The 142801-nt window shown below is 41.3% G+C and overlaps 8 protein-coding genes across 13 annotated transcripts; 6 read left to right on the top strand and 2 right to left on the bottom strand.

Moving 5' to 3' along the window:
• Positions 1 to 4709: 4709 nt before the first annotated feature.
• Positions 4710 to 13877, bottom strand: LOC115386538 (high choriolytic enzyme 1-like). Its single transcript, XM_030088933.1, has 10 exons — positions 13767 to 13877; positions 13654 to 13674; positions 13078 to 13247; positions 12911 to 12996; positions 9295 to 9354; positions 8658 to 8789; positions 6708 to 6828; positions 5899 to 6077; positions 5148 to 5229; positions 4710 to 4842 (listed from the first exon to the last, which is right to left on the bottom strand). The coding sequence occupies exons 1-10, from the start codon at positions 13875 to 13877 to the stop codon at positions 4710 to 4712; spliced, it is 1095 nt and encodes a 364-aa protein (XP_029944793.1).
• Positions 13878 to 25177: 11300 nt separating this feature from the next.
• On the top strand, positions 25178 to 30541 carry LOC115387252 (V-type proton ATPase subunit d 1). Its single transcript, XM_030089896.1, has 8 exons — positions 25178 to 25393; positions 26966 to 27137; positions 27652 to 27830; positions 28007 to 28086; positions 28399 to 28476; positions 28697 to 28873; positions 29012 to 29089; positions 29578 to 30541. Exons 1-8 carry the CDS (start codon positions 25267 to 25269, stop codon positions 29737 to 29739), a joined length of 1053 nt encoding a protein of 350 aa, XP_029945756.1. The 5' UTR covers positions 25178 to 25266; the 3' UTR covers positions 29740 to 30541.
• A 1964-nt stretch (positions 30542 to 32505) lies between these two features.
• On the top strand, positions 32506 to 36796 carry LOC115386477 (forkhead box protein N5-like). The gene is made up of 6 exons (XM_030088807.1): positions 32506 to 32626; positions 32761 to 32853; positions 34788 to 35008; positions 35207 to 35266; positions 35658 to 35785; positions 36556 to 36796. The coding sequence occupies exons 1-6, from the start codon at positions 32506 to 32508 to the stop codon at positions 36794 to 36796; spliced, it is 864 nt and encodes a 287-aa protein (XP_029944667.1).
• A 746-nt stretch (positions 36797 to 37542) lies between these two features.
• LOC115387240 (C-type mannose receptor 2-like) lies at positions 37543 to 44741 on the top strand. Its single transcript, XM_030089869.1, has 6 exons — positions 37543 to 37611; positions 39342 to 39517; positions 40047 to 40256; positions 41045 to 41259; positions 41419 to 41762; positions 42661 to 44741. The coding sequence occupies exons 2-6, from the start codon at positions 39354 to 39356 to the stop codon at positions 42847 to 42849; spliced, it is 1122 nt and encodes a 373-aa protein (XP_029945729.1). The 5' UTR covers positions 37543 to 37611; positions 39342 to 39353; the 3' UTR covers positions 42850 to 44741.
• A 28123-nt stretch (positions 44742 to 72864) lies between these two features.
• On the top strand, positions 72865 to 79365 carry LOC115387245 (macrophage mannose receptor 1-like). The gene is made up of 6 exons (XM_030089882.1): positions 72865 to 73003; positions 73179 to 73340; positions 74074 to 74286; positions 77417 to 77634; positions 78075 to 78400; positions 78698 to 79365. Exons 2-6 carry the CDS (start codon positions 73186 to 73188, stop codon positions 78884 to 78886), a joined length of 1101 nt encoding a protein of 366 aa, XP_029945742.1. The 5' UTR covers positions 72865 to 73003; positions 73179 to 73185; the 3' UTR covers positions 78887 to 79365.
• Positions 79366 to 85326: 5961 nt separating this feature from the next.
• On the top strand, positions 85327 to 113915 carry LOC115387230 (lymphocyte-specific protein 1-like). Its single transcript, XM_030089856.1, has 14 exons — positions 85327 to 85492; positions 96397 to 96537; positions 98255 to 98522; positions 98889 to 99025; positions 99713 to 99995; positions 100846 to 100971; positions 101159 to 101182; positions 102068 to 102109; positions 102712 to 102743; positions 103021 to 103105; positions 103260 to 103400; positions 103695 to 103793; positions 104802 to 104907; positions 113570 to 113915. Exons 1-14 carry the CDS (start codon positions 85434 to 85436, stop codon positions 113593 to 113595), a joined length of 1569 nt encoding a protein of 522 aa, XP_029945716.1. The 5' UTR covers positions 85327 to 85433; the 3' UTR covers positions 113596 to 113915.
• An 8364-nt stretch (positions 113916 to 122279) lies between these two features.
• On the top strand, positions 122280 to 137730 carry LOC115387253 (troponin T, fast skeletal muscle isoforms-like). 6 transcript variants are annotated; one of them, XM_030089909.1, is made up of 16 exons: positions 122281 to 122454; positions 126126 to 126165; positions 126274 to 126287; positions 126703 to 126711; positions 128296 to 128418; positions 130634 to 130651; positions 130921 to 130941; positions 132168 to 132186; positions 132276 to 132321; positions 132599 to 132715; positions 133422 to 133499; positions 134653 to 134766; positions 134868 to 134977; positions 135189 to 135279; positions 135389 to 135429; positions 137480 to 137730. In XM_030089909.1, the coding sequence occupies exons 2-16, from the start codon at positions 126146 to 126148 to the stop codon at positions 137517 to 137519; spliced, it is 861 nt and encodes a 286-aa protein (XP_029945769.1). In that variant the 5' UTR covers positions 122281 to 122454; positions 126126 to 126145; the 3' UTR covers positions 137520 to 137730. The 6 variants fall into 6 exon arrangements, with proteins under 6 accessions (XP_029945791.1, XP_029945769.1, XP_029945799.1 ...); XM_030089914.1 differs by having other exon boundaries at positions 122283 to 122454; positions 126706 to 126711; XM_030089923.1 differs by lacking the exon at positions 130921 to 130941 and having other exon boundaries at positions 122283 to 122454.
• Positions 137731 to 139231: 1501 nt separating this feature from the next.
• On the bottom strand, positions 139232 to 141870 carry LOC115387291 (myoblast determination protein 1 homolog). The gene is made up of 3 exons (XM_030089961.1): positions 141138 to 141870; positions 140897 to 140969; positions 139232 to 139593 (listed from the first exon to the last, which is right to left on the bottom strand). The coding sequence occupies exons 1-3, from the start codon at positions 141672 to 141674 to the stop codon at positions 139400 to 139402; spliced, it is 804 nt and encodes a 267-aa protein (XP_029945821.1). The 5' UTR covers positions 141675 to 141870; the 3' UTR covers positions 139232 to 139399.
• Positions 141871 to 142801: the final 931 nt, after the last annotated feature.

Raw genomic sequence — 142801 nt, 5'->3', positions numbered from 1 at the left:
CGTTTTGTTTTTGCTACAGCACTCTCTTTCTCCACTATTCTCTCCACTGCTCTTTTACTTTCATTTATCTGTTCTTGTCCTGATGTTTGCTGCATCTGACTGAACACATTTAGAAAGAGGTCAACATGAAGGCATGAAACCTCGTCCTACCTCTTTCTGACTTCATCATGCCCACCTTCCCCTGCCCATCCAATGTTTTCCTTTTCCGAATTCGATGTCCATCCATCCATCCATCCGGGCATCTTTTCCCTTGTGAAGACAGTCCCATTAACACCCAGAAAGACAGAAACACGTCTGTGAAGTGAGTGAAGGTGTGAGATGGGAACAGGCAGCGAGCTCGGGGTGAAAGGGCATCAACAAAACGAGATGAGAAGAAAGATACAAATTTAGATTTCACAGGGCTTGACAGCAGAAGGGTAAGAAAAAGACACAAAAATGTATGTATGATTCTTCACTTCACAGATTATAGCTGTTCCTTTCAAATGAATCTGACTGAAAATGTTCACACTAGCTTTTGGTAAAGAGGAAGAAGCAGAGCAACTTGATAAAACATGCAAACTCCATTCACAGAAAGGTCCTGCTGACCTGCAGGAAAGGAGAAACTTTCATGCTGAAGTCAGGTTCACTGTATGCACCATGCCCCTCTGTGGTGAATGCTAAATGGATTTTACTTATGTTTCCACTGCTTGAGCAGTCCCTAAAGTGCTTTAAATTGTTAATAGCATTCATGCATTCACACACTCATTCACACGCCAGTGGAGGTGGTTGCCATGCAAGGCACTCAGTCCTTCCAATGGGAGCAACTTGGGGTTCAATGTCCTGCTCAAGGACGTTTTGATGGACACCCTGACCATATATGACCTCTATTTGCTTTTGAATGCATGCTACGCCACATGAAAGCCACCCAGACCCGGAGTGTGGGCAGTGCTCCCATCCCAAAGCGACCCAGGACAGAAGCACAGCTTCCTCACATGTGTACATGGCGTATATAAATATCAGGGACCACACGGACTCGAATGGTGTCAGAGTGTTTTTTTCTAATAGCAGACATTCTCTTCAACGTGATGTGATCCAGAAGGTTTTTACATTCTTTGGGTTTCCAGTTCATGAGGACAGTCCTTTTTTTTGCGTTGGGCATGCAGGATTCCTTTACTCTGACTTAATCCTCCGTGACATCCCCTTGCACGCAAAGTTCGCACCGACATAGAACCACGCAGACATAACGACCCTTTGCATGCAGCAAAGGTCCATCTCAGTAATAATCTCGGCACCATTGCAGTATGTGAGCGAGGATTTTCATTCAAATAGTTGTGATATTATTGATAAAATTTATACATTTTTCAAATTTGAATGCATTACTTTGATCCAGGTGGTTAAAATGTTTTGTCTGCAGTCAAGGGGCTCCAGCGACACACTAACCCATTAGAAGTAATGTCAGTGTGTGTGTGTGTGCATCTGTGTGTGTCTGTGCTTGTGTGTGAATGTTCCCATGAGTGTGCGTATGTGTGTGCGTGTGCAGAGTCCCAATAGTTTGGCGTGGTAGTCTACCTTAGCCAAAGCATTTTCCCCTCTCCTCTGTTAACGTGCTGTTGCTAAGATACTAGCCGCTCATCTTAACTCCTCTACTCCTCCACACTGCATGTGTGTGCGTGCGTGCGTGCGTGCGTGCGCGTGTGAGACATATTTCATGCAACCTCTTGACTATCCTTGACACACACATACCCACACACACTTTTCTGTATAAATCATACTTCCACACCTATTCACCACCTTCTAGGTCACCTTTTTGACGTGAAAGAAAGGTGTTTTTTCTCTACCTCCTACTCTCCTGCAGACACATCCCTGCATCCAGAAACCTGGAGATAGATTAAGAAAGACTGTTGAAGTGACCTGGGAGCATTTGAGAAAATTTCAGCACATTTCTGTGTGAAAAAAGGGGGAAAAAAAGACCTCATGCCATTTTTCCATTGAAACTCCCTGCTTGCATGATAGAAAACCAATAGCTGGAGGTATAGTTACCACAAGGGAATGTGCTAGAGGAAAACACACATGGGATTCAGTGGATAGATATGCCGTACTACACATTACATATTTAGAAGTGTCATCTATCATGCAACACCTTCTGTGAGGTATCTAATTCCTTATTAAATTAAATCTACAGCCTTAATATGAGCCAGTGAAGAATAAGAAGTCTTTTAACAGATGCTATAAATCTCAGAGAACCCAGATCCTGAGAAGCTAAATAGTATGAAATCAAGAAAGGTGCTTGGGCAAATTCTTCACACTGCTTCTGTGAGCCAGTGTGCCTAAAAAGCCTCAGGTCCTTTGAAAGGCAAAGTGTAAAAATACCAAATATTGAAGCATACCTCTTTATGTCACATCATTTGTTGTATTCGTCTGCTCAGTGTTGTTCGATCATTGTGGATGATAGATACACAACAGATGGAAATTACAGGCACACCCTGCACCAGATGCAGAAAGCCTTGTTCCATTAAAAAAGAGAGCATCGGATGCAAAAAAGCAAAAAAATGTTTATTTCCAGTGTCTACACATGCTGGCTTCTAAACATGAAGATAACATTTATGGGTATTTCAGACATGTTTGCATCAGCAGTTGACCCCAGCACTTTTATCTTTTTTCACTTTTCTGGAGCATTGTATAACATTATTGTGAATTTTATTTTACACACACACACACACACACACACAAGCACCAATGTGTACAGATAAACGCCAGTGTGTGTGTGTGTGTGTGTGTGTGTGTGTGTGTGAAGAATGCTTGCAGCACATTAGATGAGAGGGACACGTCTAAAAATAAAGCTTTCTGCTGAGAGCCACTTTCTGCTGGCATTACAAAACAAAAATCTCCTAATTTTAGTTTTTGCCAATAGAAATGATGAGTTTGGAGACGAGTCCCAGCGCTACTCAGTGGTGAGTCACTTGAGTCAGATAAACAGTCAAGGAGAAAACAACAGAGAAACAAATCAAAGACAGAGACTGAGAAATTATTTGTTTACAACAAATCTTCACGCAGAAGATGGGTGATGGAGAATATTTTTTTGGGTTTGTTTTCGGGGAGTTTTTCCCACAGTTGACACTGAATTTTGTGAAATCCCTAAAGAAATAATGACTAGGGTTCATTGCATGTTGATGGGGGTGGTAACTGGGGAAATTGTGGATGAAATGTTGCCTGTAGAGTCTTCTGGGGTAGTTTCTACAATGTCTTGCTGAAGATTGCGTAAAAATGCCTAATTATTATTATAGTTTTATTTATTTATTTTTTTGGGAAAATAATTTCGGAAAACTGGGTGAAACTGGTCATGTCAGAGACAGAGATGTGTTCGGATGACGGCTGGCCTCTAAAATCATCTTATTTGGAGCTGAGATTGAGAAAAAGGAACAATATTTATCTGTAGTTTGACTTGGTCTTCACTGGAAGTTTATGCATCAACACTCCACTGAGGTTTAAAGATGGAGAAGAAACAGGAGTCAGTATCTAAAGTCTAAAATAGGAACAGTTATGGTGCTGAGCTCAACATCACACCGTCTATAAATAAATAAAATATCTCTCTAATGGAGACATATGTTCATAGACAGAGACACACAGCTGTCGAAACCCATTGTAGGTGCTATTTTTGACGGTGGTGAGTCACGGGCATCTCTGGAGCCTGCAGCTGACAGATTTCTGAGCTGCCTGCATCCAAAACAGACCGAGAAGACATCCTTAGCAGAAATATGTGACTGAGCAGAAAACATGCCCCGCTCAAATACATTAAGTCCTACTGGAAAGCCAAGCATTATGTTTATTGTTGTTTCTACTGTTGACAGAGAAAAGCTATTTTTTTTTTGCTATTTTTCTGAAGAACCTGTCTTATTCTGTGATAAAGTCACAGTAGAACGGCCATCAAGATGTAAAAACTATACTTCCTCCCTGAAAACCCAGTGATGAACTGTGCTGCACTCCTATAAAATGATACAACATGACTGCCACCTTTTGGTTTTATTGAGCATTTCTGCACATTTTCTTGGAAGAAATGACAACAAAGCTTTGAATACACATAATCAAACAGAACATCACGCCACAAAACAAAATTCCAAAATCCTTATTTAGAAATGATGGTTCGTGTTATCATTACGCATACAGCTCTGATTTCAGAAATGGCTATTCATTTATATGATTACATGAAAGGACATTATTGCTGCAGTCCTTGATGCATCTCCACTTAATAAAACATTTACTCTTCAGAGTGATTGTATGCTTTTTTTGCTTTAAATAACCAAATAACACATAACCAGTCACCATCACCAGATCACACAAATGAAGATATAGAAATAAGAGATAACTGGAAATAAGCTAAAGTTCAAAATAAACCCCCTGAATGACTTTCACATCGATGTAATATCATCTATCTCCAGAAAGTGATATCGCACTCTCATTTCTCCAAAAGAGAACAGACACATTTTCACGTACGATTCAGTTTTCATAGAAAAGTCAGTTGCGAATAGTGTGGTGTGACTGAGCCCATCTGGGCCTCCAGGCTGAACATCCTCGAGCTGGGAGATGAAGTTTCCGGAGGCCGACCCTTTATTGATGAATTTCTGGTGGGGAATAAAAAAAGAAAGCCAATGAGTGGCCTGAAGTCAGAGTGCTTTGTTTTTGAACATGACTTATCTTAATGTTGCAAATGGATATATGTCATTTTCTTGTTTTCACTCACAACATTGGTAAAGCCGGTTGACACGATCAATGTCATTTTGGGTCATGGCATCGGAATATCCAAAGTTGAGGTCAGGGTCGGACTTGGCTAAAATGGTTGGTTTGCCGTTTTTGGAGAAAGCATACCTGCAGAAAGAGACATTTTATGTTATAGTGAATTTTGGACTCAAACTAAAACCCACACATTGCCTCTGTCCGCATGGCTACTTCACACTCAAGATGTCAACACAGCGAAGTGATATGGCGAGGAGGTCAGCAGACCTGTTAACTCACTCGTTTTAACTGGCTGCGTTATGCATTCCTTCACAGTGGCTAAGGTATCATTTCAAAGTTAATAGTAAAACTGAATTTCGGAGTTTTGCAACTTTAGAGATATGAAGTCTAAATATTCACAATCAGCAATTTCAGAACGCACACAGACACAGACTTACTTGTAGTATTGCATGACAGACATCAAGTCATAGGGAGTCCCCAGGTTGTTGGTCTCCACCTTCTTGAAGTTGCCTTCTCTTCCTAAACAAATAAGATTTCAAAACAGTTTTTTAATATTGGTTGTTTTTTTTTTCTTTATGTGATGATTGCACCCACAAAAATATATCCAAAAACACAAATAAATCCAGTTAGAATTTTTCACCTGTACCGTATTGTGAAGAATGCTTGAGCTATATACGACAATTAAACAATTCACTCTAAGGTTTGGGGAGTGGGGGCAGCCATTAGCTATTACAGGTGCAACAACATTCAATCTGAATACATCTATGATAATATTTTTTTCCTTGGAAATGAACATTTGATTGAAAATGATGCATTTTTATCTGGGATTGATTCCAACACCCTGCAACCTTAAGTTAATAGATGATGAATTCAAATGGACGATCGCAAACAAATAACTATTGGCCCCTAATTTCAATGTGGAAATTATTTCTAAATTCTTGCAAAGGGCATTTGATTTGCTTACAGACTGTTACAGTCTCTATTAAACACACCTGACTGTATGCTAATTTGCAGGCTGTGAGTTCCTGTACATCCATCACCTTGTTTCTATTTATTGCTATGTATTTGTTTTAAAATTTCGTATTCGGTCAGAGATACTGTGTGACAGATCCTCCTGTGTTTTTTTCTTTTTTCTTTTGAGAATAGATTCCGTTGTATGAAACCAGAAAGGACATTGGGTGTGCAGACCTTGCAAAATGTTCTCGAACAGGATCCTGACGTGTTCGTCTCTGTCAGAGCGGACCTGCTCATGGTGGAAGCCCAGAGCGTGCAGAACCTCGTGCTGAATTATGCCATTATGCAAACAGCCATTTTTCTTCAGAGAGATTCTTTGGCCCCGACTCTGACGGCCCAGGTAGGACCAGCAGCTAGGGAACGCATGCAAAGCAACATTAGCATAAACAATAAGATACATAAATGAGGAGATTGTGCCACAAACAGCTCAAGATGGTACACTCCATCTGGTGAGAAATGGAAGATAATCATGTGATCACTTGATGTTTTCATGCTCTATAGCAGACATAGGAAAAGGCCCATTTTCAACTATTTAAAAAATTCCATTGTTGATTAAGGTTGGTGATCATTTATTTAATTATTTGAAAGAAACAATCAATCCAGGTATCATTTGAAATGATTCAAAATGATCACATTACTTCTTATATTTCAAAGTTAAAATGATAAAGTGCATTCATGTGATTGAAATGAGACATATACATATGAACCAACTTTCCAATTCAAAATTAGCTAACAGAATAAATAAATTAATAATTGTGATACATTCAATCAGATGATTATCCTATAATACCACATATTCTCTACACCTTTTTCACCATATGCAGAAGAGCCATTTTTGTTTTATACTGAAAGGTTTATGCAACCAACCTAAAATCCAAAGATGTTTGTCATTCATTACCTGACTTTGAACATTGTTTTCTTTTTCTTGTCCCTTGCCGACTAGGTCAGTTATGTATGTCTTTTTACACAGTTGTGTGACTCACCCAGAGCCACTGAAGAAGTAGATGTAACTGGAATGCCACCACCTCCTCCAGACAAAGCGGATACAGGTGGTGCTGTGAAAGGTCAGCAGGCCTCTAATGATGGTGTTCATCTCGTTCCTGGCTGCAGAGGGATAGACGGAAGTGGCATGAACAGGCTGTACATTTCCTTGATGCAAAACAACCCACCACCTCTGGCTGCAGATGATAAACACGGATTACAATGAAAAGAAGATCAACAAAAAGTGACAAACATAGTAAGTAACACTTTGATCTCCCTAATATTTAAACAGGTACATGGGTGTCTCTGTTAGTTCTTGATTTCTTGATCCAATATTAATCAATACCAAATATTTTCACTTCAGTCATAGATTCTATGTGTTCATGGAGTTTGTAGTTAACTGATAAATGGTTTTAAATTGGTTGATACAAGAGAATTGTAAAATTCAATGTACGGCAATCTTCCACTGTGTGACGGTTTTACTGATGTGTATTGGATAACGTTCTGGAAATGCTGATATTTTATCTGAAAAGTACAATGTGGAATATTTCAATTTAAGACAAATGTACTGTAAGCTGGTGTATTGAGTGACTCCAGGAAGCTGCAGGAGCAACAGTACACAGAGAATGTGCTAAACTGACAGAGCCAGCTGTTGGAAACACTGTCACCTAATGTAGAACAGTGAAATTACACTTACGTTTTCAACAAGTCATTATGGATTAAAACAACTGTTATTCCGTTATGGATGCTGCCTATTCAATTTCTTTTTTGATGCATTGCGGTAGTTTATATTATTATTTTTCAACTGGTCTTCATAGCATGATATTAATATAATATTGAACCCAGGATTGATGATTGGTGATTTCATAAAACGCTGTGGTCACCTTGCTATAGAAGTATCAAACATTACATATAATTAGTTTTTGACATATTATGCCAACCAACTCTTATCCTTGATGAATCTTGCAGCACACAGTCATGTGGTTATAATGAATATAAGCTGCTCTTTTTAAAGCATTATGATTGCAAAATACACAGTACCATCAATTAGAATGTGTTTAGTTTTCCTCAAGGCAAATTTTTGTATGAAATCTTGTAACACGCATTCATAATTACTGTCTGAACTGACAGGGTCCAATTTGTGTTGAAAATATGACCTGTTCCTCCCACTGGTTAAACGACTGTCAAAGAAAATGACAGCTGATTCTGGCTGAGTTCACATTCTTTCAGGAATTCAAAGAAGGAGACTGGTGTCATGATTATTTCAGCACCAGGGACAGCGTCAATCATCTTTGCTGTGCAGTCTATCTCCCTGCAGGGGGGAATACATTCACACCCGTTTCGGGCTAAAATAGATTAAAATTGTGCAATTCTGTTCGGAAAAAAAAAACAACAAACAAAAGCAAATGCAGTTTTCATGGGACCTTCATGGGAAATGATGAAGCCACTAAAAAAAACAAAGCTAGAAATGTTAAAGACATGATTATTAAAATGATTTAATTCAACAAAGTGAAAAAGAGATTATAATATTTAATACCAGTGATAGATATTCGTATGATTTCTTTCAAAAAGCAACAGTAAAACAGGGTTAAGAAGGTGAAACCATAATTAGACATATCAGAGTTACATACATCTAAATGACTAGTAAAAAAAAAGCTTAACCAGATTGCTATGTTGCAATTTATTCAGATTGACGGATGATAAAATAGCATGGTAATGGGCCTTGCTCAGTGAGCCAAACTTATGGCCCATCATAAGTGATAGCCAAAGCCTGATCCTCCGATCACAAACCCACCACTTTTTCATTGGACCACGAGTTTCTTGAAAGTGCTGACAGCATTCCTGTCCAACTTCAAATCACATTGGGCCTTTCTTAGCTTTCTGACAACTGATCGGCGGTGTTCAGGGTGTGGGACCAACAGGGTGAGGAGAGCAGAGGTGGAGTTACTTACAGTATGAGCGAGAAAAACTAACGGGCACGTAGACGTAGCGGCCGTATTTGCGCCACTTGCATCCCCTGGCAGTGCATGGGACAGCATTCTTGGCTGGAGAGGGTATGATGTCCCCATGTACCAAAGCAGTTTCTGCAGAGCAGCAGGAAAGTAAAAGCTTGGGTTAATTTTCAAAGCAGGACCTTATCTATTCTTTTCTGCATTTATATATATGACCATATATAAATTACCACCAGAAAGAGCAAACGTTTGCCTTTCCATAATTGACAGTGACCAAAAACCCATAACCCTACATCTAGAACTTGTCCAAAACACACACTGACAGTAACATTATTCCAAGTTATCTTGATATAATAATAATAATAATAATAAAAAAAAAATCCCACAACAAGGACAGTTCAGTAAGAACTTGAATGATATCTTTGTTATTGGTGCCATTTGCAAATTGTTCTCCCATACTTGAGACAGAAATCTGTGCCGAATAATGCTCTTCTGATTTTAATGACTGAAATACATCCACTTTCAGGATAGAGATTATTGTGGCTAAAACCTTCACTCTACTGAGTCCTGCTTTACTATGAAATGGCCATGCAGTCCTGCCACTGTTTTAGGGCTGTTTTACATGAGTGACGCTTACTTGAGTGAGCATTGGCTTTTTCAATTTGCTCAGTGATATCCGAAGACGTGTCAAGGACATCTTTAGGTGGAAACAGAGAACACAGTCAGTTTGCATGTTAGTTGTACTTTTGTGGGGGGGTTATCCACAATACAAATATCAAAACAGCAAAGACAGCGCTTGGCTTCTGAACACAGTTACTTAACTCACCCTCATGTTTTTTGGCAGCACTCTACATCACAAAAGAAGCAAGAACAATTTCAATATACATTTCTATTTTCAGTACTAATATATTTGCAAGACAATTGGCTGTTACATGAAAACTGTTGCATTTCACTGATATAAAATATGGAGGTTGTTTTTGAAATGTATATGAAGTTGACACTAGGAAAACTAGACATTGTTCAAAGGACAGCAGACAATATTTTAACACCAACATTTCCTGTGGTAAAAATAATAATATTAATACTTACCACATAAGCAGCCATCACTGAGAGGATGAGGAGGAGGAGGGATGCTGAATCCATGGTTACTATTCACTGAAATTCAGTAACATCTACAACAACCACAGGATGAATAGAGTTTCGTCATTAAAATACGATATTGGCACATCATTGAAGTGGATGAGCACAAGAAGAATAGTAAGAATCTGAGAGGGGCTCACCTGTTGGAGGAGGTGTCCGATGCTGGATGCAACAGGTGCTTCTCTCTTTTTAAAGGCTGGCCTTGCAGGGGGTTTCTCAAGTTTGACTGCTCAGTTGTCACTTTGGTATTTCACTTTTCATTTTTTGACATTTTAGCAGAAAAAAATTTTTTTCCAGGAACATACTGAGGTCAGGAAATACAAGTTTTAAGAAATTTATGGGGAGGGTGAAAAAAAGAAGAAGAAAAAAACTCAGCACCACGCTGTCTGCCTTACTTACATTTTTTAAAATGTTTTCATTTTTCACTGCTGTATTACTTTGTGAGACACAATTAAATAACCTACTGAAATATTTTTCAGTCGCACATAGTGTTTTGCAAACATAATGCCTGGTTTTATCGAGGAGATGAGAGGATCTTCTTCAGAAATGTAGATCGAAACTCATGTTTAAAATATGGTATGTAACAATAAGCGTATTAACTTCTTTCAGCAATCAGCTAACCTTAACCCTAACCCTAGCTGAGGAAAAGCAGGCAAAACAAAGTCTTTAGTATTCATCACTGCACATGCTGTTGGCCAAGAAGTGGCAAAATATTCTACCATCACCTCACAGCAAGAAGGTCTTTTCCACTAGAGTTTGCATGTTCTCTTTGTGCATGCATTTTTTGTTGCTTCCTGTTGGTTTAATAGTTTACTCTGAAATTGAGAGTTCACCAAGTCTGAGCACAAGTTTAAAGACTAGATGAGCAGAATATTCCATGTGAATGAAATATTTACTCTTGTGGGAAATAAGACAAACCCACCACTCACACACACACACACACACACACACACACACACACACACACACACACACACACACACACACACACACACACACAGTAACCAATATTAACATGTCTACTGACAGGTAAAGTGATTAGCACACACTGGCAAATGTGCACCCATTGACTATTACTTTTCAAAAATGTATGTGTTACAAGCAGTAAAGGGTTTTACAAGGGCTAAATTGTGACGTGTCAGAACTTTATGTTCTCATCTAATCACAATGAACTTGACTTTATCCAGATGGTGTAATTTATTTCCTCAATGAACTGTTGTTTGACCCAAAGTGCTTATATTTGAAACCTATCCATTTATTTATTTATTTATTTATTAGAGATTGGATCCCCATTAGTTGCCACAGGGTGACAACTAGTCTTCCTGGAGTCTGTAACTACTTAAACAATCATAAAATTTAACAGTGCACAAGACTAAAATACAAAGATAGTGAACACTACAATACACAGAATAAAACAATCATAAGAAGCAATACATAAAGCCATTAATCAGTAGAATACAAGGGAATAAAAAGTTAAAGGAATGTATACACAGTTAAATTAGAATGAAACAAGACACTAATACAATTAAAAAATAAAACCAACACTAGATTAAATCAAGCTTTAAAAATTTTCGCCACCACGGTTTTAAAACTTTTTATGTTGTTCTCTTTTCTTACCGCTGAAGGTAAATTGTTCCACAGATTGCCTGCCCTGTACAACACTGTTCTCTGCACTGCACCTGTTTGAGCCTTAGGAAGACATATGTGTTCTGCCATGGCGCCTGGTGAAATGGTTATGGTGTTGATGAACATACATAATTTTCTCAAAAAGAGACCTTGGTTTCTTTCTTTTTTTTCACATTCTGAAAAAAAAAAAAAATCAAGATTCTTCCGTAACCTCTTCTCCACATATAGCCATGAGAGACTGTAATGCATATATTCAATGTGTGTTCGAAATGGGCAGCGAAAACCATTTGTGCAGCTTTGTTTTGCAGTATCTGTAACTTTTGAATATCTTTATTTGTGGTACCCGACCATAAGACTGAGCAATAATCCAGATGAGATAAGACTAAAGACTGGGTGACATATTTGACTGATGAGTCTGTCATGAAGTCGGCACATCGTCTAATAGCAGAGAGAGCTCTTCCCATTTTTGTCACAATCTTATCGTGTCTTGTCCAGCACAAGTTTTCATCTATGGTTAAGCCCAAGAGAACGAACTTATGCACCTGCTCCAGGGGTAGATTATTTAAGGTGAGCGACAAAAGGTTTCCATTCATTGATTGCTTTCTAGAATATAAGATCATGCACTTCGTTTTACTTACGTTTAATGCTAGTTTGTTCAATTCCACCCATTCAAATACCTGGTCTAAATCACTTTGAAGTGTATTATTTAAGATCTGCAGGTTCTCTGTACCGTAGTATATAGTTGAATCTTCGGCATAAATAGCTACGGAGGATTTTTTTAAGATAAAAGTAAGATCATTCGTAAAAATCGAAAAACACAGAGGACCAAGGCAGCTACCCTGTGGAACTCCACAGTCTAGCCTCAGGATCGAAGAAAAGCTACCATTAAAGTATACTGACTGTGATTGATTTGTTATATAGCTATTAAACGACTTAAGCGAACAACCAGAAAAACCATATGCAGACAGTTTGTCCAACAGCAAGTTGTGATCTATCATATCAAAGGCTGCACTGAAATCTAAGAAGATCGCTCCAACATAATTCTTTGCATCAAGTTTACAAAGCCAGTCATCAGTCATATGGACAAGTGCGGTGGAGGTAGAATGGCAGTCTTTGGAGGCATGCTGAGAATCAGAGGTGAGATTGAAATTCATAAAATATTGAATATATCATGGATAAAGATGAATGCACTGTTGAAAGATAATTTCAAACATGTATTGAATATTGACTGAATGAAATTAATCCTCAAAATATTTATTTATTATTATTTTTTTTAAATTGACTGAAATGAAGCTTGTTGGAGGCATTCTGTTGCAGTTTTGATAATAGTTATCTCAAGAAGCAGTGGTAAAACCAGGGACTGACACTCAGTCTCATGTTCCTGAAGAACCTGCAGATCCTCTCCTTCACTGGCTTGAAACAGCCAGTAGAGGTCGAGTCCGACTCTTCAGAGCTCCCACAATCTTCCTCCTAATGAAGGCAGTCACCTGCTGGTTCTGACTCCAGGAGGTCACGAGGGGAGTCTTTGCCTGTTGTTGATGAGGCCTCCAGCAGACACTCGGAGTTGTTCAGACTGGAAGAAGAATCACAGTCAGTGAATCCATCAGAGACAGCAGGGCAATCTTTCAGTGTGAGAAGACAATCAGACACTTACCAGGGTCTGCTATGGAGGTCTTGGTTCAGGCAGGACCTGGTGAAGAAGGGGTGTTCCAGAGCTGCACGGGGGGCCATTCTCTGCTCCCCGTCCAGATGTAACATCCCCTTCAGAAGGTGGATGAAGGCCCTCCTGTCCTCCAGCTCCTCATCACACAGGTGTGGATAGATCTGGATTTATAAAAGCAGTCAGGTCAGTGGAAAAGCTCAGGGACGATGCACAAACTGAGGGTCTGATTACACGATTTCAAGTGAAACACACTTTTGTTGCGTTTTGGATGTTTACAAGACAACTATGAAAACATTAAAGGATTAAAGATGTCTCAAATAACTTGACATATTACAGTCAGAGGCCAGATTATTTTCAGCAGTGAAGACATGTCACAGTGTATAACTCTCCCGGCGATGTTTGAGTGGCAGTAATTTTAAAGATCAGGACGTCTTGTTAAAGTGAATCTGACAAAGTGAAGAAGACAGAAGCAGTGAAGCAGCAGAGAGGACTTGCGTGAATGAGCTCATCCAAACAGCCGGGCTGCTCGAAGAACGAGTACTGCTCTCAAGCTGGTGTCTTGTTCACCGAGTTGTACTCTTCTGGTGTCTGCAGGAACAGAAATATCATGAAAACGGTTTTAGAAATGTTCAAGCAGGATGATCAAAGCAACTCCAGACAGAAACTCTGAGATTCTTTACCATCAGCCTCCAGTCTGAGCTGGCGTTGGCCTCCTCCTCCTCAGTGAAGAAAAACTTTGTGTCGCCTCCAGACCACAGCAGCTGGTCTGAAGGCTGACCCAGCAGCTCCATAGTGGACTTCACCTGCAGACAACACACACACACACACACACACACGCGGTCTCCTATTTCTATCCTCGTGGGGACCGTCCATTGACTCCCATTCATGTCTAGCCCCTAACCCTGACCCTTACCCTAACCCTAACCCACACCACAACAAAGCCTAACCCTAAAGAAATGTTTTTGCACTTTTACTTTTTTCAGTAACAACAACATGGTCAAGAAAACACTGTTTCTCCTACTTAGGACCGGAAAAAGGTCCCCACATGGCACGTCGTTCCACGTTTTGCTATCCTTGTGGGGACATTTGGCCCCGAGAAGGATAGAAATACAAGAACACACACACACACACACACACACACACACACACACACACGTCTCTTTTCTATTATTTCTCTGGTCACAATTTTGCTTTGTTTCTGGATGACCAATTTCGTGACGTGCCTTTGATACTCTTTCTGAAATCTGCAGGCTTTCTAAACCACTCCTGTCCATTTAGGCTTGCAATTCACATTTGCACCTCAAGAGGGTGTTTAGAGTCACTGAAAGAAGCAACAATATGAATAGTTAATGCCACAATGCCTGAAGCCATTCACCCACTGGACCCTATCAGACCATTATGATTAGCCCCGTAAACCAGCCCCGCCCACTCCACATTTGGATTGTGGAACTAAGTCCACCTCAGCTCCAAAATCCAAATGTGGATGTGGAGTGGGCGGGGCTGGTTTATGAGGCTACATTACAACAGCCAACAAGTAAGAAAAACCAAAACTGAAGGTACAATACTGACCGGTGCTGAAATGGCTCAACATTGCCTCCACTGAACAACAGAGGCATTTCTTAATGTTTACATGACACCACTTTAAACTACTTTTGAGGCACTTCAAATAGCATTCCTAGCAAAACTATGAATTAGTAAAGGTTTAATCTGGCTCTGATTCCACATGTGTTTCCCACATGTGTTCCCATATGGTTAGGACTCAAAAAGTAAAGAAAAAATTAACAATTTTTTGGCAATTAAAAAAAAAAAAAAAAAATTATAATTTTTAGGCACCGCACGGTGGTGCAGTGGTTAGCGCTATTGCCTCACAGCAAGAATGGTCCTGGGTTCAAATACCGGCCGGGGCTCGGGGCCTTTCTGTGTGGAGTTTGCATGTTCTCCCCGTGTGTGGGTGGGTTCCCTCCGGGTACTCCGGCTTCCTCCCACAGTCCAAAAACGTGCATATCAGGTTAATTGGTCACCCTAAATTGCCTGTAGGTGTGAGTGTGAATGGTTGTTCGTTTATCTGTGTCAGCCCGGCGACAGACTGGCGACCTGTCCAGGGTGTACCCTGCCCTCACCCGCAGAAGCTGGGATTGGCTCCAGCCGCCCGCGACCCCGAAAGGGAGAAGCGGTTCAGAAAATGGATGGATGGATGGAATTTTTAGGCAACATTGTAGAAACTTAACAAGTTGTATTGTTTGTAACTTTGTAATGTTTCCTTACAGGTCTGTTGAGATTGTGAGTACCTTTTTGGTTTCTTTGTCATATTTGGGTAACACTTCACTTGAAGCACCCGGTATAACGCATTATAAGTAGTTATAAACACTCATAAATGATCACAATGCTTTATAACCCACTATACAGCATAGGATTAGGGTTAGGGTTAGGGTTAGGTCCTGATGTTATAAAGCATTGGGATAATTTATGAGTGTTTATAACTATAGTTATACAGTGCTATAACATACTTATAATGTGTTATACAGGGGTGCTTCAAGTAAAGTGTTACCCATATTTGTCATGTTTCATGTTTACTTTAATGCTTTTTTTTGTTTTTTTGTTTAGTTTTCTTTGGAGAGAATTTTCTGTCTTGCCGTTTGACAAACCCTGGGTGTCTTGCACTTCAGTTATTAATTCAACTCATCTCCACAAACCAAAGCAGAGTAATCCTGCATCACAGTCAAAGCAAATGCGTCTTTCCACACTGAATTAAATCCCCTGTTGTCCTTTCGATGCTTTTCAAATTTGGGGGAATTCATTCAGAGTCAGCTTTCTGAGAAAAGTGTTTGTAAGACCAGCAGGTGTCAACTGCAGTATAAAAGGCAGCAAATAGCTGAGGCATAGGTTACTTGACAAACTATTAAACACTTAATGTGTCACTTGTGTACATGTCCATTACAGGACAAACACAGACACACGCTGTGTATGTTCAGTGACGGTCCGGAGACCTGCTAATGTACGTGCGCTGTAACTTAATTTCGTGCCTGATAGCCCTGAAGCAGTCTAGCAAAATGATAATGGAACGGTGCAAAAAGCCACATTTCAGCTCCCAACTTGCAGATCCCTTGATTTATTGATTTTGTTTCTTTCAGTTGTAAGCCCCGTGCAACATCAACCATATACAATTAAAATCTTGGCAAAAACCGAATCTCTATTTTGACCTGCATAATGGTAAGCAAAATTAAAAGTGGAAAAAAACTCACAACGAAACAAAAACAAAAAAAGGATTGTTTTTGTTTGTCTTTTTTGGTCAAAGTAACATTTTAACAGCGCAGAAAGTCAAAGTTGACAACACAAGAACAAGAAGCACATGCAAAACTACAGTATTGAATCAGATAGCACACGTTCAGGTTTTTCTTCCTTCCAGAATTATTAACTGGAAGTCATGCTGATGTGCCCCTTTACGACACTTTCGGTTTGCTGGAGGAACTAACGCAACATAAAAACATGCAAAAAACTTTTCTGTGGAATTCAGAGTGAGTATCCATCATAAAGCTTGTCAGAACAAGACATGTATGTGCACTGTATGTGTGCACTGTACATGCATATATGAAAAGTATGTTGCCATATACTGTATCTATATGTGAATTTTTGTGGAGCCTTGGCCTGCTGACTGAAAGACAGGAACAGTTTGCTTCAGCTCCACTGCAGATCTTTGAAGTCACTGTATGTGCTGCTTTAAAATCTTTGTTTCATCAAAGTGGTCATCAAGAGCAGTGTCACTGATCGAGTCAGTGTAGTGGTTCGTACTCTGGCCTCAAAGCAATACATTTATCCTTAAGCATAGATCACAAACTGACAACGGCATCTTACAGTGTTTACAAGTTGAGTTTTGTCTGATGAGACATGGCATCCCAGTCTTCTGGAAAGGCAGCCCTCGGGTCATTGAGGTTGTGGGGTATAGGGTTATGACCCCCCACAAGACTATTCCGATTGTCCCCAGAGGTTTACTGTGGAAAGTCATGTTTAGAGGTAGTGCTAGGAACTCCAGCTGAGATGTCTCACCCTTCAGCAGCCGATCCCTGGTGAGGTGAAATTGGTGAGTTACGGCATTATCGAGCATGAGGGTGAAACCTCTTCCAGTCTCTCTGTGTCTCTTTTGCAACCTGTTGATAACAGTTTGTGGCAACCTTCTCCTGAGAATGTCCAGTTTTAAGCCCCACACTGGGCAGGTAGTGTTCATCCATAGTGAGGAGTCATGTGAACAGCATGATTCAGAGGACTCTGTTGATATTCATATATGTATGTGTGTGTGTGTGTATATATATATATATATATATATATATATATATATATATATAGACGTGGACAAAAATTGTTGGTCCCCCTCGTTTAATGAAAGAAAAATTCACAGCGGTCAGAGAAACAACTTGAATCTGACAAAAGTACTGACAAAATCACTGCAATCAAACGATTCCTGTAACTGTCAGTGAGACTTCTGCACCTTTCAGCAGGTATTCTGGCCCACTCCTCATGAGCAAACTTCTCCAGTTGCCTCAGGTTGGAAGGGTGCCTTTTCCAGACGGCATGTTTCAGCTCCTTCCAAAGAAGTGCGATAGGATTTAGGTCAGGACTCATAGAAGGCCACTTGAGAATAGTCCAATGTTTTCCTCTTAGCCATTCTTGGGTATTTTTAAGCTGTGTGTTTTGGGTCATTGTCCTGTTGCAAGACCCATGACCTGCGACTGAGACCAAGCTTTCTGGCACTGGCCAGCACATTTCTCTCTAGAATCCCTTGATAGTCTTGAGATTTCATTGTTCCCTGCACAGATTCAAGACACCCTGTGACACATGCAGCAAAGCAGCCCCAAAACATAACAGAGCCTCCTCCATGTCTCACAGTAGGGACATTGTTCTTTTCTTGATATGCTTCATTTTTCCTTCTGTGAACATAGAGCTGACGTGCCTTGGGGACAACTTCCACTTTTGTCTCATCTGTCCATAGGACATTCTCCCAGAAGCTTTATGGCCTGTCAATATGTAGTTTGGAAAACTCCAGTCTGGCTTTTTTATGATTTGTTTTTAGCAATGGCATCCTCCTTGGTCGTCTCCCATGAGGTCCACTTTGGTTCAAACAACGACGGATGGTGTGATCTGACACTGATGTTCCTTGAGCTTGAAGTTCACCTTTAATTTCTTTAGAAGTTGTTCTGAGCTTTTTTGTTACCATTCGTATTATCCGTCTTTTTGATTTGTCATCAATTTTCCTCCTGCTGCCATGTCCAGGAAGGTTGGATACGTTTACTTGAATCTTGAATTTCTGAATAATGTGTGCAACTGTAGTCACCAGAACACCAAACTGCTTGGAGATGGTCTTATAGCCTTTACCTTCAACATACTTGTGTATAATTTTCTTTCTAATTTCCTGAGACAACTCTTTCCTTTGCTTCCTCTGGTCCATGTTGAGTGTGGTACACTTCATGTCACCAAAAAGCACAGTGACTACCTGTCGCCCTATATATGAGCCCACTGACTGATTCCAACATTGTAGACACCTGTGATGCTAATTAGTGGACACACCTTGGACTGACATGTCCCTTTGGTGACATCATTTTCAGTCTTTTCTAGGGGTACCATCATTTTTGTCCAGGCCGAGCCCTGGCAGTCCCGGTCTATGACTTCTCCTGGTGTGGTTGGCCCCAATGGTGGTGTTTTCCATGATCTTCAGTGGCATGCCATGTCTTCCTTAATTTCAGCGACTAAAATGGAACTGTGTGTGTGTGTGTGTGTGTGTGTGTGTGTGTGTGTGTGTGTGCGCGCGCGCGCGTGCGTGCGTGCGTGCGTGCGTGCGTGTGTGCACGTGCCGAGGATTGTGGTGAACGTGTGACCGTCCTTTAAAGTACTGATTTTTGTTTTAAATGCTGTAAAGCAGGGGTGCTCAATCCTGTTCCTGGAGAGCCCCTATCCAGCATGATTGGCCTAGTGAGTCAAGGAAATACTGAGAAGAGATTAAAAAAACCAAAAACAAAAAACAAACCATGCCTCCGGCGTAAATCTTTTCTCCTGTCAGTGCTGAACTGTCGATCATCACATCATAACATACTGCCCGACTTACTGGAGCAGTTGGTGGGACTTAATGGCACTGTGCTGTGCTAAATTGGTTCAAATCTCATTTAAAGATAAGGACTACTTTGTTTCAGTTGATAATTTTGTGTCTGAGGAAAAGATCCAACGTGGAATTCCTCAAAGGCATTCTCAGACCACTTTCATTTCATATCTACATGCTTCCCTTTCATCAGATTATGGCAAATCACAGAGTCTAGTGACATACTTATGCAGATGACATACAACTTTATATAGTGTCATCACATGACCACAGTCCCTTAGGTTTATTGAATAAGTATATTCATTAATAAATGAACGCATGTGCCAAATTTTTCTCAAGCTCAATCTAGACAAGACAGAAGTGATTGTTTTTGGATTAAAAAATAAAAAGTTAAAAGATCAGTACTCACCTGGACTCTATATGTCATTGAAGACTAAAAATCAAGCCAGAAATCTTGGTGTGATTACAAATTCAGATCTGAATTTAACAACCAGTATTTCTGTTTATTCAACACACACACACACACACACACACACACACACACGGTCCTGCAGGCAATTTGTAGTCATATCTTTTGATTGAGCTAGAAAGCTGAAATACCATAAGACAAGCATCTGTTAACCTTCAATTAAATCAAAACCTCCACTGAAGTATCCAGGTACGCCATGTTGATTGTGATTGAAGTGGGCTAACAAATCACCATGGGGCTGAAACAATTCAGATTCAACAATAGCAAAAAAGCTTGGGACTGTTGATAAAAATGCATTTATCTACAGGGAGGGAGAACATGAAAAGAGAACACAGAGAACACAGACATGTGAAACTGAACTAGGGTCCAGAGTCTGGACCCTAGTTCAGTTTCGCATGTCTGCACTCCAGACATATTACAATTTGTGATCTGATTATTCACAAGGAGCAAATATTTTCAGTTTTTATAGTTCAAACAGTTTATAGTTCTAAAACCTCAAGAGGGTCATGGACGATGTTTGGATCTGTAAAACATGTGCAACTGGCAGTGTTGACAGCACAGAAGCAACTGATTTCTGGAAATTTAGGTGACAACTAAATTTGTATTAAAGGCCCTCAAAATTAGGTTCTTGGAAAGGCAAAACGTCTCGTCACTAACACATGTAACCAGTTTAGCAGGTTGTAGCATTGATTGACATGAAGGTCTGTGTGCGACACAAACATGTCTTTGTTGTGCTTGACCCCATACTGTCACTGTGCAGACATGTGAGTTTTCATTTTTTGATTTAGAGCTTTGAGGCATATAAAGTAGAAATTCTTGTGCTAATTTACTGCTGGCACATTTTGCAGTACAGTCAGACAAGGCGGGTTGATGATATGCTTCTTTCCCGCTTCAGTTTTTTACAATTTTGTGGGATGTCGATTCATTCTAAATTGCATTTCTTAGATTTGGACTGTTTTTAACACTAGACCAGGTGAAAACGTTTAATGATGATGTCTACAGAGTAATATCAGTTATATACCATATTTAAAAAAAAAATGTGCACGACATCTGAATCTATTCTTTTTAACTTTGAACTTTCTTTTTAGAACTTTGCCTTTATATAAAAGAGGCAAAAATAAAAGCATACAAAATGTAATTTTCTTAAAACCCTGTCCTTTCATCCTCATGTCTTTTTAAAATGCAGTACATATTAGTATATTTTAAACTTCAAAAACAATACAAGTCAAAAAGCACAGTCATGAAAAAAGGTGGTTTAAGTATGTTACTGTGAAACTAATATATCTAAAAAGTGACTTGAAGTTACTTTCTGAAACTAAAAAGTGAACTAGATGTACTTATAAGTAGCATAACTACAACTATACTAATAATAAAGTATACTAATAGCACTAATATCGCACTGTTCATAAAAGCATGCTTTATAAAATGAATATTGAGTTGTCTGTGGAGTTTTATTTTTAACAAAGGGATATGACATCACTTCTTGATGGTGAAGGGAAAACATTTTGCCCTCTGATGGATGAAAGCGGGAATGATTTTTCAACCCGGCTTCTAAACATACGGTAAAACTAGAATGAAGTATTTTTGAGCAAAAAAAAAAAACAAAAAAAAAAAAAACAATTTTTAAATCCCACATTTTTGTTGATTTTCGTCTTCATAAACCAAACTACATGCTATGAAATGAGATTTGTGGCAGGGTGTGGCCGAGCTAAGATGCAGGGCAGGGGGAGAGAGAGTGGTGAGCTGGCTGCAGGGAGGGGTGTGGGGAGAGTTTATTGAAGTCACCTGTGGGTGATTATTGATTGACACTCCCACTGCCTCTCCTAGGGCCAGCAGAGCCTTCAAGGCAACGTTCCAGGAGGAGTAAGAGAGGCTTTCATGGGCATGGAGCAGAGGACAGACGGACTACAGATGGTCTGAGGGGTTTTTGGGCTGTCGGGCAGACAGACAGCTGCCTGGAGAAAAGCCAGGGAGGCTCTCCAGGTGCAGTTTTGTTGACCCACGAACACGAATAAAGGACGGAGAAAACACTGACCAGGCTTGGCTGCAGCACCCACGCATGACAGGTAGAGAGCTGTCACAGAGATATATTGCAAAACCCCCCAAACAACGTTCAAACAAAAAGCACCAACACAAACAAATTGTGGTCTGGAAACTTTCTTAATGCCTGTATGAGTTTTTTTATGTTTTTTTGAACTGGTGTCACTTGTAGTAGAGGGGGGTCCTTCACACCAGGAGTTGGTTCCAGTCCTCTGCTGGGGTTGCTGTGCTCGGGTCCTCTGGTCCCGGGTGGCTCGGGGGTCTCCACACCTTGGTGTGCGGGTTCCCTTGGTCTGGCGGGGTTGGGGGTTGGCCGCTGGAGCTCCAGTATTAATGAGCGTGTCCGGCCGCCTCTGCTGAAGAAGCGGAGGAGACGCCTCTGTCGAGCTCAGTGCGCCTCTGTGGCGTGAGCACGATCAGTGGAGGTGTGTGGAAGGATTGCTCTTTAGTGATGTAACGGGCCTGTCGGCCTTTATTTACATATTTTACATTAGCGGAGCGAGCGGGAGGAGGCCTCTGTGACGCCGGAGCCTCGTTCCGTTTCGCGTGCTCTACCCCCCGGGAGGTGGATCCTTGATGGCGGTCGCCTGGTCCTCTCTGGCCAGGCAGAGTCTCGCGGAGTCCTCGATCGTCGGGACACTGGAGACACAGGCCCATCCATCCACGCAGGAATATTCATGGTGGCCTTTCGCCGTCCCCTTGGTGGCGGGAGGCGTACCATAGTCACGCCGCACGTTGTCCATGAAAGACGGCACCGCCGGGCAAAGAACTGTAGTTCTGGTCCTCGACCGGGACTGGGTCGCCAGCCCCAGGACATAGTCACGCAGCACTGGCTCTGGAGACTGCGGCGGCAGCGCGAGGCCAGTGCAGTCTGCATCGGCGGTGAAGAGCCGCGAGATGATCCACTGGTTCACGGCGAGAGGTTGTGGGGCTGTTCGACATTGTAGACATTGAATCGTAAAGCTGCTTGGACGCCTCAGCGGAGTCCGGGGAGCTGCGATGGCTTCTTATATCCTCGCTGACTTTGGCCCACTTGACTGAAGTGAGAGCGGGAGGCAAAGCCACTTCTTCTTAGCCGGATTCTGCGGAAGCGGAAGCGGGAGACATGGCTCCCATGAACGCAGCCCGGCGCTCGGCTTCTTCCAGTGGGAGAAGAAGGCAGGCCGGGCAGGAAGCACGCTGAGCTTGACTAGAGGTGTAACAATACATGTGTTTGTATTGAACCGTTTCGGTACGGGCCGTTCGGTTTGGTACAGGACTGTGCACGGGTGAGTTCATGGACCAAAGTTTGTTTTTTTCTTTCCCGGCTCACGGCCAGATGGTGCGTGTGTTTACGTTCTGCGGCTAGCATGTGCAGCTACACCTGCAGCCAAGATTGCTACTGCTAGCAGCTTCGTCCATGCTTCACATGTCCGCCTGGCGCATTGGTCCCTGGGACGTAATGTCATGAATTTCTGTCCACGGACGTCCGTGTGCAGGACAAATTTTGTGACCGCGTTGCGCGTACCCGCACGTCGCGCCGGTATACGCATGCGCCAGAGCGCCACAGCAAACAAACAATGACAGACGGCAACTTAGAAAAGTGAGTCTGTGAAGCGAACAGGCTGCAACTCTGTCTGAAGAAACTCAGAGAAAAGCTGGTGGACGGAAAGAGCAGACTCTGTCAGGAGGAGAAAGTCTGTCACTGAAGTGAAAGCAGTGTGCGAACTATACCGCGGCTGTTGGGGAGGGTGCTCACTGATTGGGGGGGGATGCGCGTGCCTCGGAGGGAGTATGTCTGCTTTAAGTGACGCTTAAGGCATAGCGCCCCCACGCTTCAATGGTGAGGACAAGTACTGCATGCAGGTCGCCATCTTTATTAAAGTGAATTAGTGATGCGCAAATCATCCATTAAAATTGGCCTAATTCTGCTTATAATCCATGATTATGATCATACAAAATCAATAATAATAAATTAAAGGAAATACATGGGGGGAAACAGCATTTTTCCAATATTTAGGCCCCCCCCAAAATTTCACAAATCATGTTTTCAGGGGGGCTCATGTCTCATCAAGGGGGGCTGAGACCCCCCTGGCCCCCAATAGTTCGCACCCTGAGTGAAAGTATGTAATCGCTCGGGCGCCGCCCAGAGATTCAGAAACAGAAAAAAAAAAGGCTAAATAAACTCTGATACTAAATGATAACGTACTGACAATGTATGTGCCTCATTTCCTATAAATACTCTGAAATAAAGGAGCAGATAAACAGTCTAGAGAGCCGGAAAAGCTTCTCGAGGATGCGTGGATCAGTGCGCCTGCATGGAACGTACACAGCTGAGCCCAAATATAGCAGGAGAGAAGAGCGTTAGCATCGGTGATGTGCCGCAAAGCGAACACAGACATGGACAACAACAAGAAAATTTAGGTTTTGCATTTTGTTCCCTACTGTATCGAAACCGAACCGAACCGTGACCTCAGAACCGAGATTTTTGTGTATCGTTACACCCCTAAGCTTGACGCTACCATCCCAGGCAGTTGAAGCAGCAGTCATGCCAGTCTCTCTCGTGCAGCGGAGTTTCGCAGCTGCAGCAGCTGAAGAGTCCGACGCCAAATGGCGAATTGTCTCAGGCGGTCTTGTCCGAAGCTTGATCTTTTCTTTGTCTTGTGCTTGCATGATCTTGATCTCAGAGCTGAGAAAGAAGAAAGGAGACTGAGGGGCTCACCCGGCTTATATAGCCCTGGTGAGGGGCGTGGCATGCGCCATCGCACGTGCGGGATTGGCGCTGCAACTGCTTTCATCTGTCTCAGTGTCTGGCTGGCTCCAAGCGGAGTTACCAATAGCGAAGCCCGTAGGTGGGCTAAGAATCACACGAAGTAGAATGAGAGACCATACAAGGAAAGCATGGCGATGAAAAGATGACATTTTTACTGGAATGTTATCATTTTTGTAGCTACAGGTTAAGAAAAAGTTTAATCAACCCAGTTTTGATAAAATATGGAAGGGTTTTAAAATAGATTCCATATAGAGTTAGGGGTGTAAAGAAGTGTTTCAAAAGTGTTCTTTAAGGCTTCCATGTTACACTACTTTTCAGCAAGTTTGCATTGGTCTTGGATGTCCCAGAATAGTTAATGTGAGTTATGTGAGAGTAGAATGTCTCTGAGAGAGAGGGAGATCCCTTGATAACCACTGGTACAGCTTCTTCTTTCTTTCTTTCTTTTTTTCTTTCTTTCTTTCTTTCTTTTTTTTTTTTAATGTTCTTTGGATTATAGGATTCAAGCTCCAATAAGTAATTTTTTTTGGTCCTTGGTAATTGTGATACCCAAATAAACAAGTTCATTTTTAACTGGGATACAACAAATTAATTATTTCAAACACTTCTTAATGGGAATAATTTAACACTTATTGATATTCAGGTTTGTGGCGCTTTCTTTTTCTCGTGAAGCGTCTCACTTCCTCTGACAGACGCATACGTACACACGTACACACGCACGAGGGCGGGTGACCGGTCAGATGACAGTCACGTGGTTCAGTCAGCTGATGCTAACGTTAGCCAACATCCGGACGGACGGTTCTTCAGCTGCAGGGACGGATCTGACGGTCAGACAGGATGCCTTTCTCCGAGCTGTACTTTAACGTGGATAATGGCTACCTGGAGGGGCTGGTGAGGGGATTCAAAGCCGGAATCCTGTCCCAGGCGGATTATCTGAACCTCGTCCAGTGTGAAACCCTGGAAGGTGAGGGGAGCTAACGGCTAACAGACGAGCCGCCGCTAACCCCGCAAGCTAACTGGTTTAGCTCAATAAATCATAACGCAGCTTTTCAGCTCACTCAGCGGTTATCATTTTATTCCTGTCGTTTAGTTGATACTCAGTAATTTGATCCAGATGTTCAAATAAAGCGTTTTGTTTTGAAACTATCCTTACTGTGTTTCAACTCTGTAGCTATCCTAAGCTAACTGGAAGATAGCAAATACAACACATCGAATAATCCACCGCTTGTCTTGTTGGTCATCAAGGGCCTTTCTTGAGGAAGTGAAGCCGTCATTATAAAAGGTTTTTCTGTGCTGTGTAAAATACTGAGTAGTTTGGCTGTAGGGTGAACATCGTTAAACATTTGATATGGTTTAAGTGAGTAACCTGCCAGTGGCTGTCATATCGCCCGAGATATCATGTGAAGCACATGTCTAATGTCTTATATAATAACGTGTAACTTATTAATTGTATTTCATCCTAAGGATGTTTTTTTTAATATTACCAAGAAAGGTTGATTTTATTCATTTTTTTTACATTCGTGGCTACTGTCATAATTGACTTTTTGTTATCAAGCACTCTTCAGTCTAACTCCCTTAATACTTTGGTTCCTATTTTTGGACAACATGAATGTAATCAAAGCAAAACTCAGTGTTGTTTTAACCTGTGGTTTTCGTGCAGTTCAAGCAATACTGGGCTGCAGAAATCTCTGTTTACATTTGGGTTAAAGACAGGATTTGGCAGTCTTGAGATTTAGTGAAAATAACAACACAGAGTGAAACTGTCTGGATTGGATCGTTTTTGCTATTGATACTGTACAATTGGCCTCATAACGAAAGGAACATAAGATACAGGAAGTCAAAGGAAAAAGTGAACATGCATTGTTACAATTATACAATCACACAAGGCATTTGTGTCAAACACACAAAATCTGTTCAAACGGTCTATCCAGTTAGATTTACTCTGTCTACCTTAAATCTGTTGCTGTCTTAACCTATTGGCTCTGTGTATTATTAATATTTATGGATGAATCTGTAGTGTTGGCCTAAAGTTTAGTGAAGAATTCCCACTGTGTGAGTCCATGACTCCAGCTGCTCAGGCTGTGCTGAGAAGGGCATCTGGCGTTAAATCAATCACAGGATCCAATGTGATGACCCAAGAAGGAAGCAGATGAATTTCTCAGTGACTGTTTTAAATGTATTGGAATGTTATATATGTAAAGACCTTGGAAACTGGTAATTACTAATGGAAAGTGGAAAATTAAGATTAACATTTTTAAGGCAGTACACTGTGCTGCATTTGCTGTGGTTATTACGCACATGGTTGTAGGTTTACATGAGGTACTTGCATTCAGTCAGGTAGCTGTGAAGTGGATCATGTTTCTTTTTCTAAGAGAACATGCAAGTTCATAGTAAAACAAGCAAGTGGTACACAATGCACAGATGTGACAAAGACAACCCTTCAGGCTCTGGCTGTAGTTCACTCAGGTCTTCTTTAAAGACCTCAGTTTAGTTCACTGCAGACACCTGATGATCTCTCTGCGTTTGTAACTTGCAGATCTGAAGCTCCACCTGCAGAGCACAGACTACGGCAGCTTCCTGGCCAATGAAGCGTCTCCTCTCACTGTGTCCGTCATCGATGACAAGCTGAAGGAGAAGATGGTGGTGGAGTTTCGCCACATGAGGAACCAGTCATATGAGCCGCTGGCCAGCTTCATGGATTTCATCACGTAAGGGGAAAGCCACTGGGCTTCTTGAACTGTAGAATGCCAGTTTATAACAATTTTAAAAAGTACATCAAATACACTTTATTTGTGGTTTTTCCTTACATATTAAAACCACATTTTAAACCTTAAAGTAATATGCTCTCTGTGTAAACGCAATCCCTTTTATTGTTTATCAGATGTAATATAGACCAGATAATTTAGATACTGCCACTGATAAATAAAGAGAATAACAATCCTTTTAATTGATTATTTAAATATACTGAAATAAGTCGGATTATTTCTGGGTTGAAATCAAATTTTCAATATGACCATATGTTTCACGTGTTTAGTAATGGAAAACTTTCATGTGCACTCATACTTGGAATAAGTCAATGAGACTTTATATATATTTTCCCACGGTTGTTTCCCTTTTTTTTTCTTCATAATTTGTATTTATTGCATTTCATTTCCGTTCGTTACTCCTTGTGCCTGAACAGTGCCATATAAATAACCCTGCCTCGCCTCGTGCTGCCTTCAGGTACAGCTATATGATCGATAACGTCATCCTGCTGATCACCGGGACTCTGCACCAGCGGGCCATCTCTGAGCTGGTGCCCAAGTGTCACCCGCTGGGCAGCTTCGAGCAGATGGAGGCCGTCAACATCGCTCAGACACCCGCCGAGCTCTACAACGCCATCCTGGTGGACACTCCTCTCGGTACGCAGCTACACACACACACACACACACACACACACAAGCAGGAGTGGCTCAGGGTGGACAGCAGAGGGCGCCAAATCTGGAGAAAATATGAGGCTTTGCTGTTTTGTTTCAATGTGAATTTTTTTTGTTTCAATGTGAATTTTTTTTTTTGTCCTGTTTTGTTTCCCCCCCAGCTGCTTTCTTCCAGGACTGCATATCTGAGCAGGACTTGGACGAGATGAACATAGAAATCATTCGTAACACACTTTACAAGGTAAGACTGACTCAGTACTTACATTCCTACACGCTCTCCAATTATTACTCAATATTAGCTCAAACCATGACACAAATGAACCATTTGACATGAAAAATTGTGAAATGTACAGAAATTTTACCTCAAAGGATGAATATTCAGAGAATTCCCTCATTTTTAATGCAATGATTCAGAACTCAGTTCAAGCCACTTTTGTATTTAGCATTTTTTCTCTCAATATTATTGATAGCTTTTATTTATACAACATAATTTAAAACAAAGTTTCAGAGTTTTTTTTTATTGACATAATTTTCTTGATTTTTATGTTCGCAGGCTTATCTGGAAGCTTTCTATAAATTCTGTTCCAACTTGGGGGGAACGACGGCCGACACCATGTGTCCCATTCTGGAGGTGAGGCTTCACTCAGTTTTGGATCAGACACACAAACTTGGTAAATGAATGTTGAAGCACAGAAAAGAAATGGAGGGATTTCCCAGGTCGAGTCCGTCATGTTAGAGCAGTGGACTTTACTGAGTCCGAGCAGAAAACAATGTTTCCACGTAAAATAAATCCAACGTGAAGTTTTGAACAGAGTCAGCATTTCACTTCTGTGTTTTGCTGTTTTCTGCAGTTCGAAGCCGACAGACGAGCCTTCATCATCACCATCAACTCGTTTGGCACCGAGCTGTCCAAAGAGGACAGAGCCAAGCTCTTCCCCCACTGCGGCAAGCTTTACCCAGAAGGCCTTGCACAGCTGGCTCGCGCGGACGACTACGAGCAAGTCAAAGCTGTGGCCGATTTCTATCCCGTAAGACTGAAATCACAGTCGGCACTCATCATTAAAATGCATCATCAGATCTTTGGACCTTCTTTTTCTTAGATTTAGTGTGTTTCCTGATGCTTTAATGCAACTTGCTTAACTGTTTTCTTTTCTTCGATTCCTCAGGAGTACAAGCTGCTGTTTGAGGGCGCTGGGAGCAACCCAGGGGATAAAACACTGGAGGACCGTTTCTTCGAACACGAGGCAAGACATTTTACTCTCTTTGCATGAAGCTAGTGTTTAAAAGGTCAAGTGGGTTCCTGGTGAATAATGTATCTGTTGAATAGATTTAAAAAGCAATCAGAATTAGTCTAAATGAGGAAAAAGTTCAGAAAAGAGTCAATATTAAACAGCATCTACAGTATCTGATCTCAACACATTCCGTTAACTTTTAACTGTTTTCAGCTTGTTATGATAATATGCAATACTACAGATTATTTCGAGGTAAAATCATACTGCAGTGATTGACCTTTGAAGCTAGAAAGTGTTAACACAATCACAAACACAGCTTCAAATTATTTAGAGCGGCCTAATAATCCCCCAAGCCTGATTTTGTTCCATGTGTGAAAACTCAAGCGTGTATCTTAAAACGTGCTCAGTCCTCGTGGAAAGGCCAGTGCAGCGTTGTTTAATTTCACAGACAAGATAAAAGTTTGCACACTGAGCAGTCTCCTACCCGTTCCTACTCGCAGGTGAAGCTGAACAAACTGGCCTTCCTAAATCAGTTCCACTTCAGTGTCTTCTACGCTTACGTCAAGCTGAAGGAGCAAGAGTGCAGGAACATCGTGTGGATTGCAGAGTGCATCGCCCAGCGACATCGCGCCAAGATCGACAACTACATTCCCATCTTTTGAGCCTTCTTTTCCTCTCTTCCCCCTTCTTCCTCCTGCCATCATTTCTCTGTCTTTAATTTGTTTCCAGTCATGGATCTGTTAAACATTCTGATGGTCTGATGCAAAATCTCCCCCATTCCTCACTCCTAAGTGTAAATCAGACGTAGTCAAAAGGCTTCATGCTGTAAACAAAGTCCAAACACTCAATCAACTCCAGTTCAGAGTTTTTAACTGGACAGAAATGACAGGAGTCTGGTGCTCGAGAGCAGCTCATTTGACTTTCAAACATGTCTGGGGTTGAATTTAAAAAAAAATATATATATATATATTAATATCTATTGAACTAATCTGTCCCTCTGGTTTGTCCGTCTCAGAGTGGACAAACACGCAAACATTCCTCAGCATCGGTCATCAGGAGACTCCATAAGCCCATATTTATTTCTGTTGTTGTGCTCGGTTTTGTCAGCATGTCTGGTAATTACTGTGGTCGGTCGTCCCCCCCCCCCCCCACCCTCAAACAAAGAAAATGTAACGAGTGAAATGTGTGAGCTCCTTCTGAAATGTTGTTCTACTAGATTGTTGTTAAATATTGAAAATCCAGCGGCTGAACAGGAGTTTCCAGTCAGTGATCTCTTCTGTAAATGGCCGTGGAGCAAAACTTTATGGGTGTCTGATGAACGTAACATTTAAACTATACAAAGGATATATAGATATTTAAAAATGATTATGACTTTGTTTTCTTCTGTAAAAAAAAATGATTTATTACTGTTTTGATCTGTTATTTGTGACATGTGTATAGTAAATGTGATGAAAGTGAACAAGGCTGAACTGAGTTTGATGATTGAATTTTGAGATATTTCTGAAGTGACCATTCAAAGATCCATCCGTATGAGAATAAGACGACTCTTTCAACATCACTGCATCAACTGGATGAAATAAAAACAAAAGAAAAACAACAAGACCAGTTATATTTGTGTGTTTTGGCAAATATTCTATTATTGTCTTTAAAGTCCATCCAGCTTCTGTATCTGAAGCCCCAGATAACATTCAGTAAGCATGACGTGCACGATCCATCACAGGCAACACGGATAAACAAGAAACCACACTGATACCCGCACCTCTGATGTGAAGTCACCAATTAACCTCATGTAAATGTCTTTTAGCTGCAAGAAGGAGCCAGAGTACCTGAAATAAACCCAAACAAACACAGGAAGAACATGCAAACTCCATATGGACACCAACGGTTCAGAACAGGCCTCAGTGCTATTTCCACAGTGCTAACCACGTTTCACTGCTGACTTTTTTAAGGACCAGAAATGTAAAAAAAGATATTTATGGTAACTCATTCATGACATGTAATTCTCTCATCAACAATTTTCTTATGTTGCATCATTCTAATGCAACAGAATAAAAAAAATAAAAAAAACTTGAGTAAAATTGAAGTGCTATCAATCACAGATGACGGAATCCTGAAATATCTGATCACATTTGTTCTTAAAGCGTTTCATACCCACACCGTTCGATCCATACGGATCGTCTGCTGTGTTTGGGGTGATGTGAAAAACTCCCCCAGACTCTGGTCTGGACCAAAGAGGCAAACTCCTGCAAGCAATGTACCATTCTGGCCTCGATGGATTCGTCAAAACTCTTGTATCGTGCACATTTTCTGGGCAGCCAATCCTGATGTCTCAGACTTTCAGACTGGAGTCCACCTCAGTCATGAACATCATACGAGGAGAAAACATCTTATAAGAGGGAAAAAGCGAAAGCTGAAGTGCACCAGCTTCAGTGTTACTTGTAAAGGCCCTGAAATCTGGAATGAGCTCGATAAATCCATCCAAGAATCCAGAAGTCTACATGTATTTAAAAAGAGATTAAAAACAGAACTACTTCAGAAATATGGGTGATCCAAACCCCAGGTGGCTGATGAACATTATTACACTGTCTAAAGCCCTACAATATTATACCGTTTATTGAGATGCTGTCTTAATATTGTACATTTAAGAAATATGTATGCATTAAAAAGCAATACAGAAAATAACAAATTGTATAATATGCCTGATGTATGAGTTTGATGTAAGTAAGGTTTGTAAGTATTTTCTTTTTTTTTCTTTTTTCTCTTTTCTTTTTTAATGGATGTGGGATTCATTTGGTCTTATACTTAAATGTGAAGGGGTGAACCTGATAAGTTCTTGGAACTTCTACCTGCTCCCTTTTGAGCACAGTTTAAATATCATTATTTGATATATGGACAGCTGTTGCTATTGTTGCTGCTCAAATAAAGAAATAAAGAAATAAAGAAATAAACTGTGTAATCGAGGGCGTGTTCAGGTGGAGCCAGGATGCTAAAATGGGTCCCAGCCATTGGCCTTGCAACCTGGGACAATCTCCAGTTTTTCCTGAACCCCTGAATTAAATGACCTTTTTCAGCTATTTTACTTCCTAGCAAAAACCTGCAGAAGATCAATGACAAATAATGAATAATTCACAAAAATAGTCTTTCTTACAGGCCAACCATCCTCTTGTAGCTGTCAGGAATAGTTGATTCAGTTGTGTTCAGATGGATAATGTCAGATCAATACTGAATCAAGGTATGGTGACGTTCTCGAGCTGCAGGCCACGGTGTTTCCATCCATCGCCAGCTGTGCTCTCTTAAACCTAATTGCGTCTCATCAGGCCGTTCACCTGCAGCTGCTGCTGTGAGGAAAACCCTGCAGGCCCGAGCTGCTGCTGCTCTGCAGAGTTTCTGGCAGACTGAGAGGAAACCTGAAAGACACATGCCTGGCCATGACTGCACCCGTTGCAACCAGAGCCTGGCTCTTTGACCTGCACTGCTCGGTTGGCCTGACTGACTGGGACATGGGCAAGGAGCTGAAACTGGCTACAACCACCGACCAGTGTTGCCACGGTAACCGTCCCTTATTCCACGTTTAATGGCAACGACGAATGCGTTTCACTCAACAGTCAGGAGCGCCAAAGGTGTTCTGGTTGTTCAATCATTTGTGCTTGTCATATTTACATGTGCTTTTCCCCTGATGACAGACGATAAACTGAACAATCAATATGTCGCCCGGAGGCCTTCCTCAAAAGCCTCCAGGAGAAAAGATGAATTCATTTGGTATGACAAAACATCTGGTAAGTTTAGAGGGAACTCATTTTTTTAGTCATTTTCATACGTTTGTCATTGTTGATAAAGTTTTACTGTAAAAATGCATAATCCTGTTTCAACACGCACTCCCCCACATGCACCTGAAGAATGGTTCAGTCAATCAATCAATCAATCAATTTATTTTTGTATAGCCCAGTATCACAACAACAGTTGCCTCAGAGGGCTTCAAGATGTTACATTTGTCGGTAAAAGTAAAAACAGTGAATAAGCATAATGGTAATATGTCAATATTTACAGTAACGAGACAAAACGAAGCAACCACCGCCTTAGACCCTCACATCCGGCAAGAAAAAACTTCAAAAACCCAGTGGGAAAAGAAGAAATCTTGGGGAGAACCACAGTATGGAGGGATCCCTCTCCCAGGGACGGACAGCTTTGGCAACAGCTAGCATGAGACAATAAGAAGTAAAGCCTAGGACAATGTTGAGTACAGTCCGTTGGACAGTCCAGCACAAGAACCACGGATCCCAGCAGTAGAACCGAAGCCAGTCCACGGGCAGGACCGACAGGAGTGTCCTCCCGGTCCGGACGGAGCTTGTTCGTAGGCCTTCGTAATAATGGAGTCAGCAATTGAAACTGGAGAAGACTCCCCCTCGAAGGGGGGGACAACAGGTGAAAAGCAATTAACGGACAAAAAGGAATAACATTCAGACATTAGAGGATAGGGCTCAGTGCACCGTACTTCCCACAGCATTCTAGCTCCTAGGGCAGCTTTGTGGATAGTTTAGTATTTAAACTAGTATTTATATTTTACAGTCCAAGTCTGAAGCTGACAAACTGTTCAGTCAAAATTTCAAAACCGCCGTAATTCATAGTTAAACACTTCAGTTTCAGTGTTTCAACATCTGAATTATGGAAAATCTGTGAGAAAGTAGTTTACTTGCTTTACTGGATTAACATAATCAGAGAGGGTTGTGAACTATGCCTTGAATTAGGTTTTTGTTGAACTGAGTTTAATTTGAATTTAGTGTCTGGAAACAAATTGAAACGAAGCCTTTCAATAAAACATGCAATACCGGACTGCCACTTTTAATTTATTGAATCCACTGAAACTTCTGGATTTATCATATCCTGCAAAAGTTGTCACTGGTTGTACGTAGTTTCTTCTGTAGGCGTGTTAGCATCGCACACCTAAAAACACTTTTCTTAAACAGTGAGGATGTCCAGATCGAAATGTAAACGGAGAGACGACGGGCTGCAGGATCAGAAGGAACTGCAGTTCAGTGTGCACGAGGGTCAGAGTATTCTCCAAAGAAATGAAACATAAAATCTGTGAGGCATTAAATGTAAGTGAATATGGTTTGAATAAAATGAATCTTGACAATTTACTTTCTGACTTAAAAACAGATGCATTGATTTTGATTTTATTTTTTTTTTTTTACAATATCACAAAAAAGAAAAACCCCGTTGGAAGTGGGGTGTGCAGCACAATGTAGAAACGATGTGGGGCGACTGTGACTGAATGCTGCTCGGTCAGTTGCTGGCTGTCACTCTTTGGCGCTGGACACGTTCCTGTAGGGCTCCAGTGGTTGAAATCTGTGGTCTTACTGGAGCTGTAAAGCATTTCACAAGAACTTACTGTGTTGCTGCAGAACCAGAACCACGTTATTTGAATTGATGAAAACTTACTTAAAACTTTTGTGCACTACAATTCTATCATTATTCACCACTTTGCCGTCAGTGTCTTGTTTGCCTACACCATTTAGAACATTAGCATTAATAACATTCACAGCTGGCGGGACTGTCGATGGCATATGCAAAACTTTTAAGATGCACAAACCAAACTCTACAGCGCGCCCTCAAGAAATGTGAAGAAAGGGACGAAACTGTCTTTTGTGTGTTTGAGGGAAGAAATGTGCAAGTTACAATATTGTCATGCTGTCTGTTTTCTTTCTGTCAGATACTTTTGTTAAACCAAACCCGTGGCTGTGGGTTAATCCCAACATCGCCTGCCCGGTGAAGTACAGAAAATCTGCAGGTCTGCAAACTTTAGGTGGACCTGCTGAAGAAGTCCAAAAAAATAGGATTTCAAAGACCAAACATGCACCCAAAGCAGGGTTCTGCAACGCCGCCTCTCGCAGGGCGCTGCCACCTTCTGATTACACTTCCACCAAGAACAGGGTACAGTTTCCTCTCTTCCATGCTTTAGGTTACACTTGCAGTATATTCTTGTTGTTTATTTGTCACATGGTAGGACTTCTGGTGCTCTGTAAAATCTTAATTTTTCATCTGCCTGAGACTCAATCACAAATGGATTTTAATGAAATATATCTAACCTGGGACAGCGTCAAAACTAATTTCACATTATTTGAACATTAGACCAAGAATGGAGCCCCTCGTAAACCAGCCAAAACCAGACGCAGGGGAAGGACGACACTGGTGAGCCAGATCACGTCGCACCTGAACGAACTGCCTGTTCATGAAGAGAGGAGCACATTTTCACATCTTGACAGAAAGACACAAACAGCCTCTTTTCTCAACATGAGTGATCCTCGACTTGTAGACGTCAGTGCAGTTCTTCATCAGATTTATCTGCTCCTGTGCAAACATCAATCATCAGAATGAACTCATTGAAATCTGATCAAACTGTGGCACTGCAGTGCTAAACTGTCACTTCCAATGTAATGGATTTTGTTGATAATCGAATGCACTTTAAGATATTTTTTAAATATCCTCAGTAAGTGGACAGTTTTGTTTTGTTTTTTTTTGTCATGTTTTGTGGCAGTGATATGAACATATTATTTAACTCAGAGTTTTTCTCTGATTCCAGGATAATGGCACACTGAAATCTGGGTGCTGGCCTCGTCCACCAGTGAATTACTGCATCCTCATCACCTTGGCACTGAGGAGCAGCCCCAGTGGGAGCCTGAAAGTTCAGCAGATTTACAATTTTATCAGGTCAAGAGTATTTCTGCTTTCTAAATGCTTTTTTGTGAAAACATATCATTTCCTTTAAGTTGTACTCCTGGTCCTGCTGGCCCTGCATCCTACATGGTTTCAGTTGGTTTTCTCATTTAACAAATCTGAATTGTAATGATCAACCTTCCTCAGAGCTTCATGTGGACATGTTGGCTGTGGATACAAGAACAGAGGATTTTAATTCTCTCAAGGTGGCAGGAATTTAAAAGAGAGCTTGAGCTGGAAGTTGTGATGGCACTCTCCTTGTTTTGCAATAACTGCACTGCTTAGATGGAGTGTTGAGAAAAGAATAGACTGGAAGCATAGACAAACTGTTTTCTGTGTATGTGGCATTGTCTCACTTCCTTGTTCCTTTTTTTTTCAGTGTTTGATTAGTGACTCACTGAATGGTGAAATGCTGTACTTGAGCTAAACATTAGAATATGAGATTCCACTCTAACATTTCATGAATTTGTAATATAACATTGCATCACACTTTTACTTTTTGGGATGTGCAGTGTACGTACATGTCAATGCTTCAACTCGAGACAACGAATCTCTTTAAATGGGAGTATTTCTGCCTTTGTGTCCATTTACATGTAGACATCAATCTGTATAGTGAAGGGTTTCCTTCATCTGGGGCAGACCCGAGTTGTCTATTGTAGACCTACAGGACCATGACACTCAGGATCCAGTGTCCAGTTTTACCTCAAAGATACTAAAATGGCATTCAATTTTAGATCGTCTGTCCCCTCTCATCTATTTTACAGGGAGCATTTCCCCTTCTTCCAGACGGCTCCGGACGGCTGGAAGAACACCATCCGACACAACCTATGCTTCAACAGCAGCTTCCACAAAACCTGCAACCAGGTGTGCAGAGACGACAAGAGGAAGTCGTGTTTTTGGCACCTGACCCTGGAGGGCCAACGCCGGCTGAAGGACGACCTCTCCACGGTGACGGGAGAGTCCTTAAGACAGCTGGAGCGGAGCATGTCCCACCCAGGTGAGTGAAACACAGCAGCTCTCAGGATCAAGCTGTAGAGGTCAATTTGGGTTTGAAATTGAGTTTAATCATTCAAAGGTGGAATTTAATTTTAATACATATTGGATGTTGAGGGATAGATTTTCACAGACCCTGTGAAAGGGCCTTTCACATACCCTGGTGCAAACTGTTGGATAAAGATCTGCTCGGTGGATTTCATGTGTCTGCGGTGATGTTTCTTACTAATGACCTTTCTTCTTATTGCAGATATGATTCAGACTTTACTTGCAATGTGACTGCAGTTACGGAGAGCTTTAAATAAACAAATACTGCATGAAACCCAATATACGTAATGGCATTTATTTTGCGAGGACTATTTGCATTGAGTGTTTTTTTTTTTTGTTTTGTTTTTTTTTTTTTTTCCTCCTCAAGTTCAATCTCTTGTGACCGATTTAAAAAATAACATGCAGATGGGAAGACCTTATGACACTGGGGACCATTAAGTCAGGACAACTACTGTTGCTAAAGCACACAAAGAAGATAAATGGACATGTTGAAATGCTTCCCCCCTCTCGGATGCAAATCTGATGGACACAATACGATGCAGGATGTTTCTTACTCGTCGTGGAAGTCTCCTTGAACATGTTTTTTATTGTCGACTTATGTAAATGGAGCCTTCATTTGCCAGCAGTCAAATGTTTGTTTTTTTTTTTTTAATCCGAGATCTTAAATGTATTTAAATTCTTGCCCTGATATTTGGCCGTCACTGCAAGAATCTTCAGTTGGGAGTTGGAGGCTCGGTAAGAAGCAACTTCTTATTGATGAACACTGGACAGCAGGACGGGTAAATGCACCAACGGAACACTGGAACACTTGGTTCATACCAGCTGAGGGTTTTTTATTTACTGGACCAAAATTTAATCAAATTTGTACAAAGCAATAAATGTTCCAATGGAACAATTTGATTGGGATGAAGCAAATTTAACTTCTTGTGCTTAATGCAGTCAGGACTTTCCAAAATTCCATTGAATGTTAATTTTTCAACTAACGATACTACTATAACATTTTCTTTGGTTTCTTCAAGTGATCACACGCTTACTGTGTCTCTTGGTGAATGTAAATCAGAGGGCCTGGATATGCTGTTGTTAGAAGCTCGAAGGCGCTGAGTCGCCAACTCGAAATCTGATTGGTTGAAGCAACAGTCTGATTGGTTGAAGCAACTGCCTGATTGGTTGAAGCAGTTGTCTGTTTGACGCTTCACTTTACTTCACTGCGCCATCAGGAACGGATAGCGAAGGCCTCGGGCAGATTTCTTTGATCCTAGCAACAGATGATGCCTGAAATCTGATTGGTTAAATGATTTGATATGAAAAAAAACATGTCTGGAAGCAGCGCAACCACGGGAAAACTATGAAATGAACTGGAACATACCGTTTGGAATCATTTATTAATTATTTATGGACAAAATATAATTTACATCAGTCTGTAAATCAGATAATTTTTAGGCCAGCAGAGAAGGCTTTGCAGGCCCTGACGGCCCACCACTGGTATACACACACTGCTAAGCTGGATAAACAACTCTTTTTTTTTTTTTTTTGCTCTGTAGTGTGGCCCGTTAGACCATTATATGGATTTTAAAACACTATAGCAGCAGGGCTGAAACACACACATGCAGTAAAGTTGAGTCAACTGGCTTCCTCATGGGCATCTTCTATTGAATCTAATGAAGGCTTGACACAGGTTTCATAAGCTGCTGCTTCAATAATGAGGAACAAGCTGACATGAAATATGAAATAGAAATTCCTTCTCAGTCTTTGTAACAGGATATCTTATGTAAGGTTTATTGGATGTCCTCACAGCTGGGCAGCCCACAACTACAGTCCTTACCGAGGACTTGCTAAAACTGTTTTCTGACTGAGCAGTGGCTCCATGACTGAATGACATTTTAAGCACAAAACATAAACAGGTGATCTGTAGAGACCGATGTCAGTCTTACACTTATCAAACACATGGCATTCCGTAAGCACACAAAGCTTAAATAACCAAACGAGCACATATATGCAACCAGATCACCAACACACACTTTCCGTGGTCGGCATTAGAACAGAATAGCTTTGTTTGTCTTTGAATCACATGATGAAATTACAGATGTTGCTCCCTTTGCATCTTACACAAGAGAGCTACGATCCACTGTGTGCCTCTGAGTTGCCATCAATTGATTAATTCATTCAATAGGAGCAGTTTCGAATTCAGCGTCTTGCTCAAGGACACTTTGACCTGTGGACAGATTAAACCAGAAACCCTCTCCACCATCTGAGCAGCAGTCTTGTTTCTGAAGCTTTAGCTCAAAAAAGTGTAAACAAAATGTGTGTTATTCTTTTAACTCCACCTCACTATCTTTGTAAAAGTTGAATTATGGCTCTGGATCATATTACTGTTGTGAGTGTGGTTCAGTGCATGTTATTTCAGCAGCAGCAAGCATTCATGCCAGTTCTAACTGATCTGTCTGGTTTGGTTCGGAAAAGAAAAGAAGAGTCACCTCGCCTATGTGGTTTATTTTGTTGCTCTCCATAGAAGAGAATTTTGATGATGACAGTGATGAAGAACAGCCTTTTGGGACTGGTCCGGTTCCTCCTCTGCCTCCTCCTGAGCAGCAGCACGGTATCTGGACTAGGATCAGTGGTGTCAAAATCGTACCCGCACATCAGAAACCCTAAAACGTGGCATGCTGCCCAAGAGTACTGCAGGAGGTAAGATTTATTACTATTGATTAAAACTAGGAGTCATAACTGAAACGATATTGACTAGATACAGTAGAGCTTGCATAATCAAATAAAATTACATGAAAATAAATTCAGAACATTGTGTCAGAAATGCTCTATTTATGAATGCCATCAGTGTGAATCTCTGTGTGTGTTCTCCTTACAAAGCCTTCTTTTTAAATTTTGCCTGTTCCCATTCTTCTGCTTCAGTTGATATTTGACACCCCCTGTAGAGAAGCCCTCAGTTCAATCAAAACTTGTTTCTTCTGGATACACTGGATACCAGAGTACATCATGGTATTGATGATTTGTCGTCTCTGAAACAAATCATTCAAATAAATGACCTACATTTGATCACAAATTATTTGAGTCGTCTGTGTTGGAGCAGACTTGTAAAACTTGCAGTACGTCAAAGAGGGGCAGGATGGTGCAGATGAATATCTATGTGGAAATACCTCAACACATGCTTATTTCTCAGCTTTTTAATGTTTCAATGTTATTGCCTCTGCTTTGCCAGCAAGCACACCGACTTGGCCATTCTGTACCAGAGATCGGACGGAGAGCGTATGTCCTTACATAAATATTATGCTTGGATTGGTCTGTCCAAACTGAAAACCCCGACTGAATGGACTTTGGCAACATCACCTCCTACTTCCCTTATCGAATGGGCATCCAACGAACCAGACAGTGGTGACAGTTGTGCCTTAATCTCTCACAGCTCCAATAAGTAAGTTCTACTTTTCTTACCAGAGTTGGTTAAAATGCTTAAAACGGACCACTGAGCCCTTTGTCTATATTATCAAAAATTGCTGACAAAATAAGACATAACAGAGAAATAAGTGATCGAGTGGGCGCAACACTGAAGCTGTTTATGCAACAATCAAGTGTCCGCAATGGCTGCTTGCTCGCATGAAATGCGCATGTGTTCACAATTTAACACATTAAATATAAACTTTGATTTTCTCTAACACAACTAAAGGATAAAACAAATAGCATATCTTGTCCTGTCCTGGGAAAAAAAAATCCTATAAGCGTATTTGGTTATTCTACATTGCACCAAAATAGCTCTGTAAAGTTCAATTCATACAATGTTTACTTGGAGAAAAAATGTTTCCTATGATAAAATTCCTTGTATTTATCTACTGATGACTGTATAAAGTGTATTTTTTAGTAAAAAAAAAATATTACTTTCCACCTAATATAATTTATAGTGTGTGTTTATTAGAGATGTGCTGCAGAGCAGTGGTTAGCATCCTGTCCTCATAGCAACAACTCATATTAAAAATATTATATATACTTTCTAAACATGATTTTAGAGACAATCTCTTCGTAGCTGGAGTTGTTCACTCTTCTTTACAAAAGCATACAATTGTGTTTTGCTCATATTTTCTAAGCAATTGCAAACAACTTAAAGCAAACCACAGTCAGAACACTGCAACAATGCATAAAGTAACAATTTTAAAGAATGAAATTTCTAAATGGAATTGACTTTACTTCTCATTTTTCCACTGAAAGGGTTTATGGCACCAACTGTGAAGGACAAAACTTTTTCCACTGTTACAAGAATGAACCTGACAGTAGGACCACATTCGTACCTCTGGCAATGACGTGGCAAGAAGCTCAGAAGCACTGCGAGAATAACAGAGGAGAACTGATTTCCCAGTTTCCCATTGTCACGAATTACTTAAAGTCAGAAGATTTCCCAGTCTGGATTGGACTGCACAGAGAAGGTAAGAAATGTTGTAGGAGGAATAAAGTATTACATTTGAATTAGAATCAATTACAGTCATTGATTTCTTCAAAGATGGCATTAAATTTGATAAGTTATCACAGGCAGCTGGTAGAACTTCTCCTCTCACATGCATTCATTCATTTTCCAACGTCTACAGGAGGAACGTGGAAGTGGAGCTCCGGCTCATCAGCCTACAGGAGCTGGAGTAGTCCACCATCAGACAACCACCATTATAATGATGTTGATGATGACTGTGTCTCCATTTCATCTCTCAACAAAAAGATGGCCGCTAAAAAGTGTACCGACCAATTTCCCTTCGTGTGCGTCAGTGACAACTTACTCCTGGTAAAGGAGAAGAAGAGCTGGGAGGAGGCGGTGGAGCACTGCCGAGCATACACCTCACCCACCAACAGCCAACACCGCTACGACCTGGCCAGCGTGCAGCCTGGAGACGACCAGAACTACATCATGACCACAGTCATGAAGGCTGACACCCAGGAGGTGAGAGCACATTCTGTGGCACTTAACATATGAGCCCAATTTTTTTTTATTTTCGACTTGTTATGAAGAGGTCTGTCTTCCAAAACCACTGCTCTGCAGTTTCCTTAGCAAACAACATCATGTTAAGGAGAGCATCAAAATGTGAGAAAACACAAAGCGTCTTTCTTCCTGCATGATTGCTTTGTGAAATTAGTGGTCTCTGACGAACTGACCGTGGCATGATAACCTCAGGACGTCTTGATCGATGCGGACGTTGATTTTTGTGACTTTTCTTGTCGCAAAATGCAGAATGTGTTAAAAAGAATCTTGTAAGTCAAGGCATTTTTTATTAAGTTAATTTATCACAGACAACTCAAAGTGACGTGATGAACATACCGATGTCAGAAAAAAAAAGTTGTTAGAATTGTCACACGTTTCTTGAATTTTAAGTGAATTTCTATGTGAACATTAAAAACATCTCCAGTGAACACTGTAGCACCTCAGTCTCACAATGTGTTGCCAAAACCTTGGGCAAATAAGACTATATGCTGCTGTTCTGTAGTTAAAAAGGTAAAAAAAAGTTTCCATTTCTTAAGACATTCGTAAACTGTTGTGCTTACTGTTATCTCCATGGGAACCTCCAGGCGGTCAGGATATTGTTCAGCTGTCGTTCAACTGCTACTCGTGAGAGTATCTCCCCATTTTTCCCAAGTTAACTTCATCTTTTATGAACAAATAGTCTTTCAACACTACTGTGTGTTTTTGGCTTGGCATGTTACAAATGCGTGACATGTTTGTGAATTTTGCTGCGGCTGGATCGACGTATGGCTGAAGACCTGGGGCCCTTTATGATGAGAAGTGTGTGGGAACAGAGCTTTGTTCCTCTGTTTAGTTAGTTTTTCGATTTTCTCCCCTGTAGGTGTGGGTGGGTCTGCGTTTCCTTGCAGGGCGCTGGCTGTGGGTGACAGGGGCAGACATGCTGTATGCTGACCTGCCTGAATGCCCTCTGGAGGGGAATCGCTGTGGAGCCTTAACCAAGACCAGCACGACGAGTGTGAAGACCAGAGACTGCACTGAGAAGAAAAACTTTCTGTGTTACAGAAAGTGAGCTTCCTGAAGGAAACCGTCTCAGGCCGGTTTTTTCCAGTGAATGATAAAACCATGTTCTTCAAGAAGCTTAAGGTCAAAGGTTAATGCAGCAAAACTATGTTTACAGACAGATTTCCTGTAGACCACACCTCTATGCATGTATTAGCTTAGAAAAACTCATTGTAAACAGTTCATTGTAAACAGAGCTAAGTAACAAGGTATTTTTTTAGTAAACACAGTTCAAATCTCCTTAAGTACAGTCAAAAAGGACAAAGACTTCATTGCTGGAAAACTCTTCAGCAGAAGCATGAGTGAACTTAAGCTACGGTATCATTAAGTGTGCAGCAGGGCAATAAAAAGTGAATGTCATAAAAACAGAAGAGATGAGCAAGAAAGTAATTGTAAGTATCAAACTTCTATTTCAAATACACAGACGCTAAGTTCCATTTCTTGATAAATGGAATGTGTTTGGTTTTAATCTAAATGCTCAAAATCAATTCTGCAATGTTATGGAACATGTTCAAATTGTAATATATACTTGGCCACTGAAATGTATGCATCCTCGCAGTACCTCTGTGGCTCAGTGGGTCCAGGAGAACTTTTGGAGGAATCTTATGAATATCCTGAATATCCAGTGTGATTTAATTGCTCATAAATGTACCATCCTGGACCATGTTCTCTGGGAGTAAGGAATATACAAGGAGGGCATTTTCAACTGGGCTGATCTTAGTTCTTAATTAAAATGAAGTTGATCCAAGTTTACGTCATGAGGAATCTTCCTGTTGCAAATATTTCCCTGTTTGGTGCATAGATGTAAATCTTGCTTTCATTTGCCAGCAGTCAAATACTGTAGTTTCTGAAGATTGGGTTTACAAGCAGCCGATTGTTAGTATAGGCTTTTCTTCTATTCAAACGATTGCTCTCATATGTAAATGTCATAAGAGACATTCAGCGGGATGTTTTGAGACACACTGAACAACATTGGCTGCTTGTCATTGAACTCCTTGCAAGAACAAGGCAAAATAAGCATCAGGACAGGCACCAAGCATAAAAACTGACAGGGATCTGGTTGGTTTACATTGAATATTCACACACACTGCTGCAAACACTGCTGTCTCGTTACTGCTGTGGGTCCATGAGCAAGGCACTGACCCCCAGGACCTCCACTGCTCCTAGGTTGTGCATGTGAAATAGTTTTCCCATGGTGGGTAAAAAAAAAAAAAAAAAACTTTTTGTGGTTTGAGTTTGACTTTATTTTACTGAGAGATGTTTCAGATATATGATATAGGTCAGACCGTAGACATGTAGACTTTCCTGATTAATATGTAATATGTTTTATCCAGGTTGATCAGTTGTGAGGCCTCTGCATGTGACACCTATTTTTTTTCATTAAAACTATTGAATTTGCCGGCATCCTGTGTGTTTCTGTGGGCAAAATGTTTGGTCTTCAAAGTGTCGGTGGAAAGATCCACTTCATTTGCTAACAGTCAAATACTTTACGAGGATGCAGCTTACAGACAAAGGACTGTTGTTTTAAGTTTTTATCTAATTCAAATGATTGTTCTTATGCCTGAGAATCCAAGTAACGAAACGTCAAGTTAGTTGTTTGGAGGCTCGTCGAGCAGCATCGGCTCCTTGTTGCTGAACTTTTTTCTGCAACAACTCAAATCAAAGCATCAGGACAGGTAACTGCATCAACAGTTGTTCAGTCTGAGTGAATTAAAGCCTCTGACATTTGCTGAGTTTACAAGTTTATGTGATTCACGAGACCAAGTCTGCAGTTAAACCTGTTTTAAATGTGTACAATGTGAAATTCTGGTTAAGACTGACGAATTTAAGATGTTATTGATAATATGTAGTCACAATATGTTTTACATGTGCCACAACATTATGCTTATTCACTGTTTTGATTTTTACCAACCAATGTAACATCTTGAAGCCCTTTAGGCAACTGTTGTTGTGATACTGGGCTATACAAAAATAAATTGTTTGATTGATTGACAATATGTTCAATTCTTGAGCTTGTAGTTTAGATTTATGAATTATCTGCTCAACACATCATTTATAGACAAAGGTAAATGCATTTTAAACAAATACCATTGAGGAATATTCTGAAAATAAGAAAATTGTGATCTCTGGTTAAAAAAATTGATCTTGTCAAATATTTTCACTTAATTAAATTTAGCATTTTTAAAAATTACATTCATGAAGGATTCACTGTTTCATATTTTACAGTTTAATGTTGTGAGATGACTAGATTTTGAGAATGAATAAGTCAAAGCCGAATAGCGTCAGAAATGCAGCCTCGTAGGAATATTTACTTTTTACTGTGATAACTTGTTTCTTTCAATGAAGAATTGAAATAGTATTTTTATTGCAATGAATACAATCTGTCTCAAATACAAACAGACTAAATGTATGAAGGCTAGATGAAACATGAAATGTTTTGACTTTCCATAAGGACAAAAGCTGCTTTCTCTGAAACAGAGTTTCAGCAGTGGTGATGATGAAGAGTTTCCTGTTTGGACCCTTTGTCTTCCTCCTCCTGAGCAGCACGGCATCAGGTCTGGGATCAGTGGTCTCCAGATTTTACGTGTACAATAAAAGTTACTACACATGGCAAGAAGCCCAAACCTACTGCAGGAGGTGAGATTTTCTCTTACTATCAGTTATAACTCTTAATGAATAAGACTTGGATCACTGAAAGGAGCATTTTCTTTTAACATCATTGTGAAGAAATACATTGAAACAAGTGTTTGATTGGATAAATTCTAATTCTCTAGGATAGATCCTTAACCCTGGAGAGATGTTTCTCTTATTACTTCATTAGAGAAAACAAAGTATTTCCATCCATTTCCATACGTACAAGACGATATGCAAACAGCAGGGTTACATATGTGACGAATATCAGTGAAATTGTCGGAAACTAAATGTTTTTCTTTATTTCAGTCACATTTGTGTAGAGAATGTAACTCAAAACCATCAAGGCTTGTCTTAGAAATACTGGCCACCAGTCCTTCCAAACAACATGATTTCTATTCTTCAGGAAGTTTTCTGTCAAATCAATCTGTTTATTATTTGGTTGACTTGAAGAAACTCTTGGTTTAGTAAATGGGTGATGCCTCCTGAGTGTTCTCATTCAAGCTCCACCCATGTAATACTCGGAAGTACAATATTATACAGTCCAGGGCAAGTCTCTGTTTTAAAAAATTACCAAAGGGCCACAAATGTGCTGCAGGCTGCATGTTGGACATCTGTGAACAAGACTGTCGATGATGGGAGTGCATGGCTGTCTTGTTTTGAATCTATCGATGCTTTCTGTTCTAACAGCTTCCACACAGACTTGGCCATCCTCTTGGAGTTGTCTGATGGAGACCAAATGGTCATGGAGCAGTATGATGCATGGACCGGTCTGCACAGGAGCGGAGAAAGCACAGAGGCAGATGACTGGAAGTGGTCTGCTGGAAGCAAGCTTTTGTATTCTGAGTGGGCATTAGACGAGCCGAACAGCACTGACAGATGTGCTTATGTTCACTATGATTCCAGAAAGTGAGTGAAAAATTCAGTGTTTAATGTTTTAAAGTCCTTGAACAAAACAACTCTTTCCTGATTGAAACCTTATTCTCACACTAATTACGATGTGTGTGCCTGTGTGATACGGTCACATGTATTTGGATGTGCTTTTTGATGCTGTGGTGTGGTGATGTCCCATTGTCAGCACATGTGGGCAGGAATAAAAGTGAAATGTGCACTTTGTATCAAAAGAAGTGCACACTGTTCTCACACTAATATATAAAGAAAAACCCGAGAATGCTCTGCCACAGATTGACTTTTCAATTTTTGTTGTTGAAGGTTTTACCGTGCAGATTGTCAAGAATATTACTACTTCATCTGCCACTATGTATGGGACAATGGTTGGTCACCCAGATTTATTACTCTGTCAAAGACCTGGTCAGATGCTCGGGAGCACTGCAGAAAGTATTATAGAGATTTGATGTACTATCCAACAGCCAGCCACTTGAAAAATGTGAATCGTATCAACTTTCCCGTCTGGATAGGACTGCACAGAGACGGTAAGAATCATGGGTCACTGCTTCTTAGAGTTTTATAGCTGTGTGAGAATAATAAAACATTTGCACTGGAAGATGGCAATAGATAGAAAAATGTGTTGCTAATTAAACAGTGTTACGGCCCCAAGCAGCAGCAATGATAACATGATAAATAATAATTTCACCGTCTGTTCTGCAGGAGACACATGGAAGTGGAGCACAGGCTCGTCAGACTTCAGGAGGTGGAGCAGCTCCACGGCGGCTGACAATGGCGACTGTGCCTTCATCTATTCTAGCAACAAAAAAATGGCTACTCGAAACTGCTACGAACGACTCCCTTTCATCTGCGTCGACGACAACGTGCTCCTTGTCAAAGAGAGCAAGACCTGGGAGGAGGCGCTGGAGCACTGCAGAGGACTCGCCTCGTCCGCCAGCAGCCAGCCTCAGTACGACCTGCTCAGCGTGCAGCCTGGAGAAGACCACCACTACATCATGGGCAAGGCCATGAAGGCCGACACAGAGGAGGTGAGCTCATATTCAGGGACAAATGCAAGAAATATTCCCTTCAGATCTTTTTTTGTTTATGGCTGTATGCAGTGAACAACGTCACCAGCAAGATTTTTTTAAATTTATTTAGCTAAAAACACAAACTGTGAACAATGTCAAATAGAAAAGTCACAAAATGCAAAAAGTTAATATAATGGCCATGCACAGTTGCCATTATTTTTGCCATTTTCGAAAGTAGAACTGGTGGAATTTGAAAACTCACTGCTTTATTCTTTGTTTTTATTGGTGTTTTTGGGTTTGCAAGAAAATAAGAGGAAATGCATTCACACAAGCACATCTTGTTCAATTGAATAGGAAAAACAAGCCAAGACTGAAGCTGGCTCAGTACTGAGTATGGTCCATGTTAGCACTAGTAACTTATTGACAGACAGCAGTATCTGATCTGGATCTGGAGCTATGGCTCAACTTTCTTCTTTCAACATGTACGAGTTTTGTGGGGATGTGAACCGATCTGGTGTCATCCAGTCAGCAGCAATGTCAGTTGCATTGGATTATTTAAGGAGACAAAAATTGGGAGATTGGTGTACATTCATCTTTCTGGATGCAGCTCTGATGCTTTGGCCAGACTTTCCAATATTCATATTATTGTTTTTTTTTAATGTCCCATTTTGATCTCAAATCACAAACTTGTTGAAGCAGCAAAAAGGAAACTGTTCAATTAACCATGAAATCAATTAGTAATCTCATTCCTGGTGGCACTGATGAAAACATTTCAAGAGGGTAACTGACTGTTTCTTCCTTGCAGCTGTGGGTGGGTCTGCGTTTCCTTGCAGGACATTGGCTGTGGGTGACAGGGGCAGACATGCTGTATACTGACCTGCCTGAATGCCCTCTGGAGGGGAGTCACTGTGGAGCCTTAACCAAGACCAACATGACCATCATGGAGACCAGAGACTGCACTGAGAAGAAAAACTTTCTTTGTTACAAAACTGAAAATGTTTAAGGCTTGACTGTCACCTGTACAGGACAACGCCACATGGATTTTGTTGATATAAATATAGTTTATGTATATATTCTTTGCTAGATCTCTTTGACATCTTGATCAGGGAAATATTCTGTTTTGGTGATTTGATGATTTCTAGAAATCCTGTTTGTGCTTCCTTTTTTATTTCTTTTTTTTTTTTTAAATTAAAGTTATTGGTGCAGTTGTGAACTTCTGTTTGCTTATGGTGTGTTCTTTACTATAAATGCAATTTTATGAAATTTCTATGATTTTCTACAGAGGTAGTTATTTCAGCTGCTTCTTTAATATGAGCTTTGTCTTTGAGCTTGAAAATATCAGTCAAACCTGGCAACCCTAACTTGTAGGGTAAGATATTGGGACTTTTTGCTTTGGTGATTTGATTTTTGATGACAGCAATATTTGTGTCGATGTTTGACTTTTGATATTGCAAATTATTACATTCTGTTGATGTATAAATATATGACATTTTCATCAGATCTATTGCATATGTCTTCATAACTCTCCTTCTGGTTATGTTGTCACATTGTGTGCATTTGTTTTCAGGCACAATGCATCTGAGAAACACACACACAGCAATTTAATGTTTTTGCTCTTTTCAAAAAAATTCCATTTGCAGCATTAGAAAGGTTTGTGTTTTTCTTTCCAGTTTGAGTGACTCATGTCACATTGTTGAGAGTCTCTGAACAGCTGATCACTTGCATCATTTGATCTGAACATTCTGTAGCAGCAGAGAGGTGTCTGCTCTGTGTGCCCTGTGCAGGGTGCCGCTGATTGGCCACTTGATAAGGTGGGCCAGTATAAAAGCAGCTCTCCTCCCATTGATCATCCTTTTGGCGCCCCTGCTGGCACTGGTTTGTCACTTCCGGGCCAGAGGTTGCTTGACTGAAAGGGCAACTGTTTGTGTGCGACTCCGTGCACACCCCCAGTATGAATGATTTAATGAGTGTGTGAAAGTGTGGGTTGTGTATGTGACAATGTTATGAGTTATGTGTATCTTTTTGTTAATTTTGATTTCTTTTATTGCAACCCCACTAAGTTTTTTATTTCCTCCGCTTTTGTAGTGGCTGGAGGCCAGTGGTGGCGGTGCTGGTGACTGGTGGCATCCCTCCATCTTGTTTCCGTGTTTCTGATGTTGGAAGTATTTGTGTGTGTGTGTGTGTGTGTGTGTGTGTGTGTGTGTGTCTGCCACGGGTTGGGAGATTGAGGCTGCTTTATTTTCCTTCTGGACGGTCCCTTCCCTGCACAAGCCCAGGTCCACCCACTAGGCCTCAGCCAGAGTAGATTCTCCCTTTTCGATTGAATTTTATGAATGTTATTTTTAAACCAATTTGTTAATAAAATCTGTATGTTTACCGGTCAATGTTGTGTTATCCAATAAAGCTTGCGAGTCCCACTGTGTTTTTGCATCTTGCTTTATTCAGCCGTAACCACGACAACAACAATACACAGTCCCGTTTGGGGTCCTTGCCCGCGTCGCATAACTGACGTCATCACTAGAGGCTTTTGTAGTTTCTTAACAGAAACACATAAACAATGCAATAACACCACATCTCCCTAATGGATAGACTGCCATTGATTCAAACAGACCTTGAGGATTATTCTGCCTCGTGGTTGAAAGTTCTGTTCCTATTTAACCTGAGGAAAACAACACCATAATATTGAATAAACATTTTTTTTTCTTTTCCCACTTTAGCAGACTGTAGCAAAATGTTTAGCAGAAACATCTTATGTAAAATAACACTTCTTCATAACTGAAAGTATTCACACAAGAATAAGAGCACCTTTTTTTCTTCTTCTTTTTTTTTCTCTCTTTCTATAAGTCCAAACGTGTTGGTCTTACCGCAGCTCTTCAAAACCGAGTTCTGGGAGTGTGTGGCAGTTCTGAAGAGTCCTGTGAGTGCTGGGGTGGGTCTAATGAGAGCGATTCTGAAACACACCCTGACGGTTGCTCCACCGTTCTGCTCTCACTCTGCTCTGGTGCAGACTTCATGGCAACAAGATGAGGACGGTTTCTCCTTACAGTACCATGAGGTCCATCCATGATGTATGAACGTGTGACTGTTGATCACAGTCCCACTAGCGCTTTGATCCATGATCCACACTTCTTGAGTAAGGTGGTTGAGGTTCCGTGCTTGATGACGCAGATTGTATTGCTGTGTATCTCTCATCCTCTTCTCCTTTTCTTTTTGAGCCACCGCAGACATGTCAGGAAGAGCAGGATCCAGCAGGGCAGGAAGTGTTGGCATTGTGGTGCGAAGCCTTCTCCCCATCAGAAGTTGGGCGGGCTATATCCATTCTGCAGTGGGGTGTTTCTGTATACCAGCAGTGCAAGATAGGGATCAGCAGCTTTTTTCAGTAGGCTTTTCATTGTCTTGACTGCACGCTCCGCTTCACCGTTGCTCTGGGGATATTTCGGGCTGCTGGTGACATGGTGAAAACCGTAGGGCTGTGTGAACGCAGCAAAAGCAGCTCCAGAAAACTGTGGTCCGTTGTCTGTCACCAACTGCTCGGGGATGCCACGGCGACCAAAAATTGATTTTAAGTGGTGGATTACGTCTGTTGACTTTGAGGGTGTAAGCAGGGCCAGCTCCACAAATCTCGATGCATAATCCACTACCAGCAGGTAGGTTTTGTTTCCCAGCATAAACAAATCTGCTCCCAGCCGCTGCCATGGTCGGCCAGGGTAATGTGTGGGCAACAGCGGCTCTGTTGGATTCTGTCTCTCCTTACTGCATGTCCGACAGTTGAGGACTCTTTCCTTTAGCTGCTGGCTTAGCCCAGGCCACCACACTGACTGTCGTGCACGTTCCCTGCACTTCACCACTCCCTGGTGACCTTCGTGGAGTCTGGTGAACAAGTCATTTCTCATCGTTGCAGGAATGACAAGCCTGTCTCCCTTGAGCAGTAGTCCGTCGTGAACCGTGAGAGAAGCTCGGTCTGCCCAGTACAGTCTGATTGCGGGTTCACTGTTGTAGTGTGCAGGCCATCCTTCTTCGCAAAGCTGCATCACATGTGCGCAAACGCTGTCAGTCTTTAACTCCTGCTTCAGTTGCTCCGGGTAGGAAGCACTTGCTGGCATAGTTTCCATTACCATGTCCACATATATATTTGTGTCCTCCAGCTCCTTGTTTTCTGGTGTTTCCACCTTTTGTACTGGAGCACGGGACAGTGTGTCAGCTGTCCACAGGTATTTGCCAGGCACATGAGAGATGGAGTAAGAGTAGCGCATGAGACGCATCCTGAATCTTTGGATTCGAGGAGGAAGGGCGTCGAGTGGCTGTGACCCAGCAGACTCAGGAGCAGTTTGTGGTCTGTCTCCATCTGGAACTGCTTTCCAATGAGAAACGACACTGAAGTAAATACTGGGAACTACTTTTTCTTTTGAAATCACTACGCCCAGATGCCATATTTAGTAAGTAGTTCCATCTTACCAATCTTCGAATAAACAACTCAATCTGGTGATTTTGCATTAATATTTCACAGCGTAGTAAATGTGCGGATTAAAACATGTCCACCAAAGTGTTTTGGGGCTGTTGGATTTTGTATTTGATGAGTTTGACGAGGGGAACCAAAAATACCATTCACTTCCATTGTGTCCGTCCTGAAAACCTTCCCCGACTCACCTCTGGATAAACAATAGCTCACCCTCACAAAAAAAGTAAGTACGCTGTTCGAAATGAATAAGCAATGGCGCTAAATGGGCCAATTTTCCAAAATGTTGAAGTACCCCTTTAAGGCATTGTATGCCAGATAAACCTCTAACTTATCATTTTTACATATTCATTCCCTGTCTTCACTTTGAGTTTGAATGATTGTGGAGACTTACTGTCAATTTTACTGAAGGTCTGATACAACTGTTGGGGGTTTACGGTTGGTAATTTGTATTAAATGACTAAAATATTGATTACCAGGAGTAATTGATTAATTTCAGTAATTTTGTAACTTATTAATTTGAGTAAATAATTATTTAACAATTAATATTGAAGGTCATTAACAGTGAATCACCAATAACAACCAATTCTGGCATAATGAGCTGTTTAAAGTGAAGCACAAAGTAATTTAACCCAACAACAATAATTATTAATCAGAATAAACTGTTATTTATTCATTAATAATGTTAGATAATCAGCTATTTGGCAAACGAGTACACCACAGAGTGATTTAACCATCAAATCATTGATTAATCAGGTGTCATTAATTAATCACCAGTGCCACAAATGACAATTACTGGAAATGGGTAAATCACAGGAAATGAGCTGAAAGAAGTTGTGAATTATGCATTACCCAACTCTGGCACTCTCTTCCACCTGACATCCGCAATATTGACTCTCTACCTCAGTTCAAATCCAGACTCAAAACCCACCTGTTTCAATTTGCCTATCACCTGTAATTTCTTCTCTTTTTCACTGTGTTACGCTGATGTTCTATTTATTTGTAATAGGCCATAAGATGAACCATGAAAAAGTGGCTAGAAAATTATTTTCGTTCCCATGTCTGGGCACTACTTTTTAGATGCATGTTTGTTTAGAATATACCCTTACGAACTTTAGATTAAAAGTTCTCCGCAGTACATGCTGCAGTTTTTTTTTGTCAGAAGCCATATATTTAAATAAATCTAAATTGAAAAAAAAAGGAACTTCTATGGTGCTAAATTCACTTGTTTATTTATCAACATCCACTTCAGCTACACAAAATCTCTCATAAATTGACAATGATACATTCACACTTTGAGGAGCAGGACTTTTAGTCATCCAGGTCTCTGTTAACGCCCCATCTTCAATGTGCCATCCTCTACCAATGGGTAGACAATGTCCCATTATTGCTGCTTGGTAGTTTAGTTTGACCCTTTGCAGTGTTGGTGTAGAGCATCACGTGCTGGAGGCATTGATAGTTCTGATAAAGCTGATGATGCCATGCAGAATGCTCATCTTGCATCGTTCACATTTTCAGCAGATGACGGCCATACAGGTGGCACACATATTTGCAAAGTACTTTCAAGATGGACTGGTCCAGGTTAAAACTTCTACCCAGATCTGAAAATGCAGTGAGGTATTGTACTTTCTCACAAGTTACAGAAAATGTCTTTTTTTCCCTTGCCAAGACAAGCATTAGTAGCGTCACAGCCTGAGAAGGTGCTGAACACAAACTCCGTCATGATCACCCCGCCACCAGCCGGTCTTTCCTGAGATGAAGCTCTCTCCCCCCGCGCTTCCCACAGGACCCTCCCCGGCGCTCCGGGAAGTTGGGCTCCTGCTGAGGGTCTTGGAAGTAAACGGCCATGGTGCCTGCCGCGGTGAGTCACAGTCCACCCCTCACTTTCCTCCCACATCACCGACGCCGAATTGGCAGAAATAAAAAATAAATAAGGCTGGCAAAAGAAAGAAAAGAAAAAGAAAGTGCTAAATGAGAAAAAAGGAAATAATCCTTAAATGCGTGTTTTCACGTGCAACGTTTCGACCAGAGTCAGTCTTCTTCAGGCATAAACACACTCAAAAAAAAAAAATTCAGATGAATACAGTGCACAATTCAGCCTCACAGATAATAGAGGTTCTTATCCCTCCAAAGAATAAAGGCAGAATTAAACAAAGCCATCATTTGATGCAGTTTCTGAATGTTTCCTATCGTGTTGCTGAAAAATTATGTATTTGTTCTTTTTTCTCAGATATCAGGAGCTTATAGCATATTTTTGATGACTTCTTAAAAGTTTTCATTGTTTTCATCGTCTGAGCTGCTGGAAAATCGCAGCCTGGTCGCAGCCATCTTGAATATTTTGTGCCCTCCGATTGGACCAGCAGGTTCCACATGACTCAAACTGCAGCATGCATGACAACAATATAACTACGCCAGTAAATAGTACCGACTTCAAACACTGATTTAAAAAATACTGCAGGATTACAAATGGAGAACTTTTAACGTGTTGCTCAGAATCAATGCATCTTTTTAAATACATTAAAAGATTGCAGTGCCCCTATGTCGGAATGGGATGAAACGATACGGCTTTCACCTTATGGCCTATAATGTGTTTTTAATCTTGTGTAAAGTGTCCTTGAGTGTTTTGAAAGGCACTGTGAAAAAAAAGTATAATTATTATTATTATTGTTATTATTAAAGGTGTAATACAGGAAAAGATGAAGCCAAACGTCTGTTACTCACTTTTTGAAAAACGCACATGTGCCAGATCATCCGCCCGGCTCTCCTGCTTCTCCCATGAAAAGCCTATCAATGGCGGAAGCGTGCGAGCGCGTCCTCATCTTCTCCGGGCGTGCACGGCTCTGTTTACAGTTTCTGCGATCAGCCTCGCTCATAAAGCTTGTTTTCCGAAACAATTACAGTTTCATTATGTCAGACTCGCCATCGGTAAGTACTAGCTGAAACCGAAGCTCACCGGCTACATAAACACTCTGAATGCGCATGCGCAATACGTAGAACGTGATTGGGAGCAAGCACACAACGGCTTGACGAAAGCAGCACCCGGAACTCAAAGCAAATAGAAAATCATGTATTACACCTTTAAATGAAACTGTGGGTTATTTAATTAATAATTCTGGGGCACAACCTCGTAGAGATCAGTTACCAATGTTCAGTCTCAAATGGAAAGTTAATTTAAGCTGGTTGTTAATCTTTGGATAAACATCTGCATCTAAATTATCAGGGAAGCGTGAAATCGAGCTCAGACTGTCAAAACCAGAGACTTGTCACACCCTAACCAAGAACAATAGTGAAACATTAAATGAGCGTTTTTTTTTTTTTGTTTTTTTTTAATATCTATTCCTAATTAGCACATCTAATAACAAATCTGAACAGAGTCAAAGCATGCAAACCAGTAGTGTGTGTGTGTGTGTGTGTGTGTGTGTGTGTGTGTCAGGTACTGTTGGTGTGACAGAGCAGTGAGTGTGTGTGTCAGGCGATATAGGGGAGGGGTGTGTCTCTCTGGCCCCCTTAGTTGGCGGTCTGCGGGTCTGCTCCCCCGAAGAGGGTTCAGTTCACAATAAAAAAAAGCACAAACTAATCACACTTATCTAAGCCCAGGCTCACCTGTCGTGTTGTGAAGAGAGGAGTGAAGGCGCCTCAGCATGCAGCGGGGCGGGGCTGAACGAGGCTGCGGCAGCAGCGGTGTGGGTGTTCTTGCCGGCCCGATGGGCGAGTTGGGTGGAGGGAGAACCGTCGATCTCTTCCTGGGTCTCGACTGCATCCAGTTGGACTTAAGTGGCTTGTTTGGAAGTTCACTTGAAGAACAGAGGTCCAGTGTCGGTCCATACACTCTGTGGGCTGCAGGGGGGAGACGGACTGCGGTCCTGCTTCGTCTGTGCGGTCCTGCTTTTTCCGTCTGCTCCATTGGATTCACCGGTGAATGATGAGGAAAAAGTGGTCCCGTAAGCATCTTGGCCTGCAAGATGGTTTGGGGCCTGTTTTAAATCAGTGGGTCAGATGCGGAGAATGTCTTTCCTGGATAGAACCTTGCAGGGAACTCTGGTGATTTGGGCGGGATTTCAGCTTGTGAATGACTCCCTGCTCAGCCGATCAGGTGAGCACCTGGGTTCCCCTCCCGTTTTGGGGAGCGGCCTGGTCTGACGACCCCCCTCTTGCGGTGGTTTTGCACCCCCGTGTCACAACCCCTGGTGTGCAGAGGTTGAGAGGGGACGCCATTGTTCCTTTGTTCTCAGGAGACCGAGGCATGCATGTGGTGGTGGTGGACCCCTCCTCCCCCACCTTCCCCCTCCTTTGTCCTGGAGGAGGTCTGGCGAGGGTCTGAGGCCTGTGGCCTGCTTCATTTTTGTGAAGCAGACAGGGTTCACTGAAAACATGCTTCTGGTCATCTTATGAGCCCCAACACAACTATTCTGTACTTCAGGTTTTTTTTTTTTTTTTGATGCATTGACATTTCATAAATTGTCTATGACAATAAATGTAAAAAGTGTTGTAGTTGTGTGGCATGGTGGGCAGTTGCACTCCGCTCCACTAGAGGCAGCGTGGTTTGTAATTACCGGGTGTCTATAAACACACCTGCTCCGCCCTTCCTCTTCCTCTTCCTCCCTCATGGGGCTGACACACATGTGCTGCTGTGCTGCTGTCCTGACGCCTGTCTGTGTGGGATCTGCTGATTTTAAGTTTTAGGATTTAATAAAGTTTGTTTTAATTTGAAATCACGTCTTTGGTCTGGTGAATCGTTTGAACCTGCGGGTCTTTTTTTTGTTTTGTTTTTTTTTAGATTTTATTTATCATTCAGATCCTGGGGTGCAAGTCCCCAGGTGGCGTTGTCCTGGATTTCTTTCTGCTTTTTGTTCACCTCACCACTTGTTCTTCCACATTTGCTCTGTTTTTTTTTGTTGTTGTTTATTTTTTTATATACTTTGTGAAATGCTGTACATGTGTCAAGGTACCTCTTTTGGGGTGTATTAGGTTGTGTGCCTTCTCTTCATTTGCCAGCAGTCAAATTTTGCTCACAGATGCACAGGCAGGCAGCAGACTGTTGATTTGCATGTGTCTTGTAATCACATCAACTTGTATTTGATGTGATTCGTGCAGCTTCAAGTTGGAAAACGTGTCACCGAGATTTTCAGACTTATTAAGCATCACAGCCTATTCTTCACTGTTCAGGCTCAATTAGACACGTTGAGCCATCACAACAGGTAATGGCACCACGTTCACCCTTTAACTTTTCACAAGCTGGTGTAAATTATTTTGAATATCCTTTCAATAGTAACAGGCAATAATTGCCATTTGTTCTAATGTCCTGTCACTTAACATGATGGATGTTTATGATGGAGGTCGATGATGATGGGGATAAAGAGCAGCAGCTTGTCCTGATTGTCCTCGTCCTGAGCAGCAGCACAGTGTCCAGACTGGGATCAATGGTTTTCAAATATTGCATGAACCACGCAGCTCACTACACCTGGCTTGAAGCCCAGCCCTACTTCAGGCAGTAAGCTTTCCTACTGTTCCTACTTCTGTGATGCTCACCAGTGTGTGCCCACTTGTGTAAATGTATTTTTGTGTTTATTCGAGTTTGATGTGTTTGCATTATTTTGTGAAAAAGACCTGTCCCCTAGATCCCAGTCTGGACACTGTGCTGCTGCTCAGGACGAGGACAATCAGGACAAGCTGCTGCTCTTCATCCCCATCATCATCGACCTCCATCTGTGAAATGGACATGCAGTCACAACCTTCCAGCCCCCCTCCCCCACAGGGTGCTCGTGTCGGGCTCACCCAGGGCGCCTGAGAAGCCCGCGCCGGCCCTGTGGAGGCTGTGTTTTATGGTCTGCTCATTTTCTCTGATTAACCAGAACAACAGTATGGTCAAGTGCAAACATCACATTTTGCAATTTTTTCCATGCTTTTTAAAAATTGTATATTGGTCAGATTGTAGGCTTTTCTGATTAATATGTTAATATATTATGCTTGATCCAGTTTTATCAGTTGTGAGGCCTTTGCATTTCAAAACAATCACTGTGACACCTATTTTTTTCATTAAAACTATTGAATTTTCCTGCATCCTGTGTGTTTCTGTGGGCACAATGTTTGGTCTTCAAAGTGTCAGTGGAAAGATCCACTTCATTTGCTAACAGTCAAATACTTTACGAGGATGCAGCTTACAGGCAGATGACTGTTGTTTTAAGTTTTAATCTAATTCAAATGATTGTTCTTATGCCTGAGAATCAAAGTAAAGAAACATCCAGTTGGTTGGAGACTCGTCGAGCAGCATCGGCTCCTCGTCGCTGAACTGTTTTCTGCAACAGCTCAAATCAAAACATCAGGACAGGTAACTGCATCAACAATTGTTCAGTCTGAGTGAATTAAACCCTCTGACATTTGCAGAGTTTTACAGTTTTATGAGATTCACAAGACCAAGAAGGGCAGGTCTGCCTTTAAATCTGTTTTAACATGTGTACAATGTGGAATTCTGGTTAAGACTGACGAATTTAAGATGTTTTTCATAATAATATGTAGCCATAATATGTTGAATTTCTGAGCCTGCAGTTGAGCTTAATCACATATCGACACCTTTATTTTATGTGCTTGTGGCTCTTTTATATATGGAGAGGCCAGAAAAAAAGAAAATTATCTGCTCAACACATCATTTACAGACAAATGTCAGCACATTTAAAACACATACTGCTAAAAAATAGTCTCAAACTGAGAAATTTTTAATCTCTTGTTAAAAAATGGATTTTGTCAAATATTTTCATTTACGGTAATGAAATTTTGTATTTTTTAATTACATTCATGAAAGATTCACCGTTCCATATTTTACAGTTTAATTTTATGAGATGCCTAGATTTTGAGAAGGAATAAGCCAAAGCAGACTAGCATCAGAAATGCAGCCTCGTAGGAATATTGTGTTTATACTGTGATAACTTTTTTCTTTCAATGAAAATTGAAATAGTCTTTTTATTGCAATGAATACAATCTGTCTCAAATATAAACTTATTAGATATGTGAAGGCTTGATGAAACATGAAATGTTTTGACTTTCCACATGGACAAAAAACTGCTTTCTCTGAAACAGAGTTTCAACAGTAGTGATGATGAAGAGTTTCCTGTTTGGACCCTTTGTCTTCCTCCTCCTGAGCAGCACGGCATCAGGTCTGGGATCAGTGGTCTCCAGATTTTACGTGCACAATAAAAGTTACTACACATGGCAAGAAGCCCAAACCTACTGCAGGAGGTAAGATTTTCTCTCACTGTCTACTAGTACCACTACTTGTACTGGCCACCAGTCCTTACAAATAACATGATTTCTATTCTTCAGGAAGTTTACTGTCAAATCAATCTGTTTACTATTTGTTTGACTTGAAGAAACATCATAGTTACTAGACGTAACTACAGTTCTAAGAGTGTGTGCGTGCCCACTTATGGGCTTCGCTATTGGTAACCTCCTTTGGCACCAGCAAGACACTGAGACAGATCAAAAAAGTTCCCGTGCCAACCATGCCTGGGCGCTGGCACACGCCCCAGCCCGGTCCAAGGCAATATAAGCCGAGCGGTTTCCTAAATCTCCCTTCTTGGAATCAGCCCAGGTGAATAGAAGCAGTCCAGTTGGGCTTGCAGGTAGGTGGGCATGCTCACACTCGTAGAACTGTAGTTACGTCTAGTAACTAGTATTTCTACTTTGTGTGGTGCTTAGCCCACCTACAGGCTTCGCTATTGGTAACCCACCAAGGTGGACGCCGTAGGGATAAATGTACCCCCAGCTGGACAGACTGACAAGATTGGTGCAGAAGAGGAAGCAAGCAGGCCTTATCTCAAGTACCGCCCAGATAGCCCCCAAGACACTGACATCAAGCATCCTCGCACCGAGGTGCTGACCGTACACGTGTCCAAGTAAAACCGTGACACAACGTCAACGGAACACGCACACACCAGTCAAGACTCCCAGAGTCACACCGGCATGCGACCAGGACCTACGCTACAGCCTGAAATCCCCAAGGGAAAACAGAGACTGGCCAGGTCAACACCGTCCACTTAAGCGACAGGAACCCTGTCCCCGCTTAAGATCGTCACGGCCACAGAATCTGCGCACATATCCACAAGATAGGAGCGCACAAAAGTGGACACAGAAGACCAGGAAGCAGCCTGGCAGATGTCACCCAAGGTGACACCTCTGCACAGAGCCACCGAGCAGAGACACCACGTGTGGAGTGGGCCCGAACTACTGGAGGCGGGCAGTGCCGCACCTCATAAGCCGCCGTAATAGCCCCATCAACCGAGGTGGCAAGGCGCTTGGAGGACAGCGGGGCTCCATGCCCCCTGGCTCCAAATCCCACAAACAGCTGGTCCGTAGTGCGGAAGCTAGCTGTACGTTCAACGTGTCAACGCAGAGCTCTAACCGGACATAACAACCACAGCCGCGTTTGCATTTTTTTGACATTTACAGTTAGCCTATTGACTTGAAACCATTTTGAAACTGAGAGTAAGTCCTTATTCACCTGATCAATCAATATATTAAAGTTATTATGGGTAGCAACAAGATTTGTATCATCTGCAAATAATATGGGAAAGAATCTTTCACATGAGAAGGCTAAATCGTTTACATAAATCAAAAAAAGCAGCGGTCCCAAAATTGAACCCTGGGGGACGCCTAAGAAAAGTTTTGAGTTCTTTGAAGAATAACCATTATATAAGACATATTGCTCCCTGTTCTGAAGATAATTGATAAACCATTTGAGGGCAGTATCCTCCACTCCATATCTTTTCAGTTTAGAGATTAAAATACAATGATTATTGTGTCAAATGCTTTACTTAAGTCTAAAAAGACCCCAATTGCAAATTTTTTTGGATCCATGGCAGATGAAATTATATTGGAAAGCTGAAGTAGTGCATGTTCCGTCGAGTGACTCTTACAAAAACCATATTGATGTGCATACAACATATTATTTTGTATAAGGTGTTTGGATAGTCTTGAGTACACTAGTTTCTCTGAAATTTTTGAGATAAATGGTAGTATAGATATAGGTCTGTAATTGCCAAAATCATTTGGATCACCATTTTTAAAAATTGGAATGACTTTAGCAATTTTAAGATCAGATGGAATAATTCCATATTTTAATGATAAGGATAGAATATGAGTGAGTGGCGAAATTATGCAATCTATAACTTCTTTGACTAATTTGCTACTTATGCCATCATGGCCTGGGGATGTATTTTTCAAGTTCATTATAATACTATGTACTTCATGTAAGCTTGGAGGATCAAAGTCATGGAGTGGGAGAAACTGCCCCTTGGTCATGCTGATTGGATTAACCTCAATATCAGGGACATCGGTTTCTAATTTGGAGCCTATATTAATAAAAAAATTGTTGAAGCCATCAGCTATATCGTTTGGGTTTGGGGTTTGACCATCTTTTCCATGAATGACAACAGATTTTTGAGATGTTACATTTCGTTTTAATAAATGATTGATTAGATTCCAAGTTGATTTAATATCATTGGAAGATTGTTTGAATTTATTTGAGTAGAATGTCTTTTTGGTTTTCCTTAAGTCGGCTGTAAATTTGTTTTTGAATCTCTTATCATTTTCTATGTTGGAAAGTGTAGGATTTAAAATGGATTTTCTATAAAGCTTATTTTTTTACGTAAACGTTTCTTTAGATCTTCTGTTATCCAAGGCTTCAATTTGGGGTGGACATTCCTGGATTTCAGATAGATTAAGGGAAAAGATGATTCATAGGCAGTATTAAAATGTTGTAGGAATAAGTAGTAAGCTTCTTCCACGTTTTGCGATTTAATAACCTCTGCACACAAGATATAGCTGATTGCTACCTTGAAGGCTTCAACATTATTGCTAGTTACTTTGCGGTATTTGTGTTGAATAACTGTCTTTTGGCCATTTGCTTTTGGAGGATTATTATTATATATACTCAAAAATATTGGTAAATGATCAGAAATATCACATAGCAATAGGCCAGAGCTCATTTTATAATCATAAGAGTTGAATAAAATGGTATCAATTAAAGAAGTTGTTGTATTTGTAATTCGAGATGCCTTTGTTATTAAAGGATAAAAATTAACAGAATAGAGGTTATTTAAGAAATCAGATGTAGAAGACATATTATCTTTCAAGATGTCAATGTTGAAATCACCAAGTAAAATGCACAATTTGTTTTCCTTGTCAATAGCTTCCAAGGTGGAATAAGGCTTCAATAAATACAGATTCCACAAATGTCATATTAAAGTCAGCACTCAGATCTGTTCTAGTACGAAAATTATGTTTGTTAGAAGTATATAGAGCAACACCTCCCCCGATTTTATTATTCCTACATGAATGGACTGCATTGTAATTTGTTAGAGGATACAAACTTGTCACATTGTCATTGAGCCATGTTTCTGTTAAGGCTATAACTGAGAAGGAGTGTGACAATGTTGAGAGATATATTTTCAAACTATCATAATTTTTGGACATACTCCGCACATTCAGATGAAAAGTAGAAAATATATTTAGATCAGTATCTGACACTTGTGGAAACCTTTTGACACAAATTATTAAATTGACTCTCAGTGTAATATTCACAAGAAATATCATTATAACGAGAGTTTATGAAATTTGTATCAGGATTGAAGTGTATCCCGTAGATGCCATTTTCCTCCATACTGAGATCGAAAGGACTAAAATCATCTGTTGAGTCGTGCTCTACAGAGGTCATTGTCTCAGATAGATTTAAGAGTCTGTCACTGAATGACATATGCTGGGATATGTAGGCCATACCTGTCCTGAAGATGTAGTCAGAATGAAGATGAGGAGATGTTCAGTAGTCAAGTTTTGCAAACCACCTCGATGATAAAGTCCTCCAAATTTAGTCCATCCACAGCGTGCTCCTAACCAAGCTTCAAGTTCCATATTGATCCAAATCATGTATGTCTCTGATAATGTGCGGATTATAACGTGTCCGCCAAAGTTGTTTTGGGGTTGTTAGATTGTGTATTTGATGAGTTTGATGAGGGAAGCAACTGTACCGTCCACTTCCATTATGTCCGCCGTGAAGCTCTCCTCAGACCTACCGCTGAATAAACAACAGTTCGCCCTCACAAAAAAAGTAAGTAGGCTGTTCTAAATGACTACCGAATTGCCCGAGATTGGCCAATTTGCCAAAATGTTGAAGTATCGCTTTAAGCATTTGCGTTTGCTGCGTGGCTATTTTACCCATTTCTGCTTGCATCATTTTTTTTTTTTTTTAAGAGAGGGCTACTACAAAGCACCGCAAGAAGACAAGGTAACCCAGTATGTGAAGAGTGATTAAAGATCAGCGTGATCGTGCAAATGTGATGGTGATGGTGATGGTGATAGTGAACATGCATATATGACCTCTGACCCCTGAGAAGGTCAGAAGCAGGCCAGAGAGGCCCTCAAAGCCCAGACAGCCGGCGGTCATCCCAGAGCCCGGATCCAAGCCGCTCCCCCAGGCAGACGCCCACGCTCCGGTTCAGAAATGGGGCAGAGGAAAGCCCCGGCCGGGGACCCCGGCGGTCCCGGGGCCCGGGCCCCGCGGGGCCACGACCGGCAGGAGCCGGTCCACCCCGGGCGCCAAACGCCCGGGGCGGGCAGAGCCGAGAGCCCAAGGCCCAAGAGCCCAAGAGCCGACCCCCCACCCAGGCGGAGGGCCATGACCCACCCGGGAGAACCGGCCCACACGGGCGGCTACCCACCCCAGGCCAGTACCCCCCCCAGCGCCCAGCCACGTAACCCGAGATCCAGGGCATACCGCCCCCCCCGCCCCACCCATCCACCCCCCGACCCACCCCTCCAACCCTGTCCTCTCCCACCTCACTCCCCCCCGCCCCAACCCAGCACTCACACCCACTCATTCACACTGACACACACACACACACATGCATGCGATGCATGCGTGCGTGCACACACACACACACACGCACGCACACACACACACACACTCACTCATCCCTAAACCAAACGTACTCCCATTCTGATACACTCACACTCTAGCAAGCACACACACACACACACACACACAGAGTCCACCCTACCCCAAACACACTCACATTCCCACGTCATCCAACCGTCATGTCCTGTGGGAGACCCTCCCGGAAGGCAAGGGAACACCGGACCCCACATCCAGGACCCCCCACCACCCACAACCGCCGCCCCCACCCCCAAACCCCGCCGCTGCAGACAGGTATGCACCCCCCAGAGCCAGCAGCCCCCCAAACCACAGCCGGTCCAAACCCCAGGCCTGTGGGGAAACAACAGCCCCCCCCCGGCCCCCCACCAGAAGGAACCCGGAAACGGGGGCGCAGAAGACCCCATTGCCCCCTCCCTCCCCCTCGTCTCATGAGTGTTGATGGAGTATATGTTGTTTGCGATTAAAATTGAGGGTCAGTAACCACACCATGCCGCGAGTGAGGCCAAACGAGCAGTCTCATCCACCTGAACAGCCCCACCCCCAACACGGCGCGCCAAGACCCCCGACGTGTGTGTTTGTATGTATTTGGTCGTGTTAGATGACTAAGTGCAATTAAGACTGAGAGGCGAGCCACTGAAGGGGGCAGTGATTGGGGTCACTTAGATGGCCCCCTCCACCACACCCTACCTGATAAGCCCGCCTCCCAAAGCCCTACGTGTGTGTGCATGAGAGCGGGAGGAGAGGGGGGTCCGGGGATGCCGCAGCACCCCTGTCACCCAGGAGCCCCCGGATGAAGGACCGGGCCAGGAGCGCCACCCCCCCCCCCCCCCAGGACCAGGGCGGACAGCGACCATAGTCAGAGAGCCACTGACCCAGGAAGCACACACCCATCATGCATCAGGAGGAGTGGAGGTGAGGACAGACAGGGGGCAGCGGAAGGACCCAGACCAAGGGCCCACCGCCCCCAGGCCCACCCGGGCCATCCCCCACAGGGCACCACACTCTCTCCTCACATACGTACCTCCAATCGCCCACACATATACACCCACACATACAGACATACATACTTACAGATACACACCCACACACACATACATACATGCTCACAGAAACATACACACACATACATACACACACATACACAATCACACACATATGCATACATATCCAGATACACCCCCACACACTCACATACACATACATACATACCCACTCATACAAAAACATACATACTCACACATACACATGCACGTACACGCACACCCACCACCACCACCCCCTAACCCCCACAGCCCACCACCCCACCCCCCACCTACTGCCCCACCCATCCACCCCCCCCACCCCCCCGATGCCCTTGGATTCCGGGGCAGCAACCAGACACCAGGGCGCACACCGACCCAGGCCGCGGCAGCACGCCTGAGCCGACCGACCCCCCCAGCCAGGCCAACCCCCCCAGCCCAATGGAAGGGGACAGCCCCCAGGCACCAGGGCCCAGTGCCCCCAGCCACACCCACCCCAGGACACCCCGGCTACCCGGACATGAACCGGCACCCACCGACCCAGGCCCCCCGGAGCCCCGGCCCCACCGCCGCCAGACAGCCCCAACAACCGGCGGCCCCCCCCACCCCCAATCCAAACCAAACACGAAGACAGCCCCCAGCGAAGCAGCCCAGACCCCGACCCCAAGACAGCGCCAACCACCCGCAGCCATCAGGCCCCCCCCACCAACAACCGACCCTCAAAGAGGAGAGGCCCTCATCTTCCCCTTATATTAAGTGATGGAGCTGATCACAGGGGACCAGAGGGAACCAGATTCAGCTGATTGGTCCTTTGAACAGACAGACATTGTCTCCATTGCATCATTTTGAGTGTTTTCTTTATTTCATCCATGGTGCTGCAGTGTTGGTCGTAAAATCCTGCAGCTCCCGGTTCCTCGAGGGTGTTCCTCGGGTGGATGTCGGCACACAGCGGGTTACGGCACACAGCAAGTGGCTGCGTGCTGAGAAGTGCCCGAAGCCTTCGTGGCCTGTCATGACGGCCGATGCAAACACCGCGAGGGTGGATGCAGAGTGGCCGCTATCCAGCAGCCCTTGTAAAAAAACTCCAGTACTCTGCCGATGGTGCAGGAGCCGGGGTCCAAACCCTTCTGTGAACACCATGACATGAAGAGGCACCGCCGAGACCTATAGACCCTGATAGTAGAGGGGGCCCTGGTGCTCTGGACAGTGGACACCACTGCCGGGGGGAGATCTAGCCCAGCGAGTCTCACCCTCTCAGCATCCAAACCAAGAGTCTCCTGCCCAAGACAGGGCGGGACCGCAGGGTGCCTCCCGCTTGGAGCAGAGTATCGGGCTCGTCAGGGATTGGCCAGGGATCCCCAACTGCCAGCTGTATTAGGTCCGGGTAACAACTGCCGCTCGAGTTGTCTGGGGCTACCAACAGAGTGTGAAGGCCCAGCAACCTCACCATGCACAGCAAAGGGGTTAGGACAGGGGTCTCCAAATCCAGTCCTTGAGGGCCACAGACCTGCATGTTTTCCATGCCTCCCTGCTTCAACACAGCTGATTGCAATGAGGAGCGTTATCAGGCTTTCTGCTGAGGCTGCGTGCGGCGTGGATCAGGAGGCAGCGGGGGAAGCCAGCCGTCCAACCGGTCCCTGGCACCCCTCGGCAGCCTAAGCGGGTGAAGGGGGCGTGGTCCCAAGCCACGTCGGGCCAGTGACCCCGCTGACAACCCTGGGCAGAGGGAAGGCACCACCAAACTGTCTCACTGCAGGGGTGCTGCTAATCACGGTTCTGGTGCCGTCAAGTTCCTCCCCACTCCATCGCGAACCTGTAGGAGGAGGGCGGGTGAAAGGAGCACTCCTAGCAGGGAAACAGACAGGCAGCGCAAGCAGGGGGGCTTTACACATCCCAGTGGGAGATAGCCTGGGGCTCTTATGAACGGTCGCCGTGTCACCAGAGGTGCCCCTCTTCTGCGTCCCACGAGTGCCGGCGGTCGAGTGCGGAGCAGAGGTGAGAGCCCCTGCGCCCCCGCGGATTCTTCATTATTGAGAGATAGGGAGTCTTTCACATGATTGGGCAGGCCCGCCGACAGGGGGCGACAAACGCCTGGTTCACACAGGACGCGCCGCCTCCGACGTGGAAGTGGGAAGCGCCGCGCACCGACTGTCAGATCGGCGCAACTGTTAACCTATCTCACGGTTCATACAGGACACGCGGGGGACCGCAGTGTCCGTAGCGGCTCACGCCGTGGACCGCGGCCGCTCTGCTCCTCTCTATTTTCTCCGCGAGCCGCGCGCGCCGTGCACCGCCAGTTGTAAAGCTGGACAGAGCAGATCGCACCTCACAGGAAGTCTGGAACGGAAAATACGAGATAACTCGGTCAATTTTCGAATTAAAATGAAGTAAAATAACATAAATTATGTTGCCTTTCGGTTTTCCTTTTCAGATGAACACACACACACACACACACACACACACACACAGACAGACCACACACACAGGGAGAGAGGGCGACAGGGCGACAGAGAGAGGCACCGCACGCTGCAGCGCTCTGCCCCCATCACACCCCCACAATCACAATGCTTTGCCATTATATATGGTGTTCTTAGGGTTGTTGGTGACTGATTTGAGCTGTGGCGGAGGTCTGCGCTCTCTGAGTGCCAATTTCTAGTTACATATATTATGGTAGAGGAGTGAGCGGGAGGAGGTATTCGGACGCCGGAGCCTCGTTCCGTTTCGCGTGTTCGGCACCCAGGGGAGGCTGCGGTGAACAGAGCTACGAGACGCTCCCCCGGTTCATGGTTCGGAAGCGGGAAGCACGGCTCCCATGAAGGCAGCCCGGCGCTCGACTTCTTCCAGCGAGAAGAAGAAGGCAGGCCGACCATGAAGCACGCTGAGCTAGAGGCTTACCTCAGAAGCAGTGGTCGTGCCGGTCCCTCTAGTGCAGCGGAGTCTAGCAGCTGCGGCAGGTAAAGAGCCCGACGCCAGATGGCGACTTGTTTCGGCTCTTTGTCTTTGTCTTTAATCAAGGAATGATCTTATCTCGGGCTGAGAAAAAGGAAGGGAGATTTAGGAAGCTGCTCGGCTTATACGCCTTGGAGCAGGTCGTGTGCCAGCACCCGGGCATGATTGGTGCAACAACTCTTTTGATCTGTCTCAGTGTCTGGCTGGCGCCAAAGGAGGTTACCAAAAGCAAATCCCGTAGGTGGGCTAAGCACCACACGAAGTAGAATCTTGGATTTGTAAATGGGCGGTGCCTCCTTATTTTTTTTAATTCAAGCTCCACCCATGTCGTAAAACTCAGAAGTACAATATATTACAGTCTAGAGCAGGTTTCTGTTTCAAAATGGCCACAGAGCCACAAATGGCCTGCACGTTGCATGTTGGACACCTTTGAACAAGACTGTTGATGATGGGAGTGGATGGCTGCCTTGTTTTTAATCTATCAATGCTTTCTGTTCTAACAGCTTCCACACAGACTTGGCCATCCTCTTGGAGTCGTCTGATGGAGACCAAATGGTCATGGAGCAGTATGATGCATGGACCGGTCTGCACAGGAGTGGAGAAGGCACACAGGCAAATGACTGGAAGTGGTCTACTGGAAGCAAGCTTTTGTATTCTGAGTGGGCATTAGACGAGCCGAACAGCACTGACAGATGTGCTTATGTTCATTACAATTCTAGAAAGTGAGTGAAAAATTCAATGTTTTCAAATCCTTGAACAGAACATTTCTGTCCTGATTAAAACCTTATTTTCACACTAATTACGATTCAAGGCGTGCGTGTGTGTCATTACTGCAGTCACAGAGACGATATATATTGTGTGGATGTGTTTTGTTACACTGTGTTTAGCTGTGACCTCCCTTTGAACTAAAGTAAAATGTACACTTTCTGTCAACAGAAGTGCACATTATTCTCATGATTGCATCTGAAGAAAAATTAACTGAAAAAATTGTGCTACACACAATTAACTTCTCAATTTTTCTTGTTGAAGGTTTTACCATACAGATTGTCAAGAATATTACTACTTCTTCTGCTACACTTTATGGAAGGACAGGTGGTCTCAAGTATTTATTTCTCAATCAAAGACCTGGTCAGATGCTCTGGAGTTCTGCAGAAGGCACTATATAGATTTTATCTTCTATCCAACGGCCGGCAGCTTGGGACATGTGAATCGTATTAACTTTCCCGTCTGGATAGGACTGCACAGAGACGGTAAGAATCACTGATTACAGCTTCTCAGAGTACAGTTGTAGCTGTATGAAAAGAATAAAGACATTTGCACTTGAAGATGGCAATAGATGGAAAAATGCTTTGCTAACAAAACAGTGTTATGGCCCCAAGCAGCAGCAATGACAACATGATAATAATTTCACCGTCTGTTCTGCAGGAGACACGTGGAAGTGGAGCTCAGGCTCGTCAGACTTCAGGAGGTGGAGCGGTCCCACGGCGGCTGACAATGGCGACTGTGCCTTCATCTATTCGAGCAACAAAGACATGGCTACTCGAAACTGCTTCGAACGACTCCCTTTCATCTGCGTCGACGACAACGTGCTCCTTGTCAAAGAGAGCAAGACCTGGGAGGAGGCGCTGGAGCACTGCAGAGGACTCGCTTCATCCAACAGCAGCCAGCCTCAGTACGACCTGCTCAGCGTGCAGCCTGGAGAAGACCACCACTACATCATGGGCAAGGCCATGAAGGCCGACACAGAGGAGGTGAGGGACAAATACAAGAAATATTCCCTTCAGATGTTTTTTTTTTTATTTATGACTGTATGCAGTGAACAACATCACCAGAAAGATTTTACTAAAAATGGTGAAACTAAAAATGGTGAACAATGTCAAATAGAAAAGTCACAAATTGCAAAAAGTAAAAAAAAAAAAAAAGACATTGTATAGTTGCCATTATTTTTGCCACTTTAGAAAGTATAACTGATGGAATTTGAAAACTCACTGCTTTGTTCTTTTTTTTATTGGTGTGTTTGGGTTCACAAGAAAATAAGAGGAAATGCATTCACACAAGTACATCTTGTTCCGCTTAGGGTCCACATGGTGGTGCAGTGGTTAGTGCTCGTGCCTCACAGCAAGAATGTCCTGGGTTCAAATACTGGCTGGGGCTCAGGCCTTTCTGTGTGGAGTTTGCATGTTCTCCCTGTGTGTGCATGGGTTCTGTCCGGGTACTCTGGCTTCCTCCCATGGTCCAAAAACATGCATGTCAGGTTAATTGGTCACCTTAAATTGCCCCTAGGTGTGAATGGTTGTATGTCTGTATATGTCAGCGCTGCGACAGAGTGACGACCTGTCCAGGGCATACACTGCCCTCGCCCACAGCAGCTGGGATTGGCTCCAGCCACCTGCGTCCCCGAAAGGGAGAAGCAGTAGATAATGAATGAATATCTTGTTCAATTGAATAGGAAAAACAAGCCAAGAGTTACAAGCTGGTTCAGTACTGAGTATGGTCATGTACGAGTTTTGTGAGGTTGTGAACCGATCTGGTGTCATCCAGTCAGCGGCAATGTCATTTGCATTGGATTATTTAAGGAGACAAACAATGGGGGATTGGTGTACATTCATCTTTCTGGATGCAGCTCTGACGCTTTGGCCAGACTTTCCATTATTCATATTGGTTTTATAGGTTATAGGTTATTATAGGTTATTATAGGTTTTTTAAAATGCGCCATCTTAATGTTAAATCACCAACTTGTTGAAGCAACAAAAAGGAAACTCTTCAATTAACCATGAAATCAATTAGTAATCTCATTCCTGGTGGCACTGATGAAAACATTTCAAGAAGGTAACTGACTGTTTCTTCCTTGCAGCTGTGGGTGGGTCTGCGTTTCCTTGCAGGACATTGGCTGTGGGTGACAGGGGCAGACATGCTGTATACTGACCTGCCTGAATGCCCTCTGGAGGGGAGTCACTGTGGAGCCTTAACCAAGACCAACATGACCATTATGGAGACCAGAGACTGCACTGAGAAGAAAAACTTTCTTTGTTACAAAACTGAAAATGTTTAAGGCCTGACTGGTACCAGTACAGGACAACACCACATGGATTTTCTTGTTTATCTATAATATTCTTTACTAGGTCGCTATGACATCTTGATCAGGGAAATATTCTGATTTGATGATTTGATGATTTCACTCTGTAGAAATCCTGTTTGTGCTTCCTATTTTATTTCTTTTTTTTTTTAAATTATGGTTATTTGGTGCAATTGTGAACCTCTGTATGCTATCGATATGTTCTGTAGTTCACATGTAATAACTGTATGGTCTTTGCATGTCTTTGCTAACAGCGTTAAATTGTCACTTGAAAGTTGCAGTGCCGGTCCGGCACCAGAATTTTTTTGGGGAGAATTTGAGATGATGTGATGTAATGCGTGCTCCCGCTGACCTGATATCTTTAAGTTTCGTTTTGTCCGCCATCACTCCAGATGCTAAGTGAGCAGCAACTGAGCAGTATTGAGGATGGATCTTCCAGAAAGTAAGAAAAGACTGGCTTCTAGCACTGCCACAACTCCAGCACAGACCCCAGCAGGCAAAAGAAACTTAAACTTTACTCGAGCACTACTAAACGAGCAAGGAAGGAGATCTCCTCTTCCGTGCGCGCACGGCACCCAAGCCATGGACATGAGCGTTTCACTAAGCTGCAGTTACGCCCAAGGCCTGCAGGGGCCGTTGTTTCATATAAAACATGAAAACTCCTCAATGCACCTGAGCTTTGTCTTTGTGTTTGGGCTTGAAAATATCAGTCACATGTTGCTCATAAAAACTTATTATGTCTTTGAACCCCCCCCCCAAAAAAAAAATAATCACATATTGGGACTTTGCTTTGGTGATTTCTTTTTTGATGACAAAAATATTTGTGTAGATGTTTGACTTTTGATATTCTGTTGATTGTATAAATATGCAACATTTTCATCAGATAGTATATTACATATGTTTTCATGTCTTTCGTTCTGGTTGTTTTGTCACGGTGTGTTTTTTTGAGGCACAATGCATCTGAGAAACACAAACACAGCAATTTCATGTTATTGCTCTTTTTAAAATGATCTATATATTTGCAACACTGGAAATGTTTGTGTTTTTCCTTCCAGTTTGAGTGACTCATGTTAGCTGTTGAGAGGCTCTGAACAGCTGATCACTTGAATCATTTTACCTGAACATTGCATATCTCAAAATGTAGGAGAGCTGGAGATTTTAAAAGCTCTCATAGCTCAAGAACTCTGTCAAATTGTAATAAAAGCTGAAACCTATAAGTGTCTTAATTTTGCTCCCATCACCTTTTATCTGATGTAAATTAATATAAGCTTAAGATATGCACTGCATTTGCAGAATGTGTGTGTGTGTGTGTGTGTGTGTGTGTGTGTGTGTGTGTGTGTGTGTGTGTGTGTGTGTGAGTAGATGAGAGCATCACCCTGCCGAGAGCCACACCCCCAGTAAAATTGATACCAGAGGAACAATGAAGACAAGACCATACCCAGGTCAACCTGCTGGACCGAGCGGGCCCACTCAGATCCAGAGAGGGTGTGGGGTGGTCCACCATGCCCCTCAGGAGATCTAAGCGGAGATCCTGCCCTCGATGCCTGAGGAGTTTTGAATGTGTGTATGAGTGTGTCTTTGAGTTTGAAGCATTGGCTGCATTAAGTGGCTGTTTGCCCAAGGTACAATTTGAAATGGGAGGGTAGCGAGGGCCCGAGTGCTCCAGCAGTCAGAACCAGTTGGGGGTTCTATCAAGTGGCAGAGATCAGATGAGGGGCCAGACCACGGTTAAGTAGCTCTGAGATGTCGTCCCTGTTGTGGGCCAAACTTGGGGCCTGCTTCACAAGACTTAATGTGCCAGGTAAACCTGTGATTGGAGCCACCCAGTGTGTGCTTTTCATTTTTTCATATTCATTCTTCATCTTTATTTTGAGTTAAATGATTGTGGAGACTCCTTACTGTCAATTTTACTGAAGGTCTGATCCAAATATGATGTACACGTGTCCAGGCACCTCTTTGGGGGTGTATTAGGTTGTACGCCTTCTCTTCATTTGCCAGCAGTCAAATGTTGCCCGCAGATGGAGAGGCAGGCAGCAGTTGTTGATTTACTTGTGTCTGGTATTCAAATGATTGATGTGATATGTTCAGCTTCAAGTTTTAAAACGTGTTGCAGAGACTTCTGGAGAGTTATCGAGCATCATAGCCTGTTCTTCACTGTTGAAGCTCAATAAGACAAACTGAGCCGTCACAACAGGTAATGGCACTACATAAACCCGTTGACTCTTCATACGCTGGTGTAGGTTATTTTGAATATCCTTTTAATAGCAACAGGACAGGCAATTATTGCAATTTGTTCTAATCTTCGTGAGATATTGAGATATTCTATTCTGTTGTCCTCTCACTTAACATGATGAATGTTTTTTATGGAGGTCGACGATGATGGGGATGAAGAGCAGCAGCTTGCCAAGAGCCCTGATTGTCCTCGTCCTGAGCAGCAGCACAGTGTCCGGACTGGGATCAGTGGTCTCCACATATTACACGTACTACGAAGATCACCACACCTGGCTTGAAGCCCAATCCTACTGCAGGCAGTAAGCTTTCCTACTTCACCTTCTGCTTGAGCATGTAGTGGCAGACAGTCATTTGTTTAATTTGAGACTTGATTGTTATATGTAAATTATATGGAAAAAATCAAAACAGATTTCACTCCTTCCCAACAGAATGCAAATTTCCTGTTTGTTTTATAATACTGCTGCCGCGGGTCAGATTAATAGCTTTCAGTTCAGGAGAGATTTTCGTAAAACCAATAGATCATATGAATGACAATGTTGCTTCTCAAAATACTTAGAATTACATAATTAGAATTAGAATTGCTACTGATAATTCCAGGTCTAATCCATCAGTTTATGATAAATATCAGGCATGTAACTGATTCAGCAAACAGATTCTATTCATTGAAAGAAACAGTGCAGATGAGTAGCAACACGTGTTTTATTCAATTTTAAACATAAATGCCTGCATAAAATGGATAATGAAATATAAAAATGCCTTACAATCACAATAACCTCATTATTTATGAACTGGTATATCTGACTCGTATTTATTGGGATAATTGTGTTTTCAGATACATCTGTTCTGTTAGTTCGCTGTATATATACATACATACATACATATATATATATATATATATATATATATATATATATATATATATATACACTGTATATATATATATATATATATATATATATATATATATATATATATATATATATATATATATATATATATATATATATTATGTACACGCTTGTGTCTCATCAGACACCACAGGGACTTGGCCGTCCTCCTCAAGGAGTCAGATAAAGACAACATGGACATGAACCTATATCATGCTTGGTTTGGGCTGTACAGACCAGATCCTGAAGTAAATGATTGGGTTTGGTCCAGTGGAGACAACGACAATTTTCCTCCTTGGTCACAAAATGAGCCATACCACACTGACAGCTGCGCCTATGTCTCCTACGACTCCCGGAGGTAATGCAGGACTTTTCTGGGACCATGTGCATGTGTGCTGTGTATGTGTTGTACTGCTCTACTGCTTGTTGAAAAAAACCCCACAAAATTAAACACAAAAAGTCACTTTTAAGTTTTATCCTTTTAGCTGGCATTTTTCAAATATGCAAGACTCAAGATGTTTCGCTTCTTGAGCACAGCAGATAAACACGAACTTACAGCCAACAAAACTGCTGTTATGTCTCATCTTACAGCATGCAACAGGTGCAAAGGATATTTGCAGGTTATGTGAACGAAGAAAGCAAATCCTTTTCAACAGGCTATAAAAAATACAGATATAGGAGTAAATGAAAATGCAAACAGTGTGAAAAGAGGCAGACACGGTTATAGAGAGCAGATTATTGTAAAAAGGTTATATATTTTAGAGTGTCATTGCATTTTCTTTACTTTTTGATATCTTTTTAAAAATTAAAGAGAAGATGATAGATTCCATCACATTCACTGTCCTAAGCAAGAAAGAATCACAAAAAAGAATCAGAATTCAGTCACTGGAACACATAGGCTTCACTCTTTTCTGTTTTATTTTAGAATGACAAACTTTTAGTTTCTGTCATACAATGAAATTACGAGTGCCACTCTTTCATTTTGAGATAAATCATTTCGGAGGCATTTTAGACATGCTGTAAGGTACAAACAACTATAGAAGGAAAAAAAATGGGGAGTGCCGGTGTTTGTTGAGTAACTGCTAAATGAGGCCTTATCAAGAATCAAGCGGGTCAGTTTTGCCATTAAGAGCAATAAAACCGGTTCGTCATTCATTTTGAAAGCGCAATAGGCTGTGCGGTAAAAAGCTTCACTTTTAGCTCATCGGCTTGAAAAAGTTCAATTTTCCGCAAGTATGTAAACAGTACATAAGAATTCATAGTACAATTATTGGTAACGCTTCCTTTTACGGTACTGTAATTACCATGTATTAACATGGTAATTGCAAGGTAAGTACCATGTAATAAGGCGAAATTACTGTAAAGTTACCATGTAATTACAGGGTAACTATGTTGCTAATTACCTAGTACTTTTAGAGTAATTACCAAGCCAATTCCAGGCAAATACCAAGTAACTACCTGGTAGTAAGTATTAATTACTGGGTAATTATAATTATATAACAACTATGTTGTTAATTGGCAAGTACTTACTAAGTAATTGCTAAGTAATTACCATGTAATCACTGGGAAATGAAGACTTTTTACTAGGTATTACTAGGTACTGCTAGGTGTGTAAGCTATGTATTTCCCTAGTAGTCAAGTGGTTTTTAATACTTACCCGGTAACTTCTTAGTATTTTCCAGTAACTACAACATTTACCTGGTAATTATGGTTGAACTGTACTGCAAATGGAAGTGAGGCCTGTTTCCACACTATTACCTGGTAAGTACTTATTCATTACCCAAGAACTGCAAAAATACCTACCTCGAAATTGCATAGTTATTAAAGTGGAGTTGTACTGTAAAAGGAAGTGAGGTCTGTTTCCATGTTATTACCTGGTAATTACTCATTTGTTACCCAGTAAATACAAAATATATCTACCTGGAAATTACATAGTTATTAAAGTGGATTTGTACTGTAAAAGGAAGTGAGGTCTGTTTCCATGTTATTACCTGGTAATTACTCAGTATTTAGCCCGTTACTAGGAAACTTTCACATTACCCCACACACTTGCACCAAAAATGCAGCAAACCCCATCAGTGTCTGTGATCCAGTCTCTGAACAGCACGCTATATCTGTCAGGAGATCAGAGTTTCCAACAAAAACCACCACCACCAGCCATCACATTACATTAAGATGAACGCATTATTATTACACTTCCTCACTCCAAACACCTCACTGTGACAGACATGCAAAAACAAGAGAGCTGCCAAAGATAAACATTTTAATCAAATGGAGTTCAACTTCTTATAAAACAATTTACAAAACAGTGCAAATTTTTAGCAGTCAGGCACTTTTTATTTTTTTAAGAATTAGAACAGATTTCTTTCGCAAAAAATAAAATACAAATAACAGTGATAAACAATCATTATAAATCTTACTTAATTAGAATGTGCTTGGCAATTAACAACATAGTTGTTATATACATTATAATTACCCAGTAATTAATACTTAATACTACTTACTTAATTAATACTACCAGGTAGTTACTTGGTATTTGCCTGGAATTGGCTTGGTAATTACTCTAAAAGTACTAGGTAATTAGCAACATAGTTACCCTGTAATTACATGATAACTTTACAGTACCTTCTCCTTATTACACGGTACTTACCTTGCAATTACCATGTTACATGATAATTACAGTTCCGTAAAAGGAAGCGTTACCCAATTGGTTCAAAATGATTTGAATTTGCACTACAAAAACAAGCAGCTTTTCTCCTGCCACATGATGCTAACAATACAGCACAATGCAGCGCATTTTTGACTGTCATTTATCGACTAGTTTATCATGCTGTTAGAGATTAATATTTCTTATACTATTTCTGATTATTTTCTTTTAACTTTCAGTGATTGACTTTCTATTTAGTCAAGCAGTTACTGTATTTTCGTGTGCACCATATTTATTCAGAAACTAAATGTTTCTGATTGTATGCTGGCAGCATTTTGCTATTTGCCTATGTTGCCAGTGTTTGCATGCTGTTTGTTGAGACAACATGCTGTTGAATGGATTTCCTCATTTTTTGCATGTGTTTTCTCGCGAGGCTGTGCATTTAGGTCACCCTGTTACAGGGCCGGCTCTAGGCATAGGCGAACTAGACGGCCGCATAGGGCGCCACGTCCCGAGGGGGGCGCCGCGGTCGTACAAGGGGCGCCACGACGCTCTGTGTTCCGTGTGCCCCCCCCCCCCCCCCCCCCCCCGTGTGCCCCCCCCCCCCCCGCTCAACAAATGTCGGGACCGCTTGAAAAACACGCTCCCAAGGGGCGCTCGTGTCGGGCTCGCCTAGGGCGCCTCTGAAGCCCGGGCCGGCCCTGCCCTGTTAGCAGTTGTACATTGAGGCGTGTGAAGTATTGAATTTATGATTTGAAATGGAAACCCACCTAAATTACCTGTGAATTCGGTCAACATGCAACACATTCACCCTTTTTCATTCTTTCATTTCTTTTGAAAGGATTCGTGGACAGGATTGTGCTACACATTTCTTTTTCTTTTGCCACGAGATACAAGATTTCCTTTGGTATGAATTCATACCTCTGTCAAAGAATTGGTCAGAAGCTCAGGACTACTGCAGGCAACACTATACTGATCTCGCAACCTTTCCAGACTACATTTACATCAACGACGTTGGTGCCAAGAACTTTCCTGTTTGGATCGGACTGCACGAAGAAGGTTGACGCACACACAGTCACAAACCACCAGTCCTGTATGAACAATTCACATGTGTTCTTATGAATTAGATCGTATATTTGCTTCTTTAAAGATGGCATGGGATATGATGTGCTAATGTCAGCAGCATGATTGAAATCAGTCAACTGAAGGTTTCCACAACTTCTGCCTATTTGAACTGATGGGACGAATTCCTCTCGAAGTAAAAACTTCTGAAAAACTGTAAAGAATTGAAACCGGCATGATGCATTTCGTCATTGTCTCATTATTTGAAACACTAGAGGTTAAAAATAAACATTTAGCTTGTCTTTGAAAAAGCATTTTGTCCAGTTCCCCCATCCTCGACACATCACATGTTATTTGGCTTTGTGACAGATTGCAGATAAATACCAACATTTGGAATCATCTGGGGTTTTTTTTGTTTTTTTTTTCTGGTGCTACAGAAGAAACGTGGAAATGGAGCGCGGGCTTTTCAGACTACCGGAGTTGGGACCAAGGGGAGCCGGACAACAGCTCAGGGTGTGTCTCCATCTCATCTTTTGAGAAAAAGATGGCTACTAAGAACTGCAACGACAGCTACCCCTTCATCTGCTCCAATGACAACATTGTGGTGGTGAAAGAGAACAAAACCTGGGAGGAGGCGCTGGAGCACTGTCGAGCCCTCACTTCACCCTCCAACAGCCACGATGTCTACGATCTGGTCAGCGTGCAGCCTGGAGACGACCAGGACTACGTGATGACCAGGGTCATCGAGGCCGACACTGAGGAGGTGAGCTTATATTCTCTTACAAATATTCACATGATGTGTGTCTATAGTGTGTGCTGTTTGATGCGTCTGTGCTCATAGAAAACTAATGGTGGAATGATGCACAGTTATAAAGTGCTGACGATCAAGCAGCCATGACACAGAATCCTAAATTGCTCTCAATGGATGGGTTTTGACACCTCGTAGCAGCCATCATCATTTGTGTTGAAATGTGATTAAGACTGTGAAGTTCTTTGTTGGCTGCTGACTTTAAAAAAAGAAATCCAGTATAGTGAAATCCATTGACCGTGTTTCCTTTAGGTGTGGGTCAGCCTGCGTTTCCTGGCCGGTTATTGGCGCTGGGTGACCGGAGCAGACATGCTGTACCCCGACCTGCCCGCATGCCCCCTTGACTGGAAGCACTGTGGAGCCTTATCCAAGGCCAACAGGACAAGCGTGGAGACCAGAGACTGCGTGGAGAGAAAGAACTTTCTGTGCTACAGAAAGTAAAGAAAGTTTCCATAATGATGTTGTTTTTCCTCAGTTGGTGTTTTCGCTGCCGCATGAACGTGTGTTTTCCAGTTAGAGACGGATATGCCTGAAATGGGCTGGTGATCCCTTGAATTCTGCATTGTTTCCCTCAGTGTAAGCTGGGATCAAAGCCTCCTGCTGCATAATAAGCGTAATGACGCAATTGCTGAAAATAAAGGCATGCATGTTAGATCAAAATTTCTGCTGTTTCTTCAGTGTAATTGAAACAGTGAACATGAACTGTATGTGTGATCCATGCAGGTTATATGGTTTAATATAGGTTTATAGATGAACAAGAAAGAAAGATACAATCAAAAGAGGGACGAACAGATGATGGAAAGAGGAAGAAACGTTGCATTTCTCTATTAGTCTATATTTAGTAGTAAATATTTGGATTTTGAACAATTTATTAATGTCATACAATTGGAAACTTTCAGACGTCAAAAAACAGGAATAACTGTTTGCATATTAACTATAAACATCTTAAAGAACCTGTGCAAATAATTGAAGTTATTAGAAAAATAAAATAAAAAGAAAGTATTTCATTTCTACCTCTTTTTTAAAGATTTCAGTGACTTTTATTGATACTGGTAAGTGACACAAGTTTTTACTGAGAGACCTGTTGAAACACACAGGGGAGCAGGTGGATGCGCCTTGGTCCTGAAGATGGCCACAACAAGAAAAAAAAATATGATGTGACAAATACCCATAAATTACATCTGAACTCTGAACTTCCCTCGACAGCGTTATAAATGCCTCGCTGCAAGAAGTTGGTGGTTTGCTCTTAAATATTTCAAAGACTTTGATTTCCCAGCGAATTGGTGAAGTGAACAAAAAAATCTGAGTTGAAAGGAAAAAAGAATGTGTTCTCCTCTGAATACAGAGTTTTATTTATGTTTTACATGAGCTGACTCGAATCAGCTGCTGTTTCTTTTTTCCCCCTTTTTTTCCTTGAATTCCTCATGTTTGACCATCAGACTCCGCGTCTGCATCCACACTCACTCTGTAATTACAACATCCGTAAAATTTATTATGGGGGAAATGTTAAACACATGAACTCACCACCTCTTCCTTCTTCTTTCACAAATGAGAGGCTGGAAAAACAGTATTTGCAGTGTATCAGGTGGGTGAAAAGAGACCCAAAGGGAATGTTATTGACTGCGGGAGGGTTGACCCCCATCAATGCTCACCTTGTAAAAATCAGTTTTAAGAGTACCTGACAAAGGTTTTTTTTTTTTTTCCTTTTTATAAGTCACCACAAACATTACCCTCCAGCTGATGAGATCTTTTTTTCCACAGTCGTCTTGTAACATTTATGAAAGCCAAAGTACATCAATTTATCTGTTTTTACTCTGAAACAAAGATTCACTTCAGGAACATTTTTTTCCCTTCTCTTTTCTGCTTTCAACAAGCTTTAAAAATGTCAGCTTTTCTTGGATTAGCTGTCGAACGTTCCTGGTTGACGTCACTCACCTTGAATCCATGCCCTCATCTGTCTGGATCGGATCAGCGGCGGCTGCTTTCCGGCTCGTGACACCGTCTTTTACGGGACAGCTGGCAACATTTACAGCAGTGAAAGGAGACTGACCGGGAGCTTTGGTCAAAAATCGACGACTGAAGTCCTGAAACTCGACTGGAAGTTCTCAGAAATTAAGAAACCGTCTATCTCAGCAAATATAAGGATAGACATGCTAAAATATTGACAAAAAACCGTAATGTGCTCTTATATAATAAATGCCAGAGCAGCATGGGGCCAAACCGACTCCACCAAAGGAGCAGACAGGTTCACCTACATATGCTGAGGACAAACATCTGCTTCGCATGAAACCCCCAGCTTCCAGAGAAAACTCACCAAGGAAAGCCTGACACTCTGTTTAAACTGAACCCAGCCTAGTTTGTTCTGTAATCAATGTGTAAATATATCTGCTAATTTGTGAGCTTTGTCCAGGCTAGACTTGATCACTTCATTTGGAGAGTAAATGTTCCAAGATGCACAGTTTACATGAAAGAAGCGAAGAGAGAGAGACGCTAACACTCATATTTCATCAAATGAAAGGGAACGTGGGTTAATTTCCTGCATGGATGGACTGAAGCTGATTATTTCAGTATTTGTTATGAACAGGTGGCGTCTAACTGTGTGTCATTAATATAGAACCACCAGTGGTTGGATATATATATCGATGACACTCAGTTATCTGCTGGCTTCAGTGCTCCTCCAGCTATTCTGACAGCTCATGCGGATGTTGGATTTTTCTCTAGTTTTACACCGGGTGCTCATCTTTTTACGACCTAGATTTTTAGTTTTACAGTAGTTTAAGAATCTGGGTAAAACAGAGCCGACACCGCACAGACTGAGAGCAAAACTCCCGCAGTTCACTCAAACACACTGTCCACAGGTCCACATTGTCCAAACAGAAGCAGAAATTCAACTAAATTAAAGCATCGATCTACAGGGAATAATCACATTACTCAACATGAGCAAGTTTGAGACTTTTCAATTAAATGTTACGTCTGCAGTAATTCTATTAAATGTTGTTTGACTGCATTATTTGGGTTTGCATGTTCTTCCTGTGCTTTATAGATTTTTGCAGGTATCCTGTCAGCTAAGATTCCCAGACTCAGCAATGAGAACACATGAAGATTCATGAACACAGCATGGATAAAAGAGAAAAGTACAAAAACTTTTGTAAAATTTATGTTTAAAATGCAAAAACTTGAAGAAATAACTAATGAGTGAAATCTTTAAAATATGGGCTGAAAATAGCAGGTACACATACAATAATAAAATAGTGCAGTTCTTTCAAGGTTCATTACATTTTAATGAAACTGCAGCAGTTCTGCTGACATCCAAAATGGTTTTGAGACGTTTGTGGAGGGAAAATGCTTTTTCTGCTGCTCTTTTATAAAGTCAGCTATGCTGAGCTAAAAGGTCAAATAAGCTTTAAAATCGTGGAACAACAATGGAACATGTCTTGACTGCTTTGGCAGTAAATCCAGATCTGATGCAGCTTTGGAAGAAGCTGCTGACATGCGAACAGTTAACTGTTGAGCTGATGTAAGTGAGCTGAAACTTAACAGCAACATTAGCTCTCCTGCTCTCTGTACAAGTAATTCACACTGAGAGAAACTAAACATGACAGAGGAGATATGGGATTTTTTTTTTAATCTTCTTCTTTTGGTTAATAACAAGATAATTGAAGCTAGTACAATTTATGAAATATAATTAATAACCAATGTTTTGTGCTCTGTTAATCATATAAAAAAAGGGTATTTAAATGGCGAAGCTGAGGTGTTACTGCGTAGTACTCTCTGTAGTAGTGGGTCTAAACTAAAGTATTACATTTACTTTGTCTGACAGAATGTGAAAATATAAGCAGATGTGGATTAACGATGAACATGTTCTCAAGAAAAGCTTTGTAAAGGAATGAGCGAAGTGATTTGGTTTGTTGGGTAACAGCTCAGCGTGTTGTGCTTTAAAACTGACACCTCTCCGCTGAGGAAATAGCAGAGAAAGTGTTGGAGCTGGCGGCCCGGTCCGTCACCGTCAGCCTCACCCCGAGCTCTCACAACAGTCACACTGTGCTAAGTGCTTTGGGAGTGTTGCCGTGGAAACAGCTTTGTGGTGTGTTTGTGAGCGTTTCAAGCTCCAGGGAAGTGGAGGGGGGGCACATTTAGGGTGTGTGTGTGTGTGTGTGTGTGTGTGTGTGTGTGTGTGTGTGTGTAAATCAGTGTTGGCTGGAACTGTCTGGGTGACCTAATGCACATCTGTGTGCGTTGGACTGATAGACGGAGAGAATTTTTAAAGGGAAAGATCTCATGTATTTGCTCGCAGGGCAGAGAGCAGCCCTCACTTCTCAGTTTCACAACACAAACAAACGCATAAGCAAACAAATTGCTGGAATGTGGGATTTTATTGCTGATTCTGGTGACTGCTGCACTTTACAAATCACTCAAAGCTTTTGCATTGCTTTTAATCGTCTTCTTCAGTTTGCACTGTTTCAGTGATGCACCTTTGCAATTTTGGTGCATTAACTAAACTTAAAGTGTAATGACTGTTTCACTTAATAAGTCCAGCTCAAGTTATATCACAGTTGAAGGAATACATTATAATCTGAATGGTAGAACAAAAACAGGCAGCTGATATAAACAAACAAACAAAGAAAAAATACTGAACGCTTATTCAAGGTTGCTGACGCGATTGGTTCATTGATGTTTCATTCACTGTCAGGGATACTGAATTGGTTCAGGATTAATGAGACACTCCTCAAGTGAGCATGGATTTAGTTTAATAGCATCCATCAACCAATCGATCAGTGAGCAGGACAGTGAGACAGCAGCTGTGCAGCCCTCCAAATGTTCTCACGTGTGACAAAAGAAGCAATAAGCTCACAGAGAGTAAAGGAGCTGCAGCTGATGGTGATTTCATGAAAGCGACTGACAGCAGTGGTTCCAGTATTTTCCACCTGCAGACTGTTCAGGTCGTGATGCTCTGACAGGGACGGTGACAGGACTCAGATCGGCCCGTCGCCTCCAGCAGCTGCTCCTGTTCTGAGCAGCCATATCTTATTCATAACCTGCAGAGCAGTAACCAGATCCAACTCGCTCTTTATTCGCTGCGCCTGGTTCTCAGGCTGCTGCTCATATCAGACGTTTACAGAACAGAACAAAGCGAGTTTCATCTCGGACTGACTGAGCACAGGCTCTGCTCATTACGACCGCTGGCTCGTGTTTACCAGAATGTGAACCCCCACCCCTCCACCGCCCCCATAGAGACAGACATTTTTAACATTTCTTTGTCAAATTCCGATAACATGAACACGATCAAGTGGTTAAACTTTATGATTAACCTCTAAATCATACTTGATCCTGCAGAGGTTGGTTTTTATTCTCGTGTTTTCATGTTTTCTGTGTTCGACACAAATTGTATATTGTGCTGATTACTGATCTGTTAAACACTTGATTTCCCATCTCACATTTTTTTTAGGATCTGAGGTATTCACTTTGTCCTTTTGTGATAAATATACCCGTAATCCTTTCAAATAACAACTCTCTCTCTCACTACTACTTAAAAAAACCACTCATTTATTCTTTTTCGGCAGGTCTTTGACTGAAACCTAAATTAAAGCATGTGAACAGGCCTTTGCCTGAAAGAAACCACTCCTTCAAATAAAACCATGATGCTTTGATTATTACTAACACAACATCACCATTTTTCCATCATTACACAACCTCAACATTTTGTGCATGCAGGGACAAAATCACAGAGAAACAGGAAATCTAAAAAAAATTCTAAGAATGTTTCTTTCATGGCAGACATCCATTAATCCTGCTTTAGAATCTTGAATCAAAGGTCCTTTTAAATCATTACTGATTGAATTACTCAAAGTCAGTCCAACTTTCACCAGTTAATTCAATGCTGAAGAGGTGTTTTCAAACACAGGAAATACTCATACACTCTGAAACTTTCAGCCTGTGGGTTCCAACCTTTTTCGAGTCGTAACCCCATTTTGACAACACAAGTTTCTGGTTACCCCAGAGACTTTCTTTTTTTTTTTTTTTTTTTTTTTCTGGAGTTAGTTTTTTATCATGTTTTTTAGACTATGTTGCAAATGCAGAGTAGCCAGGATTTGTGCACAAAGTGACAACTGTATTTTCCCTTATCAGAATAAAATCTGTATTTGCAAGGTTGAACATTAACAGTTAATAATATCTATCTATCTGTCTATCTATCTATCCATCTATCTATCTATCTATCTATCTATTCCTACTAATGCATAAGGCACTTTGCTTCCAGTCAACAGGAGTTTCGTGAAATAGCAACACTTATGACAACAGCCTAATGTCAGTGGCTAATACAAAGAAAAAGATAGCACTTTTCCAGCTCTTCAGCTACTCCAAAAACAACATTAATGGAAACGTTTTAATAATATAATAGTGTTTGATTTGTTAAAATAATTTGTTATTCTTTGGAGTATAAATTATGTAACATATTATACAGATCGTCATTCACAGTGAACAGATGCAGTACAATATATTTTCAAACTTCAGCGTTTGGGACTGTTCTTTGAGGGAAAACAGCCAGCAGAAGAGTTATTCATGTCCGTACCCGTTATAACAGATTGTCTTCATGTTTAGAGGAATGATTGTGTACAAACAGAGTTACACTGACTCTCACCTATCATGATTCTTCCTTCACAGCATGCAATCTACACATGCAGACAACATTGTCACCAATCCACCGTTATGATATCATCTTACTCTCCCCCTGGGGAGAGTCACATGACCCCTGTTCGGGTGAGAGTGTGAGAGGAGGGGGAGTCAAAAATGCTTCAATGAAAACCACATGGAGGGAGGAGAGAGCTGCGACTAAACAGAAAGAGGGAGAGAGAAGGGAGGAGAGGAGAGAAGGGGGGGTGCAATATGAGCTGCAGGGACAGAAGAAAAGGAGAGTAGCTGTAGGAAAGGTCTGAGACTCCAGAACCAGGATCACAGCCCGGACCGCGGACCAGGAACAGCCCAGTCCAGCATGTCAGAGTCCATCAAGAGGAGAAGCTCCAGCAGGCAGCTGCTGCAGAACCTCATCAGGTGGGAGGAAAATGTTTTTCACACAGGATGATCTCAGCGTCTTTACCTTCATAATACAAGCAGTCACGTTTCACTAAGAAACTCAGGAATTTGCAGTGATAATGTAACACATTTACTCCAGTATCAAAATTGAATGGCTCAGGTGGTAGAGACGGTGGTCTGCCAATTGCCACGGTTTGATCCCCCTCTTATGATGAAGTGTTCTTGAGCAAGACACTGCATCCCATCTTCATGTTTGGGGCTCCAGCACCTTGCCTGGTAGCCGTCACCACTGGCATCTGTGAGTCGGACTTAAAGTGTGAAGCATTTAAAAAAGCTTAAGTTGCAGATGAGGATCTGAAAACCTCACCTAAGAACACAACGCATCACATCCACTGGAGGCTCCTGCAGCCTGCTGCTGCAAAGCTTCATCAGGTGAGAGGAAAACCAGGACCAATTTTGCTTAAACTTAATTAGCAACGTTAAAACGTCACACATTAGCATCTGTTACTATGTACATGATGAAGAAAATAAAGCATACACCTCAAAGCAATATTTGCAGTACTTGTCTCTGACATTTGAAGTAATGAGCATTTAACTTCTACGCAGAAACATTTATTGCATTTTACTGCAACTCTAATTTTGCAGTTAAAATTATGAGTGCAGGACACCCAACCAGCAGCCAAAGGATGTTCACCATATATTACTGTTTTTATGAAAGTTATCAGTCATACCGTATAAACAAACTTGTAGTTTAGCGATGTTTTTAGAAACTGTGAAGTGTCTGGTCAACATAAAACCAACAACATAAGGTGTCACAATAAGCCATGTTATGGAACTGTGATTCTGTGATAAGCTACACTGGAATATATATTTTTAACATATATATATATTTTTTTTTAAACAGACATTGAGATAATGTTTTTCTTTTAAAGATAAATTGTATATTTTCTTACTTTTTCATTAATAAATTAATATTAATATTGCATTAATTATAATTAATACAATTAATGAATTTAAATATCCTACTTTGGTAAAGATGACAACTCATACGTTTGATTTTTATTCACAAGCTATTACGTTTGTAAGCATGTGGCCTGCGTTCTTCATTCATCTTAACAATGTTGTTAATAAACAATAATTATTTCCCACATTGTCAGTTATCAATTTATTCCTGAACTATAATTTAGCCAGTAGCTCAACTTTTATTAACTAATACATAAACATCCAAATCAGGTTGTTGTTGTTGTCTGTTCAGCAGAGGTCTATTGAGTTGCATGTTTTGAGTGATATACGAATTACTTGGGGCAGTTTGGCTGAACCAGGGTTCTCACTTTTTCCCACCCCACTGCCTCCCGGGATCTAACACCTTTGTCTAAATTTAGATTTTATGTCTCTCATAGGAGAGAAAAAAATGTTCCCTTGTAAAAAAAAATGAAGGAGAGGTTTTAAACACCTTAAATTGTTGAAGGAAAGCTTTCTTTCTTTGTTTTTGTTAAATTGAAACCTGCTACAGGTTTCACTTTGCTCTCGAAGAAAAGAATGTCCAACAGCTCAGTTACACTGAGAACAAACACATGATTGGAATAAAATGATATTAAATACATAAATAATGAAATAAAACATAAAAACTACATTATTTCTATATTTACTAGGCCTGCAGTCAGTTTATTGCAGTTCTACTCTGAGAAGTGTTGTGATGGGTTGGACTTTCCCACTTACAAACATGAGAAGAACACAGTATCACAACCACATGTGAGTATATCGTACGCCAGCAGCGCTTTCATTGCCTATAATGTAAATGCTACACATAAGTTTATTAACACCTCTTCGACAGTGTCTGCAGAAGAGGAGCCCTGAGGGCATCTTAAAACTAAACTTTATGGAGGAACTCATTTAAATAGCACTAAGTTCTGCAGGTGTAGCAGACAAACAGTGTAATTGTGAAAAAATAATGCTGCCATAACAGCTAATTTTATTCTTCATACCATCTTTTTAAACTGATCTTTTTAAAGCAAGAAAATCTAAATTTGTAAAAGGTGTGGATGGTGTTGTGAACTGCAGAGAGTGTCAGTGAGGCATACATGCATACTCGTCTAACCACTGACTATATTACTACAAGAAGCAAACTTAAGGTAAAAGTGATATTAATTAACATCAGCTCTTTGGCAGTCAAGGAAGTTTTGCATGTGAAGATGTGCACATACGTCTTTGCATACCGCTTTATCAAACGCAGGGTTGTGTGGAGTCAATCCCATCACAGCAACTGAGGCAAGTTAATTGTGATGTGATGTCATGTGATGTCATGTGATGTCATGTGATGCCATGTGATGTCATGTGATGTCATGCAATGTCATGTGATGCCATGTCATGTCATGTGAAATAGTAACAAAGTTGTTTCTGTCACGCTCAAGCTGCTCAGTGAGCAGGACACAGAGAGACAGCAGCTCTGCAGCTCTACAACTGTTTCAGCTCCCAAAAAACATCATAAGCTCTGTGAAACAAGTCTCAAAATCACTTCTAAGTTAAATAAATTTGTAAACAAAATAGGTACCTTGGCTGTTTTAGAATTATGGTAACACTTTACTTGAAGCCCCCCTGCATAACACATTATAAGTACATTCATAAAGCATTATAATGCCATTATAACATGTGTAGCTGTAGTTATAAACATTCATAGATGATCACAATGCCAGGACCAAACCCTAACCCTAACCCTAACCCTAACCCTAACCTTAATCCTATGCTGTATACTGCTGTATAGTGAGTTATAAAGCATTGTGATCATGTATTAGTGTTTATAACTACTTATAATGTGTTATAAAGAGGGGCTTCAAGTAAAGTGTTACCAGAATTATTTTCTCTATTCATTGAACTTGAGTAAAATTAAATAGACTTAAAGCCAAGTCTTTATGGTGATGCTTTCCAAATTCGACAGACAAGAGATGTTCATGTATGTACAGATATAAAATTTCATAGGTTTACCTTAAAACTCTCAGAGCCAAAGGAAAGAGTAGTCTGTTTTTTTTTTCAACCATTTTTAAAGCGGTTTCATTTTTGATACGCTATCACAGAAAAAAAAAATGTATATTTACAAAACGCAGCTTCTGAATCTATTCAGTTGAAGCCACGGAGGGTGGATTTCATTTTATTCACAGGTTTTCCTGCAGGGACTATTTCAATGAGATAAACTGAGTTAAACTGAGGCAATGAGAATAATAAGCCTTCTTCAGTAGCAAAGGTTTCTGTTTTCCATCGCGGCTGCCCTCCAGAAGGATGCTGGAAGCTGTGTGACCGGACTGAAATGTCTCCCCTTAAATGATCCTTATCGCTTTAATCCAATCAGGCTGTTGCTTTGTTTGTTTTCTGCCTGTTGCCATGCAGATTTTCATTGCTGTTATTTGCCAATTTGACACAGTCACTTCAGTTTTTTTTTCTTCAATTATTGGCATGGGAGCCTCATTTGTTTGGTTGTTTTCTTTTAATATTTGCGTCTCTTTCCCGGACGATGAGCGACGCTGTCAGCGTGTGTCTTGTTTTTCTCCTCGAGTGGTGGAACATTGCTAAGTGACTTCACGAAAAGTGACACTGAGCTCCGAGTTCAATGGTTTCTTTTATAGCTGAAACTTCCTTAATGGCCATGACATCATCTGGCTGAGCACTACACACACACACACACACACACACACACACACACACACACACACACACACACACACAAAGAAAGAAAATGCTGCTCCCTGGGCCACCATTGCCTCATTGTGTAAATGGTGGAAAAACTGATGCGTATCAGACGGATCTCCTCTATAATTTGCTCATTCCACATTTCTGCTTCGCAACATCATGACGTTAAATGTCTGAGCAGACCCTGGAGATACGGTGCTGTGCTGATCGTCCTGCAGAGATAATACACCGTAACGGCACGAGAGTCTGGCACCACGCATCACCTCATCTTCAGCTGTTTTTTTTCTCATGGAAGCTGATTTTCATTCTGAAACAAATGTTTCACACAACAAATCAAGCAGAAGAGAAAGGAAGTGGCAGCAGAGATAGTCAGTAAGAGTGGTGTGGAGCCCGATCATGATGGCAGGTTGTAAAGGGAGCTGGTTGTGAAACCAGGAGCTCTGCTGCTCAGTAACTTTCCCCCGGGCCGCACCAGTAAGAGACTCGCAGCTCTCCTGCAGAGCAAATAAATATTGTTTTCTCGTCATTTAGGGCTTTTCTCTCAGTTTGCGATTTTTTTTTTTTTTTTTTCAAAAAGCTTACAAAACGTCTTTTTGTTGACGTTGTTTATCTCAGTCCTCGCTGTGGTTGCTGTCTGTGTCTTCTAACACTTCTGACATTTCACTGTTCTCTTGCCTTTTAATGAACATATGCTCCTCCATTTCAGAATTTGGGGATTTTTCTGTTAGTTCTTTTTTGTCTTGTTTTTCGATATTGGCTTTGTGCCTCTTTGTGATCATTTTGATCTTCTTTGGGTCAATTTGTATGTCTTAGCTTTTGTTTTAATCTTTTTTTTTTTGGCTGAATTAAGCGTGCTTCTGGGAGTTTTTAATCATCTTGCAGACATTTCGTGTGTCTTCCGTCATTGTGTATCAATTAAAAATCTTAGTAAGGTAGTTTCACTATGTCGTTGTTATGTCTCGTGGTTGTTTTGTTGTCTCTGTAGGACTTTCAGACACTTTTGGGGCTCACTGGGCGTATCTCCAGGAGGCCTCGCTGTTATGTGATAGTTTCATGTTACTGAAGACAATCCTCACTACAGACTTCCACTGAAACAAGACAAGCTAACTATCCCTCATTTACACTCTTTATTTCAATAATCAAATGCTGGAATAAAATCTGGATGTGATTTAGAACCCTTGCGCTGAACGTTTCACACTCATGTGTGCTGCTGCTCCGACCCGCGACTCCCTGAGCTGCACATTTCCATCTCACCTTCCGAATCATACTTAACCCGTCAGCACTCTGCTTATTCGTTTTCTTTGTGTGCCGATGCATAACTCACTCAACAGCCGATCCACCTGTAGTCCAGCTTCCTCTTTCCTCTCGGGAGGAAGCGAGTGCTCCGCAGAGCTGTGCTTTACATTAATGCTCTTCATGCTCCACATTGACATCATAATCTATTCCACATGAGTTACCTCAGAAGATCTGGGCATGTTTATCGTCTGCGCTGCACCGCTTAATGCAAGTCAGAGTCGGCCCTTTGGATTTTTAGACAGTGTTTATTATAAAGCACAAACGTTTTTCTTCACTTTAGTCATTTAGAGGCTCGACTGGACCCACTCGCTCTCCCTCAGCTGTCACACTGACACACAGATGTGATAAATGCCGCAGCATGTGTGTTCATCTCATGCGAAATTGTACACAATTACACAGAAGCTGCATCTGCTTTATTCCATCATCTCCGTGTTTTGAACGAGCAGCTCTCCTTTCTACAAGTGGAGGAACAAATTGATGAACCGGAGAACGTTCTCATTGCCTTTCACCCATTTTCAGCTGGAATGGCTCCACTTCGCTGTGACCTCATTTTGAACAAATGCAGTTGTGGATGATGGATGGACGTGCGACTTTTTTGACACGGCAAATATATCCAGATGGAAACATGAGGCCCTGAGGATTACATTTACTGCTCATCTTTCTGTGTGTTTCGTGTGTTTTGGGTAGTTTTCTGACATGTTATAAAGTTTAGTCACCATTTTTCTGTCGGAACAGATCACAGCGCCACTCACCGTGCAAATCAACACCTCTATTTATCATTATTTAGCTTCTAATAGAAATCAGGCGTTTCCTCGTTTGTAACCAAAGTCACCACAAACAAGGTGATTTATGAAGACGCCACTTTCTTCAGAGACGTGCATAATTCTGTACACTTCTATAGCCACTCAAAGCAACAAGCAGGTAAACTTAATCCAGACAATAGTGACATTTCCTTCTTTTAATTAATTTTAGAAACATATAGGAACCCCTTAAACAGGATTTTAACTGGATGGGGTCCAAAGATTAAAATTTTCAGTAGTTTTAATGTTACAACATCTTCATTTGAGACACGAGACACATCTTAAATCTCTGTCAAGCAGAAATAAATGTTCTGAGTATGTCAATGTACTGTAGTAATCCAGGAAACGGAGGCTCAGACAAATATCCAGTTTCTGGCTCGCTTATTTGCACAGACGGTTCAGTTCAATGTGTTTTCAGAACACGCGCATCTCCCGCGCCCAAAAAGAACAACAGGAGCAAACTTTCACCCCGGAAACACCCCTTACTCCAGAGTCCCTCCACAAAAGTTCCAGGGGAATCCCACTATACATAAGTCCGCTGCAGCAGCTGCTACAGTACTGAAGGTAATCCACTTTTTGAAATAGTCATACAAATCAGCTGGCCAGGGATCCAGGCAATCCAAATAAAATGAAACAACCTAAGTCAATTTTGATTGTGATTTTTGTAGTTATGCACATTACAGAACCAGTAGTTTTGTGCGCCAGTATCCGGATACTTCTACACTGTTGCGAGTGCTTTAGGCCAAATCTGCTATGGACTCATTCATTCCTCTATACCCACTTTATCCAGAATGTTCAATAATTGTGAACTTTTCCCATTTTGTGAAGATCTGATAATAGTTTATTTCTAAAAACCTGAATGGATTTGCCATAAAATGACATCTCATGCTTGAAACAATTGTGTCTTTCACAAAGGTGTTTGAAGTCGCAGGCCCCAACGCTCCAAAGTGCCCCTTTCGCTTTTCCCTTTTTATTACACTTCAAGTCCAGACAATCAAACCTGAGCTCATTCATTTCCTTCTCCAATGAAAATAGTCTGACCGAGGAGCCAAAGCAGCTCCGTCACATATCAACTTATTTTACAGCAAACCAAACCCTGAGTCTTACTTTTCACTAAGTGTTATTTAGGCCACTTTTCCAGATGATGATAACCACAGTGTGTTTTACTGAAATCCCTTCGCAGCCAGTGTCCTCAGCCTCACCTTTAACCATCGACTTGTTGTTAGGTTTGTGTATTTGAATTAGCCTCGTTCCACATTTATGCTGTTTTTCATTCAGACAGACTTATGTATATTTAATGAACAAAGGGGCTGACACACTGGGGAAAAAATAATAATTTTTTTGCAGTCCTGCATTGAACTGGCCTCAAACTGGCCGATACAAAGATGGATGGCCTGCATGTTTTATGTATTACTTCGGTGAGAGCCAAGAAAGCTCAAAGCTTTGGCCTGTTTTTGTTCCATAATAATGATGCTAATTCCTCCATGTTGCGATCGTGAGTGATTTTATGCTGATCAAAGTTTCCAGAGTGAGATCATCAAACAGCCGGCACAGAACAGAGAAGAAGTTCAAACGAGAATCCAGCATAGAGTAGCAGTGAAATGAACAGTGCTGTGTAAATTAATACATTTTATGCTTCAGATGCTTTTATGGATCCTGTTGCTGGTTGAGGATAAATTCCAGATTGCATGAGGTTGTGCCACTCATCCATCTTCTTCCCCTCTTTATCCACGATGGAGTGCAGTGTCACGTTGGAGAAACCCAAACAGCTGTTCCAATAAGAATCAACAGTCGATGAGTCGTCATGATCTGTAGCTCTGTTTTGTTTTTTGGTTTTTTTTTTTTTTTTTTTTTTAGCTCTGTAGCTCTTTTTTGAACTGAAACTCATCTTAAAATGTGTGAAATCAAATCTGACATTTGAATTCCATCTTCAAATGTTGCACATGTGCCCTCTGGAGAAAAACCCTGTGTTGGTTGGATTTCACCATATTTTTTTTGCATTTCATAAGAGGTGCTGATTTATAAATTTTCTGGAAAAGATACTGAAGTTTGCTTCTCCAAAATTCGTGTTATGTATCCCATACACTCACCTGTTCCTCAGGATGTTTTTAGCTGATCTAAACTGAACTTCAACTTCATTTTCTCGCCACATCTTCAGGATCAAACTTACATTCAAGCTGCAGATGTTGATTACAAAATAAAATGCACATATATCACCGAAAAATTGTTTTAAAACACATCAACAGAATGAATACAACAGAAAACATTATACTGAACCTCACTCACTTCTTTTCTCATAGTTCCAGTCCGATACAAGGTTCCCTTTTAGAGATGGACAGAATGTTACAACCACATGCGAGTACTGGGGAATCCAGCAACTCTTTCATTGCCTTTAATATAAATGTTACATGTAAGTTTATTGACACCTTGATGACAGTTTCTACAGTAGACGAGCCCTGTGGGGATCTTAAAGTTACGTTTTATGGGGGAACATTTCTGTGCAGGTGTAGCAGACAAATTGGCCTTTAATGGTTTCAGTGTTGTTATGGAGACATTAATTATGCAGGAAAAAAAAAACATGGTGTAAGCACCATAGGAAAACATGGGCTGTAATTACATAAGTGAAATAGTGAATCTATATACACACACACACACACACACACACACACACACACACACACACACACACACACACACACACACACACACACATATATATATATATCTATCAGTGGTGGGCCGTCAGGGCCTGCAAAGCCTTCTCTGCTGGCCTAAAAATTATCTGAATTACAGACTGATGTAAATTATATTTTGTCCATAAATAATTAATAAATGATTCCAAACGGTATGTTCCAGTTCCTTTCATAGTTTTCCCGTGGTTGCGCTGCTTCCAGACATGTTTTTTTCATATTAAATCATTTAACCAATCAGATTTCAGGCATCATCCGTTGCTAGGGTCAAAGAAATCTGCCCGAGGCCTTCGCTATCCGTTCCTGATGGCGCAGTGAAGTAAAGTGAAGCGTCAATCAGACAGTTGCTTCAACCAATCAGACAGTTGCTTCAACCAATCAGACAGTTGCTTCAACCAATCAGATTTCGAGTTGGCGACTCAGCGCCTTCTAGCTTCTAACAACAGCATATCCAGGCCCTCTGATTTACATTCACCAAGAGATACAGTAGGGGGCGGTATGCACCTAAGTTGTTGGTCGCCTACCTCAATTATTAAGAAGAAGAAGAAGAAGAAGAAGAAGAAGAAGAAGAAGAAGAAGAAGAAGAAGAAGAAGAAGAAGAAGAAGAAGAAGAAGAAGAAGAAGAAGAAGAAGAAGAAGAAGAAGAAGAAGAAGAAGAAGAAGAAGAAGAAGAAGAAGAAGAAGAAGAAGAAGAAAACGCAGGATAATCCATATGACAGAACAATTGAACTCTTTTTGAGGAAGGAAAGGAGGATGTATTTTGTTTTCAAATAATCGGGATTTTGGTGAGTAAAATGTTCCTCTTTTCCTAAATAATATTGCCGTTTTATTAAGTTGTTGATGCTCATTGTATGTGCACAGATGTAGTAGGAGACTTGTGCACTTCAGCAAAGGCATTTATTCTGGCTGCACAAGTATCTATCTGCTGTGCAACAACTCTATGTGCATATCTGCATAATAAGATTTTTTTTTTGTAGACAAAATAGTTATTGAGAGGTGGATTGGTTCAGGCGGATCTGTTCTGAAGGCCTTAATGTGAAATGCACGGTCCGCCACTGATATCTATATATATATATATAGTGAAATAATTCACAAGCTGTGAATTATTTCGTTATCTGATGATGTAAACAGTGAAGTTAAGAAAAACCATTTCCTTTTTGACCTTATGCTGACGCTGCCGGCTTGACCTCCAAGTCCCATTCAATCAAAAGTTAATTGAAATCCTACATTTCCAGGACTTTTTTGTATTCCGCTTTCCTGACATTTCTTCATACGGTGAACGAGGCATTGGTCAGTCTCCATGCCGCTTCCCCCTCATCACGTCACCTCCTCCCACTCCTCCCTCTGGCTTCCTCTATTTTCCTCTACAGATTGAAACTAAGTGAAGCAGCACAGCAGCTGGCTCAAGCTCCTCCAGATGTTCTGGGACAATAAAGGGAGTTATTGTGATCCAGTCCCACCCACTGAAAGAAGGAGGATCAGGCAGAAAAAAATGTTGCTTTCTTTGATCGAGAACGCATTTTTTGTTGTTGTTTTTTGGGTAATGTAAACTATTTCCCAATCTAAACTATTATAAAAAAAAAAAAAAACGGTGATATTGTGCAACTGTGTGACAACACAGTTACGAAACCTTCCAACAAGCTTTAACTTCTTCAGTTATTTTCTTTCCTAATGTTTCATTATAAGGGGTTTTCTGTGTGAAAGGGATCTATGAAGCTAAAAGTGAACAGCTTTGTGCTAAAACCAGAAGAATGGGGTCTACTCATCAAGTCATCGTTTTCTATCTTGGTGATGTATAGAATAGGTTTAATGATAAGATATTTCTTACATTTAACCATGCGATATATCTGGAGACTGATGGATTTAAGCTGAAGTGTTAAGAGTTAAAGGCATTTCTATCGTTCATCTGCTGGCCCTCACTAGTTATACAGCTTAGAGCCGCATTATCCCTCCAATCCAGCCTGTGGGATTAGTCATAAGTAAGTGGAAAAAGTTATGAAGACACTGATTGGAAATGTTCTGATAAAAGGTAAACGCTGTTTCTAATTTAATTTAAGGCGGATTTCAGTGTTTTAAGATTACTGCAGGCTGGAGGCTGGACAATGTTTACAAAGACAGGACTGAGTTTCAAGAGTTTCACCGCAAGTTGCATAAAAATGGCCTAATTTTTCTGGAGGATGTTCAAACTTTTTAAGGATCTTAAGAATTTTTAATTAAACTCAGAGTTTTGGTCATGTATCCATCTCTCTTCAGACTTAAACATCAAAAGTCACATTGAGAGCCGATCCAAGGAAAATTTCAAAGAAGAGCCTCATCTGAGATGGCAGTGCTTACCGCTGTGCCAATATGCCGTCACTTCAATGAGGGGTTTTGAAGAAGTGCCCCAAACGTTCGATGCTGGGACTCGTTTTTGAGTAATGATCTGACAGCTGGTTGGTGTCGGTGCCTGCTGCAGGGTGACGGCTCAGAGGAGCCAGGAGGATGCTGAGGAGGTGGAGCGGGAACGGAGGAGGAGAGCCAGGGACAAGCAGAGAGGAGAGGAAGGCTTCTCCTGGCCCGAACCGCCGCAGCACAGCGACCTGCTGCACAGCACCGAGTGAGAAATCTGTTTCATCCCCTCCTCACCAAACTGACTGCAAACAGGCTGCATGGCTGCTTCACAGCGTGTAAATATCGTTGTGGAATAGATGATTGCACACAAAACCTGCAGTGATGTGGTGGCGAAGTTCAGTTGTTTGTTTTTTTTGTTTTTGTTTTTTAAAGATTTGTGACATGAACATGCAAAAAAATATATATTACAAAAGTGTCTCAGTTATCTGTTGATACTTAACTTACAGAACTTACAGGAAATTTAAAATCATTAATGTGGAGAGTACTTTAACAAAACACACACATAGAAGATGCAAATTCCACAGTGAATCACTTTGGAAAATTTGCAATCTAAAGAGAAAATAGATGCAATACTGAGGCTTACCAATAACAGGCAGAATGGAAGCAATATTTGTATTATGATTTATTGATATGTTTAGATATCTTTAAGCATCCTGACCCCCCCCCCCCAAATGGTTTAACTACTGATACAATATGTCAGAAGCACTGTTGAATTTAACAGTACAAGATAGACATACAAATAAAAGATCCCCTATTTATAACATTCTCCTATTTTCAAGGTCATTCTATTTGTTGATGTTTACAGCACCAGTGTACTGCGCCAGCAGTGCTGATTAGAGAGGAAAATGCTTGTGTGCATCTTGTCAGTTCAGATCAGTGCTTCTGCAGGTAAAGGAGCTGAGAAAGCTGCTGCGCTCGCAGCTTATGGTCTGAAGAGGAATCTCAGGGGGTAAGAATTCTCATTATACTGCAACTGTGAAACTCATTAAAGGATCATCAGACACTGCACTGTAAACATAAAATCACGATCTCTCTTCTGAAATGATGAAATATAAAGAAGGTGTCTTCACGCTGCTTTAGGTAATGTGAACCGGGATTCAAATAAGGAAAATAAAATAGATCCAGTATGTGCCATCGTGATATCACCAATTAATGGTCAGAATCATGAAAAAAAAGAAAAAAAACTCAATATTGTAACTCCAGCGCCTCCATAATACAGTATATATACAATATCCTAAACAGCATAGAATAAGTTCTAAACTACAGTCAGAAAAGACACAGGTTTAATCTGTTTAGTGTCTGCTGCTGCAGTCCAGCTCATCGGCCTGAGCTGACCTGAAACAGGATGCAGGGAGCGTCTTTGTTTGGTGTTTCCACGGTTACCGTCTCTGTTGTTATGGAGCTTGAAGGTGCACGTCCCGTCTGCCACCTGCTGCAGGTCTGTCATCACTCTGGGTGATACATGAGATCTCTGCTGACCTGGATGGAAAACCCAGCAGCAGCTGCAGCTCACTCCGTTTGTTAAAGCTAGAAAGGCTACTTTCACTTTCATTTATTGAAAAATGCAGTTAATTCAGCTCAAATGGAGCATTTCCCTCTCTACTCTCTCATCTGCAGGTCATTTTACCATGGCTTGATTTTTGTGTGTGCTTGCAAACACTATTATTGGACTGTTTGATTATTGCTGGTTCGCTGCACCATATTACAAATGAATAAATGTGAATTTTTTTGAGGGGTAATTGTGGTTTGTCATTGAAGGGTGGCAGTGGGTCCTGAAGCCAGACCACTGTTCCAAACCATTAGCACATGTGTTTTCTTTTCTTTTTTCTTTTTTTTTTCTTGTTTCTGCTTCTCAAGAAAAAAATCACCATCAACAGCTTTATGTCACCTCGTTCCACAGAGATCTTTTGTTTTCTACGCAGGTCTGATGAGGAGCTGAAGCCCAGCTGCTGCTTGGTTCTGGAGGAGGATGAAGGCTTCAGTGACTGGAGCCACAGGCTGGAGCATCGTAACGAGCAGGAGGTGCAGGATGACTGCAGGGCCAAACAGCGGCGACCCGGAGCGCCACCGGGCCCGGAGAAGGAGAAGCAGCAGGAGAAAGAGGAGGAGCAGACGGAGGGAGAGGAGCTGGAGCAAAGCAGACAGTCTGAGGCTGCTGCTGCTGCTGCTGCTGCAAGACCTCCAGAGAAGGTCTGCATTTTATCACTGCAGAGCTGCAGAGGTTTCTACCTGGCAAAATATCAAACAAATCTGCTTGATTCTTTCTGTTTTAAACACTTCAGATTATATTCATCCACCGTCTGTTATCAAAGTGAATACCGATGAAAGGCTGGAGTCAATTTTAAATTGTCATCAGTGAAAGGCTCGGCGTCAGTCAACTGACCATCCTAAAAGTCTTTTCAGACAAGCTTCTTCCTCTAAGGATGATAAAAGATGTGCCATTGAAACAGGATTGATTATCATTAGAAAGTCGTTCAGGAGCTTTTTCAAAACAATACGTCAGGCTGGAAATACAGCAAAGTGATATGTGTGTGCAGTAATGCGTCTTTATCGTAGGCATCCAGCAACAAAAAGGAGTGCAGGACGTCTTACAGCTCATCGGTCTTCCTGACGCAGGACGCCAGGCCTCTTCATGCCACAGGCCGATCAGCTGACAGGACGTCCTACCTGGCAGCAGGGACGATGAAGCCTCGGTATGCTTCACTCTTTCTCTGCGTGGTTTCATCTCAAATTCCTTGTTTGGTGAGGACAGTGTTGCTGGGAACAAAACAAAATGTTCATGAATGAGTTATAAAACCTTTTTTTGTTTTTTTTTTTGTTAATCAATTGTTCCTGGCCAGTTGAAGGTTGCTCTTTGGTGCATGTCTACCGAAAACACAAAATGTTGTATGAGTGTGTCCCAGATTGAATTTGGCCTTTCAGAAGCAAACCAGACTCATGATAAAGACCAGGACGTATCTAAAGCCAGCACTGCTGTTTATGCAACCGAATCTACAAACAAAATCTCAACAATTTGGAGACGGAAATTCAAGCAAACATTTCTCAAGAGCAGGACGAGTCACTAGACATTAATTTCCTTTTTGCAAAAAGATGAGGTCAAGAAAAACTTTACTGAAGTGTTTCCAATAATTAGGTTTTTGACAGTCATTTGGTGCAGCTCATGGAATAACTGAAAGATGAAAACTGGGGAACCTCGAAACAAATAGAGAATATGAATGTGTTTATAAGCTACATCCAGACAGGAAGAACACAGGAAAGACCTATTAAACCTGCAACACAACAGAAAACGAAACGCTGTTATTCTCTTCCCTTAATAGTCCCCAGTCTGAATCCAAACTCCTTTGACAGCAATAATGCTAACAGCTGTAGTTTCTCCACAGCGGAGGGACCTGCAGGGTGGATGGAGAGCTGGAGCCGGAGGGGCGGAGTGAGAGAGAGGACACAGCGGTGGAGAAGCCTGCAAGAACATTACAGAGGGACTGGAGGCCCGCAGTCACTCAACAAAGCCCCAAAGAGGAAGAGGAGGAGGAGGAGGAGGAGGAGGAGGAGGAGGAGGAGGAAGAGCTGAACTTCACAGGAGGAGAGGAGGACTTCCACTTTAGGAGGGAGCCGATACACAACAAGGAGGAGTTGAAGGAGGAGGGACACAAGGCACAAACCAAGGTCAGCATGGTAGACGCTCTCCTGAAGTACTGTGTATCTACCACACAAATCAACATTTTTCATGCATCACCTCCCTCCTCTGGGAGTACACCAACCCTTCCATCTTTTTCATTACTACACTTATGAATAACATCTCCAAACCTCTTTTTTTTCTGCACATTGCTACACATTTTTTTCCATTCAGCCTGTTACCAGAGTGTAGCCGTAGTGTCTTTGATGGCAAAGGATTAATGAATAACTGGCAAAACCAGAACAATTCTACTTTTAACAACCTTTTTCAGCATAAACAAATCTATCACAGACCCAATCTGTAAAAATCCCCCCACAGAGCCAGCGGACCTCCACCACCAGCCGTTGCTAAGGTGGTGGAGCAAAAGTTCCTCCAGTCTGTCTGTTGGAATCAATGAATCAGTTTTAAATGGCATCAACATAGTTGGTTGATGAATAAGGTGTTTGGTATTTCAGCTATCCGACTATTAATGCGCTCTCACAACAGGTGGGATAGGAAGCAAGGATTTCTACCTCCTTTTCTTCTGTTTTAATGAAAAGCACACATCCTCATTAGAAAAATCTCCAGTTTGCAGTTTGGCTCTAAATCTGAAGCAATAAAGTAAAAATGTTGGCTTGGCTTGGTATAAGTGAAATGTAGCTTGAAAGCAGATATGATGAAGTCTGGTGAAGAATTCCAGTCTTTAGCTCCAACTCTCTGCCAGCTATTCATTAATGCTCTGCCACCAAATAAAGCAGGAACAACTTTCAAGTGTTTTCATGCTGAAACTCCTCTTAGTTAACTAATTTGGAATCAAACTGTCGATTGTAAAGTAGTTTTTGCTTTAACGTTTTTTTCCAGAGATCAGGGGAGATCAGGGACAGGAGGACCGAGGAGGTGAACGCAGAATCTGACTTCTCGGTCTGCAGCAGCATCGACAGCGAGGAGCCCTTAAACTGCTACGGTCCCATGAGCCCCACATTCAAGGTAGCTCATAAAGCAGAGGGTGGTCGTCAGGTTTTTACAGGTTCCCCTCATGAGTAGAGTGCACATTGTTTTTCTTGTTGAGGTAATGTCTACAGCTGTGACGATGAAATTCCTTTTTTTTTTTTTTTTTGTTTTACATGTGTTAACCATGTTGAACTCTGCTTTTGTCTTTTTGCTGTCTTTCCAGAAACTCCTCATCCAGTTCTACCCAGTGAGTGCAGTGCCAATATGTTTCATGTAAAGGTTATGGTAGTATTCAGTGTCTGAAAGATTTCCAGACAAAGATTGGCTAAGACTAACACAGAATAAAAATTGTGTGAAAAATGAAAACAAACAAACAGCTTTTTATAAAGAGATTAATTTTATTTGAGCAAAATTCAAGTCAACTAATGTCTCGGCCCTCAAGAGTATTTCAAAATTTTCATCTGGCTCTTTTAGGAAACTTGCCACCCTTTACAAAGCTCATGTTCACAGGTGGAGGATCTTCCTCTGTCCTCTGAACAGCAACACAAAAACTGTCAAAAGATTAGTATAATTACCATCAGCCTGTATCCTCAGCATCTGTTATTCACGAATAGTCCTTGATTAAACATTACCTTTACTATTTTCAAGTTGTCTGAATGTTTATTTCAGCTCTAATTGCTGAAATGTTGTCATTAAAAGCCGTTTATTTCAAAAAGCAACAACTTTTTATAGCTTCAACCTACAGCCAGCTTCATCTGTTTATAGTTTCACAGCAACTCATACAGCTGTGTGACCATCAGCAACACACAACTTCAGGAGAGAATAAAGAGGAAGTTACTTTTTCAAGTATGTAGTTACCTTCTTCTTCTGCATTAAATCCACTTTACTACTTTGTTAAAAAAAAAGGAAAATTTAAAACAGATTATTCATCTGATTGAGGGAGAGACATGTGCTATTTAGACTCCGTTATTTCTGCCAACGAATGGATTAAGAACTAAAGCTGGATTTCACAGCCTTAATGAATTTATCCGGGGGAGTTTAAAAAAATGGCTTTGAAATGACTGAGGGCAATGGAAATATTAAATCATCGTCGGCAGCGATCTGTGCCTCAGCTCAGTGTTTCTCTCTGCAGGATGAAGCCAACAGCCGAGTCTCGGCAGATGGAAAATGCACGGTGAGCGCTGCTCTTCAAAATGGCCAGGGTCAAAGATAGCGGGTTGTGTCCTCCAGGGCCGGCTCGACAAAACAGACACACCCAGAATCTCCCAGCAGCCTCGGTGCAAAGACAAGGAAGAATGGATCTTTGTTTTCCACATGTCGATTGAACATGCAAAAGTTTGGAAATGATGCTTTAAAAAAGGCTTGTATACCAAAGAAGGGAAGTAGAGTGTGTGTAAATGTTTATTAGTGTTGTAAAGTGGCAGGATACGCTGCTGCAGAGGAGGAATGAGAGCTCCTCGGAGGTCTGTGGTTTGGGTCAGCGCTAAATAGCTTCAGTAATTATGATAAGTTTAATGAAAGATCATTTGATGGTTTATTGGATTTGCTGGATTAGAAATCACTCATGTGTAAAAATGGATAGCTCCGTTTTATTTTGTGTGTTTATTTTATGCGTGTTTCGCTGAAGAAAACATGGATTTATTTTGTGTTTTGTATTTTTAATGTGTGTTCGCACAGAATGCAAAGTTGCTTTCACACATTGCTGTAAAAAGAAATGAGTAATAAGTGAAAATCCAGTGTATTTTACATCTCAACTGTGCTCTTTTCCTCCTTCAGATAATAGAGAGAACAGAGTCTCTGAGGAGAAGGTGAGGCTGAGCTGGGAAACATAACCTTGTTATTAACTAATTTCCAAAGTAGAAAACCTTTATAGTGAGCCAGCATACAGTACATATATAACTACATTACAACTGCGTCTGTTTTTAATTATTCTAAATAGAAAACTAATCATTCACATTAATGGACAAACTGTTTTTCACTTAGTGGTACTAATGTTTTAAATTAAGATCTTTTTTTGTGAAGTTTAACTAAAATCTACACAGAATGTGAGTGAAATAATCTCATCATGTGTGTTTTCACCTTAAGCACCAGCAACATAAAGAAGACGCCTCCACCTGGTCCGATTTCCAAAATCGACAAGAAGCTGGAGCTGTACACTCACGCTCTGGAGGTAAATCTGCTGACTGTCACTCCACTGTGGACGTCCAGTTCTCCAAGTTGTGTCCAATACAAGCAGCTTAATCACAATGCTTCTGTTATTCTACTGGTCCAAAGCAGTATTTTACATTTCACCCCTCCTTGAATGGTCGTGTTATTCATCTCAGGTCTCCTCAAAGGAGGGCAGGTCAGGTTGCCAGGCACTGACAGACCTGATGAGTCCCACTGAGCCTGTCGCAGCTAAGAAGAACATGTTTGAAGCTCGAGAGGCCTGTACCCAAAACAACATCTCAGTCACGCCACACAAGGTCAGTTTGATCTCCACACAAACTCACAGAAAAGGTTAAAAGGTCAGTTGCCCGTCATGTTGATTTTCACCGGAACCAAACTTTCGATGCTTCTATGAGAAATGTTGTGGAGAGAAGCCTGAGTCCAGACTGTGTGATGCATGTGGCGCAGCTTCCTCACTGTAAATTGTGCTTTATCCAAGATCCGCACATAAAACGTGCAAAAATAATGGATTACTTGGCTCCATGAAGTTTATATAGGTGATTGTTTGGATTGAACTGATGCCAGGAATGTGTTTTCCACTGCCGCCTCAGGACGCAGATGTTTTAAAAGTTGGTGTGGCTGATCTCATCAACCAGTGGGTGAAAGGAAGTGAAGATGGAAGCAGGTGTAACTCGCCGTTCAAACCTGCAGTATGTCAGACATTTTCCTCCCTATATAAACCACCATGTTTGCATGAGATGTATTATATGTATCTGCCTTGGGCTCCGTGTGTTTTACGAGGCACGTTACCCTGCTTTCATCTCATATGTGCATATTTTCCACCCGCTGTTTGGACCATAACTATAACCACAGTTTGTTTGCACTGACGTGATTCATTTAACTTCTCCCAAGTTTTTGGATTGAAAAACATCTCTTTTTCTTCTTTTTCTTCTTTTTCTTGTTCTTCTTCTTCTTCACTGTGTCCTCTCTTCTTTTCTTTGAGAATTAAACTAACTTCTGCCTTTCTGGCTTTATGTGGGTGTATTGTGATTTCCCACGCTCGGCTGCAGCTATGCGTGCAGCTACAACCTGCAGTCACTCCCGCCAAGAGCAATTAAATCACCACTTTATGATGTTTCCAGCACCCAATGACCTTTAACTGTGGCCTCAAACTGAACTGGTTTATTTGGTTAACATTAGACACATATGTAAGATTTAAGAGTAGTATTAAACTGTCAAAAAAAAAAAAAAAAACCTTTAGAATTTATTCTTTTTTGGGGGAATTCCTTTAACTCATTTCAGTCCTCCTTACTCTTTATTTTTTTGCTGACACTCCAGCCTCTTTCCATCTGGCATGAATCAATCAGCCCAATTTAACTGAACAATCAGTGAAAGCCTGCCACCGTGTGGTCGGAGCAAAAAAAAGGTTTCTGTTATTGATCTGCTCAGTTAGGCACAAGAATTTAATGTGTTATTTATTGTATAGTCAGAGTTATATATTTTAAAACACTGAATGACGACATGAAAACTGTGTTTGGGAAACACAGATCAGCAGCGCATAAAGCAGTGGGTGTGTCCAGCACAGATCTGTGCAGGACAGAATAAACGGAAAGAAGAATAGACCATTAAGAAAAACTACTTGTTCCAGTCATCCTAAACAGTGAATAAATGTTGATGTTAAAAATTATGTTTTTCAGTGACTTGTCTCTGTATTTCAGGAGAGCTCCTTGGGTAAAAAATACAAGTTTGTGGTGACAGGTCACGGAAAGTATGAGAAGATTCCCATTGATGACGGCTGCAGTGACAATGTCAGCTGTCAGTCAGGTAGGAAAAAACTATCAATCATCCACCGTCCGTGCTCATGACACAAACTGATGCTGAAGGTTTTGAATATTCACCTATTCAATATATGTTTTTATGAGTAATGATGAAAACATTTCCAGTTGCATGATGAATAAAAAGTGCTGTGATGATCCGTCATTGCAGTTGAAGTTGTCTTATCGCGACAAATACAACTAGTTTTACGTTTTTAAAGATGGAAAATATGCAAGAAAAAGCACTTCAACAAATTTTAGGATTTTAGGCTATTTATAGAGATCAGAAACAGAGTTAAGCAACAATCCGAGATAGCACAGAATGTTACGTACTCTTACTAGAACATATTTAAACAAATCTTTTAAAAAATGAGAGAGACAAGTACAAGGAGAGAGTTTCAAAACATTTTTTTTTTTTTTTGCATTTTCAAAAATCACACAATAAACAAAGGCATGTTAAAGCATCAGTGTAATAAATAGGGCTGTGTTTAGTTTGAAAGGGTTTAGTCTCCCTCATCAAATGAAATTCCACGTCGAGATGATCTTCTTGCAGAAAAACAGCATTTTTGTTATAAAGTCCAGCAAAGAGACAAAAAGGCTAAAAATGAACCTCTGAACACCTGACCAATCTAGCCCCTACAACTGTACTCCATTTCCATCAATCAGTCTTCATAAAGCAGGCCTGTACTTCACCATCATCATCATCATCATCATCATCATCATCATCATCATCATCATCACTTCCTGTTTGTGATCAAACTTCATCCATAGCTTCCTTTACTCCAAAATAAGTTACCAAAAATGTAATCATTTTCAGGTGACATTAAGTTTCATTTCTCTGGATCACAGGATTTTTATCTAATAATAAAAGTTTAATTTAAAAAACAAACAAACAAACAAGTTTTTCTAATGAGACACTGCTTTTGATCACTATCAGTCCCACCAATGTTATGTCAGCATTACCTCTAAGTCAGTTTAGTTATCAGAGAGAAAACTTTCTCATCGGACTATCTTTTAATGCATGCACAAAAACCACTTGCCTGTGTAGAATAATTTCTCTTTTTTTCTAACAAAGGATGAATAAATGTCACGTTATCATCGATTGATTTCACATGGGACTCTACCACCAGTCTTCTTAATAAAACCCCAATATTTCACCCAGTTCACCTCCTCTCAGATACAGCGTAAAACACTGAAACATTATGAACTGGAGTTGAAAAGTGCTGATTTAACAGTCATCCAGCTCTGATTTGACCTAAACTGTTTAATGTTACAGTGCTAACAGATACAGCAGATATCAAAGTGCTGAACAAGGTTAAGATCTCACTCGATGAAGTCTTGAGGTAGTGTCCTATAGCTTAGTTTTGTTTTCAGTGAATGTTACAGTATTTCAAAGAAATCAATAATATCCCAAACCAGAAGTGTTTGACAGTCTCAAGGATCACTCCAAAAGTGGATTCATACTACGAACAATGCAATCAAAGTATCGATCACGTGCGCAAAGAAATCCACAGATCCAATCTGATCCATCAGCTACATGTGGCTTCCTGTCTTAATGGGACTGACCTCCTTTTCCACTCTCACCTGCACAAACCCTTCTGACCGAATCCAGAACCTCCACCCTCCTTCGTTTGTCTGTTTGCAGTTCTTCCAAATCCATCTGCTCCAGGAATGTAAAAGCCCAATTTACTACAGAGATTTAAAAAAAAAAGAAAAAAAGAAAAGAAGCCTGCCAGAGGTGTACACTAAAAGCAAAATGTTGTTTAGAAAAATAGAAAAAGATAAAACTTCAAAAATATATTATTCTTAATCTAATAACTGACTCTTCAATACATGCATCCATAGTTAACTCTAGGCTTTCAGCAAATGAAAAATAGTATCTATGACGTTCCTTTTCTTGTTTAATTTATGTTTATTCTTTTAAGTCACATTTTAATTTGACTTTGTTAAAAGTGCTTCGATGCCACCCATTTTTAAAAGCTGTAGCAATATTTTTGACCCCATATAAGGTCATTTCTACACTACTTTTTACATCTTTAACATTCATAAATGATGCTAATATTCACAATATAATGAATGACTGAGAAAAGATTTTTGCGACAAAATTTTTAAAATTCATTCTCCCAATTATGACAAGTTTTAACAGTATATTCATTATGCAGTTATCAATCACATTTTGCCAACATTTAAATTAAAAAAAATAAAGTTTTGACATTGCTTTAACTTTTTTAACATTTTTATGGCGATAACCATACAGGAGATGGTTCAATGACAAATGCTCTTTCATTCATTAATCCCAACTATCAGCATTCATTATTCATCAGCGGTTGTTGATGGACCGAATCCTCGGGCCTTTCTGTTGAAGTCTTTACGTTCGTCGTCCTGAGATTTGCGTTTTATCAGCCCTCTTTCGAAAACTGCTGCTATTTTTGTGAGGGGCTTCTCAGCAGCCTCCTTCAGTTTCCTGGCATCAAATCTGGGGCTGTAAAGTAAAAGTGGCAGACGATTGACAAAAGAAGGAACGTCCACCTGATTGTCCTTGGAGGGCTTTTTCTCTTTGTCAGCGTCTTTCTTGTTGCCGTTCAGCTGGTACATGATTTTCTCCTTGGTGGAGAACATCCCAAAGAGAAGTGCGTCCCACATCTTCAATGCCTTAGGACCTTCTTTGGTTTTAACCACCTCCTGATTGGCCGATGGTTTGTCATCGGCTGCATCTTTTGTTTCACGGTTGCCTTCAGACTCAACCGGAGGCTTTTGCTCCGGCTCTGGAAACGCTGGTTCTTCTGCCTCCACAACCATGTGCTTCTTCAGCCGCGTCCACCCGCTGAGCTTACCCTTGAGGCCTTTTGGCTTCTTGACAGCCTTTTGCTCAGGAGACGAAGCGGCAGGCTCTGCGTTTGCAGGCATCCCGTCAGCAGTTGAAGATGCAGTTGATGTCGCTGACTTCGTGGAGGGTTCGGCTGCCGGGGTTTCCGTCGGCGCAGGCGTTGCCTTCAGAAGATCCTTGCCTTTGAGTCCAATGTTTTGCTGAGATGGCGGTGATGTTCCTCTGTTTGGGGATGGAGCTTTGACTGAGACTGAGGCCTGAGGCAAAGAGGCAGGAGTGGCAGAGTCAATCACAGCAGCTTTAACTATTGGGGCTTTTGTGTCAGTATCTGTGGCTGACGGTGCTTGGGAATTGTTCTTTAGTGGTTGCTCTGTTGATGGCTGAACCTTACTAGATTGTGGGTTAGCAGGGGCCTGATCAGGGAGAGACTTTGAGGTGTCCGTATGTAAAGTTGTCACTTCAGCAGTCACTGTTTCTACATTGGCAGCTGAAGCTCTTTCATCTACCTGCTTAGCTTTTGAATCTGCTTTCTGATTACGTTTACTGGTTAAAATATCATTGGTATTTGCTGCAGTACCTCCAGGGGAGGAGAGTTTCCCTGCTTTACTGGGATTTAATGGTACAGATGTTCTTGTGTCTTCCATTTGAGAAGGTACATCTATCTCAGGAATCGAAGGGTCCTTAGTTGTAGTTGGTTTCATTTCTTGTTTAGACGTCTCTCCTGAAAGTGACTTGTCAGACCTCTGATCCAAATTAGTTAATGCATTATTTTGCAACGGTTCAATAAGAGGGTTTATTGGCTCTTCTGTAATGGCCGGTGATAGTTTTGTTTCTGACAAGTTGTTGGGAACAGGGCTAGCTAACTGAAAAGAGACTGGGGTTTGAGGTAAAGTCGGAGTATAGATCCGTTTAGGTGTAAAACAATGTCTTCGTTCTGGTAGAGGGGAAGCCCAAGGTCTAGTTGATGTTCGAGGGCTATGTGGGACTTTCAAATCTTTTGAGGCATCATCAAGAGTCTGATCATTTGCAGCAGTGCAGTTATTCAATGTGCTCTGTGAGATGATTTGAGTATTAACAGCGTGGATTTTAGTTTCTACAGATTTTTTAGTTTCATTAATAGTGTTAGAGCTCAAAGAACCACTGCTGGTGTGGATATTATTATCAGACCACACAAGTGGACTCGCAGATTTTGTGTTCTTTTGCTCTACACTAATACTGAAAGCATTAGTTTTATTGTAACTAGCAGAAATGGAAGTTGCCGTTTCAGTTTTAGATTTGGCTGCAGTTTTTGGACTAGCCAGAGATTTATTGGCTATGATTGGCTGACTGATAATTAACTGCTCTTCTACAAGTTGCTGGGTGTTAAATTGTTTCTCACTTGTGTCAGATGACGTGGTATCTGTTAGTGGAATGGGATTAGGTGCAACCTGACCAGAGCCAGAGAAGAGTTTAGGGTTTATGGCCTGGACTGGTGCAGATCGACTCCATGGTCTATCTGGTTTCATCTGAGGGCTTTTTGGCGGGACCAGCCTCATTCTCGGGCTCAAAGGCACAGCTGGTGCAGTAGCATGCATGCTCTTAAGTGTTGACATGCTAGATATTTTTGTTTCTGCAGTTATTGGCTGAGTACTTTCCAAGTTAAGTTTGTTGGGAACTTTGATGTCAGCAGTAGGTGTTTTATCAATATTGTTTTTCAAACTTAATTTGTTTGTCTGTGCAGTTTCTTGCTGAATAATCTCTGCACCTTCTAGTTTTCCAGGTGAAACTGTGTTGCCCGAAGAATTCACCTGGTTTGAAATTGGTTTGTTTTCAACACTTGGCATGTTTTCTTCTAAAAGATCTGAAGGTGGCTTTGATTTTGTTTCAGCAGTATATTGTGTATGAACGTTTGCCAATCCAAAAGGTGTAGTGGGTAAATGCTGTATTTTCCCAGTCAACAACCCTGCTTTCTCAGGGAATACCTGTGCATGTACTTCCTTTTCTACTGTTAAGCTGATACATCTGTTTGTGTCAATGTTTATATTAGTTGATACTTCAGCAACTATGTTTTCTTTGCAGGGCAGAACCGCTTCTTTAGTCTGAAGAGAAGTTTTGGTTGCTCTTGTAGCTTCACTTATTGCACTACTTGTGTTTGTGTAGAAATGGCCTTCATTTATTGCTTTACTATTATTACTACTACTGTACTGTACTACCGTCGTGGTCTGTGGGTTAACATCTTCTCGATTGTGAGATAGCTTTTGTGCTTCTTTAACTGGCACATTTGGTGGATTTGTCTCTGATGGAACCTGAATATCTGGAGTGGGTGGTTTATTAGTGATAACAGGATGTGCAGGGATGCCCACTTTAGATATCACTGAGGAAGTATTTAAAATGGCTATATTTGGTAAAGTTGAAGAGGGTAAACTGTTTGTGTTTTTTATAGTTTGATTTTGTTTGTAAGGTTGACCCTTACCATTGAGTAACTGCACTGATTTGGTTCGTTGCTCAGGCGAATACACTGTGCAGCTGCTTTGTGAACATACAGATGCAGTGACAGGCTCATGAGGTAAAACTGATGCTATGGAGGCAACTATTTTTTCTTCAGTGAATTTGTTTAGCATTTCAGACTCTATTTCATTCTTATGAGAGCTATGTTTTGTAATAGCACCTGGAAAGGGCAGTGATTTTGCCATGTTTGTCTTGTTGTGCTGTGTAACCTCACTGCTTTCTTCAATTTGCTGTATGATTTCATCTATTTGTTTGAGTGATATTGGTTCAGCAGGCATTTTACAAGGAGGAAGGGTCTCTGGACTGGGTTTAGTGGATTTTTGCATAGCTGACATGGATGGACCATCTGTGATGCCGCTCTGTGAACCAGAAGACTGAACAATTGGCTTAGCATCATTAGTGTGATGTTTAACATGCTTGGCAGGGGGCTGAGCACTGACAACATAAATCGATGACTGACCGGATCTATCAATTTGATGAGCTTGGGCTGCAGTCATGTCTTGCTTCGGAGACTGGTATTTAGCATTTATTCCCCCAGATTGCCCTGTTGAGTTTTTATTGGACTGCAAAACTGAAGGTGCTTTATTCGGATTAGTGTCTTTTTCTGTGACATTTCCAATCTTTGTTTTATGTCGTGTTTCTGTATTTGAATCTACACGAGCCAAGGTGGAGGAAGAGCTGCTAACCGTTAGACATGTAGTTGTTTGGAGCGCTGCTTCTATGGTAAACTGTGCTGCACTTTGTGTGTGTGCCTCACCTGCTTTAGGTATTGGTAATGAAGATTCAGAGAATGAGGCTTTTGGTGTGGATACATCACTTGTGGATTGTTGCATTGAATTCTGTGCCAAGCCAAGGGAAAGCTCAGGTTTTATTACATCCACAATAGAAGTTTTAGGCGATTGTACTCCAATACCATGAGCTTCAGATTGACTTTCCTCAACAACATCTTTGCTATGTGTGAAAATCCGTTCAACTGGAAGATCCGAATCCTTTGGAAGTGAAGCCAGTTGTGAACTCTGAACTGAAGAAGATATATCCATGTGTCCATTGAGCTGTCTGTGAGGCTTTGAGCCTTCCAAAGATAGATCCGTTTTGTCCGTAGGGGTTTCATTAATCCTGGGTGATGCAGGGTTGCAATGGGATGGCATAGTCCTAATGCCACCATAAGCAACATATTCTGATGGAGTAAGCCCATAATATGTAGACCGTGATTTGGGCTTTGAGGTTGCCAATGACATTTGACTTTCCAACAGTGATGACAAAGATTTTCGTGCTTCGAGGACAGGAGGGCGATAGGGGGAAAATGCAGAACATGGACTTGGCGGTGCTTGCATTAAAATCACTGGCGTTGGGTTGATATTCTTTGGAACAGAAAGAAATGAGGGAACCTTTGGCAAAGAGGAAACTTTGTCTTCTGAAGCTTGGTCTGTTATTAACTTTGGGGTGACAGTTTCTTGTGCTGTTGGTTTGACCAGAGACAAGTCAGATGCAGTCATGTTTTTGCTGTGGTGCATTTCAGTGTTGGTAACACTCAGATTTATTGTACTGCGTTTGATATTTGGAATTTCTATCTCCTTGTAATTGCTGGATTGTTGAATGGAAGTTATGTTGGCATCAGCCTGATTCCGTTCCTCTATGGGGGCTGGGGGTTTCCTCGTGGCACCAGCCTGAACCACTGACTTGTGTTGTGGAGCCTCTTTTGGAAAAACTGGTGCTTGTGAGTCTTGGGGGGAGTTGAAGGCAGGACTTGCAGCAAATAAAAGTGGGTTTGGTTTTGATATTTCAAAAATGGGTGTGGAAACTCGACTTGGTATATATGCAGGAGTATTAGGTCTCACACTCTGGGTCCTGATTGCAGACGTTGTCTGCTCAGTTTTCACAACAGACACAGCTGCCTTTTCCCTGTTTGCAGCAGATAATGGTGGTTCGGAATAGGACTGGGTTATTAATGTCAAGTCCTGGATAGATGTGGGTTTGGAGAGCTCATAAAATGTTGCCTTTGAAGTATAAATCCTAGTTTGTGCGGTTTCAGACCTTGTACCATTCACTGCTTCAACCAGGGATATTTTTGAAGCAGTGATTTCAGGGGACATCTGGCTTGGAGCAAAGTTGCCAGTGCTGATGGGTCTAGCAGTCCAAGATGATGTCTGACTCTGAGAGTTATCCGTTGACCGGTTGTTTGTCTCCCTCTGGCTGGAAATAAAAGGCTGTGTGTGAGCGTTTGAAACTGATAGCAGCACTGGGATGGGAGGTAGTTCTGCAACTTGAGAAGGTGGCGGGCCCAGACCGCAGTTGAGGGTGGCCGGGGATAGGGTCAAACTGTGAGTCGATATTTTAGGGCTGGATTGCGACACAGTGGCTGGGGGGACAGTTGTCACTGACCCATAAGAATTAGTTATCATGTTTGAATTGACAGTAGGAGCCCATCGCGCTGCTGGAACCTGCTCTGGTGGCAGTGGGGGTGGTGATATCGAAGGTGGCATCATGAAAGGGCGCGCATCATCGAACAAGAAGGAAGAGCACTCGAACAAGGGAGCCACCTGGTCTTCACTCGTCCTGATCTGAGCTGCACGGGGCCGAAGGTTGAAGCTGCCAGTTTGGCTGCAGGTAATGCTCTGAGGATGAGGGAATGCAGATGCAGAGGGGTCGTAGAAGGAGCTGAAGGGGAAACTGGACACTGACGGCTCTGCGTTGTAGACCGTATCGGGTGTCCTCGGTGGGCTGGACTGATCACTGTGCTCGAGGTCCGTGCTCGCTTCGTTGACAGGCGACAAGCAGGAGCGAAAGGGGATGGGCGTCTGAGATAGGCTCCCTTTTTTCTTGGCTCTCTTCTTCTTAAGTTTCTGAAGCCTTGCATTGTCTTTGCCCGGTTTTGGCAGTAGGGGTGGAGGGTACTGCTGGGAAAGGTCAGGCTCCAACCCATTCGTGTAGCCAACTTCCATCAGCATTTTGCACTCCTGAAAAAAAGATGACAGACATTTTAACCACCTATCTTTTGTCAAAATAGAGAGCAGACCTTACAGTTTTTTTGTTGTTGTTGTTTTATGCTTTTTTTAGGTAATTACTGTAATAATTTATGCCAGGCAATAGAATTCTCCAATATATAACTGTTGTTTCTATTATGTCTCTAAATATAAAAGCAGGAATCATTCAGAAAGTGCATCTTCAATGCCAGAAAGCAAAGGACATAGACCCATCATCACTTGATTTACGTATTCAATAATGTTCAATTATATAGTCATCATTTAATATTCGATATTTGATGACAATTATATATTCAGCTATTTAAAACTAAACAAACTATTTAAAAATGGATCATAAAAGTGATACCAATGCTGATCTTTTGTTTTCTTTACAGCTGGACCATACTATGAAGATTTGTGAACCACTTCTGAGGGGTGAAAGAAACAAAACAAAAACTGCCACTATCGCTTCATCATTGTTCTTATTTTAAGCTTCAAGTTGGTTAAATACTTCAATCTTGCTATCTCCTGTGATTTCCTGGCACAGTAAAGCAAAGTCTTTTCTGTTTAATCTGACAGCTACTCATTTCGTTCTGTGAAAAGCATCTCAAGGGAGTTTATGTGTCTTTAAATACGACTAAATAAATCCACTTCAAGTGATTGCTGATGTTTGATTCAACACTTTTTCATCCAGCTTTCTGTTTTTGCCTCTGTTGATTTACTGCCAAGCTGTCACCATCATCTTCTCTTCTTTTCTTTTTTTATTCATGGCTTAGTGTATTCAGCTGTTTCCCAGCCGCACTGATTTAACCCATGCTAATGGCTCCAGGACAAGCGTGCGGCTGACCTTAGAAAACTATGAGCTCCTATGACAAATGTGCTCATTAGCAAGTTTTGAAACTGTTAATTGTGTCCTGAAGATGCTCCATGAGTGCAAGAAGTATCTTTCTTGGAAATAGAAAGGCATGTAAAGCTGCTGCTTATGGCAAGGCTACTTTGAAATGATGACAAACGTCTCATGAAAATAGTCTCTCAAGGAGACTGTCAGATTTATAAATGACCGATGCAAGAAATAAAAGTAAACCCGAAGGATGATGACTGACGCATACAGGAGGGTGACCAAGTTCAGGCAGGGAGGAGGGGGCTCCAGCAACAAGCGAATATCCATAACCAAAGAAGCATAAAACATGCTAAGTGGGTATGAACCTTTCAGGCAGGGATTTCACAACCACACAAAACAAACAGCAAAATAACATTCTTTCCTCTTCATTTGGAATTATTTCAGACAATGCTGTTCAAAGATGAGACCCCAAAACTACTGCTGAAGGTTTACCTTTTTTAAATAACTCCTAATATGATATAATATAATATATATATTCTTATGTGACTTCCTTGGGTTTGTTTACTAAATTTTTACTTGTTTGTCCTGACAAGAGTGGCAACCTGACCTGAATTGTTTCCTCTCTGTCTGAATACTCAAGTGTCTTTGAGTGGCATTAGAAAAGGTCCACAGTCTAATTTTAGCCCGGGGGAAATAAGAGCAAACATCCTGACACCGACCACCTGCTGCCCGCCGTCCAGCGCTCACAGAAACAGCCTCACTCCACTGGAAATCAATCCGACGCCCAAATCCTCTCAGAGCTGCTCCGACTGTGAACTTCGCTTTACGTTTCAGAGTGATGATTTCTTATAAATTTTTATTTATGTCATGCAGAGCCTGGCTTAAGATCAAGTTAAGCAGGAGGATTATATCTTGTGTGATATTTTCTGTTCTTTTCTTTTTTTTAGTCGTTTAGTTTGAAGAAGGTGTGGCATTGAAAGCGTTGGGGCGAAGTGTCCATGCTTAAACACCTTGAGATGTTTGCATTTTTGAATTGGAACAAATGTTTATTGTGATTCCCTGTTGTCGGAGTGACTCCTCTCATCACAGTGACAAGGAGGCCAGCTGACACATGAGAAGCCCCTTTTAAGGCTCTGGGGCTGGATGTCTGGGAGGCTTCCACTGTAGCAGCTCAAAAGAGGAAAGTGTAAGATTAGCTTTGAGATAAAACTGTGCCATGACCTCAATCTATCGAGGTTTAAAGAAGTCAATTAGGCCAAATACATCAAGATCATTTTATTATTATAAAGCTGCTGCTTAATGATTTTGAACCACTTACCTGAAGTGACAGTTGTTTGTGTTTTGCCGGACAGGCTGCGAAGTGAACAGTAAATAAGGAAGCAGGTATAAATGGTATTTTAAAATTGCATCAAGGCTTAGAAACTATGTAACCCATGTGCTGGTGTGCAAGTGTGCTTATCTGCTGGCTTGTGCATACTTTAAGCAGGTATGGCACCACATAGTGCAGAAACATTTAAAATGCCAAACATTTGCATTGCAAGCTCTCCCTCTCGTGGATATAACGTCTGATATGCATCATGCGTTTAAGATTTCAGATCGTGCACGTGCTTCTATCAAATCTTATGCATCGTTTGCAGGTTAGCACCTGGCCGACAGGTTCAGCGGAACCACCAGCTTGTCAATCAACAGACACCGAGTTTGACTGGTTTACCTTCGGCGAGCGGCTGTGAGGACACACTGCTCTCTGCTTGTTAATCCCGGCTCAGAGTGCCACCGGGCCGTCTCATCCTGAAGTAAACTGCAGCCTTAGAGAGCGAGCCACAGCGCCCGTGGCCACGCCAAAAATAAAACTGTTGCCTTCAGTGCATGTTGCAGGGGCAGATGGGGGTTTCCAGGCCACCTGAGACGGCTGAGGTGCAGCCCCTACAGGCGGGCAACAGTCGCGTCCACCTGAAGGAAGGTGGCAGCTCAGCCGGTCGCTGTGGACAACGTTCAGCAGAGACAAACCCTGTGTGGTAGACATGAATTCAACTTGGTGTGCCGGTCAGTAGGCCTCACTAGAGTATCATTGAGGAACAAACTGCATGGGAATATAACCATGACTTTTATTTATTGCTTTCAAGTACAATGAACAATGAGTGCTGCAACCTACTTTTGTCATTAAAATGAAATACCATCCTCATGAGAGAATTCTCAGTAGTTTAGAACCTTCTGTCTCTGACTGCATTCGGGAGTGTCCATCTATCCATCGTCTGAACTGCTTTATCCTGTTAAGGGTTGCAGGGCAGACCAGCCATCCATGGGTGAAAACAAGGTACGTAAAATAATCTCACATGCTTGTTTAACCGCTATGGGAGGAAACCCACTTGCACATGGAGAGAACATGCAAACTGTACACAGAAAGGCCTGGACAGTATTTGACAGTATCTGGTGGTGTCTTAAAGTCAGCCAGGATCTGGTGTGGCCGTTTGCCTCATGCAGTGCAACACATCTCCTTCGCGTAGAGTTGATCAGGTTGTTGATTGGTTCACTCCTCTTCAATAGCTTTGCCAAGTTCCTGCCCACCCACACGTCGCCGTGCACGCCGTCTGCCATCTGTGGCCCTGTACAGTGAACATTTGATTCGTCCGTGAAGAGAATACTTCTGCAGAGTGCCAGACGCTATCGAATGTACACTCAAGTCAGTTACAACGACAAACAGCAGTCATACCGAGACCCCGGTGAGGACGACGAGCCAGCAGATGAACTTTCCTGAGGTGGTGAAAACGACTGTAATGAAAACAGTTTAATCTTCTGAACTATAACAATCACTACTTCAACAAAAGCAAGAAATACATTATTTCCTGACTCCCAAGTTCAAAGCTTTCAACTTCCTGAAATAATGTATTTTTGAATCTGATGTATCCAGACAACCATTATCAACAGTCTTGTTGTATTCCTTTGAAGACATCCAAAATTAGCATGGCAATTGATTTGAGGAACTAAATAGCAGGAATTTTATGCTGTCGTTCGACACGATAAAACTTTGTTTTCTTGGGTGGAACTGGGTGTTTGTACAGGAGGCAGACTGCAGAAGTGAGTCTCCGTCACCTGGAACAGCACTGTGTGTTTAAATAGGAGGCCTTGGTTGCCCCAGGAGTAGCAGATAGATGGCCAATACGAAACATAGAGATGATTGTTGGTCATTTCAAGTACAACCAAGCACAATTTGCAAACTGCAATTGACGGTCACTGTTTTTGCTTTTTTGTTTTTTTTTTTAATCTGCTGCACAGCAAATCGACCAAAAACCACAGAAACCAACTCACCTCCAATAACGTGTCAGTCCACTCGGGGCAGTATTGCACTTCCTGTCAGTCTGCTCTGGAATAATAACTTTCTCTCGTGCATTTAAACAATTTTAATGCAATTTCACTCAAACAATTACAACAAATAACCTTTTACTAACTAGTGTTAAGATTGTAGTTTTCATACTTGCATTCGTCACTTTGGTGGGAAACTGGGAGACTGGAGGTTAGGATGGTTTAGTCAAGTATGGAAGAGAAATCACAGTAATGTAATAAGCGGCCGGGCAGGATTAGAAGAGGAGGATCAGTCAGGATGTTCACAGATGCAGTGAGCAGGGACATGCAGGTGACTGATGTGAGAAAGGAAGGAACTGGAGGCAGATATGATCCACTGCAGATACAAATAAAACATGAATATGATTTGTTTGCATTCTCATTATCCGGAAAGAATTCCACAGGTCCATGAATCCTGACAGCCATTAATAGTATTACCCTTCAATACAAATTTATTAGGATAATTCCAGCATTTAACTAACAACCAGAAAACAGTGGTGTAAGAGAAACGCTGCGTCAAATCCTGAATTTCCTCACCCGAACTGCCTGACAGCGATGGAAGCAGCAGAGAAAGTCACTGACTGCCTGGCGCCAGAACTGGAAGATATTTCCACAACACCGTATCTCAAAAGAGTCAGCCACATCATCTGAGACCCATGCGGCCTTGTTGGACCTGCTGCCCTCTGACAGGTGCTGCAGATCAATGAAAACACACAAAGTTTTCATCTGACGGCTGTCTGTGCTCCTAATAGAAAGTGTTAATGCTGCCAAAACCTATTTTTGACAGAAAATTTTCGTTTCATCTACTTTGTGCTTGACTCATGTGCCTCCACCTTCGCCAATTTGTATTTATTATACATCAGTCTAAGTTGCGTTTTTTTGTTTTGCAAATGTTTTTTTTGCTTCGTCCCGTGTTTTCATGTCTGATTTTAACACCAACAGTTGCTGTGTTAAACACTGAAAGTTAGGTTTATTCTCAGTAATGCTGGAGAGTGAGCAACATTTTGGACTGATCCACTTACTCATTCATTACAAATTCAATTGACAAATACACTGTAATTTGCTGGGGTTTTTTTTTTTTTTTTTTTTTTTTTTTTTTTTAGTATTTTGAGAGTTGTTGCTATGTCTTAACTCCTCACTGCTTTCTTTATTGCCAGTATCACCATAACAACACACAGTAACCAAAGTCATTATTTCTTGATTCATTCTGTGTAGTTATGGAGAGCATTTTAATATGAAAAACAATGATTTCTCTATCCTGCTTTTTTTTTCACCAGAATTATTGGGACGGCAGTGTTTTCTTTTTTTAAGTATTGACACATACAGAAGTTTTTAGGGTGTTTTTCTTCTTCTTTTTTTATTTCCTAACAACAGACAAAGAACTGCAAACAGAACATTTGCTGGACAGCTGATGTGACGCACACAGTGCGACATAACTCTCATAACTTCCAGAACAATGCTGTGTGCCTGTGTGCCGCACTGAAGCATGTGGGATTATTGTATTGGTATTTTTACCAGCTGTGAACTCACTGAGAGTTAAAAATGTAGAAAGGAGTCAAAACAAGAAACATACATTTATAACATTGTAGATACATACGTACTATCAAAAGAAACACCAGGGAGGTTAATTGGTGACTCTAAATTGCCCATAAATGTGAATGTGTGAGTAATTATCCTTTCATACTGTGAGTGTTGTCCCTGTTACCCTCTGGCCAACAGTCCGATATATACTTTGGGTACATCTTCACCTCCATGCAGCCATAAAGTAGATGAAGTATTATTAATATGGAGGATCAGTGGAGGTCTGAGTTTGCGGTAGGCATAAATCAGTATGTTTCGGTTCCTGCATTTTGTCTTATTTCAAGCTTCTTTATCTTCTTTAACTCTTTATCCAACTGTTTATTAATTTGGTTAATGTTTTTGCTTTTGTTTTCAACTAAACTTTTGTGAAAATGAACTTCTTTACAGCAGCACTGTTTAAAGTTTAAAGTTTAAAGTTTGTTAATGGAATCAGACCGGGATTAGACCGTCGTGAGACAGGTTAGTTTTACCCTACTGATGACGTGTTGTTGCTATTGTAGTTGCAATAGTGTAACTTCATAGCCATCAACACACTGGCAGAAACCCATTAAATATCATCAATTTTCGCAGTCATAACGTCTGTATTTTGTATCTCTTCATCTCAAACCCTCACATGGATGAATTACAAGTAAGTATCTCCTTGACTGCATTTGGTTGAAGTATAAATATGTAGCTGATCACACATGTTCATAATATAGTAACATGGATATTTCATATTTAGTGCAGGGTTTTTGATGCACTTCATTTTTGTTTCTGTCGTTGATTTGTTCTTAGAAAATGTATTTTATTCCCGAAATTCCATTGCTAATGTTGTAAATGTAGGGAAAATATTTGTTTTAGCCACAGTCTACCATTGGTTTCAGTCTGAACGTGCAGCTATTTAGATTTGATGGGATGTACTTTTTGTTTTCTTTCGCTCTCTCCTAGTCTTGGATGTTTTAGTCAGGCTTAGTATTTAATATGGATTAAACTGTGAAACAATACTGTTTCAAGCTGATTTTCCTTGTATAATCAGTGTTTTATGAAAAAAACAAAAGATCTGTACAGGAGGAACATGCAGACTTTGAAGAGAAAGACCCCCAGACACCGGATCCAACCAGATATCCAACCACTGCCACTGAAACTGAAGAAAAAAAAAACACTGGTCCAGTTGGGATTTCATTGATACTGATATTCAACTATCAGACCAAAACAACGTCAGAACATTGAACAGGGCTGTACCAGAACAGTCAAACCAACAGCAGGTTTACAGAGCAAAATGATGAAAATCTGCAGAAATATGACCCATCATGAATCGTCTTAGCATGTTTGGTTTACAGGAGTCAAACTCCATTCATGGAGGGCCGCAGTCCTGCATGTTTTCCATGTCTCCCTGCTTCAACACAGCTGATTGCAATGAGGCTCCAGGCTTTCTGCTGGGCTTGGCCAAGAATCTTCATGAGATTCAGGTGTGTTGAAGCAGGCAGACATGAAAAAAAAAAAAATGCAGAGCTGTGGCCCTTCAGGACCGACTTTGCCAAGAGATCTGCGTTGTAAACACTTACTCTCTGATCATTAAAAGCACATCAAGGTTCAGATGGCAGTGTACACTAAGCAGCTCTGACAGATTAATCACACAAGGGCTCATGTAAATGCAACCAAACTTAACAGGTGTGAAAACACCAAGAGTGACACGTAAAGCTGCTTTCACACACCCAAACCTACAATCATCTGTGGAAATTATGAATGGGAGCTCTGAATTAAGACATCTCTGCTCCTGTTAGCTCATGTAATTCACACACTACTGCATTACCATTTATGACAGTAGCACATTAGAAAGCAATTAAAATCATTATTAACAATGCAGCCACAGTTGCTGGAGTTTCACTGAGCTCACAGCTTGTGGATTTCATAGTGTAAACAGTTGGAGAGTTGCATAGCCGCTGTCTCCTCCTCCCCTGCTCTGCTCTGTATCGACAGCACCTGTGCTTCCCTGTATAGAAGCTGTTTGTTGTCTGTTAGATCATCCACATGGGGAATAAAATGAAACAAACAAACAAATAGACTCAAAAACAGAGAAGGAGACTTGCACATGAAATCCCAAACCCATAATGTCAAAATGGACGTATGAACAAAAGAAGTAATTTGTGATTTCTGTGTCAAAGGACTTTAATCTCAGCTTTAATTATTTCACTTCCGCTGTGCTTTACAGCCCCACAGTGTTTCGCTATGTTAGTCACATTCACACACTCACACACACTCACACACACTCACACACCAGTGGAAGCAGCTGCCATGCAAAGCTCATCCGATCCACTGGGAGCAGTTTGGGGTTCAGCTCAAGGACACTTCGACATTGAACCTTCAACCCTCCGACTGACAGGCGACTTGCTCAACGACCCACTCGACATGCTGCATCGACAGAGCCACAGCTGCATCAGGCTGACGCAGCTTCAGCTGAAGTGTCACAGTAACGCCTCATTATTCATCCAGTCCTGGAGCGCTGGCTTCACCTCAGACATATCACACACACACACACACACACACACATACACACACACACACACACACACACACACACACACACACACACACACACACACACACACACATTCACAGTTACCAGCAGTCTGAGTGTCACACACGGGCCTCAAAAAGCATGATCTTTGTACTATGAGAGGAAACTGTTGAACCCAGAAAAAAAACATGCGCACACATAGAGAACATGCAAACTCAGAGGAATTAAAAACCTGTAAACATTATAGAGCTGATTCCTGCTTGTGACTCTAACTCTACACTTCTCAGCGACATCCTTTAATGTACGTGTCAAACTGTTGCTGATCTTCACACATAAGAGAGAGAACATGGTTACATTTGTTCGTTTGCTCTGAGGATGGAACCAAATCTGGGTCTGATTTTGTTTTTGTTGTTCCACAATAAAAGCCAAAGTTTCAGAAGTCTTGATTGAAATGCGTTGATTTTATTGTTCCACAAATCACATTAAATGGACCGACTGACTGGTGAGATATATGTTCTATTATTGTTCCATTATTCTGCCTCCCTGCACTGATTGAGTGTCTGACTGATTGACTGCTTGCTGAAGTGGCTGTCAAAACACGCGCACGCGCGCACGCACAACCAACACACACAGAGACTTTCCCTCCATTGTCTGAATGCCAAGCTGATGTGTAACGCCCGCTCCCTGCCTTCTATCACTGTAAATTTAGCAACAGAAGCTTCTCAGCTGCTCCTTTCCAAAACCTGAGCCCTCCTCTTCCATCCGCAGCATTTCGCCCATCTCCTTCTCCAGGGTCACGGGCTGCGCCGCCCGACCCCTCCCCACCTTTTCCTCACATAAACATATATACCTCACACACAAACACACACACACACACACCTCACGCTCAACCCGCAGCCAATAAGGGCCGGATGAGCTCAAGTATCACTATAACACAAGGACTTATTCTCTGAGAGGAGCCTGTAGTTCCTTACAGAGCTTCACCTTCATCGCTGGAGGAGGATCTTCCCTTCATCTCTCAGGTGAGTCGCACACTTTTAACCCTCAAACCACTCAATTAATCAAACTCATTTCAAAAAATTTCTTTCCTATTTCAGGAAATATAAGTAGTTTGTGGATTTTTTTTTTTTTTTAATTGGCTTTGGTGATAATTTGTGTGTGTAGCAGGTGAAAAACGAGCCTGGAGTGCACAGAAAACATCCTCCACCACTGCAGGCTGTAACCTCAGGAGGAACTTTTGAGCGAGGTGTAGACATGTTCAGCTGCATGACAGACACATGTAGTTTATGTTTGGGATGTTTGCAGTTCAGCTTGAGGGCTGGGGTCCCATCAGCTCAGCTTCAGCGTAACTTTCAAAAAGAAAATGGAAAAAAAATACAACAAACTGAGAGAAAACAACAACTTTAAGTTGCATTTCTCAGTACTTTACAAGAGGATGGTCACATTTTTGAACAATGAAATGGTAGCGAGTTTTAACAGGGATGTTAAATATGATTAAATACAGTCAAATTATTATTATCATTCAAACAAATTAGATACTGGCAGAAGCATTACAATGTTATAAAAAAAAAAAATGAAAATCAGCTGTTTTGGTGTCTACGCATCAGTGCTGAATTCGTCACACTAACGTTTCCTTTGAGATAGCACTGCTGGCGCAGAGGACTGTGGGTGTTAAATAAAACCTGCTGAAATGCCTTTAAGCCTGTCAGTGCCGTGCCGTGGCTTGGAGAGGCTCACAGGTGAACAGCTGACAAAATGTAGAGCTCAGCCGCATGATCAAAATCGGATTCATTAAAACCACAAAAACTTTAATTCATTTATTTCTAATTAGCTTTTTTTTTTGTTTAGTTTGAAAATGGAAAAAAAAAACATTTTATTTGATTGACTTCAAACAGCACATGCCTCAATAGTCACAGAGGAGACAGAGGATTTAGCATCATGCTTTAGGCTCAGTTTAAATAGATGTTGAAATGTCAGATTTGTAGATTATGTCATTAGTCTCCACGGCCGTCTATTCCTCAGTTTATTCCTATAATTTTTATGATGGTGTGCTCCCTGGAACTGATACGCTCATACGGATATTTCGGTTGCACTTGAAAACAAGACCAACTTCTTGGAGAGTTGAGGTTTTAAGATGGCGAGATACATTCCCACCCTTCATGAGGCCAAGTCTCTGTCGGGGTCGTGACTTGTGGATATAATCTTCCCCGATTGGTATTTCAATCTAAATCTGTTCTGGATTGGCCGGTGATGTGATTTTCCCCGGCGGTTTCACCTGTTTCATCGGTCTTTGGGTTTCAACACCGAGTTTTAGTTTCAGAAAGAGCCAGAAACACTTCTCAGCATCCAGTGCGCTCATAGTGAAGAAATGAAGCGGGCATCCACTAAATATACTTGGGTGCTGAAGTGTCGGCATGTACTGAGTGAAGGCTGGACACACAGAGGTGAGGCTGCCGCCGGCTGCCATCGATGCCGATTGGCCGGCCGGTCTCTCAGGATCCTCCCGCCGGGCCGAGCTGGAGGATTAAAGCTGCTATTTGGACACCGTTCCTCAGCTGATGGGTAGAAATGTGATCCACAGCTAATCCTCCCAGTCCTCTGCAGCTGTGCTCAGCACTAAGTGCGAAGGAGTCATCCAAAGACACTTTATATATATCAAATATTGTGCAGTTGAATATAGAATAAACAGCAATTTGACGTCCATCGGCAGAGGCCCTCAGCGCTTCCCTTCAGACTCAATTAAATCGTTCTTGCTGCTTAAGCTTCACGTTAGAGCCTCGAACGACATTTTCACATCGAAGTGTGTTTGGGGGTTTTCCTCATGGAGGTTAAACTGTGAAAGCTGCAGTTGTATTTAGAAGAACAGTCTTAGTGTGGATTTATTGCTCCAAAAGTCAACAGCGTGAGTGAAATGGATTCATGCACTTATTTGGGTGTGATGCCTTCAAATGAGTTAATCAAGGTTGGTATTTCGTGATTTACCTCCTGCTGATGTCAAGTTAACAGGTTTGTCAGATTGTTAAGATTCTTCCAGATTCCTGTCACCACTCCAGTAAATTGTGAGTTGATTTTATTTTAATTTTTCCGCAGCATTGGGGTGAAAAATGAACCCATTTCAATTTTTTAAATACATTATTCCTTATTATTCAACTTTAATATTATTTGAACTTCATAAGTAAACCTGTGTTGATTGTGAGAAAGCCTTTCATTGTTTCAGCTCTGTACATTCTCTCCACTCTGATTTATTTCATGAAGCTACAAAATGTAATTTATTCGATTGAAACTTTGAAAATAAGCCCACAGCACCAGTCCACAGCCACAAAGAAAACCCACTGAAGACGCATAAAGTTAAAAAGCTTGGGAGTGAACCACAAGCATATAAGCATTGTGAGCCCATTCAGGATGAAAGTTTCTATGTCTCTTTAAAATATTATGAATTAATGATTTTCCGTTGCCTCTTTACAATCAACATGACTCTCGATATGCTAATGAGTTGCGTGACACACATCTTGAAATAGTCAAAGTCAAGTCACTAAAAGAGCGAAGCGTTGAATATCTTTCAGGCCAAACGAGCCTCACATGATACCAGTGTCAACGATGTCTAATGTGCCGCAGTTTTTCTGTGGGATTCTCACACGTCAAAACCAACCTGTAAAGAGGGTGACACCCGCTGAACAGCTGAGCAAACTGTCCTGGACAAGGTGCCAAAACGCTATTGGGGGGGGGGTCGCATGTGATGAACCGCCACAGCCCTGTCATCATATAGTCAACATATCCCAGGCATACTTTTCCTGTTTGAGAGTTTTAAAAAAAAAGAACAAGTAAGTCTTCGTTACTTCACATTGCTTTGGGAAAGTTTTCAGTTTCATAGTTCATTTTATTGAAGGGAACTTTTTCCATCACAATACTGATATTTTAATTTATTAAAAACAAAATTAAAAAAAAAAAGGAAGCACATCAAAATCATGGTATGATACTTTAAAAATCACTATAATATGATGGCTCATTTGTAAAAATGTGGTTGGTATTTTCTCAGCATCAGTCTATGATGTCTTCATGTAAAAGTTACTTCTTTTTGTAAATGACTGGCAAACCATGAAGAATTTATCACTACTTTTATTTACGCCCTCTAATAACAAGGTATTTGTTTATCAATTATTCACTGAATTAAACTGGAAGCAGTAAAACTCAGAATTTCAAAAGAAAATAAAGCATCTGAATGCTGCCAAACTGGGAACTTCGTACTGCTGAAGTGGAAGTTTCAAAAAGCAAATCTGGCATCAAACCCATAATGCAGGTATGCATATTAGTGTTTTTAAATAGCAATAATGTATTATAATGTAAAAAAAAACAACTGTAAATGTCACCATCTGTCACATTGAACTATGACACACACATGTTTATTTTTAAGAACACTCTGTGCGTGTATGTCTCACAGCACCAAGTTAAAATCATGCAGACTGAATATTTTATGACTCCGCAAATGAAGTTCGATACTGAGTCTGGTTTCCAAACATTTTTACTGCCACAGGTGTTTATTAGAGTCACATACTTATGCTTTCATGACAATGAGGAGTGAATGGTAACAGGAGACCTCTGGTATTCCTGCATCAGGACGCACGTCTGCCTGGGGATTAAACCGGTAACCTTCTCATATCTGCTCCACTCACCAGCCTCTTTGTCTCTTCCTCAGGTGAGAAGTCTGCTGTCAACATGTCTGACACTGAGGACATGTAAGTCAACCCAGCTCTGCTGCACCACTCTTTTAAATAGCATTTACATTTTTAAAGACTGTTTTTTTGGTTAATTTTTTAATTTCTTTTATTGTTTTTGTTTTTCAGAGATCAGGTGGAGGGTGAGTAACTAAAACTTTTTTCTGTTTCTACTACGTGCAGTTCATATGAAAGAATGACAACATTGCCAAGAGTGACCATTTCAGGACATTTTCTTTGCTTTATCTGTTACATAGATATAAGTTTGACTTGATGAAAAACTTTAACCTGACAAAAATAACTCTTTTCTTCCTTGTGTTGTCACTGCAACATGGTGCTTTAAATAGATGCTCTCACCGCAAACTGCTGTTCCTCTTTTCCAATGTAGATCTTCACAAAATGTATTTAGAAGACGTGTCAGATATATTGATTTTCATGTTATCTATATATCCCCATTTTTCCTCATTATTGACATCTGTATTGACATTTGAATGAGAAAATGAATTGATCTCGTGTTTATGTTTCTGTTTTTCCATCATATCGTCTCCTTGATTCAAGAAGAGGAAGGTAAAGACAAACGAACCCAATCCACTTTTAAGAGCACTTTCTCCATTGCACTAATTTTCAGATGCCTTGTTTCACCCTTAATTTGAAGTGGTTGACAGTGACACTTGCTTCTTTTCTTTTTCTTTTTTTTAAACAAAATTCAATTAATTACATGCATCATTTACACAAACTCAAGAATGAACATTTGAGTGGATTTTTTAAAAAATGCTAAAAGTGAACTGTTGTCTCACATTTGGATCTGCTTTTAAGAGATAATAAGTACTACATAAGGCTGACGTGTAGCTTTAATTCTTAATCCTTGCAACAAAAAAAAGTCTTTATCTAAGGTTGAAGCTTTATTTTGGCTGTTTCTTTATTTGTATGTGTAAGGTCATTAATATCCTAACCTGTAGGTGAGCATTCAAAGACATACCGACTTTTTATTTTTGTAACTAACATCCAGCTGTCAGTCAAACACTTTCAAGTTAAAGGTGACTTCTCTCTGGCGGAGTGATGTTTGGATCACATGCTGAAGAATAAAATGCGAAAGAGCCTCCAGGCCATTTGCATTTCTTTTCTTGGCACGTGACAGGTTCACATGGTCATCTGTAAATCTCGGGTTGTTGACCTTATTCACACAACAGACGTATGATGAACAAAAGAAGACGGAAACTCCCTGAAAGAATGGTCTGAAGCCGGAAAAACTCATCTGGCATCGCTATGCAGTCCTATAGTGTAGAGGTTCAGTATTCTCAATGCAAGAGAATTTCAAATAAACAGTGTGGACATGAGCAAATTCAGTTTGAAACAATATCAGTTATAAGAGTTTTGAAATATATGGTAGCAAAAATGAATTAATGGACAATTCAGACACAATGTAAGCTCACTCAGTGCTTTACAAAGAAATGAAGGAAATGCATTAAGAGGAGGTGATTGGGAATCATCTTGAGAAATTAGGATTATGACATGAAAATTGATGAAAAAAGGTTTTTAAGATAAAGTGAATAAAATAGATAAAATATATTGTTTAAATTTGGACCCCAGTTCATGAAATTTTAGGATCCAGTTCTGGATTCATGAAGGTCACTTAGATGACAACTTTTATCAACGTAATTATTGAGATTTTTTCAGAATAGATGTCTGAATATTCTGAAATAGTAATGATTAAAAAAAATGGCTGCGTTAACACTGGGAACAGCTGATTTAAATTGAATATAAATAAAAAGAAATAACATTTAAAAAGGGAATTTATCTGCTATCTTCAAAAGTACTACTGATTTTACCCAGAATGCAAATGAAATAATAACATGTCCATTCAGTTTTTCATTCAGTTTTTTGTGGAACGACTGCTCATCATTCAGGTACTTTTTGGCTTCGGACGTTCAATACGCCTTCTGTGTGAAAGGTCAACCGACTCGGTCTCATCAGCATCTGTTTCTCTCTCTCTGTTCTCCAGCAGCGCTCATCCATCCATCGTACTTGTCACTAAAGTAATCTCTCACTTTTTGGTTTCTAATGGCTCTGTCATGTCTGTGGTCTCCATTAACGGCCTTCTCCGACACTCTTCCTCTCCCCGGCGGTTTGGTGCATGCTGCGTGCCCGTAGCCCAGGAGGAGGTAGTAGAAGTAGAAGTAGCCCCTGAGGCGGAGGCCCAGGTAGAAGCAGAGCCAGAGGTAGAGCCTGAACCAGAGCCAGAGCCAGAGCCAGAGCCACAGGAGGTGGTGGAAGGTACGTGGCATGGCCGCTCCGCTCACCTTTCTCCTGCAGGACATCCAGCACCCCGCTCTGTCAGACGGCCGGTCGTCACGGCAACGACACACAGCCAGACATATCCACCCCGACAGGCCAGAGTGTGCAGTCTGAGAGGACGACTCAGATTTCACTTTCTGTTCAGGCAGAAAAAAAACAGATCCTCAGTCTTTAGGTTGTTTTACTAGTGCACCTCAAACTGTCACTATGAATATCTGCAGGTTTCTTCTCCAGGCCCTGATCGCAATGAACAGATTTTAGATAAGAGATCTTATTCCTATGCCAAAAAAAAAAAAAAAATTAAAAAGAAAATGAAAGAACACTACACTACTAAATAAACGTAGGTTTTACAAGCAGAAGCTCTAATAATGGCAAAGCTGCTTTCAAAGAGTATTTTCTGCCAGTGTCAGTGACGATGTCTGCCACAAAGTGTTTCTGATTTTAGATTTTATCTTTTAACTATGCATTTCTCTGTCCTTATTCACAAAACAAACCTCAGAAATGTAAGCTTTGTCTGGTACATTTTCCTGTTTTTGTTATTGTCACACAAAAAAACTCAGTTGACCTCTTGGGTTGGATAATTTTGCAATTAATTCATGCAGCTGCTTCTCAAGCTTCTGTTTAGCCACTTTCCACTTTGATCGCCAATTATTTATAGCAGCCCCAGTTTGACAAAAAAGAAAGAAATATGTAGCTGTCAGAGTCTCAAAAACCATGATCACCACCATTTGCACATTAAAATTGACCCATAAACATTTTGAGATACGTTTAAAAATCAGACATAATTACACCATAAAGATTAATTAGGAGAGATTTACTGTTACCTTCTTCAAAAGCAGAACCAGTTTCTCATAATTAACTATTCTCAAAAGAAAGAAAAAAGGCTCCATTAAGTGTTGATGCTAAGAGAAAATGCTAAGGTTTGTTTTATTTTTTATTGCACCCACATCTTTTTCAGCCCTTTATTTCCTGCTTTTGCAGGTTTTCCGACCACATTGAAATAAACTTGCACTAGAATGTTAAAAAAAAGTTGATTTCTTTCCTGCAGATAGCATCAGGTTACCATTTCTACAAGATTTCTTTTGAGCTCATCGTTACAGCGAGTTACTCGGTGCAGACATTTGGATCACGCCTGTATTCTTTTCTTCTAGTGAAAGACTCAGAGTATTTTTAGGCCCTAATAACAGCAGAATCGTAAGTTTGGAGACACTTGGTTACTCGGCGGCGTCAACAGACAACACTCTGAATAACCGTAACAGCTGCACTGTGTCACAGTCATTCTCCGCACTGCTTGTCACAAAAAAAAAAAGCCACCCTCTGTGTCACTGTACAGCTCACTGCGTCACACATTCGGCCTTGGCTGTATGAACTCTCCACAGTGACCACACCATTCTGTCACACAGAGCACTTTATCACTCAGCGTCACGTGTGTGCGTTCTGAACATGAGCTGTGCATATAGAGTCAATGTTGAAAGAGAGAAGAAGAAAATCGGCTGCCTTTTACATGAATCGATTGCCCTGCGTCATCCACGGCCTTGCATCCATTTTCATATCCCATGTTGTTGTTAATGACCATCTCCATTGTTTGCATATTTTGGCAAACTCGTTCGTCTCTTGTCAAGGCCACAGTAGAGAGGATGATGGGTATTTCAGTCATGTAAAAGCCGTTTCTTCGCCTCCCTTCTGGCCATGTTTAGCATCATTTCTTTTTTTGTTCTGTGTGTAGACGGAGTGACATTGGCAAATTGCTCCAAAGCATTTACATTGGGGTGTTGCAAAACAACCATCGTCATCCACTGAAATCCTCCATGGAAATGTTTTGTTTCTGATCATATGTATTTTTGATGTGTGATGAATGTGTCTGCAGAGGGAGTCGCTGCAAAAGTCTTGTTGGTTTCATGCTTTAGAGTTGCGGCTTCAGCACAACCAATTTAGGCCGATAAAAGTCACATTAGAAAAAGAAAAAAACGCCGCTTTCCAAACTGAATCTGGCCTGCAGTGTTGTGCAGAATTCGTGTGTGACCTGGGACTTGTGCAGTTGCTTCCTTCTGTCTCTAAAGTTTTGAGCTGAACACCCCAATCTGGTAAATGTGCTTCCTAAGCTGTGCTTTGTAAAGAGGACAGGAAGAGGCTGCCCGGTGCCACCACTAATGATCTCTGTTCTGCTCTTGCTTTGGACGCTTGCTGCATGCAGAGGCCTATGAAGAGGAAGGTATGTTGACTCGACTTCTTCTCTGTTCTTCTGATTGTTTCCCTGCCGGTTCGAGAAGCCTTCTATCTACACTTCTGACACGTTATTAACTGTTTGTTTCGCTGATCTCCCCCCCGAGAGCAAAGGCTGAATTAGTCGGTTGGCTTTTAGGCGACCGAGGTGACGAGGAGGAACAGTGTGAAGGATTCATAAAATGCTGGATCGTGGTGCCGGCTGCCCCCCTGCTCATCTCTGCTTCTTCTCTTTTTTGCATGAATGTGTCCTGCCAGTGGACGAGGGCGATCAAGATGGTAGTTTGTCTTTCCTGCTGAGTCGCTGTTGCTTTGCCTGCTTTTTTTTTCCTTCCTACCCCCTGTGTTGTCTGTTTCCTTTACTCTAGTGACAGGGCTGCACAAAAAACAAACAAACAATGACAGAAAACAGAAAAGAAAAAAACCAGCTAATCACACACGTCCCAATCCTGATTGTGTCTTTACCTGAAAAAACTATTAACAGTAGCCTCGAGTTCAAACTCTCCTTCCCGTTGTGAAAAGTGTTCCCCGACGCACCTGTATGTTCAGTTTGGTGGATAGTTTTATGTTGTGGTTCATGAACGCAGCGTACTCACTTCTAGCACTTTTGATGACACTGGTTTGATTCACACACTAATGCACAAGAAATTAATGAGTAAATTTGGGAACGTCTCGTCGGACAGTGGCCACATTCCTGCGTACGAGCCGAGCCTTCATCTTCAGGAACATGCAGAGAGAAACCGCTCCTTCTGAATTTCTGTATGAGCACCAGACAGCAGAAGAGTTTTGGGACACTTTGGGAATTTAACTGGAGTGTAAGTCACTATATTGGGAATAAAGGATATTTTACGGATTAATTATTAACATAATTCTGCTGCAGAAAATAAAACTGGCTAAAATGTTTCTCAACAGAATTTCATAAAATAGAAACATTTGTAACTACATTTCTGTAAAAGATTGGCTTCTACACTTTATATTATCATCGTCCAACTATTTAGACTGCTGTGAAAAAAAATTCCCTTTGACGTCTTTGACATTGACCTTGTGCTACATTCATGTGCATGAAACCTCTGTTCAAACACAGTTTTAGTATAAAATATATATTTATTAAATTTCATATGATCACTACCATATATAGTTTGAAGGAAACAAGAATAAATAGTAAGTTGGTAAATATGCTGGCTGGCTGGGATGCAGGCGGAGTGAGTGAGTTCAGACCGGACCAGAGGTCTGCAACCTTCACAAGCTCACTTCAAAGAGAGGCTCGTGCTCAGTAATTCGGTCACTGTTGATGGAAAGTATTGCTATAATTAAAACTCACTCTCACGTTACGATCATCCAGCTGAGGTGTGAAACAACCTGCAGCCTTCAGATGTAACTCCGTTTGTCCACATGGACCCTTTCCCTCATTAACCAGTAGCTGTGAGCGCTCGCTCCATTTTTACACATCTGACGGTTCATTGTCTCTCTCCTCTCCTGGGTGTCGCTCGCCCCTGAATCAACAGAAGAAAAGCCAAAGTTCAAGTGAGTACATTGACCTCTGGTGTCATCTTTAGCAGGTGTTTGAAACTTGATTGTTTTTTTTTTTTTAACTTGTTTGTTTCCCACAACAGACCGAGTGCTCCCAAGATCCCCGATGGAGAGAAGGTGGACTTTGACGTAAGCAAGTTTCTTCACGTTTCACTTTAAAATGGTTTAAAAAGAGTGGGTGAATATTGTCCATTAAAATCCAGTGATCTGAATGTATGAGGATAAAAAAAAAAAAGAAACATACAAAATACAAACAGCAAGCAAAATATCATCATTTTGAAAGATAAAACAAACTGTTTATTATTTATTGGGTCAATGATCATATTTGCTGGTTCCTCTATGACACTTGTAAAACATTTGGAACTGATAGTTTTATTTTGGGGTTTTGTTTTTTTCTTTCAAACAGGACATCCAGAAGAAACGTCAGAACAAAGATCTGTATGAGCTGCAGTCGCTGATCGACGCTCACTTTGAGTGCAGGAAGAAGGAGGAGGAGGAGCTCATCGCTCTCAAGGAAAGAATTGTGAGTTTTGGACACAAACAGTTAAAATAAATGTGAATCTATCTCTGCTGATGCACTCTACTTATGAAATTTCTTGCGATTATACTGAAATGTGTTTTATTTCCTGTTTTATTAGCAAGAAAACATGTATCCGTGGGACAGTTACACTCTGAGCAACCTCAGGGTTGAGCCTGTAAATAGCATCAACCTTTTAATTTTCATTTCTTCATTTATAAACTATAAACGTATGCACACATTCTACGTCAGGGAAGTCAGACTCATTTTGGTCCAGGAGCTATGAAGCAGAGTTTTGGATCATGACAGCATGATTATTACCTTGATTCCCCATCTCCATTACCTGACATGTCCATATTACTTCTTCATAATTTAATAATAGATTCAATTCAAAGAAAGCATTTCCTGCAGTGCTGAGCACAGCAGAGTTCTCTTCATTCAAAGAGAAGACCAAGCCGATACTTTTCTTTAGATTTCCATGTATTTTGTTTGACAAAATCACTCAACCTCCGAAAAAAAGTAGAAACATTTTAAAAGTTCTATTATCTAACAATCCTCTCTGGATGTGATATCTGCTGGTGTGTGTGTGTGTGTGTGTGTGTGTGTGTGTGTGTGTGTGTGTGTGTGTGTGTGTGCGTGTGTGTGTGTGTGTGTGTGTGTGTGTGTGTGAAGGTGGGAGAGGGATTTCATTGCTGTGTTTTGCTGTGTTCAGGAGAAGCGTCGCGCTGAGCGAGCTGAGCAGCAGAGGATCCGCGCTGAGCAGGATAAAGAGCGACAGGCCAGGCGGGAGGTACGACGGACCGCAGCTTTCATTCCAACACACAAGTCTCTAACTTTCACCCGCTGTCTGGATTCATGGAAGATCTGAATGAATGAGTCAGTACCTCCTGATAAAAGTTAAAGAAAGATCACTTATCTTGCAGTTTCAGTTGACAAATGTGGCATCTCAAATAAAAGTCACGACTTACCAATTTATCCTGCACACTAACTGGCCTTTACTGCCAACTTCAACGGCTGATCTCTCTGTCTGATATGTGGAGAGAGACGAATCATCTCTTAAACCGCTTTACTTAACATGATGGAAAACCAGATATCACCAAACCCAGCTGTCTTTATCTCTTCTTTAGGCAGGACACACCCTCCTCTCAATTTACACCAGAAAACTTGAAATGTTCTTTTTTTCTTGTGGGATTAAACTGTAGTGTTTTCATAAAACCCGGACAAGCAAAGGAAGAACATGCAAACTCAGAGAAAAACCCTCAAGTCCGCACTCAACACAGGGATCTTATGGCATTTAGATGTCTCTTTAAATAGTAGAGCTGCACAAGCCAATGCATTCCTCATAGGAGTCTGGTGTTTTTGTGTTGCCTTGTTGTTTGTTTGTTTGTTTGTTTGTTTGTTTGTTTGTTTGTAACAGTGAAATTTAGCCAAGAAGTTCATAGCTTGTTCTTTGCAAATCATCACTTTTGATAAAAATGGTAATAAATTCAAAACAATGTCTTGACTAATATTATGCACTGAAATGCTTGCGTCATTAAGTGCATTTGATTTGTATAAATCTATTTCAAAATGCCAGTTTTTTTTGTTTGTTTTGTTTTTTTTCAAAACAAAACTAGAATCACAAAATTCCTTTTAAAATCCAGAAGCATCAGACGGACCCCCCCCCCCCCCCCCCACACACCCCCGGTTCACTTTGTGCAGACAGCAGTAAGGATCTGTCTCATATGGAGGCAGGAAACATTCTGTTGGTGTGGAGACTGATGCAAAAGTATAGTAGAGCATCAAAATGAGCATTTCTATTCTTTATTATCATGTATTTTGGTGCCACATGTGTAGATTTGTTAAATGACTGTAGAGTATGTGGGATGAGGAGAGTAATCGCTCTCTTCTTTGTGATTCCAGCCTCATGCTGTTAAAATGTCTCATAAACGTTTCATTTACAGGCGGAGAGGTTGAGGAAAGAGGAAGCTGACGCTCAGAGGAAGGCTGACGATGAAGCCAAGAAAAAGATTGCGCTGTCCAACATGGGATCGGGCTACACCAGCCACCTGCAGAGGGTAGCTCCTTCTTTCTACCGCCCGTTGTGATTTCACTTTCAGCAAACTGTAAAATGTCTGTGAGAACTTTGACCTTTGACCTCCCGGTGTGACTTTTGCAGATCGACCAGAAGAGGGGAAAGAAGCAGACCGAGAGAGAAAAGAAGAAGAAGATTCTGTCCGAGAGATGCAAGCCACTGAACATCGACAACTTCAGTGAGGACAAACTGAGGTAAAACAGGAGGAAGGAGGAAGAGCGGTGAATCAAGCTCACAGACCACACACACACACACACACACACACACACGTTCAAACTGTCCGCTTTAGTCCAGTTTCATTCTGCTGAATGCCATGCATAATTAATCTGACCTTGAAAGTGAATCAATATTTACGTCTTTATAAGCAAGATATTCATCAAACTTGTTTGTCCCGTGTTTTTCCAGGGAAAAGGCCAAAGAGATGTGGGAGGTGCTCCGTAGCCTGGAGGAGATCAAGTACGACGACTGCGAGAGGCTCAAGAGACAGAGATACGAGGTCGGCCACCACATGTTGTGTGTTTGTGCTGCAAATGATTTTGAGGTGGAAAAAAAAAAACCTTGATGTACCTTGAAAATGAAAACTGAATCAAATCTCTGTCTGGCAGGTCGTCTCTCTCAGAAACCGCATCGAAGAGCTGCAGAAACAGTAAGTGATGAGAAGAAAGCATGCACATTTTTTTGAGGTTCAAATGTAACACAGTATTCTGCACAAGCCTTCTGTTATTCGTGTGGACGTATAAATAGGTTTTAATGCAATCGTACATTTTAAATATTTGGGAGATGAAGCGATATTGCTAAAGACTTTGTAAGTTTTGCTGCACTCTTGTCAACTCTTGTGGCTCTTCAGGCTTTCTGTAGTGACTTCCTGAAGGTTTCACACAATTATATATAAATACTTTTTTTTAAATCTCATTTTAATTATGTTGGCACAGCAGAAATCATTCACTCTTTCACAGCACAGTCTTTCACACAAGGCCACAAATGTATTCAATGGGGTAATTCAATTGAAATGTATTGATAACTTTACCCTGAAAAACCAAAAATAATTGTTATAGTTCATAAATAACAGTTTCAAATGATGTAAAAAAAAAAGAAGACTGAATTGTAATAATTCCAATGATGCAAGTGCACCTATATATTTGATAAGTAGAAATAAAGTGACAACTAGTCAAAAAATTAAATAGTTAAATGACTAAAATGACTGAAACTAACTTACAAAGTGAACAGTCAATAGCTGAAAATGTCTAAAGAGGGTAGAACTGATAAAAGCAATGGCATCGAAAATGGTAAAAAAGCTATTTGAAATCGTAAAAAAGCATCATTTTAAAGCTTGAACTTCTAAAAGAAGGGCCAAACAGGGTAAGTTGGTAAATCTGAAACTAAAACAGTCAACTCAACTCAACTTTAGCAGTAACGATATAGTCAAACTGCTAAAATTCATATAACTGTATTATAACTGTAAACTATATTCAAACCGGTTAACGAGCTCAAAGGCCAAAACTAGTTAATAAAATGTGTGATCCTACATTTGAATAGAGAGCACGAAGATGGGTTTAACTTGAAAAGCTTTTGTCATATGAACAAACAGCAGGGGGCGCCACAGACCTAGACAGCACTCAGTCTTGTGCGCATGAATAGTTTGAGACAGTGAGTAGAAATTATGAAGTAATTGTGCTTTGTTACACATTGTTTTATCTGTACTTGATTTTGTTTACTTGTTTCCCTACATTTCAGCACAAACCTATGCTTTCCTATTCATTGTTTTTACCTCCAGGGATAATTCATAGTTGCAGTGAAAGGATCACACCAGCTGACAGCGATAGTAATCCAGACCCAAACTATAAAATAAAAATTCAACATAAAAAGTTGCATCAGTAATGTTAGAATGCCACAACTTAAAATTAAAAAATAAAGTTCTTCCAAAATATAGTTTTTTAAGAGGATTTATGGTGTTTTATAAAATGTACTGACAGTTTATCATTTCTTATCTATTAAGAACATTTTTGTCTCTGATTCAAAACTACAGTGCAGATTGATCTGTATGAATCTGCTGTATTCATGCTTCGGAACAGATTAGCAGTTTATTAAAATAACAGTATGTTATAACCTGTGTACATACGTGTGCCAGTGCACAACTCCACACCACCATTACTAAGGGAAAAAAAAGACGTTGTGCACCAATGACGGTCGAAGTAAAACATTTGTTTGATCATTTCAGAAGTAAACCATTTTTCAAGTAATTAATTAAAGCAGAACTGTTATTTTATATTATTGTATTGAAATATCTTATTCTTCTTGAAGAACTTTTGACACCATGTTAAAAGTTAATGTTTATGTTATGAAAAAAGAGTATTAGCTTTTGTTGAAGCACATTTTCATTTGAATGTTGAAGTTAAAATCTGATAAATACAGTGTGAAGATTACAATTTATAATTAAATAAACTATTAGCAAAACAATTAATTAGAAAAGATGCAACAGTTTTAAGTCTAAACCTTTTTTTAACATGAAATTCATCATTAAACCTAAACCTGCTCCGTTCTAACTTACTAGGACTTTAAATTAGATTTTTGTTGTGTGTTTATGCACTTCATGTGGAGTATTACATCTAAAACGTCCACTGGGAGGGCAGAGATCGTCAGTGACTCCCCCACAGTCTGCAGCTCTGACTCTGTTTTGTGCGTTTTGCACCTTGCAGTAGCAAGAAGGGAGCCGCCACGCGCCGCCGCAGAAAGTGAGCGCGTCCTCGGAGCCGGTCAGCCCGGGCCAGCAGGAGGCACGATCCATCAGCCCCCCCCTGTGGGGTGGGGGTCTGCAGCAGCACCAACAGCTGGATGTCTTAGCACCTGCCAGTGAAATCATTTCAGAATGAATTTGCCCTCAATAAAGAAATAAATGTGTTTGTGTAAAGATGTGACATTCGATCAATAAAGTGCAGAAATGCGTGATCATCCATATCTGTTTGCAGTCTGGTTAATTAGATTAGTATAAACAACAGACAATCACATTATTCTGAGCAACTCTATAAAGAAATCTAATGTTTACATTTTGACATTGCTGCAGTTATACAAAGTTAAAGCTTTGTGGATCATGTTCATCACATCATCATTCTGCTGTTTTTGTGTCATTAATTCGACAGTGTCTGTATCAAATCGAGCATCAAGTGCAAAAACTTCATAAGTTTATTTTCTGTTACTTCAAAAAAAAAACCCACCATCGCTCATTGTTTTCTGGCAGCAGTTGGAGTTTATAACAATTCACGCAATAATGCAGAGGTTTTTGCTGAGAAATGTGCTGTGAGAGATTCCTCTCTTTAACTCAGCTCCTTTATGTCAGTATTGTTCATTATTTCATGGGTTAATTGTCTGTAACAGGGCAAAGACGGTCAGACACTCTCATACTCACACCGCAAACACGTGTTTTGGACTTTGGGAACAAAGAATCCAGAGAACGTCCATGCAAAGAGAAAAAATGCAAACTGCACAGAAAGGCCAAGTAAAACGTTACTTCAACCCGGGTTATAGATGCTGTGGAGCAAGTAGTCTGCAAGTCATGAAAGAGCCAATATTATTTATCTAAACCAGTTTTAAGTTATCTCAAAGAGTCATAGGTTATTCAGACAAGTCTCTTATTAATCCAGATTCAAACCAGGTCATCACTTGTGTAAACCAGGTAATTTATCTAAACCAGTCTTAACTACTCAAATCTAATCATAACAATTCAAGTATACCTTACCTGAACCAGGATACCAGGATACACACCTCTCTAAGTTCATAATTCGCCTCAACCAATATATAGTTTGTCCTTTATGACCGAAAACAGTTTCAACAAATTTAACGAATCTAAACCAGATTTAACTCGTGTCAGGCGGTTCATAACTTATCTAAACCATCATCCCGACGACTCCAGAACTCCAGAGTGTTGAAAAAGAGTATTATTGGATACATGTGTTACCAGCAGGACTTGATGGAAAGCATTTAGGTAAACTCTGTTGTTCTAAAAGTGAATAATTACTAAAACTGGACTGCTTCATGAGAAGCTCCAATCTCAAATAAAAACTTTTCATATGCAAATAATCAAATAAAAAGTAGCTCCCAAATGCCCAGAAAAGCTTGCATGATCAAGGAGTACGTGAATTAAATACCAGAGAAGGTGAAATTCAAAGTACAATCAAACGTGAATGAGTCTGTCATAATATAAATATTTGTTTATTGACGTTCATTCACTCATAAATAATGTAGAAATATTTCAAACAATCAATTCAGCGTCTCTTTGAATGTGTTGTAAGGTGTTCAGCTCCTCACTGGACAGAGATGTACCAAATGGTCCTCAGTTTTCATCAGCAGAAATAAAAATGGAAAAGGTCCTCTTTCTAAAACACTGCAGGGATTCAACAAACACAGCAGCCTTAAGTTTATCCAGGAAAAAAAAAAAAAACTGGATGCAAAACTTCAAGAAAAAAAATTTCTTCAAACACAAGAAGTAAGAGAAATGCTATAAAATATATAAACTACAAGTCCTTGTTTCTTTAAGTCTCTGGAGAAAACAGGAATCTTAGTGTTCTTGTCATCAGGCCTCCGGACAAATGGAGGTGACTGAGTCTGGAGAGGGTCAGGGTTCACAGAGGCTCGGAGGCGCTGTCCGGTTCAGCAGCTGGACTGGAGGCTGCAGGGCCGCTGTGAAGACATTCGGGGCCCTGGGGGACCACGCTGTCTCCTGCAGGGGGCGCCGCTGGCTCTGTGCTGATGCGCTCAACTATGCTGGACAGACAGTCCAAGCTGGAAATGAGCGATGTTTTACTGCTGCTGCAATCTGAAGAGGAGGAAAAAGAATTAGTTTCTCCTGAACTATGATGTTTTTGAGCAGACAAGTATTTGCAATAAACTGATAGTCAAAAAAAATGAAGAAGAAGACATTTGTGGATTTTCCAAAAATGAAATTTTGGTTGTGGATTCAACATTTTAACCTTGTTTGAAATACTTTTTGAAAGTTTTGCTGTTTAACTCATACATCACTAATGTGCTGACGTGTTCATGTAACCTGGTTATTCACTATTTAATCCTGATCAAAGACTCTTTCAGTTTCATCTTTACACTCTGAACTTTCTTCATGTGGCCCTGATGAAGGAAAAGTTGTAATTACTTTACTGTTAATAGTTTGTTTTATGTTTTTTGCTTGTTCTGGTTATTGTGAGTTTATGCATTGTGTTTTGTGTTGGTTAGAAAAAATAGTGAGAAATAAGTCCCTGTGCTGTACTTATTTCTGATATTATTTCACATAAATACCACCTCACATATTATTTTTTGTATTTTTAGAAAGGAGGGCATTCATTTTCATGATAGTAGTGTAAATCATGTAATATATCTTGATAGATAGAGAGATAGATAGATAGATAGATAGATAGATAGATAGATAGATAGATAGATAGATCGATAGATAGAAAAACAAAAAACTGACTGAACTGCAACATTCCTGACCAAGAAGATGGAGACCATCATTTTTAATTATCACATTTCACTCCATCATTTCAACTTCACATTATAACTGGTGGCAACGAGCCAGAGTCGAGGAAAATTTACAACCCTGCTGCTCATGAAATGCTGCTGGTGGAGACTGCAAATGTGTGTGATCAAGACAACATCGTGTACCTGATTTTCTTCATCTGCCACAAGTCCGATCATAAACACAGGTCTGGACATTATTGCTTATGCCATGTTTAACCAATAAAGTGTTTGAAGGTTTGTTTTGGTAAAGACAAAAGTTGAGGCCTAACTGTTAATGATGTGGGTGAAACTTGGGCAATTCTTTTCATAGAAATGAAAAAGTAGTTAATATAACATAAAGATGAATCCAAAACTGTTTGTATTTCATTAGATACATTAATCTTAAGCGTGATACAAAAAAAATTCTCTATCATGAAAGCATCAGAATTCAAAATGAAGGTCTTATCAGAATCAGATTATCCTTAATATAGTTTGGTTCTATCTTACATGATGTGTTACTGATTCATTTTGAAGGAGGAAAAAGAAACAATCCCAATGTTTCATATTGACAGGTGAACATGTGGCGGATGTTTCCAGGGCGACTCTAAACACATCACAGTAGAGAAACTGACCTTCTGCTGTCTGTCCACAGTAGGAACCGTCACTGTTTTCACTTGTGGTTGAACCGGGAGAGATGAAATCCATCTGGAGAGACAAATAAATGCAAATGTGATTCTGATTTTTTTTTTGTGTGTGTGCAGAATACACAAACTGCAAATGCGGAGCTCCTCAAAAGCGCAGCATGTAGCAATTTAAATAAACTAGACATGCACTTTTTTTTTTATGAATTAGAACGAAAGAGAGTGGACTGACTGCGCTGTCGGAGCAGCTGGACCGGGGGCTGGAGGCCTCGGAGTCCGCGCTGTAGTGCGCGTCCAGCGGCGGGTAGAAGGCGTCGTCCCGGCCGACCCTGAGCAGCGCCTGCAGGGACTCGATGTAGCTGATGGCGTTGCGCAGGATCTCCACTTTGGGCAGCCGCTGGTTGGGGTTGGAGGCCGTGCACCGCTTCAGGGTCTCGAACGCGTCGTTGACTTTGCTGAGCCGCCTGCGCTCGCGCATGGTGGCCGCTTTCCTGCGGTCCGCGTGCGTCGTCTTCCTCTTGCAGGCCTTGCAGGCCCACAGCAGGCAGTGTCCGGCCTGGTGGAGGCCCCCCGGGGCCCGCACATGCTGGTCCTCCTCCTCCTCCGAGGTGGCCGCTTGCTGGTGGAGGTGCTCCTCGGACTTCAGCAGGCCCGCGTGCACTAGCCGCGCGTCCAAGTCATCGAAAAAGTTGAGGTCGCTGGTGCTGAAGCAGGGGTCATAGAGGTCATCAGCAGAGGAGAGAGGGAAGGGGAAGTCTGAGAGATCCATCAGCTTCTGCAGGAGAACCGCTCCTCAGAAGTCCTTCTCAATACAGAAAATGCAAGAAATAAAAAAAATACAGTCCAGTATTTGACCTAAAGACAGAGATAAAACATAACAGTGTCTCTGAAAAGTGTCTCATTGAAGTGAGCTGACATGACTAATTTAAAATAAAACGGTCTAAAGGTGGAGCTGTGTGTTTAAAGGGCCAGTCAGTGTAGCCTCAGCTCCCTTGACTTGGTGTGTCTTTATAAAGACAGCAGTGAGGAGACTGGGTGGGGTTTTCAGTGGCCAATGGTCTGCTGGGGTGTGTGTTTAAGTGTGTGAGTAACACAGGTCACGAAAAGGAAGCAATAGGAGGGTAATGAAGTCAATCCCACAAATCAGTCTGCTGTCATCCGCATTTTCAACCAGAGGCTTCGTACCACGTGTCACTGAGGAGGAAGACGTCCGTGCAGCGATAACAGTACTCGTTCCTACCCAGCGTTTAAACGCTGTCATGATTTGGATAAAAACAACAAAGGCTTCTTTTATTCTGCAATCAAACTATTTAATACTTGAAAATTTGAAGGACTGAAAGAGATTATACAGCCAAGAAAACCGAAATAGATGAATCCAATCTCTGAATTACCTTCATGCACCAACATCATTAAGACTTTGTCATAATGAAGCTGATGAAGAAGTCTTCTGCCTTCTTTTGACACGTTCTTCTTTTATTACATGCTTTTATTCTGCAGGAAGCACACATCGATTACTGTCCCAAGCACACATTTAGCGCACACATGCGCATCTTTATTTCAGATATCTGGAAACAGTACGGCAGCAAACGCGGTCAGTTTACAACCAGCTCCTAGTTTCCTTCAATAAATTCATGTTTCTTCAGTAAATAAGCTGCTGAGCTGTTTAATTCAATCTGACAGACAAGTCAGATTACTGACCTGCTGAGGAGGCCATAAACCCACACAGTCATCAAGCTCCTCCCCCGTCTGTGCATGCTTGAGTGTGTGTGTGTGTGTGTCCATATGACCAGTGTAAATTTGTGGCATCTTTCAGGGTTTTTTTATTAGAAAAAGAAATCACGGTGTCAGACTGATATGCGTGTTTATGATGGATTTTGCTAGTGTGCTTCCTAATGT

This window comes from Salarias fasciatus, chromosome 1, assembly GCF_902148845.1.
Source record: "Salarias fasciatus chromosome 1, fSalaFa1.1, whole genome shotgun sequence".
Taxonomy (NCBI): domain Eukaryota; kingdom Metazoa; phylum Chordata; class Actinopteri; order Blenniiformes; family Blenniidae; genus Salarias; species Salarias fasciatus.
Note: the sequence above shows the minus strand (reverse complement) of the source record. Positions and strands in the feature narration are given on the sequence as shown.

Excerpts from the sequence above, each read along its gene's own strand:
- LOC115386538 (XM_030088933.1), bottom strand. The coding sequence starts at position 13,877 with ATGGAGCTGCTGGGTCAGCCTTCAGACCAGCTGCTGTGGTCTGGAGGC. Across the intron at positions 8,790-9,294 it reads AAAAGCCAATGCTCACTCAA|AAACTGCTTTGGTACATGGG; the intron begins GTAAGCGTCACT and ends GCTGCTCTGCAG. Across the intron at positions 6,078-6,707 it reads TACTTCTTCAGTGGCTCTGG|CTGCTGGTCCTACCTGGGCC; the intron begins GTGAGTCACACA and ends TGCGTTCCCTAG.
- LOC115387252 (XM_030089896.1), top strand. The coding sequence starts at position 25,267 with ATGCCTTTCTCCGAGCTGTACTTTAACGTGGATAATGGCTACCTGGAG. Across the intron at positions 25,394-26,965 it reads CCAGTGTGAAACCCTGGAAG|ATCTGAAGCTCCACCTGCAG; the intron begins GTGAGGGGAGCT and ends TGTAACTTGCAG. Across the intron at positions 27,831-28,006 it reads CCTGGTGGACACTCCTCTCG|CTGCTTTCTTCCAGGACTGC; the intron begins GTACGCAGCTAC and ends TTTCCCCCCCAG.
- LOC115386477 (XM_030088807.1), top strand. The coding sequence starts at position 32,506 with ATGACTGCACCCGTTGCAACCAGAGCCTGGCTCTTTGACCTGCACTGC. Across the intron at positions 32,854-34,787 it reads TTGGTATGACAAAACATCTG|ATACTTTTGTTAAACCAAAC; the intron begins GTAAGTTTAGAG and ends TCTTTCTGTCAG. Across the intron at positions 35,009-35,206 it reads ACACTTCCACCAAGAACAGG|ACCAAGAATGGAGCCCCTCG; the intron begins GTACAGTTTCCT and ends TTTGAACATTAG.
- LOC115387240 (XM_030089869.1), top strand. The coding sequence starts at position 39,354 with ATGATGACAGTGATGAAGAACAGCCTTTTGGGACTGGTCCGGTTCCTC. Across the intron at positions 39,518-40,046 it reads GCCCAAGAGTACTGCAGGAG|CAAGCACACCGACTTGGCCA; the intron begins GTAAGATTTATT and ends CTGCTTTGCCAG. Across the intron at positions 41,260-41,418 it reads GATTGGACTGCACAGAGAAG|GAGGAACGTGGAAGTGGAGC; the intron begins GTAAGAAATGTT and ends CAACGTCTACAG.
- LOC115387245 (XM_030089882.1), top strand. The coding sequence starts at position 73,186 with ATGATGGGGATGAAGAGCAGCAGCTTGCCAAGAGCCCTGATTGTCCTC. Across the intron at positions 73,341-74,073 it reads GCCCAATCCTACTGCAGGCA|ACACCACAGGGACTTGGCCG; the intron begins GTAAGCTTTCCT and ends GTGTCTCATCAG. Across the intron at positions 77,635-78,074 it reads GATCGGACTGCACGAAGAAG|AAGAAACGTGGAAATGGAGC; the intron begins GTTGACGCACAC and ends CTGGTGCTACAG.
- LOC115387230 (XM_030089856.1), top strand. The coding sequence starts at position 85,434 with ATGTCAGAGTCCATCAAGAGGAGAAGCTCCAGCAGGCAGCTGCTGCAG. Across the intron at positions 96,538-98,254 it reads GACCTGCTGCACAGCACCGA|GTCTGATGAGGAGCTGAAGC; the intron begins GTGAGAAATCTG and ends TTTTCTACGCAG. Across the intron at positions 103,794-104,801 it reads ACTCGCCGTTCAAACCTGCA|GAGAGCTCCTTGGGTAAAAA; the intron begins GTATGTCAGACA and ends TCTGTATTTCAG.
- LOC115387253 (XM_030089909.1), top strand. The coding sequence starts at position 126,146 with ATGTCTGACACTGAGGACAT. Across the intron at positions 132,322-132,598 it reads GAGAGAAGGTGGACTTTGAC|GACATCCAGAAGAAACGTCA; the intron begins GTAAGCAAGTTT and ends TCTTTCAAACAG. Across the intron at positions 134,978-135,188 it reads TTCAGTGAGGACAAACTGAG|GGAAAAGGCCAAAGAGATGT; the intron begins GTAAAACAGGAG and ends GTGTTTTTCCAG.
- LOC115387291 (XM_030089961.1), bottom strand. The coding sequence starts at position 141,674 with ATGGATCTCTCAGACTTCCCCTTCCCTCTCTCCTCTGCTGATGACCTC. Across the intron at positions 140,970-141,137 it reads CCAGCTGCTCCGACAGCGCA|ATGGATTTCATCTCTCCCGG; the intron begins GTCAGTCCACTC and ends TTGTCTCTCCAG. Across the intron at positions 139,594-140,896 it reads CTGTGGACAGACAGCAGAAG|ATTGCAGCAGCAGTAAAACA; the intron begins GTCAGTTTCTCT and ends CCTCCTCTTCAG.